Source organism: Lampetra planeri, chromosome 19 (assembly GCF_965212315.1).
Source record: "Lampetra planeri chromosome 19, kcLamPlan1.2.h2, whole genome shotgun sequence".
Taxonomy (NCBI): domain Eukaryota; kingdom Metazoa; phylum Chordata; class Hyperoartia; order Petromyzontiformes; family Petromyzontidae; genus Lampetra; species Lampetra planeri.
In genome coordinates, this window is record NC_136125.1 from 9,302,968 (window position 1) to 9,435,994 (window position 133,027).

General features: G+C 43.7%; 4 protein-coding genes across 12 annotated transcripts; 1 reads left to right on the forward strand and 3 right to left on the reverse strand.

Annotated features, from left to right (window-relative positions):
• Positions 1-3,607: 3,607 nt before the first annotated feature.
• On the reverse strand, positions 3,608-36,374 carry SUPT20H (SPT20 homolog, SAGA complex component). Of its 4 annotated transcripts, none has more exons than XM_078602936.1 (25): positions 36,287-36,374; positions 35,127-35,188; positions 34,296-34,340; positions 34,103-34,170; positions 33,253-33,319; positions 31,474-31,600; positions 31,142-31,245; positions 30,555-30,671; positions 30,302-30,355; positions 29,792-29,931; positions 28,248-28,410; positions 27,387-27,443; positions 26,946-27,020; positions 24,542-24,717; positions 23,943-23,975; positions 22,612-22,729; positions 21,493-21,598; positions 20,579-20,734; positions 19,032-19,449; positions 17,676-17,773; positions 17,165-17,256; positions 12,305-12,409; positions 9,921-10,053; positions 7,539-7,645; positions 3,608-4,933 (listed from the first exon to the last, which is right to left on the reverse strand). In XM_078602936.1, exons 2-25 carry the CDS (start codon positions 35,127-35,129, stop codon positions 4,694-4,696), a joined length of 2,802 nt encoding a protein of 933 aa, XP_078459062.1. In that variant the 5' UTR covers positions 35,130-35,188; positions 36,287-36,374; the 3' UTR covers positions 3,608-4,693. The 4 variants fall into 4 exon arrangements, with proteins under 4 accessions (XP_078459062.1, XP_078459060.1, XP_078459061.1 ...); XM_078602934.1 differs by having other exon boundaries at positions 17,165-17,262; XM_078602935.1 differs by lacking the exon at positions 36,287-36,374 and adding an exon at positions 35,746-36,246 and having other exon boundaries at positions 17,165-17,262.
• Positions 36,375-40,496: 4,122 nt separating this feature from the next.
• LOC144724076 (uncharacterized) lies at positions 40,497-58,354 on the forward strand. Of its 5 annotated transcripts, none has more exons than XM_078602939.1 (21): positions 40,497-40,619; positions 42,333-42,416; positions 42,517-42,567; positions 43,299-43,345; positions 43,528-43,600; positions 44,625-44,706; positions 44,872-45,022; positions 45,155-45,212; positions 45,336-45,432; positions 45,804-45,859; positions 46,413-46,513; positions 47,003-47,127; positions 47,601-47,751; positions 52,664-52,808; positions 53,699-53,765; positions 53,868-53,923; positions 54,600-54,720; positions 54,878-54,988; positions 55,406-55,446; positions 56,027-56,192; positions 56,580-58,354. In XM_078602939.1, exons 1-21 carry the CDS (start codon positions 40,503-40,505, stop codon positions 56,741-56,743), a joined length of 2,064 nt encoding a protein of 687 aa, XP_078459065.1. In that variant the 5' UTR covers positions 40,497-40,502; the 3' UTR covers positions 56,744-58,354. The 5 variants fall into 5 exon arrangements, with proteins under 5 accessions (XP_078459065.1, XP_078459067.1, XP_078459068.1 ...); XM_078602938.1 differs by lacking the exon at positions 40,497-40,619 and adding an exon at positions 40,630-40,801; XM_078602941.1 differs by lacking the exon at positions 43,528-43,600 and having other exon boundaries at positions 40,517-40,611.
• Positions 57,854-69,261, reverse strand: ABCE1 (ATP binding cassette subfamily E member 1). Of its 2 annotated transcripts, none has more exons than XM_078602943.1 (18): positions 69,139-69,261; positions 67,543-67,647; positions 67,313-67,398; positions 66,481-66,578; positions 66,262-66,379; positions 65,532-65,669; positions 65,334-65,403; positions 64,880-64,976; positions 64,429-64,518; positions 63,822-63,943; positions 62,155-62,376; positions 61,857-61,916; positions 61,694-61,752; positions 61,383-61,493; positions 60,709-60,851; positions 59,451-59,573; positions 58,878-58,989; positions 57,854-58,403 (listed from the first exon to the last, which is right to left on the reverse strand). In XM_078602943.1, the coding sequence occupies exons 1-18, from the start codon at positions 69,188-69,190 to the stop codon at positions 58,356-58,358; spliced, it is 1,854 nt and encodes a 617-aa protein (XP_078459069.1). In that variant the 5' UTR covers positions 69,191-69,261; the 3' UTR covers positions 57,854-58,355. The 2 variants fall into 2 exon arrangements, with proteins under 2 accessions (XP_078459069.1, XP_078459070.1); XM_078602944.1 differs by having other exon boundaries at positions 69,109-69,246.
• A 12,025-nt stretch (positions 69,262-81,286) lies between these two features.
• On the reverse strand, positions 81,287-118,865 carry LOC144724080 (transforming growth factor-beta-induced protein ig-h3-like). Its single transcript, XM_078602946.1, has 15 exons — positions 118,586-118,865; positions 117,848-117,943; positions 115,030-115,094; positions 114,411-114,568; positions 111,001-111,159; positions 107,319-107,465; positions 104,887-105,028; positions 100,727-100,939; positions 98,521-98,658; positions 96,907-97,055; positions 94,142-94,278; positions 91,882-92,012; positions 89,591-89,721; positions 86,207-86,309; positions 81,287-85,654 (listed from the first exon to the last, which is right to left on the reverse strand). The coding sequence occupies exons 1-15, from the start codon at positions 118,705-118,707 to the stop codon at positions 85,458-85,460; spliced, it is 2,088 nt and encodes a 695-aa protein (XP_078459072.1). The 5' UTR covers positions 118,708-118,865; the 3' UTR covers positions 81,287-85,457.
• Positions 118,866-133,027: the final 14,162 nt, after the last annotated feature.

Below are 133,027 nucleotides of genomic sequence, written 5' to 3' on the forward strand. Positions count from 1 at the left end.
TGGTGTATTCCGCAAATAAGTCGGCGTGAGTAGGTTAAACGTTGAGTTGTATACGGGCACCACGGGGTGACCAGCCCATCCCCACCCAGCCCCACCCCTCCCACCCCCCACCTAGCCCCTCCCCACCCTCCCCACCCAGCCCCTCCCCACCCAGCCCCTCCCCACCCTCCCCTCCCCACCCAGCCCCTGCCAAACACGGAACGACCTCCAATTTCACCACGTGGAGGCATTCACAACCAGTACGGTATGAGTCACAATTGATTTATTTTTAGTTAGATCGTGTAGGTATAATGTTGACGTCTTTAATGTTACTGCCGTATGACCAATTAATTTGGTTCATCAGGAAAACCGGAATTTTGTCAGATTTGCAATTGTCAGATTGGCGCACAACGAGATTTCATCGGCTCAGTTGGGTGGTGAATGGTGATAGTTCAAAATTAGCATTACGTAGCTCCACGAACCCCCCGCCCCCTCCACACCACCACAGAAATTCAATTAATTATGAATCACGAAACAACCTTGTGCGTATGTTGGGGCTTCTTTCACACCGTGCGTAGTCAACCTTGCTCATCGGATGAGGTGCGGGACAGACCTCGCTGGAGCAGACGCGACCAAGGCGAACTGTGGCGAGAGAGTGTCGAGCGAGTCGGGTGCAGTGCCGGATTAAGCGAAGTGCGGGGCCTGTAGCATGATGTTATTAAGGGGCCCTAAATAAAAAAAACACTTAAATATTAAAACACACGCATTTTTTACTTTCATTGCAAAGTAATTGTATTTTTTCATTTTCTATACAGCCGGATAACCTTAAACACCCAGTCGTTCAAAAAAGTTGAAGGCGGTATAGTACTATAGCAATAAAGCAAGTGCAGAATCACTGAACCCGGAATTGATAGCTTGAAAGCATTTAGCGCGGGGCCCTTGGAAGTGCGGGGCTCGCAGTAGCTACTACATGTGTAGTAGCTACTGCATATGTAGCTACTATATATGTAGCTACTTTTCCTACGAGGATAATCCGGCACTGGTCGGGTGTAGAGGACGGGACAAGGGACGGGGAGAATTTTGATGACCGGCGTTAGAACGCGTGATTCATTCTTTTCGTATATTCCCCACCCAGCCCAGCTCTCTCCCCCTCCTCCTCTCTCTCTCTCCAAGAAGGAGGCAGTGAAGGAGCCACGAGGAGAGATGACGTCGCGCGCCTGTTGATTTATGTGGCGTGGACACATTTCTCACATTCTCATTCTCGGTATCAAAATATAAAAATATCACAGAGCCTCCGAGGCGCTGTCAATGAGAACAACCTGGCCCTCCCATCGTTCTTCCGCAAAGGCATTACAAACAAAAAAGTAATCACCATTCATCACGCATCAAAGCACGCGGCCCCAGTAATCCTTAATCATCGTTACAAATAGCACCGTCCTGACTGTCATCGCACGCATTGCCATTATCCCAGCTACCTCGCGTCACCGTTAATCACGTGTCCTCCGGCCAGACAATGGCCATAAGACTGTCTCGTACATAAGTAATATACCCCACGCCATGCGTAGAGCGCCATGCACAATCAATTCTTTAGTGGGGGTTTTGTTTTTGTATTATTATCTGTGTAAGGAACTGGCTCGTTGGTGTGCTGCATCGTGGGATGCAATTTCGTGAAGGACGCCTCTGGAAAATAAAATTCATTCGTGACATCCGAACGCTGTTGGCTGTGATTTTTATTTATGCTATTTTTAAAAAATATATATTTTTTTAAACACGTCCCTGCAAGTGTTGGAGATGCTGCCGTACGTAAGGGAGTTCATGGGGGGGAGGTTAAATGAATGGTGAGCTGGTGAGCGCGGCAGCTGAAAGAAAGGTGGCAAGTTTCTTAAATGACCATGTGTTGAACTTCTTTCGCACCGTACGTATCCAACCGTGATAAATCGGAGGTGCGGGTGACACCACAATTAGTCGATCAGCAGGTCGCGTGTGGTGGGGGTGTAAGGTGTGGGTACTCCAACTCCCTGTAAGAGCTTTGGCCATCGTGGAAGAGTAGGCCAAAATAGCCTCCATAAAAAAAAAACTCTGAAAGAGCTCTCTCTTGGAGGCTGTCAGTCGCAAGAAATGTACGTTTTACATCGCATTCCTATTGTTCACGTGGGACATTGAAGCAAAAAAGACGGACAATGTGTTGTGTGTGGAGACGAGATTGTGCAGACGGGGTGCAATTTAAATCCATCAATTAGCTGATGTATTGATTCATCGCTTCCTTGAGCAGTGTTTAGCAATTAGCTGTTGACTTTTGACAGGCCACTTGGCAAGGAAAATCGACTGGATCGCCTTAGCATTCTGACCGTTCCAAATATTGTCCACAACCAGCGCGCGCCTACAAATAATCGCCTGTGCTTCCTCGCGTGTAACCTCAAGGTAAGAGGCTTGAGCATTGGCGACGATTGTGAATGCACGTGGCCAAAACGTAGTCGATGAAGAAAACACCCCCCCAATCCCACCATTCAACCTTGACTCTAGTGTTCGGCGATTCACAAATTAAATTCCTCGTGGCGGCATGGAACGTCGCGCGAAATCATCGATCAAAATGCAGTTGTTTCGCTCGCGGTTGAAGCGCGCATGAGCATGTTTTAATATTCATGGGGAACACAATATGTAAATGCCACGATGTCGCATTTCAGCAACGGAATCGAACCTTACGGGACGGAGACAGATGCGACAAGAGAGCGAAAAATAGGGTGGAGGTAAAGCCCCGCAATTTCTTTGTCATGTAACTGCCGGCAGAAGGGGCCCCCAGAGTGTACTTGGCCTACTCTTCCATGCTGCCCAGATATCTTGGAAGAGACAGGCAGTACCCACATTTTTCACCCCACCCATCATCCGGGACGATACTGAAAAAAACACGTGGCAATTTGTGGGGAAGAGTCAATAATTGTTGACCCCTAAGGATAGACCCCCCCCACCCCCTCCATAGGAATTGGGAATGTCCACCACTGGCTCCGGCAGGATTGTGACCAGGACACGAACACCGTATCGACGCTCATTTGAACAGCAAATCCATGACTCGATATGGCGAGTGACTGCCGGGTTGCTGTGAGCGAGAGTTTGCAACGAGGTCTTGTCTTCCTCGAGACATCGATTGTTCTCTTCGCCCAGGCACCCAAGGATGTTAGTTATTGCACTGCAACCGGTGTTTGAAAGGATTTGAAAACTTCATATTTTGTATGCTGTAATTTACCAGGCTTACGGAGCGCCTAGTCGGTATACCATTCACACGTCCTGCGCAAGCCTACGGGGTATAATCTGGAAACAGCGTGCTGCTAATCATCTGGGGAACATGCTTATAATGAACACAGATCACAGTGATTGTATACACGCGCATGCAGGTCACTCTATCAAAAGACTTGGAAGTCATTTGAGACTCAGAATAGACGATAATCTTGTTAATTCTCACTGCCCCCCCACCACCGCCATCTGTACGACTTGTCACGTGTCCTCCTTTGTTAAAGTCACTATCGCGATATTGTCATACATAAAGTCTATGCGACGCATCATTGGAAGGCGGGGGGTGGGCAACTATGACCTTGCATTTTATTATATAGAATTGTTTTTTTACACAAGCCAGCATGTTTTCTTTGTTTTATTTATACTATCGTTTTAGTAGAACAAAAAATATCCCACACAATCACACCAATATAATGTAAGGTTAAAATAGTATATCCAGAAACACGTGCTCACCCCTACTCTGAACAAAACACAACATATTAACCATAACTCATCTGCTTGCGACGTACATACAGGATGTATATGTAGTAAAAATGAAAATTGTATGTAATTTGACAGTAAGTCCAAAGCATAAAACATTTTTTTTAATGCGCCTTTTTTAATACCATATACAGCGTACTGTACATTGTAAAACGTTGATTAAAACGTTGCACTCTTTGACAGCATACTGCACCTGTACAATCAGCACTTATATTTCCCTTTATTTCTATGCTTCCCACCTCAAACTTTAGACACTATACACCTTCAATAAACATTCTGTTGAAGCTAATGGGCACACACGCGCGCGCACACACATTTCAATTGTAAAAGTACAAAACACAGCATCTAATTACGATATATCCATCAAGTGGACAGACCACGTGCGGACCTACAACGTAGGTAACAAAGTTGCAAAGGCAGCTTTAAGGGCAAAAGTGAAAAGCATTTTGATCGACTTTGGAGAGCCTCCAAAGATGTTCGAGACGCAATTTATTCCAGACGGTTATTACTGCAAAGCTTTGCTCAAACTGCTGTCACTGAATAAATATCCCGTCCCTTTTGAAGACACCACTTTGCAAGTCAACCTGCAGAGAGCGAGAGAAAGCTATTTTGGAAGCACGTGGACCTGCTTTCCAAGACTCCTTTTTGCAGGCACGGCAGCCCGGTTACATTTTCTCAAAAGCATCGTCACAAGATTCCACCTAAGGGCCAATTCAATATACAAGCTCGTATTATGTACAGTGGGAATACTTAAATAACGAAGTACAAACAAAAAATACTTAACAATACAATGGGGCATGTGTTTGTTTCAGATAATTTAAAAGATGAAGAGCTCACTGATAATACTGTACATTCCCGCCTATCCAGAACTCTTCACAATTTCAAGACTCTACAATGGAACTCATGCGGGTCAGAGCGAAGATGGTGGTGCATTGTGCACCGTCAGTCACGTGCGGGGAGGTGTGGTTATTCCTCTTTTCTTTTTGCTTTTGGGCTGCCCCCCTGTCCCGGTGGTAGCTTGCTGCTGCTGCTGACGCAGCTGCTGCATCTGCTGCTGTTGCTGCTGTTGTTGCTGTTGCTGCTGTTGTTGCTGGTGCTGCTGTTGCTGCTGCTGCAGACGATGAAGCTGTGCAGCTGCGATGGCCCTCTGCTGAAAGAACTGCTTCTGAAAGGCTGCTGCGTATTGCTACAGCGACCATGGTTTTGGTTAGGTTGCATGGCAAGTGGTCGTGGTGGGAACAGGTCAGGGGGAGAGGGAGATGAGGATAATGGTAGATGGTGGGTGGCAGGGGTGAGTGGGAGGGGTGGACGGATGGAGGAGTGAGTGGGAGGGTGAAATGGCGGGCGGATTAAGGGGTGGGTAAGGGTGGGTGGAAGGGTGAAGGAAGAAGGGACATGACAAAACATGTTAGTGTTGGGACGGCAGCTTCTTAGTCAGTAAAATTTGAAATTTAAATGAGTATTAAAAATTCGAGACGAGGACGAAAAACGTAAACCAGTGTGGAGTAAACTTAGCTGTTAATCACAATGAGGCTTAACCTTCCAATGGATCATTCACTTTTACTTGAAAGTGACGCCATGAAGATGAAATAAAGAAAACACAACCATAAAATGAAAACGTTTGTTATTTTAGATTGCGTTGTTAAATTTTACAGGTTTCCTCTGCTGAAGATTTATCGTTGTCAGTCGATACACTTTGGTGCCAGGGGAAACGCCAGAAAACCTTTATGCCCAGTTTCAATTCACGAGAATACACTCCAACAAGACGATAATTCAGAATTCAAAGATTGACTCCATCATAAAATGTATGGCAGCATCCACTTGATTTTGGGTCAAGGAAATTACCAAAAAACAAGGTGACAACAACCTCTTCGCCCCAGAAATGAAACCCTTTCAGAATTCAAGCTCCACACTGTGGTTTACGTTCTTAAAAAGAGAATAATACAAAAATCACATTCTGACAAAAATATAAATTAATCATGTGACAGGCTGTAGTGATTGGCTAAGTATTCTTCACACGTTACCTCCCTAGAGGAAACACAAGACAACACTTGATTAGTGACGGACAAGATACATCCAACGGGGTTAAAGTCACAGGCAAGTGGGTACAGCTGTATGATGCTCAACCAAGCAGCAGATCTCTATTGCGCGAGGAATATTTTGACAGATGTTTGGCGCTCAAACGTGTGGTGAGTCACCCGTGAATGTGGTTTGAAAAAAAAAAATCCATTGTCATGCACCACAACTAAAGTCACATTGACATCACACTTTTAAAATCCAAATATTTAATATTTATATATTTTTCTTATATATATCCAAGCTTCAAAGGTGTAGTACGCATTGGCAAAAGGACAGATGCACATGGAATAACAAATCTGAAGCAAAGGTGGAATGGCACAGGCAGGCACATAAACACATGCATATCCCTTTGATAATCTGGCACGATGAACAATGTATGTATAATAATACATAGATTACAGAAGCAGTTAAACATTGTAAAATTCTCATGGAATAAAAAGGAAACATTGTGACCATTCCCACAACATTCGGTTCTTGGAAACAAGTGATGGATTCAAAGTTGTATCAATAAATATAAAACACCCCTTCGGAAAGCGTGGGTACACACAGCAGTGACGGCATGGTCTGGCAATTGTCAATCTTGGGTATGCACCATTTACCATGGAGGCGATTCTGCCTTAAAGATCTTCCTCTACATCCACCCTAAGGGTGCATGAAAACTACTGTCAATATTTCCCTGCTGTGAGCAGCATACAGCTTGTGCATACAATGTTGATTATTCCACTGCTGGCAGGCAGAAAGGTAAAGATGCAGCCCTGCAAATGCTTACACACACCCCTGCCAGCAGAAGGCATTTGCTTCACTCTGTTACACTGGCCAGACATGACCTGCTTGCTTACCAACAAAACTGTGGTTGTACCCATTTATATTTGTTAAGAAATGTACCCCATTGTTTCAACCGGTGGTGGCTGGCCGGGAGACTGGATAAAACCGGTGACCTCTCAATTGCAAGTCCAGTGGGATAACCAATATACCTCAACGGCAGCATCCCCTTCCTTTCAATGCATTAAACTTTTAGGCAACCAATCGGCATGCTGTGCCGTGACATGCAATGGAAGAATCAACAAAGCAGTGTGCAGGGATTTAACAATTATCCTAACTCCGCCACGCGCTCGTGAAGGAATCTCTCATTGCATGCGAGCTCCGAAAATGTTCTTTAAAAAAAAAACACAAAAGTTTAATCTGCAACACGACAGATAAAATGTAAAGCAAGAATAATCGATCGGCGTTAAAAATTCATGACAACCAAAAATGTACATTCGCTTAACATTTTTTTGCAATTAGTGTCAAGTTAATGAGCGCAACACGCATACATACACGCACAGTTTAGATGTTAGTGCACGAGGGTTAATAAAAAAAACAGTAATAATTATCGTAATACTAAAACAAAATTTTGCACCCACAAAAGGGCCCGGCTTACTCCAGTTAACTGACCGCCGGATCACACAAAACAGCACCCTTTCCCCCCAACAAGCAGACGGGCGAGGGTGAGTGAGGCAAACGCAGCAGCAGCAGCCCGATTTGTGCAGCCCAAAAAAGCCCAGGAAGATGGATAAGACGCGGCCGGGCACGGCTGGTGTACTCTCTGCAGCACCTCGGTGGCGGGACGTCTCTCTCTCTCTCCGGCGCTCGCTCCCCCCGCCAGGCGCCCTCTACTTTTGGAGGTGGGTATTTTTGGGAGGTGTGAATTGGAAGCCAAGCTGCGGGATTACTTGTATCTGCTGCTGCTGCTGGTGTTGTTGTTGCTGCTGCTGGAGGATGGGGCTGAGCTGCACTCGCTGGCCCGGCCTGGCCGAGGCGGAGCTCAGCTGTGTCAGGACTGCAAAGGAGAGAAACGCAAGTTAGCGATGCGGTGCGAAGCAGACTTGCGCCACACACCTCCTGACTAGCACGGTTGTCTGCATACGGTGTGCGAAAGAAGTTCAATATAAACAAAAGTAAACCAGGTGAGGCCCACTGAGCTATGTAGCTCTTTTTCAGAAGCAACCTGGCCACAAATGATAGCTCAACGAAGTGGTTTATTGCGTGGAAATTTATAGCAGCCAAATACTCTAAACGCACGTTTATAAATGTGGAGGGAAAAACCGGAGGACCCGGAGAAAATCCACGCGACAACGGCGAGAACAAACAAACTCCAAATATACAGGCGTCAGGGTCGGCATCGAACCCCCAACCTCCTGTATACCAGGTGAGGTAGTTAACGTCTTGACAACGTACATAACCCCGCCCCCCACATCCTCTCCATGCTTAAAATGATAGTTCTGGCATCTCTGAGCAGCGCAAGGTCGGCTCGTCTGTGTTTAACTATGATTGTCACTGCTGACTGTGTATACACGAAGAACTAGCAAACTGAGTGATGTGCGACTCTGATGTGCTTTTAGGTTGTACCACGTGTTGATTGGAATGATGTCCCAAACGTCGGACAAAGCTGACCAACCCATAAACACATCCGAGCAGTATTAACAATGTAATTGTCGCATAGCTGTGCACAGCAAATCGGTTGTGTTAACAAGACAAGAGGTGCTATGTGGTGGGGCAGGAGACGGTGGTGCAGCACAAGCCATTTCTGTACTGTACTTCTATGCACCCCGCCTTGACCAATCCACAGTGACAAGTGTGGTTGTATAACTGTCAAATGGAGAAGTACTTCCAATTAACTGAATTGTGACAATTTAATTAAATGGTAGGGCAGTGAATCATTACACCTACAAGTGTATAATGTCATTTAAATGTAAAAAAGCATTGACTTATTAAGATCTCCTGCACAAAGAAAGGTAAAAATTTAGCTGCAAGTCTAAATGTGTAAATAATGAAATGCGATTGAGAGGCAATTAATTAACCACAATTGGAAATGTCAACTTCACACGTGAAAAGGATTCTGAGAATTTTCAAAATGCTTGCTTTGATGAGAATGGCTGGAAATTCAGTTGATGTACATGGCTAGACAAAGACAAACCATGAAAGGCTTATGAGTAATTTACAATGCAAGTGACTTCTAATACCGCGCTGAAATATTGAGATACAATTTACATTTATAAAGCGTTGAAATACAACCGCATCTCAATAACTCTGTAACGTTATCAAGCCTTAGAAGACAACATAGGTATCATCCGTTTAGAAAAATTATACATCATAAAGGTTTTTGGGTTAGATCGCGTAAGTATAAATGTGTCGAAACCTTCCACCACCCGACACAGCCAGTAAGGTTTGTCACGTAAACAACGTGCCAGTTAGTTACACAGCATTGTAAATGTTGTGGATTACTCTCCAACACACCGGTGGGCTGAAGGAGTAACTAATTGGCGCGTTGTTTACGTGACAAACATTACTGGCTGTGTCGGGTGGTGGAAGGTGACGACACATTTATCCTTACGCGATCTAACCCAAAAACATTTATTATGAATACTGGTAGCGAAAGCCTACATGTTAAGAATAATTATAATTAACACGGTACTTTGAAATGTGTGGTTGAAATTGCTAGCAGCATATTCCTTAAGTGCTTGAGTAATCTTCAAGCGAACACAACAGAATTCACAATAATCACAGCTGAGATGCTCTACATGAAAGGGGCCTCTCAAATGTCAATGTGAAGTGCATAACCAATATACCGTGACAGACACGTGGAGGTTTGGATGGATGAAACTCATACAACATCGTCATACTACGACCGAGTGTGTGTGTGCGTGTGTGTGTAGCTTTTTCAAACGACCTCAAACTGCTGTACAATTAATAGCCTCGTACAATCGAATGAGACCTTTAGAAACACCTGGTGTTATCAACATTTACAAACATCTCATAATTGATTTCCAAAACGTAAATCTCTGCCCAAGGAGTGGATATGGAAAGACCGATAAAGATTATGACCAAGTTAAAAATAGAAAGCCATTACACGGCTGGGGGGGGCAACACAGAGGGGGGGGGGGGGGTCGGCTTATTGGAATATAACGCGACGGGTCTAATTGGATGTGCAGCACATTGCAGGAGGAAGACGAAGGTGCAGCAGCTACGCCGCTGGACAGCGAACGACAGGCGGGAAGGGGGAGGGGGGGGCAGCGAGGTGTGGAGGGCAGCGAACGGGCAGAGGGAGGTGGCACCTGTGGCTTGCTGGGGAGATGTCATGAAGCTCCCGACCCCTGCCAGGCTAATGACGGCTGTCTGCTGTGCCGCCGCCGCAGCTGCCGCCGCCAGCGCTTGCTGATCTTGGCTCGAAGCGCATGCCTCCAGACCCTGCCAGAGATGAGCCCGGGGGATTAGGAAGCCTGCCTTCCCAGGGGCAAACTCGAAAGCACTCCCAACCATCCACCGCGAACGCGGCCAAGACGACACAGTAGTGGCTCCCAAGTTCAATTCTTCGCAGACACCAACGCCACCACCACCACATGCCCAACCGCCTATTTTTAAACGTGCCAGGTTTTTGCAGCAAACATTTGAAGGTCGAATTCCTTTTGGAGCGTAACATTGAACAGCTTTTTCTTTGGGTCTTTCGGTAAAGTCACGTAGATAGGTTCAAATTAATAAGCTGCAGCTTTGCCCCTCTTTTTTCCTCCTGATGACGGTCGCTTGTGTTGTGATCGAAACGTCGTCGTTTTTTGTTTATTTTATTATTATTAACTTGAACCTATCTACGTGACTTTACTGAAAGACCCAAAGAATATGAATTCCTGCAGTCACGAAAGCTTTAAGTCAAGAGTGAACAGCTTGTGTCTGGTATTAACCCCTTTCCCGTTTCGTTTTTCTTCCGATTCCGTTCTGATGACGTAAGTGACCAATGTGGTGGGTTTGGAGCTCCACTGAAGAGGTAAAATACTTAAAAATCACGGTTTTGTGCTCTGTCGTAGCGTAAGTATACGACATCGGAACGGAACCAGAAGAAAAACTAAAATAAAATACCGAGGCTCCTACAAAGCAATGCGGGAGGGCATGTGGCACAGTTTGGCGCTCAGCTATCGTAGAGGGCAGTCGTGTCGCTACGGTTCTCTGCAATGAGAATAATGCCTTAAAAAACAATGGCGCAATGGCTCTCTAAATAAAATTAATGTTGAACTGCTTGCACATTCAAAAATTTTGCGGTGATCGAGACCCCACCATAAATTTGCAGTCGTCTCAGAATGGGAAAGGGTTAAGTTGGCACCCAGAGTTAATTCTCTTGCTGATAATTTCATTAGAGGGAGGTGGGAATGTGTGGTTATATTCACATCCAGATTCCTAATCCTGTCCCGCTGTTAATTTTGTTGCGAGCAGGTGGAGGCGGCAGTGAAGGGAATTTATAGTTTACGAGAACGTGAAACGGCTTAAATGCTGAATTAAAGATGCGTGACGACCAACTGCAGTGTTTATAAATTAATGGTCAGAAGACGGTATTAGAATACAAAACAAACAAGCCGAAGTATTTTTTTTTACTGCTGAAACCTATCGACGGAAGATTTTCATTAACCGTACCGACTGAAGGTGACTTTGTGCGGCCAAGCAATTTTCGTCCTCAAGGAAAACTTAACAAAAAAACAGATAAATAATGGCCACGGAGGTCAGGAGAAGGTGCGCGGGTGAGAAGGGAAAAGGGGTGAGAGGGGCGGAGTTGAGAACAGCATGGGGAGTGAGTGCAGAGCACAGGAGATGCACAGAGATCAGAACAGAATATGTATTTATACTGGAGGAATCCGATGAGCCATAAAGCTCTTTCTCACAGATGTCCAGTCGGGGCATGGGGTAAGAACGTTTCAACAACAAACACAAAAAAATATGATAGAAGTGCAAAGCACAAGAAAGCTTTACAAATCACCCAAACACATACAAATACGACCAAACCATCCTACCAGGCAAAGCCCACTGAGATGATTTCCCAATTTGCGAGTTTGGCCCACATCTGGGGTGGAGCAAAGGCACAGTGAAACCGTTCACTGTGCTATGAACCTAACAACCTGAGTTTGATTCCGAGCCATGGCTACCATCAGTGGAGATTGATATCTGAACCGTTCCGAGCCTCCCTCCCCCTTCACCAAGCTGCACTGACAACCGTAAAAAAGAATGGTAAAAAAAACACCCATGGCCGTCATGGAGTGGGTGGCTTTTATCCAGCGGTGGACTGACCAAGGACTGGTATTTTACATTATTACACACTGGACTGATTGCAGCAGTTAATGGACAGTACACTTTAACTATAATTTGAAGCCTCCACAAGGCTGAACTATATTTTTTTCTTCATGTTTTTTCCCCCCCATAAATATTTTTTGTCTTCTCAGCCTCTGGATAGTGAGAAAGAGAGGTGCAGGGAGGTGGGTGTAAGCAGATTATCATCTTCATAAGGAGCAGCTGACTATTGCCGAGGTTTCTTATTCTACGTTTTTATATTTCTATCGGCCCCAAATGACAAACATCCACTGGATCCGACATGGTGTAATAGAGTCCCGGACCCTGACGCCTCGAACGACTAATTCATCCCTGGGGTAAACGTGCACTGCCTAATGTACTGCGGCATCACCTGGTCAGTCGGCTGGGCAGCAGAGAGGGAGTGCCCCGGGGAGGGCTGCCCGGCTTGCTGCTGGGCGTGGAACTGCTGCAGCTGAGAGTTGAAGATGAACGGCGCCTGAGGAGGAAGACGCGACAAGCCACGGTGTGAGCGACGCGGCAACGAGCGCTGGTCACGCACGAAAGACGTAAACCCAACGACTTTGGTTTACAGGAAGACGCAACCCAGAGCTGTCTAACACAGGTTTGAAGTTTTAATACTGGGGTAAAGACTTTGATGTTCTGGTCAAGCGCGGGCCATTATGGTTGTTTCTTTACCACAGTCGTTGCACTTGTTAGTTTACATTTGAAGAGGTTGCCTATTGAGAGACAAGTAGGTCACGAAGTTGTCTTTTTGTGAAATTCGTTACAATCGAGCCATTACCGTACTCGAGTGATGTCAACGTGACGTCACTCGCATACGCTTCAACATGTCGATACTTTGACATCGACGGAGCGCTACGACGGAGAGCAAAGCTGTGATTTAAAAGTATTTTATCTCTTCAGCGGACCTCCAAAACCACCACATTGGTCAGACCAGTACACACGCAGGCCTGGGTGAGTGTCGACAAAATAAGAGGCGAGTGATTGTTGTGTTGCGTCTTTTCCTTTGCCAAGAGCCGAGGCATGCAGCAAGCCGGTGAGTGCTTTGACATTTCACGAAGCCCACCACGTGAGCTGTGACCGGTGGGTATGAAGCACAGTAAAACTCTTAATTATTAAATTAAAGGCACGCAGCAGGATCAAGCAGGAGCCACATCAATATTAAATGAGGCCGGGGTGTATATTAATCTCCATGCGTTATGACCCGACCACGAAAACAGAAGTCAAATACTGTTGAAATCGTAATGATATTTAACATGTAAATGACCCATTCCATCTACTCTTTATTATGGTCGGTGGCATGCTTTTTATTTTCTGGCTCTGTTGTGAGCGACACAACAATGCACGTTTGTCAAGGGTACTTTTACCTAACAATAACTACACAATGATAAAAGCACGTTGATAAAAATCATGCACACATACAAACCAAAAATGCAATAAATGTTGTGGTATTGGACATCTCGTTGATATTCATGCCAAAACAAAACGTGATGGTGGATTGCGACTGACTTGCCGTGTTAAAGTAATGTTTCATAAAATCCAGCCTTGCTCATTATAATGCAAATCTATAAGAGGGCTGATCGTCCATATCAGCTGTGAAGACCCATCCACTATACCGCAGCAGTTTGCCAATAATTCTTGGAATGAGTTCAGTCAAATACAAAACTAACACAGGCGATCACATCATGCATTGTAGAACACAGCTAAATGTGAACACAACTTTTGGATTTTACAATACCATTGAGATGTCATTTACTTAAAAAGAAAAAGTTTTTTTCCCTCAAAGTACTGCACTATATATATTTTTAGAACAACTAATACAGTGCTCTTCGTGGCAATGAAAGCAAACTGAGAAAAAACACTGGTAAACGAAAGAAAGTAACCGTGGTGTCCGTTGTTTCCGTAATATAGTGGAAGTTTTGAACAGATGACATCCGATAAAGGTCAGGAAATCAATGGGATAATGATGGCACTGGGGAAGGCAGGATAAGACAAAATGTCTCCAAGAGTTCTCCAAGGACACAACTAAATAAAACCAGGCTCCCTAACAGTAATTCTCAACGGAGAGAAATGCGTTTCCATCCTTTGCTAAAATAATATAGCGAATCCAGCTTGTTCCAGTCATTTAAATTTGTATCTGAAAGAGCGTACACATGTATTGGACCTGCGTAGCTAACTTCCGCGAGAAATGTAAGCTGCGAATAATATTAAACGCGTGGCATGTTGCCAATTCAGGGCTGTCCCTTGTATCACTCTTTCAGATCGTATTTGAAAGCTGCCCAAGAACAGACGCCACCAAATACACAAAGCTACAATACGTGCGATCGAAAAGGAAAAAGGAACGTGCGGTATTGCTACACGGCACGCCGCTTGGTTCCAAGGTTAATTGCGCCAACAGATTAGCAAGCAGGGCGTCGCTGACACAGCAAGCCGTGTGATTGCAATGATGGACAGAGTTGAGATTTCATTCCGGGATCAATCGCCAAGCTAGAAACAAGCCTCCGCTTGCTTTGCCCATTATGGCAATTTGCTGCCAATCGTGCCCGTGCCCTCAATGCCGAGCTGTCCTGCCCTGCGGGATGAACGTGGCGTTGCCATCCACGTGGGGTGTGGTGTCTCGCGCCATGCAAGAAAAAAACGAATGCAACTGAGGAGGGAAAAACAGCTTTGTATTTTTTTTTGGTTACCGAATAAAAAGAAACCATTCGGATGCTTCCGAATGGACTTGATAAAAGCATTCATTTTTGTTTTTTAATAAGAGTAATTTGAAGTAATTGAATTAATCTTATTTTCTTTCTCTATTTCCATGAAGGGAATGTTTTGCAGCAAGCAAAAAAATATGCCCTCGTGGTCCCTGACAAAAGCATCCCATTATGTTTGATCATCCAGCCGTAAAACGTTGGTTGTCACGGATATTGGAATATGTAATTTGTCATGCCCTGCAAGGGAACAGAGGTTGCAGCAGGCAAGAAAAGTGGATGAGCATGCAAAGACAAAGGTACCCCCGTATAGCCTTAACAGACGGTTGGAGCAAGTGCTGTTAGCGAGCACTTATGAAGGCTGGCACAGCACACGAGGGGGTGGGTAGCCAGCACCACACCCGGCCGTCTTTGTCTCCCGAGTGACGATGTGTACACATCACACCAGGTACTTATTTTGAGGCTGGGTCGACCTAGAGGAGGCCCAAGAACGGTTCAGATAATCGTCACTGGTGTAGGTCATGAGCGGGAATCGAACTCGGGTCGCCGCTAACTGCTGCACTACCGCACGGCACGGATGAGTGTGCACGCATGCACGAACATACGCGTGAGTGAGCGAGTGTGAAAATATCAGTCATGTATTACTAACAACGAGAACACGTCACCATGAAACGACTATGAGAAGGCAGGAACCAATCCCGTCCCTGAGTCCATGAGAAACGGAGGCACAAACCAACTTAATAACCCTGCTGTTGGGGAGGCACCTGAATGTACAAGACCTCACCACCTACTGCCAAAGTCATTTCCTGGTCAAATGAGCATGGAGGTCCTCAGCCAGAGGTGGAAATTCCGCATTCCTATAGCAGGGGCGATTCTCTCCAAAGGGACAACCACCGCTGACTTTGCCACAAAGTGGTACTCATTTTTGATCCCCGGAGGGATTATGGGTTGAGCCAATACCAAACCAGGATTTGAACTCGCAACCTTCCGATTTGCGAGTCGCTCGTTCTGACCGCTGAGCCACCAGGCTCTTTGCACATTTAATAATATACTGTCACATACTTATCTAGCAATGCCCGAGTCTCAAGGCTCAATTTAAGGAGCACCCTGCATTGGCATACTTGGCACATTTCTCTTTTAAAGTGTTTAACATGTGGAAGGAAACCAGAGTTACCTGGTGAAAACCCACACACACCAGAAAATAAAACTCAGATAACACATATGGGTTAACAACCCACTTGCTAAATGGTAAAGGTGCAGCCCTGCAATTACCTGCTCACGCCATTGCTGGCGGAAGGGTCATCAGACGGAGGGAGCTCAAGAGAGCCGCTAAAAAGAGAATTTGGCCTACTCTTTCACACTAGCTAGACGTCTTAGAAGAGGTACACTATCTCACACACGGTCTCATGACAAGCAAGCTGCTGATCGACTAACTGTGGCTGTACCCATTTATATTGCTGCTGGGTGAACTGAGGTGGTGGGGGGGAATTTAAGACACTTGCCCATTGTTTCAACTGCCATGCCAGGAGATCAATTCAATCGGCAACCCCTAAATTGCAAGCCCAGTGTGCTACCCATTACACCACGGCAACATCCCACATGCTGTGCTGCCATCACGTTCACATCTTAGCCCAGTGGGGGTTTGTGAACTTCACAAATCTACGCGATTCACCAACTCTCGCCTCTGCGGCTCATTTGCGCACAAACCACACGTTCTGTGGTAAGTGCACCGATTTTCCTAGAAGCGCTCGTGTTACTGTTTCATGCATTTTGTGCGGGCGGGCGACGACACACCACCGTGCGCCTGCAAGAGTACGTGCGTGTGTGCCTGAGTGTGTGCGTGCCTGAGTGTGTGCGTGCCTGAGTTCGTGCGTGCCCGAGTGCCAGAGTGAGTGCCTGAGTGCGTGCGTGCCTGAGTGCGTGTGTGAGTTCGTGCGTGCCTGAGTGCGTGTGTGAGTTCGTGCGTGCCTGAGTGCGTGCGGCCACCATAGTCTACTTGCGTGTACCTGGTGGAGCAGGCTGCCGGGCTTGTGCCCATATGGGGTAGGAGGTGCCAGCGGGGAGCCATGCATCCTCATGCCCGGGCAGCCCGGCACATGCTACCCGCGCAGGGGCCCACAGAGCGGCACCGCGCACGCAACGCACGCAAGCAGGGCGGGTGGGGGGCGGGAGACATAGCCAGAGGGCGACGTGCCAAAGGAGGAGACGGGGACCCCCCCCAGCAGGTTTTGCAGACCCGGTTGGAGGAAAAGTGGAGAAATAGGAAGCACAAAGCAGAGGCAATAGCAAAGACAGCAGTTCTAAAGAAGGAGCAAAAGGTCAAGATACGCAAGAGTATTGTCTGTAGCGGTGAAATCAGGTCCATTTGTAAAACACATTTATTCACGCTGCTGAACATTTTCGAACATCTACATTTCACACTGTTCCTTTATTTAATCATGTTGTATTTTTTTCGTTACGGGCAGGTACAGGCTGCTGTGTCATGTGTGTGGAATCCGAAGGCTTGTGGGTAGCGTTCGTCATTGCGTTACCTGCAGCATCGGCAGCTGGCCTGGCATTCCCGCTCGCATGCCCTGGGGGCTTTTGGCTCCAGCCACCAGTGACCCAAACGCCATTGGGGACGCTGCACCTAGGAGACAATGATAGCTTTCATTGTCGCGGAACAACTGATTCTCTCTCTCATCAGTAGTTTCCCAATGTCTGGCATATATGTCTCCCCAAAGTATATAATTTTTTGGCTGTTGGCGCGAATGTGAATGTGCTTTGTGTTACAGCCATAACGTGCATGTCAGTGTTCCTTCAATGCAAGGCTGGCAGGCGACCCGTGGCCCCTGGTGGCCTTTCGTGCAGCCCCTGACGTGCCGCCCCCGACAATACACCAATGTGAAACCGTCCAACCCAATGGTTTCAAATGTGTGGCGACCTGCACACTGATGCCTTATCGGCAAAGCGGACCCCCTCTGAAAATTAGTGAAGAACACTGGTGCGCGTGCTGTGCAGTTAACGTGTCGTGCCCAACGCAAGCGCGCGCGCGTTTCGTACCGGTGTGCGCGGCATGGATCAGAGCGCCGGGCGAGCCGATGAGGCCGGTGAGTGTGCTGGCCGAGCTGCCCGGGGTCAGGAGGGGCTGAGCTCCACTGCTTCATGGAGCCCAGGTGGGAAAGGCAGCACCGGCGAAGCAGGTACGCCCGGGGGAAAGTGTTGAAACGGGGCACGCGAACAACAACCTCAGTGTCAGCGATTACACGTGAAGACGGTGCACCGATTTGCAATGACACACTTCAATACACAGAAAGCACAATCACGGAAATTAAATTGTCAACGTTAACAAATGTGACAAGCATGATTTGTTCTTGTGCTCGTTAGCCTTTTTTTAGTGTACATTCTGTTTTCCTGTGTGACTTGAAAAAAATTAACAATGGAAAATTAACGAGGCTTATTTGCTGCGATTATCTGAAAGAAACATGATGTTCCGTGTGACTTTACATGAACATTATTACGCAACTGTTTAGAAGAACTGCCGATGATGAAAGAGGCCGGGCAGAACAGAGGTCAGAGTGCCGAGTCAACAACGTTGAGACGCTAGATTCAAATAGAGGCAGCTGAATGTTTATAAAACCGGGTGTGATTGATGGTCAGTCCACTAATCTATGAATGGTACAAAAAATGCCATCCAATTTAATGTAGTCTTGCATTTAACTTGGCTATATTTTAACTCTGAGAATAAAAAAATCTGAGTTTATTCATTTTTCCAGAACCTTTGATGAAATTCAAACGTCAAAGAAATGTTTGTTATTCCGTTTGTTGCTCAAACTTAATGCAATAACTGAATGTACAGTAGGTAAATTTTCGATCATTCGGCAGCACGTTTGAAGTAATTAACAAATTAGAGTTATCTTACTGGAGTTGCAATTGGACTTTCTATAAAATTCAGACATGATAGAAAGCCGTAAGATAATATCGATTCAGGAAGGCTATTAACTGATGTATGATGTATGGCCCCTGATTGCTGGAGTATGAGGAACTCCAATGAACAAAAATAAAAGTTACTGCAGAAATGAGCTGGCCAAGTGTCTAGACTACAGATAAAAATGCAATAAGCAATAAGAGAACAATTGAGACAAGAGATGACACTGACAGAGCAGATCCAACCCCAGTTGTTTGCACAGAATACCAAACATGGCTTTACACACAAAAGTATATAGGGAGGCACAGGACTGATTCAGATAATCATCACTGCTGTTGGCCCGTGAGCGGCAATCGAACTCGGGACCACGGGTTCGCAGCGTAGCAGCGCTAAGCGCTACCACCGCCGCTCCCCACCCCAACCATGGGCTGCCACAGCGGCTCCCACAGCGGCTCCCCACGAGCACCCACAGCCAGCCGCGTCGTGCCTACCAGACGAGGTAGTTGCTGAGGTTGAGGGCGGCGCCGGGCATGACCTGCGTGGGCGAGGACCCGCACGGCGGGGGCACCGTCCCCGGCACAGGGCCCGGCACGGAGGCGGCCGCGGCTGCGGCCGCCGCGGCCGCCGCCATGCTGTGTATGGGGATGGTCATCATGACGCCCCCCGCCGAGCCCCCGCCCTGCGCGAATCCGGCCACCGACTGCCCCAGCGGCCCCACCAGCGCCGACAGCTGCTGCTGGTGTTGCAGGGCGAGCGCGGCGGACGTGCCCATGCCGCCGCCGCTATCGGGGGGCGTCGGGGTCATGGTGGGCGTGGCGGTGGGCGTGGGCGTGCGGGTGTCCGGCGGGTGTGGAGTGGACGACGGGGTGTTGGTCGGTGTCGGCGTGGACGGTTTGGGAGTTCCCGAGCCTTGGGACACAAACGCAGGATGTGGTGGGGGCAGGTTATTTATATGTAAATAATCTTCCCCCTCCTACGAGATGTTAACTCCCTCGCCTGGTACGCAGGAGGTCGTAGGTTCGATCCTGACAATGATGCACACTAGCACAGCCTCTTTGGCTCTGTGATCTGCCATTAACATGCTAATCTCTCTTTAACATGATAATTTTCACCTGGCAGCCCTTTGATTGGTGGAAAACCAACCACCGTCGGGTTGGGCTGCCCACCACTTACATTATGATTTGCTGCTGACATTTGGGCTACGCTCATTTCAAACCCCTGATAAACAGTTTGCATTGGAAGCTAACGCCCTTTTCCTGAAGACGACCGCTTGTGTTGCGATCGAAACGTCTTAGTTTTTTGTTATTTTCTTTGAACATATCTACGTGACTTTACCGAAAGACCCAAGAATATTAATTCCTGCAGTCACGAAAGCTTTAAGTCAAGATGTATATTTGGAGTTTGCATGTTCTCCCCGTGGTCGCGTGGACTTTTCTCCGGGTCCTCCAGTTTTTCCCTCCACATTCATAATCAACATGTGTTTAGAGTATCTGACTGCTGTAAATTTCCAAATAAGCCACTTCGTTCAGCTTTCATTTGTGGCCAGGTGGCTTCTGAAAAAAAGCTATATTGCTAAAGAAAAAGTTCAAATAGTAGTTAATTTATTTTTAACACATTTCAAAATTAAAACTTTTTTTTGTTTTATTTTATCCTGACAAGATGAAGAAGCCATTCGGATCTCTCGCAGGGCATTAAAACCCCCTTCGTGTAAGAGGATGGCCCACGGAAGTGGATATCAACGAGCTAACCCTGAGATGCAGTAGAGGGCAGCACTTTCCCACCCACTCTGCATGACAGCCAAACTGATCATTTTGAATTCTCACAGCTGGAATTTAGCCAAATTGAGTGGAAACCCAAAATCTTTCTTCGCTCTTTGGTGACTCATTTAACTTTAGAAACTGGCTGTTTAATTATAGGCAGCTGCCTAGATTTAATCACAGCAGTGTCAGCTCAGCACCCTGACCTCCGAGCCACCCTGCCACCTGCAGCTGAATCATTGTTGGTAATGCGTGAATCGGCGGTGGCGGGCGAGGCTTACGCTGGGAGGTGGCGGGCGACATGACAGGCGGGGAAAGAAGGCCTTGCTGCACCAGGTCGACGGAGTGTTTCCGGTTCCCGGCAGATTTTCCGGCCGGTGGTGGGGTTGATGTTGATGACTTCAAAGAGCTCCCGCTTGGACTGAACACGGAGTAACCTGGAGGTGAGAGTCAAACCAGTGGGCGGCGCGTTTAACAATGAAATCAGGGAAACAAGATGTAGTGCAACATAACCGTGTGGTCTGTGCGATCGGCAACAATGTTGTTGCAGCCATCAGTGAGTACAGGTGTGCGGCGAAAGGGATCGAACCGAGTGTTAACCGAGTAAACTAACGATAAGGGGCAGGATTTGCATTATTCTGTCACTTAAATACCACTGCATCACAAAGCAAAGGATGGGGGCATAGCAAACCAAGCAAAAGCTTATGCCCAAGCATTTAAAAAGGGGCCTTAGATTCATGGGACAAAAACGGTATCCATTAAACTTCATCTCAAATTCAGATCCTAATAAACATGAGTTAATGAACATCAACAAGCTCATTAATCTCTCACCTCTACCTTGTCTGCAATTATTTTCTCTCATCGAATTTAATGTCTATTTGTGTCTACATTTTTGTTCCCTCACTCCATCTCTAATTCGAATCTATGTCAGAAGCGCTTCTGCAGACATCTGGAACCCTCTTCCTTCTGATATTAGGAAGCCGTTGGAGCTATGCACTTTTAAAATCTAGACTGAAAACAAATTTCTATAGAACTGCTTTTTGTGGTTAGTCTGTTGTCCTTCCCCCCACCTCCGATTAGCACGGCTGGCTAATCATACATTCGTTACGTGCTTGCAGGCGAAGACGGTTCAGATGAAACGACTCTGCGGGCGCTGCCCGTGAACTCGTAAGGAGACCATGGGATCTGCCGTTACCTGCGGAGCCACTGCTACTCCCACCGGGTCCTGGCAGCTTGATAGGGGGAGGGCGATGCCGCAAACCCTTGCCGAGCACGGAGGAAGAAACCATGGGCTCCAACATCTGAGCATTGAGAACAACAACAACAGATTCTTAATTGGTGCTAAGGAGGCTTAATAAAACTAACAACTGCCCATGTATCAAGTCCAAGGTTTAAAACGTGATCCTCCCAATGGACAGAAAAAACACATTCCTGCGGAGGGAGCTGGTAGGAATGTTGGGTTGCTCGGTCAATGGCCAGGGTCAACGGCGGCGTGGTGTATTCCGCAAATATGCCCGACTGTGAGGGCGGGCACAAGCCGGCGTGAGTAGGTTAAACGTTGAGTTTTATAAGGGCACCACGGGGTGACCAGCCCCTCCCCATCCAGCTCCACCCCTCCCACCCCTTACCCAGCCATACCCTCGCCCACCCCACCCTCCCCACCCAGCCTCTCCCCACCCTCCCCAACCAGCCCCTCCCCTTCCCACCCAGCCCCTCCCCACCGTCCCCACCCAGCCCCTCCCTGCACGACGGACGGACACAATAATCCCCTGTGGGCTGGTGGAACCAGGTGGTTCCTACCAGTATAAACCAGCCCTGGATTTGCAGCTGTGACCCAACTGACTTTTGCTGGAAAATAAATATATTATAGTTATGTTAAGTTTTCCTTGGATAAAGTGTTCATCCAAGCATTCATGTTTGTTTGTTCCGATACATTATCTGTAGCCACCATACGTGCTCCAAGGTTCAAGTCTGATGATTACTTTTTTAAACTTCTCATATTATAAAGTCTCCTTTTGTTGTTGACTAAATTAAATCTCACCATGAAACGACATTTACTCTTGAAATTATCCTGCGTGGGGTTCCTTTTTTATCACTCAACATTCCTATTTTTATAAATCCAAGCCTTCCCATTTATAAATGACATTACATCTCAAAGGGCACACACCAGGAAACTAGACTAATGGAATACGTTCATGGCAACCGCCATCACCCTAGGTTACGGCAAAGGCTTAAAACGGGTGAAGCGAGGACACTCAGTGAGGGGCAGGGGAGGGGCGGGAAGGGGGGGTGGAGAGGGGGCGTGGGGGCTCACCTGGTTCTCGTGATCGTTGATGAACGTGAGCTTTTGGCAGTGGCCGTTGGAAATGTGCTTCACATTCACGGGCTGCCTCACATCCGCGTGGATCACATCCTTGAGTTGCGAAACGAACCTGCGTCGGGCGCCAGGTCGATCGATCGATTAATCAATTAATCAATACATCCGACTGTCATTTTGAGCCCGAGTAGACGCAAACTCGGGAAGACATCTGTGACCATCTGACTAAGTTCCAGTGAACCGTTTTAAGAGTGTGGTGGTTAAAGCGTGGCACTCAATATGCACTTGGTAAAGTGAAGTTTCAGTTTTATTTGATCACACCCTCTCCTCATTTTGTTTTAAAAGTCAACGGCTGAAAATATCACTCTCATCAGTTGACATTTACAGGTCGCTTAGGAACCCATCGTCTCCATCTCTGCGTCTATGCCTCTACACCATGACTCCGTGTGTGTTGACTGTAATGCATTTTTCAACTCTATTGAGCAACGAGTGAACAGAGAGATTCTTTCTCAACTCGCAGTGCTTCAATTTAGCAGTCAAATGAATGTAACCAGATGGTGTGATCTTAAAAGTAACAAACTTGAATTTTGAGTGGCACTGCAGTGGTGGTATATGAAATAAACAGGAACATATAAATGTAATTAATTGTGTGCTGACATCTAGAGCCCTTTGTCAATCTAGATTAAGGCTTGCCCCATTGCCATCTGGGTTGTGGAGGTTATTTTAGGTTACTTCACTGAAGGTGGGACACAAATATGGGGACATATAAAGTACATTACAACTATAGATATTGCCAAACTGCCCTCTGCTACCCACAACGTAGCCCAGTTAAAATAACAGCCGCGAAATGTCCGACCGTCATTTATCATTTCAGGGTCCAAGTTTAATTTTAGGAGGAAACGAGAGGCCTGAAGAGTGGTAGCCCCGTGTGTGCATGAAGAGCACCCAAACAAACAGGGGGATAAACACTCAAAGCTCCAAACGGAAGTATTTACACACATTTGCTGGACTGCCACCTCCCAGGCAATTTGCAGCCCGGCGGGGGGTTTGGTCGTCCACGGTGATCCACCAACAACCCCCCCTGCCTCTAAAGCCCTGAACCGACAATCGTGTGCCACTACGCCCGGCCGAAAATCATGCTGTGCTGACCTTGATACGCCAAACACAAAAGCGTTCCTAGCAACACAGCGGTCACAAGCGGAAGCTTTAAATCCTGCACTTGAAATAACAACAGCAGTGCGATTATAGCGTGAAATGTAAGTTTGCACAAATATTCTATGTACCGAGCATGCTGATAATGTTTTGCAAGAATGATAAACAAACTTTACCGATTTGCTTCTTCTTTTGATGCCAAAATAAATCTGTGAAGACAATGGCGAAGCGTCAGCGTAATGGGACGACATACGAGTTGTTAAATAACACAGCAATGGCATGGAACATTTCTTAAAAACCCTTCGATCAAAACATTAATTCTCGACTTTTGAGTAGGCATGTAATATTACATCGATAAATCAACTGCAGTTCTTATGCTACCGAGACAGTGATATACTGGTACAGAATCACGGGTGTGAGAATCGACATTCCATTCGTCTGCTGTAAGGTCATGTGACCCCTGCGGCCCCGATAGGCACTGCATTCATCACAATGTTAAAAATAATTGAGCCACGCTCACAAACTGAGGCAAGTCATTAAATTTCGAGGGGGACATTTATATCATGCCTACTGCCTAAAACAGGGTATTACAAAATTTTCTGGTGCGCCACAGAATAAAATTAGTGTGTTGATGGGCCACGTAGGTTGGGACTTGAAACGGGACATGACATCATAACCTCTCCTATTTGGAGTTTGCATGTTCTCCGGGTCCTCCGGTAACTTTAACATAGTTAATAGTTCGTTAACAATTTTTTTTCCCTCTAGTTACACTCACTTGGCTCCGCTGGGCATTTCGCCATCTTCGTCATCGTCTCGCCCGGGGAACGTCCCCGCGTAGATCTCGCCGCGGCAGGCGTCCCCGCCACCGGGGCTGCGGCAGATGACGAGGCGCGAGATGCAGTCGCCGCCGCCGCCTCCCTCGTACTCGAACTGGTACTCGTCCTCCAGGGCCTGCGCGCGCCGCACCGCGTCGCCGTCAGTAGGGCAACACAGCGGCGACAATGCATACAGGCGTACGCGCTTGATCACATGCGCGCACCAATTGCGCTCCCACGCTTTGTCAAGAGGTAACGGAGTTTGAGAGCGAGCGAGCAATCGGAAAAAGCGATTTGTAACCACGAGCGAGTTGAACGTCATAATGTGCGACCGACAACAGCAGCTTCCCACCGCATTCTGATCTATCCTTGTCGTGTTCATAGGAGAAAACCATTTGTTAGATAACAGCCCATGGAAGTGGATTTCAAAGTACTTGAGATATTTTCAAGTGACTTCTGGTCCACAGAGTAAAGGGTTAGCACTTTCCCACCCGTCCTGTTACTGAGAGCCAAGTTTGTCTCATGATAGTCAACATTTATGTATTACTCTCATTGCTGGAATTTAATGTAATGAAAAAACTTAATGTAATGTGTTGGTTTATTTTGTGTGCAGTAAAGGGTGACCAGGCTTAAGACCATGAACTCACTGCACTCGAGACCCTGGTTTTATTCACAGGCACTGGCCTGGATTCTAATCCAGCTTAGAGGTCTGCTCTCTAAGAGCTACATGGCCACCACCACATTTCATTTATTTAAACATGGTTCACATACTTACTGTTCCCATCGTGATGGAGAGCTTTTACCTGAGCTTTACAATACAAAGTGTTCTGTGAGCCCGGTTTCATTACAGATTCATAATTTATTTCCACAAGAAACAGAATATTCTTGGTTCTTTCGGGAAAGTCACGTAGAAGGGAAATAATAAAAATATTAAACAATAAAAATTATCACGACGTTTCGACTGCAACACAAGCAATCATCATCAGGTGTGAAATCCACAGCAATATTTTTTTTTTCAAATGTTCTTGCTGTGGATTTCACACCTGATGATGATTTCTTGTGTTGCAGTCGAAACGTCGTGAGAATTTTTATTGTTTTATATTTTTATTATTTCCCTTCTACGTGACTTTACCGAAAGAATCAAGAATATGAATCCCTGCCGTCACAAAAGCTTTAAATCAAAAAGAAACAGAATGGTAACATAATACATTTCAGAGTTGAAAAACCGCTATTTCTTTTTACCATGCCGAACCGCCCAGGGTAGAAACCGGTGAATGTTTAAAACTACTATGCTATCCGTTCCCCTGAGTGCTCATTATCCTTCTACATTTCTTGACATTTTGTCAAATGTTCATCACCTAATGCACTTACATATTTTACAACACCACGATATCTCTCAATGTTCCTAAAGCCAAGTGTTGCTATTATTAACATATGCAATATTTATATCAAGTAAATAACAATGCATGCAATTGAAAGTCTTTATTGGCAGTAAAATGCGTGTAAATTAAAAAACAACAGTATTCACATTAAGTGGGGATTGTATTTTAATTGCACTGTGCACACATAATTATCTATATAACAAATTTAAAAAAATAAACATTTTAAAAAGTTAGAATTGGGCCATGCGACCAAAAAATGTAACGTGGAAGATGACCGCAATGCGGAATGTTTCCCTGAATATTGTAGCATGCAGCTACTTAATCTGTATTTGGACATGGGAGAGATGGGCTGTGGTGGGTCATGAGGACTGGAGTTGGGATACCCTGTGCTAATGTGTCATATGCTTAACAAGTACCCTATCATCCCATCAGCGATCCCACCTCTGAAGTTGCGGGAATCCCCATCCCAGATTATCGGAGGCCTACGGTAAGGCGCATCTGAGCATCGCGTGTGTGACGTGGTTGCTCGCCGTGTATGTGGAGGCCCAAAGATACATTTCTCAAAAATCCTCTTTGCGTTCCCTCCACTCCAGCAACCAACATCTTGTCTCAAAACCGGCAACGAGGATCAGTGGTGTGGAGACATGACGGGCAAAGATAATTCTGTTTGGGATTTTAACTCAATAACTTCTCGGAACTCACTGCTCTGCTCATTCAACTATCTCCCCGGCATGGGTTGTATGTATCCATGAAGTTCCATTTTAGTCTGCAGGCCTCAATTTAAATGAATGTGTGCAAGAAAATCAGAGCTGCATCGATTTTCACTTTGTGGAAGCCACAAAGGGCCACTTTGATAGCATGCACAACCCGCTGGAATTGGACATGTGAATGCTCGTGGCTAGTGTGACAACAAGTGCGGAAGTTGGTTAAAACTCGCTAAGGGTGTTCGCCTGCCCACATATTCCCTCTTCGCGATCCTTACTGGCGTCGTTTCCTGCGGCAATGCTGTGGGATCCTCCGTCTTAATCCGTGGCTCCACTTTAAAATACTTTTCAATCTGCACAGACATGGGCGAGAAAATTAAATGGATTAATGCACAGGAATGTTCTACGGATATTACTGCAAAACAACAATCGTAATAATTTACAGGCCTTCTGTCAATTCACTGCTCGGCAAAGGCATCCCCATGCCATGTCAGGGTCATGGGGAGATGTTTCACCATACTTCACCATGCTGACCAGTGTGGGTAGGTGAAGTGGAGCGGCTATGACTGGTTGAGATGTCACTTGTTACACTAACTCAAGTCGCGGGTTCAAAGCACAGTCTGCCAACCACTGTGCCATCGTTCCACCAAAAGTAAGGAAAAGCTTTTAAAAGTATGAACCTTGGTAACATCAAGTAAAATACACAAATATAAACTTACGTCAAGCTCACTTGGAATGGACAGCTGCTGAGGCCTTTGCTTCCAAGTGTCTACGCTCTGCAAGTAAAACCAAACAAAACAAGTTTCATGACACCGAAAGGAAATGCCCGTTTGAGATAACCATCATCTAGAAATAGCTATGAAAGTCATAGCTTTCCATACATTTTAAAGCAATGTGTTTGAATGGAGTATGACCAGGAATGAGGAAACAGAACAGGACTGCATTGATATAATGTAAAGCAGAGGTGCTTTAAGGTACTTGATACTTTGATGTATTATCATGGGCGTAAATTGAAAGTTATCAATTCTTACAATTGTGGTTTAATACAAGCATGATGCATGGAATTGATCATCTTAAAAAAAGATTGTTTAATTATTCAACATGTAAGTAATCATGAATACTAAAGATGTATACCAATTTAAATTCTACGTATGCCACAATAAGTGTTGAACTGTGATTTAAATCATGACCCTGAATCCTAACTCGTAATAGAATCGTGTAAGAGTGATTTGTGCATGTGCATAAAGGAGTAAGGAAGAATGGAAAGTGAACACAGATTACAAATCAGTGGAAGTGGCTAACATCTAAAGTGGGATCAGTGGGGGTTCAAGTAGAGAGACAGAAAGCAGGGATGGTGAGTGTAGAACTGTATCCCGAACACACATTACAAATCAGTGGAAGTGGCTAATAGTGAAAGTGGGATCAGTGGGGGTATGAGTGAAGAGAAAGACAAGGCAGGGATGGCGAGTGGTTACGATGCAGTGGCTACAACAGTGGAAACGGTAATCAGTGAGAATGAGATCAGTGGGGTGTGGTGTGGAGAGAGAGAGAGAGAAGGCAATAAACGGGGAGCAGAGGACCGTGCTGGATCGTGAGAGCTTCAGCTCGACGGGCGGGGGTGCTGGTGGGCGCCGCTCTCTCCTGCGGCTCAGGTAGGTGTGCAGCCGCAGCTCCGGAGGTGGCGCTAGCGAGGCAGCCTCCTGCTGCCGCATCATGGCCGGCCACGCGTGCCGCTTCACGCACCTGCGCTCGCGGACGGGACAGAGGTGGGTAAGCAGCGCATTCGGCTCCTGTTAAACTTCCCCCACACCCCCGATTAGCATGGTTGGCTTCGTACGGTGCGGAAGAAGTTAAACATACACACGTATGTACAACCGCACACAGATGCGGATCGTACGAGACTGGTGCATTAATGTGTGTGAGCACCAAGTGACGCCCTGGACACTTGCACAAATGTACATCTGGTGAGAAAAAATACCCTGTCCCGTATTTTACGGGGTATCCTGGGAGGCCCTAAGATTTTAAAATCAAATTTTGGATTTTTTATTTTTTTATTTAACACAAGCCATAAAATGGAAATGTGCACAGCAACGCCGATTTGCTTTAAGCTGCATCTCCATGCTGCCCAGAAACGGTCCAGGGAGTCCCATTTTAGTACTGTACAGCAACTGCTATAGCCCTGAATTGAATATTACATATTCGCAACGTGATTTTCGGTGGTTTCAGTAGTCGCTTTTTTAATCCCTCTTCACATTTTCATAATGTAAAAAAACATTACAAGCTGCCAATGGGCTGAAAGGAAATAACGAGGTTTTGTGAACAACATATACCAGGGTACCTCACCCCTCAATTAGCCAGGTGCTTCAAGGATGTACTCTATGCACACTCTAGCAGTATTCCATTTGGCAAACAGACAAGAACTGTACAACACTGCAGGCTAGGTTGGTTAATTGGTACAATTTGTGTTTGTGAGGCATACAGATAATTACATGTAATTTGTGCATGGGAGCCAGACACTGGCATTGCCAAAGATGCAAAAAAAAGCTTGCATAGTGTAATCACCAATATATTCTCTTTCAAACTAATTATAATACATGAACCACATGTGATACATGCAATTCTGTAGTTGCTCCATTTTTATGGTGTCAAATCCTGTTTTTACCAAGTGTCTATGTGTTAGTGTAAATACTCCCTCTACATATGACTTACAACTAAAGTTGGGACAATCAAGTCAATTGGCTGAAAATTGTAATAAGTTACTCCGGCCATTTAAAAAATTGCGACTGCCCCACTTGCTGCCTCCCAAAGGCAGGAAACCCTCAACCTGCCTCCAGCAAACCACGCTCTGTGTGACACTCCTGATGCCAATGACACCTTGCGTCAAGTGACACACATGGGAGGAGGACTATTCCCCCCACCCCCCCAACAATGTCCGTGTTATCCAATTGTGTAATTGAACTGATAATCAGCAGAGTAAACAAATTTCTTAAATAATATAATCGGATAGCCGAGCTCGACTCACAACGACCAGTATAATCAGGGTTTTCAAAGACCTCTCGATGTACAGCCAACACAGGGGTAAACAGTCAGGGGGGGCTGCTGCTGCTGTGGGATGTCACAGTACCGTCGGATGGGCGGTGTGCTGAGCTGTTGCCGGTGGTGTAACAATCGGTTGGCGACGCACGTCACCGTCACAGACGGGTCAAGGCACAGCGGCTCCGTGACGGCCAGCAGCACGTGACTTTCCAGCGACAGCTTGTCGTCCTGCAGTGTCGAACATATAGATACAAAGATCCCCCATGTACCCATACAGACTGTTGGGGCAGGTGCGGTTATGAAGGTTGGCATGGCGCATGATGTGACAAGCACCACGCCCAGCCGCCTTTGTTTGCTGATGTCACCAATTTTGGCCGTGAGCAGGACTCGAACTTAAGTCACCAGATTCACAGCGCTAATCACTGCATTATTGCTCCATGTCATAAGCAAACACACAATTAAACACGCACAAACATAACATGCCGCATACTTTCTGGGGGTGCTCTGCCATCCCAAAGGTTGGCATTCATCACAATTCAAACACAATAGCTCCCAATGTGAATGTGGTCTCAACTGCAGTCTGGGATGATTCACAAACCTGAGTCCACTTGTGACTGTCGCTTGTTATGGCATTGATGTCACAGATCAGGGTCTGAAAATAACATTGAGTCTATTAGTGATGAAATCAAACTTTGTTAGTGGGCACAAAAATGTTTAGTTGAAGTGTATCACCGAGATTTCTGAAGGTACTAAAAAAAATGTCCCTCCACATGTAAAATACGAATTGTCATGGGATTCCATGAAGCCTACCTTGATGAATAAATAACATTCTAATACTCATCCACTTTTACCTGTGTGGTAGGCTTGAGCAGAACATGCTTTGTGTCAGGCATATGCCCCTTCATGTTGTTGCATTGCCTGTAGTCCCTGATTTCGGCAATCACGCACCCACTGTGGAATATGTTCACCTGCGAAAGGCAACAGTCATCATCACTCATTTTCTACTCACTGCTTCGTGAAGGCTCTCCATATAATGCACTGTCGTTTCTAATCTGCGTTCACCAATGCAATACAATTTAAATCTATAGAGCATTTAAACGTAACCACATTAAAGGTACGAGTAGAGCCCTGCAAATGCCTGCTCACGCCGATGGTGGCAGAAGGGCTTCTACTAGACGGAGTTCTAAAGGGCTCCCCCCCTCAAGAGGGTATTTGTTTTCTACTCTTCCATACTGGCCAGACATTGTAGAAGATGTGGAAGTACCCACGCTTCACCTCACCACATGTGCCCTCCCAATCGATTTAGAAGCTAAATACATCTAAATTGTATCGTATCATTGCACTGTTTACTGGTCCTACAAGAGTGCTAGAGATGTAGTAAGCCACCTCTGACAGGCCTGATGCTGTATACATGACAATATTTTAGAGGCTGCCAAACCTGCGCCTTCTCCAGAAGGTCCACCAGCACGGGGGGCAGCTCCCCCGCGTCCAAGTACTCCAGAAGCTCGCCCTCCTCGTACGGAAGCCGTATCGTCTCAGAGTCTACACGAGCACACACAAAACACAAAGATGCCTCCTGTTAGCTTCGCCGACTCGAAGCATATGCTCTCTAAATATCTCTTTTCTACCGACACATCCGAGTCATGCCAGCATTGGTCCCTAACAGAATGGTAGGTTTAACACTGACCGTTTTCCTAGCCGAGTCAGGACAAAACCGCAACAAGATGGCCTCATGATTTGGTTTCGGGAAAAAAGTGAGATGTTGGGTACCAGCTCCATTCTTGCCACGGAGCAGCAGCGAGTAGCCTTCGTTGCCCGGGTATAGGTTCACCACCAGGCACGACGGCCGCTCCTGATTCACAACTTTCTCCAATAGCTTCACATTCCGCCGCAGCCTCTGTACACACAAACACCGCACAGGGCGGCACAAGTCAGTGAGCGGCTCGGGACCCAACATGTCCTGATCAGGAAATGTGACTGTTTGAAAAGCAGCCAGGTTACAGAAATACAAGACAAGCACTAATTCTATATTTGCACACGTACATTCCTTTTGTCAATTAACTGCTTGATGACAGACACCTACACCATACAGGTTATTTGATGTTTTACCATGCTTCTCAGTGCAGGTTGGCAAGAATTGACATTGATTAGGGCCCACCATTCGGAGGACAAAGGGTGAGGGGCGGGTGCGATGCCAGTATGGCAGGGAGAGAGATGGTCTCACACAGACTACTGGACCTTGGCGATGGACACGAGCTATTGGGACATGGAATGTCACGTCACTAGGGGGGAAGGAGCCAGAGCTGGTGGAGGAGGTGGAAAGGTAGCAACTAAATATAATCGGTCTCACCTCCACACACAGCATTGGCACGGGAACCAAACTTCTCGATCGGGGGTGGTCTCTCTCCTATTCCAGAGTAACCCCTAGTGAGAGGCCCCGGGTGGGTGTGGGGATACTCACAAACCCCCGGCTGGGTGCTGGATACCTGGAGAGACGTGATTGGGGGGAATGCCTCCCCCTGATCTGAACCCGAACGATGAGATGTTATTGAAATTCTGCACTAGTTCCAGAATGTGAATAACAAACACCATGTCCGAACACAAGGATGCTCATAAGTATACTTGGTACCAGAGCACCTTGGGCTGAAGGTCAATGATTGACTTTATAGTTGTATTATCGGACCTAAGGCTGTATTTGAGAATAGGTTTTCCCCTTTTTTCTGGCAACAAAACAAGACGCCAAAAGGCTGTTTGGCGACTTCTGGTCTAACACCGTTTGAGACTAGGCTCGAAAGAAAGCTGTCTCTGGTGTGAACCAATCAGTTTAAAAGACAATGCATATATTATCAGAGTATGTTTTTTATTTGCATTCTGACCACAAGTATTGTGGTTAATGCAGTCATGATTCCTTGTAAAAGGTTACAGTTTTGTGTTTTAACATCTTACCACCTGTTTTGTTGCCAGAAAAAGGGGAAAACCTATTCGCATACTTTGGTACTGGCTAAGGAGGTCCCATGATCTAAGGCCGTATTGTTCTGGACACTCGGGTGAAGGAACTAGACCAGACACGTCCCACTGGGGGAAGACCCCAGGGCCAGCCCAGGACACGCTGGCGGGACTATTTTGCTCGGCTGGCCTGGGAACACCTGGGAATTCCCCAGGAAGAGCTAGAGTCTATCACCAGGCAAAGGGAGATCTGGACCACCGTACTGAACATGCTGCCGCCGCGACCCTCACCAGGACAAGTGGACTGAGAAATGAACGAACGAACCATAATGGATTTTTGCTGCTGCCTACCACATAGCCCCAAAGCCTTTAACAACCGATTCTCTACCGAGTGGTAACTTATCCAAGAACTATCCAGTATCCAGGATTCATCCTGTTCATCTTTTTTGGCTCATACCAGGTGATTTGGTCATAGCAGATTCAACTGGTTTATTTCATCTCCTGGTTAAATAAATGGTGCAAACAAGACTACTGGCATTGCTAAATAGGTGTTTTACAAAGCTACACATGTGTTGGGTGTTGATTTTTTAAAAATTACTTTACCTTTAGCTCAGGTTCTCTTTCACTTTCCTCAATGTATGTGTCATACATCTTCTGATGGAGAGATTTCCTATTCAACAAAACACCATGTGTTACAAATTTCAATCTGAAGTTTAGGTAGCTGGTAGTATAAATACATATTCAACAGCACATCTGTGAACATTTAGAGGAAACAGCAGCTTCTTCTAAATAGATAAAAATGTATCTCACAACAATAACCACATCACATTTTCTGCAGGGTGAAAATCACCAACTACACTTACTAATCCCAATAAATCTGGCTAAAATGGCAGTACTGAACTCAAACCTGCTTCACTTGGAAGCCAGTTACGTGCAAGTGATGGGAACGACATTTTAGTACCAAATCCAGTTTGCCCTCAAGAAAACATTGGGTGGATATTCCACGTATCTCGAAAAAAGATGGGCGGATATTCCACGTGTCTCAAGAAAACATGGGCGGATATTCCACGTGTCTCAAGTGGCAAGGGTTAGGGGGCATTTGGAGGTACCCCTATCAATTTAAAACCAGCCAGAACATTGAAATATTTCTCCTCTTGAAGCTGTTAATATTGTGCAAAGCGATGACAACTTGTTGTTAGCCACATCTCCACACTGCACAGAAGCGTCATGTGCCAGGCAATCTCCGTCTCAAATGTGTAGTAATAACTGAAGCATTGGATTGTTCATGCCAGATCTGGCTTGTGATTTTTTTTTTATCATTCTTTGTTATTTTAAACGTTTTATTTTTTTTAAGTGCAAGAAAATGGATATTTTGGGGGCACCCCAACCCTGAATGAATCTGGTATATTGAGGACACACAGTAACACAACTTATAAAATGCAAGAGAGCTCACCATTTTGCTGCCGAAGCTGCAGTGGTTTTTCTCCTGGGTGGTCGCTGGCGAGAACATTCTATTATGTACTGAAAAAAAATATAAACAAGAATAAATTCACATATGTATATTTACAAAATGCTGAATGTTTATAATGGCTTAAAGAGTGCCAGAAGGGTGTTGCTTTTTTGTATTATCTTTACAATATACACACCTCTGCACGGTCCAGTGCGTATTCAAGTGCTTTGGCCTGATTAACCTGCATCAGAAAATCATGAAAGATGTAGGTATCATTAGGCCCTGATAGAGCATCAGCATTGCAAATTAAAACACAATGACCATATCGTTTCATATAGAGGCGAAAGTTAACTTTGGTTATGCTCAATAATGCAAATATCTGATTATAAAGCCAACTTTGACCTTTTATAAATGGTTTTGGTAAGAAAGACCATTATAGGAAAAAAAGGGTGGGTTCGATCAGTTAGACCAGAAGGCTCTTGAGAAACTTGGCTGTTGAGATCATTTTACACAAATCATTGGTAGAGTTGGGGCCTGATACAAATATGATGCATCCACAAAATGTCCAGAATGCTAGAGGACTCATGAACAGTTACTTGCAAACGTCCCTGTTTTAGTTCACTTTCTGCACACTGGCAAATTAAAACTGGAAAAGCAACTATGGCTATAGCAGAGATGCCTGGAGGTAGTAGCATTTGTTGTGCACATGTCGTTCAAGTGACAAAAGACGTTAACTTATTTTAAAAAATGCTGACAAACCAATTTATTCAGAGAGCTCTTTTTTGTTTAGATTTTCCCAAGTCAGCCATGCGCAAAACCTACACAGATCTGTACATTGGTATGCCGTGTGGTAATTTTCATAATGATTTTCGGGGTTATGAAGATTTTGTGTCGTCATTGGGATGGGTGGACATATCATTTCTATTGTCACGGCAAAAAGTAGCCTATCGGTTTGCCTAACTAGAAATGTAACAGCAATATAACATTGCATATATCCAAAAACGGATTCCTGCGGAATAATACGCACCATCTTAAACGGTGAGGTCCTCTCACCCCTCACCCCAACAAGGGGTCAGGGTGCATCGATTCCTGGATAGAACACAGCCATACACGACATTAACATGGTCCAATATATTATTCAGCGAATCTTACACTGAAACTGTGCAATAGACTTCGTGACATTATAAGCGAACTATAGCTGTAATTGATATATTCCTAATATTACATAACTACACAAACGCATACACCACATGAAATACTTAGAGATGCATGCATACCACAGAATACACCTCAACAATATAGATGAAAATGTGTAGATGCACACAAGATACAAAACCTGATTAAAATACTAAAGAGCTTTCTTCAATAAAAATACACAAGTAAAATACAACGTAACATATAACGCACTATCCAATGCAAAACGCTATTCAAAATGCCATTGACAAAAACAGGATCGTTTTTGAAAAAAATTGTATTTAGACCCAGGAAGGCTTTACCTGGATACATGACAATACAGTACAGTTCTGTAATGCGATAATTCCATAACCCTTCTTCGAGGCATACAGATTACTGCCTCAACTCCGAGCTCGCATGCTATTGTTTACGGCTCAATCATAAAGATGTCAACGACGCCTCGGCATTTTCACCTCGTTCTTTTTACGTCGTCTGCCAGAGATTAAAACTCGGCGCAACGAGCAAAAGCATCGCTTGCCGTTTTAAGATTCAAGTTGCTTCCCGCGCAAGTTTGAGCGCGAGTCGGGTGCCCATCTCCTGTAAACGCAAAAGATCCCTAAGCAAACACGGCACTTCCACGTTACCGCGACGAGAGCGGGTACATCCACGAAACGCATCATTTCATACATCAGTGTTTATGAACTACACGACGGCGCGTGCACATCATTCGCGCTTACCAACACACACTCACGCACGCACACATGCGTATATTATCGATTACGTTGATTTATTTAACAAACAAACACAAAATGTTGGGTCATCGGTATCACACAATCAAAGCCCGCGGCGTCCCTCTCGAGCAAGAGGCCACGGGCTCAAGCGGACCACCACCACCGCCTGCACCACAGCGATCATCGTCGAACACACGTCTCGCTAGCAACCATCGTGCAAGGCTGATATAATCGTGATGATGAGAATGATGATGATGAGGAAGATGATGAGGCCGCTACTAACCTCTTGCTGGCGCCAACGTCGTCCCCACCGCCGCCATCGCTCCTCCCCCTGCCGCCACCGAGGGGGCGGGGCCAACGTGGGTCCGAGCGGCACTTTGCTCCGGGGGCGAAACCAACAGCTCGCGCCGCGCATGCGCGGGAGTGAGCGAGAGAGAAAAAAAGGTTCCGGCCCACGTGGGATTTATGTTGTTGTAGTTTTTGTTCCAATTGGTGTTAACCCACGCGGTTTATACCCTGTACGCTTGTACAGGGAAATTGAGTTTTAATACGTGCATAAAAAACGTGTTTGTCTATTTGTTTGTGTTTCTCCCTGGTGTTGGGGCTTTGTAGGATGAACGTTGAGATTTATAAGGGTCACGGGGTGACCGATACGGTCTGAATTGGTCTGTAATAAGGTAGGGCACTGATAAGGGGTTGACTGGTATGTTCCTAACAAGTTGCAATTATTCTCCAAACTCTTGTGATGCAATCCACTCTATCTCTCCGGTGTCTCTATGTATGGGCGATGATTGAGTGACATTGCCGATTCTATATATATGCTTGTTTTGTCTTTTAGGGTAGTTATGTTATCGACGAATGAGTCGAGTTTTCGTTTATTTTCTTGTTTCTTTCGGTAAAGTCACGTAGAAGGGAAGTAATAAAATAATACAAATAAAACATGATAAAATAATTCTCACGACGTTTCGGCCACAACGCAAGCAGCCGTCCTCAGGTGAATAATTCTTCATACACAACAACGCAAGCAGCCGTCCTCAATCTTTAAATCGAAATTTTCGTTTATTGTGGGTGTGAACCGCTGCCAGCGCAGCAGCTGCATCACAAAAAACAATCTGCTGTCATTGTGTTTGATTTACGTTGCATGATTTGTATAATCATCAATCATGATTGAGCCACTGTTGGATGCAGATCCTGTTGTAATTTGAATATTAAGGGGTAATATGTTGGTAAACCAACATCGGTGTGTTTTGTTTGAAACCCGATTGAAGAGCTTATTGGCTCAGGGTAATTCAAAATAAACCGAACTGAACTTATATTCTTGTGAAATCCACACCTGATGATGATTGCTTGTGTTGCAGTCGAAACGTCGTGAGATTTTTTTTTGTTTTATTATTTCCCTTCTACGTGACTTTACCGAAATAACCAAGAATATGAATCCCTGCAGTCACGAAAGCTTTAAATCAAAATTTGAACTGATATTGTAATTAATTATTGTATGCTAGATGAAATTTGTTTTAAAGGGGACTATTTTACTTTGTGATTGTGAGCAACCCTGCCATTCTCTATTTTTGCAATCATCGATGCTCACCGTCACCAATAACCAAATGCACGCTTGGATAAAAGCCTCCCCCAAGGTGGCGCTCTATCCACCTGGCACCTGTACACGAGATTATTTCCTCGTTCCATCTCCACGGTGGACTTCCCCTTTGGGAATATTCCATCCCTTGGCTGCCACTACGTAATCATGTGTGACACCAGCTACCGCTCCATCTAGCAAGGTGTCCTGGCTGCATATGCCCACTTTTGCTTGATAGTTATTTGACAGAGAATCAGAATGTGGTTTTATACTGGAGGAATCCGATGAGCTATGAAGCTCTTTGTTCACAGATGTCCAGAATTTTCACAGGCGTAGATGTGCAATTGACTATAATCACTCCTCAGGTGAAACCAGCGGAATGTGAAGTTCTAGCTCGCAAAACCCCCATGCAAAACATAACAACACATGAGCCCGGGGAGATGAGAAAGTAAAGGTTTCTAATTCTGAAATGGAACCTTGCCGATACGGCATCGAGATCATTTAGATTATTTTGGTGCTATGAATGTCCAAATGATGGCCCACTTTGTTGAGCTATCATTTGTTCTCAGGTCGCTTCTGAACACATTCCTGCGGAGGGAGCTGCTGGTAGGAACGTTGGGTTGCTCGGCCAATGGCCAGGGTCAACGGCGGCGTGGTGTATTCCGCAAATATGCCCGACTGTGAGGGCGGGCACAAGCCGGCGTGAGTACGTTAAACGTTGAGTTTTATAAGGGCACCACGGGGTGACCAGCCCCTCCCCACCCAGCCCCACCCCTCCCACCCCCCACCCAGCCCCACCCCACCCAGCCCCTCCCCACCCTCCCCTCCCCACCCAGCCCCTCCCACCCTTCCCACCCAGCCCCTCCTCACCCTCCCCTCTCCACCCAGCCCCACCCCTCTCATTTTTGGATGCACGACGGACGGACGGACACAATAATCCCCTGTGGGCTGGTGGAACCAGTGGGTTCCTACCAGTAATACATATTCTGATTCTGGGTGGGAGGGTGGGAGAGGTGGGGAGCGGAAGGGGAGGAGGCTAAGGTGGGGTAAAGGAGGGGGGTAAAGGGGGGAGGGAGGTAAAGTAAAGGGGTGAGGGGGGCAAAGGGGGAGCAAATGTGGGAGGAGGGTAAAAAGGGATGGGGGGTAAAGGGGGGGAGGGGGGTAAAGAGGGAGGGGGGCAAAGGTGGGAAGGGGTAAAGAGGGGTGGGGGTTGGGTAAAGAGGGGGTGGGGGGGTAAATGGGGGAGGAGGGGTAAAGTGGGGGGGGGTAAAGTAAAGAGGGATGGGGGTAAAGGTGGGAGGGGGGTAAAGAGGGGTGGGGGGGTGTAAAGAGGGGTGGGGGGGGTAAAGGGGGGAGAAGGGGTAAAGGGGGGGTAAAGTAAAGGTGGGTGGGGGGGTAAAGAGGGTAGGGGGTTAAAGGGGGAGGGGGGCAATGTGGGAGAGCGGTAAAGAGGGGGGGGGGGGGGAAAGGGGGGAGGAGGGGTAAAGGGGGGGTAAAGAGGGGGGGGGGGGTTAACGGTTGGCAAGAGCCCCGTGTCACGTGACAGGCGCCAGTTGGAGTCAGGCGCTGGCAGCAAGCGGTAAGTCTCCGCGTTAAAGTTTAAGGTTCTGTATCTAAAATCGTGTTATTTATTAATTTGGCTATTCCGATTTATGTTGCTTTAACATTGTGTTATCTACGTGTTAGGATAGTTCAGCCCATCCGGGTCTTTCTTCAAGTTGTGTCTGGAATCTACTCAATCTGTCGTCAAACGCGTGTAGGGATGGGACACTGAATGAAAAACATTGAGAGATCGAACACTACACGTGTTTAATGATACCATTAATGAACACGAAACGATAGGAATGAAGCCATTGCTGCTTTCGATGTTTTATTTTACTTTTCAGGATACATCGTAGCAAAATAACTCGTCATAATCTTGTAGAAAAAAACAAGCGTATGGAGGTGTTGTAGGGTGAACATTCACCCACTAACGAACATTATCTACTTCACATTCACTATAACCACAATTGCAGCTGTATATACACGATATATACCGATTATTGTAATTAAAGAGCTGAAGCAAGAGGCCACGTGGCTGATGGACAGCGGGGGAGTATTTCCTATATTTTATGACGATTTTTCGTTAGGAAAAAGCAACATTGATAGCGCAATATCGATGAAGTCACGCAGAAATAAAATAAATAAAATAATATAATTCCACGTTTCGATTGCAACACAAGCAACCGTTATCAGGTAGAACTAAATTTTCAAAATATCGATGTTTTTAAGTGTTACCAGGGATTCCACATCGATGTTTTTATATCGATGTTTATAGAGCCAGAACATTGATGTGACAGAACCAGAACATTTATTCCGTTCACAGAACTGTATCGGGTGAAGATTAAAACTAGATTAGATTAAAATTAATTGCCAAGTTAACTGTGCCCTGTACCCTTACATTTCATGGTTAAACAACCCATATTGGCTACGCACGGCGTGAAATAAGTTCAACATAGTACACATGCATACACGATTGACAAAGACAATTTAAATTGATGGATCAATGTCTAAAGTATTTAACGCAAACTGACAGATTTCACGACTGCGTCGCCATTAAACATTTTCCCGCCAATACTGAGGGCGTGACGTAACGCGTAAACGCGCCAATCACACGTCAGGTGGGGGGGAGGGTCTGGTGAGGAAGCAGGAGGTCTGGTGAGGGGTGGGAGGAGGTCTGGTGGGGGGGGGGGTCTGGTAGGGGGGTGAGATGAAGTCTGGTGGGGGGGAGTGGGAGGAAGTCTGGGGGGGTAGGAGGTCTGGTGAGGGGGAAGGAGGTCTGGTCGGGGGGGGTCTGGTCGGGGGAAGGAGGTCTGGTGGGAAGGTGGGAGGAGGTCTGGTGGGGTGAATGAGGTCTGGGGAAGGAGGTGGCGTGGCTCACGTGATGAGGGAGAAGGGCGAGGCTCGTGGGTGGTCACGTGATACCTCGTGGAGCTGGCCACGTGTTCGCGAGTGGTCGACGGTCGCGCTCCGAAACAAGCAAAATCAGCAAAGTAATCATGTAAATGCCATTGTAAAAACTAATTGGTGATTATGTTTAATAGGAAGATGAACGAGGCGCAGGGCTCCCGTTACCGCAGCCGGGAGTGCGAGCAGATGGACGCGGGGCTCGCGGCGCTGGGCCTACACCGCGTGGCAGTGGCGAGGGACGCGTCCAGCGTGTACAGGGTTGTGGCGCAAGAGGTGACGCGTGCCTTAGCGATGAGTAATCATACAAGATTATTAACTAGACTTGTTATTTTACTCATTTTCAGAGCGGGGTAAATCCGACGAAAATTAAAGGGCTTTCGAAAAAGAGTTTTGACCATCATGGGACTTTTGCCAGTACCAGACTATGGGAATAGGTTTTCCCCTTTTTTCTGGCAACAAAACAGGTGTTAAGATGTTAAAACACCAAACTGAAACCTTTTACAAGGAATCATGTCTGCATTAACCACAATACTTGTGGTCAGAATGCAAACAAAAAACGTACTCTGATAATAGATGTCTTTGAAACTGATTGGTCCACACCAGAGACAGCTTTCTTTGGAGCCTCGTCTCAAAAGGTGTTTGACCAGAGGCGTCCTCTGGTCTAACACCAATCAGTTTCAAAGACAATGCATATATTATATATTTGTAGTAGGTTCCAGGAGACTTTGACGACGTAGTTGGAGGCACACTTATTTATTAAGCACAAAGTACATAACAGGCCGAGATGTACAACACTTGAAGGGGTATCGGCCCCTTCACCCGTATAACTGGGAGATCAACACTCTATCACACAGCTAGCCTACTCCTAGGTCCTCCACTACTGGGCTAGGGGAGGCTAGCTAACCCAGCCCTGGTTAAGCTGGGATTACGGCACCCTGAGTCCCCAGACCGGCTCTTACAAGAGCATTGGCTCTGGGCTCTCGGGGCCATGCCACTGGCTCGGCCTGGTCGGTCCTGAGAAGGACAGCGAGCCAGGGGAGTACCAGGGCCTATCTAGCAGGTCTTCTTGCTTCACTGGTTAAGGCTGAACACTGAACCCCGAGCCCTCCGGCTCACCGCCTTATATAGCAGCTCCCCCACTGAGGGGTGGGGCCGTGGGGGATCCCAGCTCCGTGTCAGCCCCCCAGGCTGAGCGGTGCGGACGTCGATGTAAGCGCCTCTCGGCGTACGGGCATAACCACGCCCAGTGTGTTTGTTAAGCCCTCTGTAACACCTCTACATATTATCAGAGTAAAGTCACGTAGGTAGAAAAGTAAAATAAAAAAAATATTCACGACATTTCGATTGCAACACAAGCGGTCGTCCTCAGGCAGAAAAAATAATCCAGCAGTGGAACTGCTGAACCAGACAATTTTTTTAAATCTCAATTTCCCTGTACAAGAATACGGGTAAACCGTATGGGTTGACAGGTATGTGTACGCCATAATCAAGCAGTGGATTGATCATGGCTGATAATGATTGTACACATTCTTAAAGTGCCTCAACTTGCTGCAAGGGCTACATGTATAAACATACCTCAACTAGATGAAGTCATTTTTATTTTATTAAACATTAAAAACATTGTACTGATGCGTTTACAACATCAAGTGTTCTGATAAATACCAGTGGCAATTTCATCAAATGTTTCAGGATTATACTTTTTTTCAGTATTTAAAGATTATTTTGTGAAGGAATATTTGCGGATGTTGCTGTTGCGAAAGTGCAACTGCTGTATACGCAGGCTGTGTGTTTGATTTTGTTTCAGATATTCTACACGCAGTCTAAACATCGAGAAGTACGGAGAGAGTGTGCACAGTTTATCCAAGGCAACAGTGATTCACTCAAGAAGGTGCTCGTGTGATGATAACCTATGAGCACGTGTTACTTTATGGTAGATGCTACTTAAATAGTATATCAAATCTTTAACTACATTTTATGTTTACCTACAGATTTCAAAAAGCCCCCTGAAATGTATCGTCAACAGTGTCCTAGATCCAAGAGTAAGTAAAATCACAAGGCAATTGCAGTTGTGTGTTCCAAGTCATGAAAGGATGGTAAAGCTATGGGGTAGAATAAGGAGTTTTATTTATTTATTGTTGTTACATTTATTTTAACAAAACGCGTGCCCGTCGTCACAGCTCGGTCACGTAGCTCACAAATCCGGGAATCAAAAATCGCGGAGGACCGACCCCGATGCAACCGAGCCGTAAAAAGATAAGGGGGGGGGGGGGTTGGGGGTGGGTAAAAGGTGGGGAGAGGGACCCACTGTCCCAACTAAGTAAGGTCAACCATGTCGGCGAGAATAAGGAGCTTTGATTTGTTAACCCTGCAAGATAGAGAGTGCTGGCAAGCCAGGACTAAATGCGTTTTATGTTAAATAACAGTAAGGCATTATTTTCCGAACATAAGTAGATTGTAAAAAATGTAGTCGGCATTTTAAACTACTCTACTTTTGTATGAGCTCAGTATGTAAACCGGTAATGTAAATTTTCTGATTTTTTAAATTATATATGCGGTTAATAAAAGGACCTTGATCACGTTTGAGCTTTCGTGTAGGTTGTTTAATGCAGAGTGGCTCATTATTAGTACGTTATATTGTGGTTATTGACCACCCAATGGGTGATTGATTTGGTATGGTGAGGTTTATATTCAAATATGGTTAATTACCAGCATAACCTCGGACACATGAAGTCTTGCACAACGGTGTGTCATTTTGATTGTTTTCTATCAGATGCCAGCTGGCAATGTGGAGATGGGTGCCCTAGCCTTGTTGTACAGGTGAGAGAAAAGCGAACATACAATTCTGAGCAATTCCACCAACTTGCTGGAAAGGACACATTGTTACTTAATCATTTTAAATGCGTTAATATCCTTAGAGGTTTAACAAACTACCAAGGTCTTTTCCATGTCTCATTCAAACTGGATCTATGCATATGATTAACATAATGTGTTCCTTTCAGATGTGATTTTTTAATCTACAGAGAGCCAAACAAACCACCGTTCAAGGCTACTAGCAATGGATTTTCCAAGAAGGTGTTAATACATGTCAAATATGTTTTGTATTATTAGCTACACTAGTTCATAAAGCATGTCTTCGTCTGGCAAAAGTTTCAATAAATATAATAATGAACCTGATATGATTTTTTACAATTTGTATCTACAATCAGACACTTACAACTACTCAAAAAAATTGTATTTTTCCGCAAAAAAATAAAATTGTTAACGACTTGATTCAAGTTATATTTCAAGACGTACCCATCGGAAACCACTCAATTCAAAGGTTTAGTTATTTTCTTATTAGAAAGAACACGAATAAATAAACTTAATACTGAATGAGGGGAAGCTCATAACTTTTACCGTTTTCGAATTATTCAGATGTGAACATCATAAAATGCGTATCTTCCAAAACCGCTTTAATACGAAATATCTCATGAACAATAAAAGATAGAACAATGGTTCTCGCTTTAATTGTATTTGCTGTTTAACGCTCTATCAAACGAAAAGAAACGCAATCTTATATTTTGAACGGTTTCTGAATGACATACAAACATGTCTGGGGCACTAAAAAAAAAATCGAGATTTGGGGGCCTTAAAATGAAAAATTTCGGATTTTCTTATTTTCCTGTTTGTGTGCTTAAAGCTACTTATGTACCAAATTCCAGCTTTTTATCTTGTCGGGAAATATACTCGAGGTTTTTTAGACATGCATACAGATTAAGGTCTTTATAGTATAAGATTGTTTTCATTCGCACATAACAATAGAGTTTTGTCTGAAGTTTAGTGCGTAGACAATAAGTTATTGTGGAAAAATGTTGACAGAATGAAATAACATTTGAAATATAATGCACGTGCAGTGTGGAGATGAAAGTATTCCTTTATGCAAGGCTAAATAACCATAAAAAAATGTCGATAGGACAGCATGTTAAACAGTCACTGTAAATGTAACAAATTATTAGGTCTGGAGAATGTTATTAATGAAAAGTAATTAATGTGTATTTGGAGAAAGCAGATTAAGACTGCAGTAAAGATTCTGCTGATAATTTTATTTTGCATTCAGGTGATGCTGTGCCAACGCTATGAAGCGAAATATGATGCTGTCTGTTCCAAACACACGTACACAGCTGCAGCTATTTGCCAGTGTAAGGAACTTTTCAACATGCACCATTCATTTTGACATTAATCACATTAAACGGAATGTCCGGCACAAAACTTGTGAACTATGGTAATGGTTGTTTTCACAAGTATTGTAATTACACTGCAAAATGATATTACCTTTAAGTGGCATTTTTCTGCGTGTGGGACAGCGATTGTGTACAATCTTTTGTACACGTGCGTGTTTGGGGTGAGTCCGGATGTGGTGGCTCGTGAGGTGGAGTGGTTTCGCTTGCAGGAAGAGACTCAAGGTCGCCAAAAGGAGAGTCGGCATCCCACTACCTTGGCCCGTGATGGCAAGCCGTGAGTCCCCTAAGCATACAAAGTGACAGGCAGTTAATGCTACCATCATCAGTGTGTCCAATTCAAGTAAACCATTATCTTCACAGATATGCTTGCAATAATAATGCATGTTCCAATGTATTTTTGTTTCAGATTGGTAGGATATTCATATGCTGAAAAGACTTCAAGAAAAATAATTAAAGCTGGCCAGGTATTATCTGTAATTTGTGAGCGAATTGAATATTGTGCCTGCATTGGGTTCTTTTGAGATCATGTTTATGCTGTAAAGCGTTAAAGCCAAATTATCTTGATCTGCCTTTATCCTCAATTCTAGGCTCACTTTCCAGAGTTTCCTTTCCGAGTGCTGAAATCGCTGGACTCAGAAATATATCGCAATGTGGAGTTTGATGTCTGGATTGATTCTGCAAGAGGTGTGTAAAGTTGGAATTTTATGTTTTTAATGGCAATAGTTAAATGTAGAGATCATGTTATAGCAAAATGTATGTGCTATGTTAAACTTTTATTTTTTCTATTTATAGATTGTATTAAGCATTGAACGTTTTATATATAGATATATAACAATTTAAAACGGATTCCTACATAACACATTTATATACTGGAGTAAACTTTGTATGAACAACAATATTACTCACTTCGTTTTAAAGGTATGTGGTATAAAATAAGACACAAGAGGGTGCTGTCTCATAATATGCACTACCGTCTAATGTTTTAATGTTGCATCCTTTACTTGATCAAAATACAGTTTTCCAAGTGCATGTTTTGTTTACATACCTTTTTGTAGGCTACACAATGACAAGATTTCCAGTTTTGGAGTTTTCAGGGGGTGAAAAGTGCGAGGTATAATTTAATTGTAGAGCTCATTGTTTCAATGTTTCAGTCTGTTATCCAAATATTGGTCAGCGCCTTAGAAGTTGTAATACGGTTTCGACAATATTGCACTTCACGCACTCATATCACATTTAAAAACTTTCACTCGTTTTTCAATTGGCACATTTCCTCGCAAAACAACACTGCAAATTACGTCTTTATTTTTCAACAGTGACCAGGGTAGATGTGTTTCCAGGCTTGAGTATACGTAATTGAAATCCTTAAAATTTCCATGTATATCTGGGGGTGAACACAATGCATTTTATGTTGACAATTTAATATCAACCAACTGACCACAGTACTGAGCACATATTATTGCTCGTAAATCAATGAAGTGGCCACGATGGCATATACACTATATTTTTTAAAACCTATGCTTTATTATAACGCATAGTACTCTGGCATTGTTGTTCAATGGAAATATTTGTGATGTGATTTAGAGATGGCAACATTGTGGGTGATTTCATCTGGTTGATGGATTGTGTTGTTGCGTACTGTGACCTCTGGATTTCCTTTGGTGTAGGTGCAGTTGAAGCCTGGAGGGAGGTATTTCAGTGCCTCCATCCAGAAAATCAACCCAAATTACCAAACTGTCACTGTGTTCATTAAAGCCCTTGCACAAAGGTATTTATCGCTGTAAATGGACAATTCTTTATCATCAATAGCAAATAAAGCACGTTTTTACTGCATAGCAGCTGTCATGCATCACGTGATTTTACGTTAACTTTTAAAAGGAAGTTTACAATTACAAACATTCTTCTTAGGGTCTCTCGAGGCCAGAGCCATTTGGTGACATTAAAATGGAAACTTTGTCAATCCACCAAGTGGAGCAACAGATGTTTCATGAGTGGAAAGTGTTTGGGGAATTTTGCAAAACATTTATAATTTAAACATATGGTAGTCAAACATAAGGATTTTGTTCTGTATTTGATGTTCCATATAAAGTATACATACCGTGTTTAATTTACAATTTAAACGTGCAGGATTTGTGTTGTAATAATTCAGGAATGTTCAATGGACATGTGCAAGTGGTTAGGTTTGCTCTTTAGGGACAAATGTGTGGAGTGCTGTGGCGACGAGTGGGCTCAACATGAGCCCCCCGTGCAATTGCAGGCATCACGTTATGCTGGAGAGCGTTCGTGCCATGGGTTACCAATCGGCTTCTGAAAGGATGATGGGCATCCACGGTGCGCCATCCAGACAGCTTTTAGAGATGCCTATTCAGCACCGGAAGCATGGTGTGTAATATCGCACACTTCATACGAGGATCTGAAATTGAGGATGTGTCGTTTACTACGTGTATATTGTAATTATTTTGGCTGACCAAGGTTGTATTCTTGATTCCTCTGCCTAAGTAGGCATATTCTTCCCCATATCCTGTCTAATGTTGGACTTTCCTCTATATTTGGTGAAATGGCTTCTGTTTAGAACCTTTCTTTTCGCCCTCTTGGCCTTCTCAAACTTTCTTATAGAGCTTCAGCAAACTATCACCTCTGGCATGCCTAATGCAGATCTAATCAATGAAAGTCACATAGCTTAAAATATCCATTAACATTTATCCAACTTTGTGCTCATGGACTTGTAATAATATTTAGTTTCATACTCATACCTCCTCATAACAGAATGCAATATATGTGCCATGACTTAACACATTAGTTTGAGAATCTGAACATGCCATCATTGTTTTTTCACCCTTGTGATGTGTTCTCAGAACGTTATTACGGACACTTAAGTCATTCTTATCGACAAGACTACCCTTCATATTCTGGTCGTCTCACTGGATCGGGCTCCTTGTACAAAGGACATTGGAATGGCCAACATTGCAAGCCCCCAAGAAAGATGGAAAGGCCTCCTGCTCACGGGTAATGTTTGTGCAAGAAACATTTCATTAGTCGTCTACGGTTCTCTTAATGATTGGTCCAGTAAGCTAGGTTATCGGTTAGTAGAGGTAATTAAATGTGACAATTTAAATTACCATATGCATTTATTACATTGCCAAAGATGTGTGGCAAGAGAGCACACAAGAACTGATGCAAACAAAATGATTTATTTTTAACCTTAATGCAATTAATGTTCAATAAGGAAAACTTTTGATTCTGCATGTTAATTGATAATTAAAGTTATTTTAAAATGAGGTTTAATTACAACACTTGCGTTTTCATAATTTCAGAACGAAAGTGTTAATTATATATGGACAACATTCCATGCATTATTCACTGGCAAATATTTAAGCTGGAATGAATGTAAAAAGATTAAAGATATCAGTATAATTGCCTTTTTAACGATAATTGGTTCTTTACCCTTCTATCTGGCAACAAAACTGACACCTTTTTTACAAGGAGTCATGTTTGCATAGACCGCAATACCTGCAGTCATAATACAAACAAAATAATATAACTCTGATAATGTGCACTGTCCTTAAAGTTGATTGATCCACACCCGAGACAGCTTTCCTTAGAGCCTAGTCTCATATGGGTTGGACCAGATGACGCCAAAAGGCGTCATCTGGTCCAACCCATATGAGACTAGGCTCTAAGGAAAGCTGTCTCGGGTGTGGATCAATCAACTTTAAGGACAGTGCACATTATCAGAGTTATGTTCTTTTGTTTGTATTATGACTGCAGGTATTGCGGTCTATGCAAACATGACTCTTTGTAAAAAGGTGTCAGTTTTGTTGCCAGATAGAAGGGTAAAGAACCAATTATCATATTTTTACTGGCAAATGAGGTTCCCATAGTGTAGATGCTTGCCCCGAGCTCTCATACTCTGATGGTGCATTGTCTTTGAGTTGTGCGCCTTTTGGCGTCATCTGGTCCAACCCATATGAGACTAGGCTCTAAGGAAAGCTGTCTCGGGTGTGGATCAATCAACTTTAAGGACAGTGCACATTATCAGAGTTATATTATTTTGTTTGTATTATGACTGCAGGTATTGCGGTCTATGCAAACATGACTCCTTGTAAAAAAGGTGTCAGTTTTGTTGCCAGATAGAAGGGTAAAGAACCAATTATCATATTTTTACTGGCAAATGAGGTTCCCATAGTGCCTTTTTAACATTTAACATATTTGGGTAATTGCAAATTTTTATCTGTGGAAATAATGTCCTAAGTGCTGTGATGGCAAAAACAAGCAGAAGAATGACTTTGAATAGTACTCGTACTTCTTGTCATTGTGTAGTGAGTCCAACTGAGTCGCAGGCGTTCCTTTTGGAGGCAACACATTTGTTGCAACACCGTAACACAAAGGGGTAACGGCCCCTTTACCCGATACAGCCTAGGGTGGTGACCACCCAGCTAACTACGCTATACATAGGGGTTACTGCTACGAAGGGTCGGACCCTCACTCGGGTTTCCGACGATGTGGTTGCTTCGTAAGACGAAGAGCTTCCAGCTTGAGATGTAGAGCTTCCTGCTTGTAGGTGTTGAGCTTCCATCTTGTAGAATGCAGCAACCTCGGTCCCTCTCAGGGACCCGCCTTATATCCCCCTACGGTCGGGGCCGCTCCGCCCTTGGCCCCGCCCGCCTTCTCGAGCATTCTCGTTCCCTCTCGATCCTTCTCAAGAGCTCTCCCTGGACACGTGATCACCCACTAGCCCCCCCACCTGGGGCCTCCTGTGTGGACACTCTGGATCACGTGTCTACGGGGTCAACCAGAGTGCCATGGCCCGGGACAACCTTGCCCCTGGGCTGACACCCACCACACGTTGTGCGTGGTGCCCACACTATCCCAGTGCTCACCAAGCCCCAGCTTGGGCTGGTATTACACACAGCCACTCACACGGTGCTGTCCACGATGTTGGATCATAGAATGGCACGGCCCTTCTGGGCTGGCACCATACAGTGACATCCGCGATGTCACTACAATTGTGGTAGATGTGTGGGCTATTTGGACCTTCGTGAAATGTCTACAGGCATGTGTAATTAATGTCAATTTAGCAAACAACCTTTGGTGCACCATCACTCACTAAATGTTTTTTGTACACTCAGCTGGAAATGCAGCCAGTTTTGGAATGTTTACTAGGAGTCATCATAAGTGTTGGTAACTTGGTATGGAGTAAAGGAAGGATTTATAAAACAACTAAAATGTTTAGATCGTGACGTAGAGGTTAAGGGAGAAAAAAACATCTCCCTATTTCTGGCATGGTTTAATTTCAGTAAATGAAAGATTGCAATCAAATTGTGTCACTTTGTAAAAGTAAAGTGGACACATGCAATCAATATATACCTACGAAATTCATCAGTTTGGTGTTGCATAGCCACGTAAGTTCTGTAACTGTTTAAGATGACATTCATCTGTTCAATCTCGCAAACACTTCCCAAACAATTGTTGCTCCATCCATGACATCGGGGCTTTCTCTTGAGCTTGTTAGCTTTGGCAACACGACTACTAGACCTCTTGTGTGACCCCACAATGATATTTAACATTGCTTAGCCTTTCAAGTGTGGCCATTGCTCAATATTATTTTACATTCCCAGTCAATGTAAAGTAGCTGTATAATTGACAATATTGGAGTGGATTTATTGAGATAACTAATGTTCTGTGCCACTGAAAAAATGTCTGGTTAATGTAAAGGTCATATTTTGCTGGATATTTTAAATGGGCAGCAAAATACAGCAGTTTCTTAATAAATGCTTGCATGTAGTCTGTAGATTTTATTGTTTATTATTATTATGTAAAAATAGAAATACGCAATGCATTGAGAAATAACGTACTCGCACATGGTGTGTAAAAATTTCGCAACTTTTTTCTTTCACGTAGTCCCCCACATATTTTGTTTCATAAACGATGATCTGTCTCAGTTCTCAGGTGCAATAAATTGCACAAAAATGTCATCTGCAGTGCTGTGTATTCAAAACATCCTGACGGTTCCTAAATAGTGAATGCATACTTAAATGCATGTTGTACATTCAAGTGCAATAACTGCGGCAGACGTGTGCTATACATTGAAATTTGCTTAGTAGTTGAGTGTATATTTTGTTGTCATGTGAAGTTATACTAAATTTCGATTTAAAGCTTTCGTGACTGCAGGGATTCATCTCCTTGGTTCTTTCGGTAAAGTCACGTAGAAGGGAAGTAATAAAATAATGTTTTATTTTTATTATTTTATTACTTCCCTTCTACGTGACTTTACCGAAAGAACCAAGAAGAAGTTATACTAAATTGCTTTTCACTGCCGTATGGAGCATGTATTATTGAAGATGATTGGATAAACAATAAGGCTAGAACCATGTTAGTCCTCATGTGCAAGTGGCCTTACAAGGGACATTGTAAATTATGTGGTTTGAGTTGTAGCATGCATATCTCCTGAGAGTTCTTTGAGAGTTCTAGCTAGCATTCCATACAAATTATTCACACATTGTTAAAGGTCAATGTAAAATGCAACCTTTTTTTTTGCGGAATTCAATGTGAAGTGAAAATCGTCTGAATTGTATGAATACAAATTCAAGTTTGACCTTTTTTGCTTTGAAACACAAATGTATAACACATGGTTAACAAAGGTATGTGGGGGAAAAATATCAAAATATTTGGTACTGCAGCTTTCAAGCTAATTTAAAGTCTTATTGAACGTTTTTTCCATATTAAGTGTGGTAATTTAAATGAAGTGTCTTGCCTTTGGAATCATGAATTTATAGTAACTTTGAAAAAAATGCAATTTATCTCCAAGATTTGCACTAGTGGAACATTGTAAGTGTTTCCAGAAATTCTTACTCGCAGAGGTATTAGGAAATAAACCAAGATTGGAATTTTAATGTTCTCATTATCAGCTTCAAGGGAACAGTTAACCCAGCAGAAGACCACCCCTAAAATCAACGTTTACTATGCAGATTATGTCAGCTTTACAACACTTTTCAGTTTTACAACTGCTATTGTTGAATTATAATTTTGGAATATCGATTATTGTGAAAAAATTGGGCCATATTTTTTACACTTATACCTTCCATGCCTCACTGGGTATCCACATTTGTTATACATTTATATTTAATAAAATAGTTAATACCAGTAACAAAAAATTTGTAAATCATGTTAAATCACTCTTCAACACATACCGGTGGGCTAAAGTAGTGGACTATTTGTCTTTGTAAACGTGACACATTTTTTACTGTTTGGTCGTGTCGGGTGGTGGAGGGTTATGACACATTTATAAATAACGCGATCTAACCCAAAAACGTTTATTGTGAATACTGAGCCCTGTTGTTTTTCATGGTTGATTTTACTGCTTATAAAATATGCTGTGCATTACCTCACCATATGGCCCCTTAATAATACCAAAAGTAAAATACTGTGTAACGCTTACTTGAAATCGGCAGTTGGTCCAGCAGATGGCGCATCACGACTTTGATAGCCTTTTCCTGGCGTTTATTCAAACAATGCAGCACAATATTTAGTTATGAATAATACGTCTTTGTAGAGAGGCTTTAAAGGGTAATCTAATCGGAGGATTACAATACAGGTCCAAGTTGTATCTCAGCTTGTGTTTTGAACGAAGTTGTGCTGTAGGAATGCTGGTAGAACCAGACATTTTTTACTCGTGATAATTTGCATAATTATGTCATTGAACTTATTGAGATGGTGGCCTTCATTATTTAAAGTTACTTGTTCTCATTTTGTCCCAGTAGGAATTTAGCTTAATGAAGGGGTGAAAAAAAACCTTATCTGAAAAGGACTCCAGTGTTTCTGCCTGTACGTTAGTTCCTTAGATGTGCGTGAGTGATAGTGCTTTCAGCTGCTTAAGTGTGTTTAAAATTACTTTGTGGTCTTTTTTTTTCATGTGCAGATCAGAGGAGCGGCTCAGTGGCGTGAAAAGCAGCCGTACTGCCGTTCAAGCGGAGCTCTCTTCTTCAACCAGTGATGTGCAGGAACCCAATTCTGGATTGACCGACTTTACTGGAGAATATGACAGCCCTGGCGCAGACCATTGTGTGAGAATAACACATTACTCTCTTTGTTTAGCAGCACTTTCTGCCCACTGCCCTGAATGTAATAAAACCACTGGAGTGAGGGGGGGGGGATATTTTTGATTTTTGGCAGAGCAGATATATGGTGGGGTGAAGTGGAGGTAGGGGATTTTTAGAGAATTGCACGGTGAACTCAATAACACGAATGCGATTCCGAGTAATGGCTAACATCAATGGCGAGTGATATCTGAATGGGTCCGGGGCAACCCCGTTTACTAACCCATAATGCCCAGTGTTGGTCAAGTATGGTTAAACAACCCTCAAGACCTACGTGGTGTGGGGAGGCCTTTGTCTTTCAGTGCACTGGTAATGTGCCGTGAAGTAGAAAGATATGGTATGTGGAAAAGGCACATACAGCCTCCCCATTTATTTAACTAAAAACACCCATTTGGCATACTTCCAGATCATTAATTCTCTTCTTGTCATGGATGGAAAAAGGAGCACGCTTGAAATGAAAGTGCTTGAGGGTACTAACGTAGACACTCATGCACTGAATGTGCACTTTGCAAAAGCACCCGTTTCCGAATGTGAAAACAGTACAAGAACACGACATTGTTCATACTTGTCTGTACAGAAACACCATTCTGATCAAAAACTGTATTTTTAACCATTTGTGGTGATATAACAATTTTTCTTAAGCCACAGGTTTGTATAATGTCATTTTTAATAATGAATTACAATACACACCAAACCAAGTTTAATTCGTCAAACTTAGGCAACAATATACACAATCAGAACCACATGTTGCTGCTGTTAAGAATTATATACCCAAAGGAAAAAAGGCACACCAGGAAAAAAGATAAAGCAGATTGACACATTAACACAGTTATACTTGTATGTATTTTAACATGCAGGAGCAGACAGAAAATGGGTCCAATGTATTAATATTGGATACAAATTGCGTGGACAAAAGTGAAGAAGGTAAGTTATGCCTAAATGTCACGAAGGTTCACTGCAAGAAATAATTATTCTTTATCACATATTAAACGCTGTACTTATGCATGCCCCCCCCCCCCCCCTTAGGCACAGAAGACCCAAATGTGACTCCACTAAATATTCCAGTAGTGGATGGTGAAAATGTAAGGCTGTTTTTTTTGTTTGGGAGTAATGGTGTGTGTCGAGACAATCATCATGTCATCAACGGTCATACCACTAATAATCATTACATCAAAATGAACTTACTTTTTGTGCATTGATGTTAATAAAAATATGTGGAGTAATTTACACATGTACATTGTACTTATAGGAGTGGAAAATGTAAATCAAGTGGATAAACCTTTGGTCGTAACCAATTCAAGTTACACCTGGCTTTCATTTTGAGTCTCCCGAGTGGCTGTTACTTGGTTATTGATGAGGAGAGGCATGTGGGAGCTGAAATCTCATACAAGTAGATTGTATTCGCCTGATATACGACTTGTAATGAATCTCGACAGTGACTACAGCCAGACACAACAGGAAGGGTAGAGTTTATTCTTGACTTTCTCTTCAGAATTATTTTGTAATGTGTAGTCAATACAAATGTTGAGGGGAATATATCCCATGTGATTAGTTTACTGTTATGTGAAAATAATTAACTCGTGGAATATATAATTTTTTATATATGTATCCCCTTTTTATTTTGGGATTGTATAAACAATCTGATAACTTATTATTAATAAAAACACTAAAATTAAAACCACAAAGCCATTCAACTTTTTTCTGTGCATTTGTATACAATTGCAGTGCTTGATATATGCATTTGTTCCCTGTATGAAGGCTTGTGGAGAGACATCTGGGCAGTCAATTCCAGCCAGTGCCTCAACGTTGCCGTCTTCTGTCCAACAACCCATAGCACCCATATATTCTCAGCTTGCGTACCCGAAGGCAGTTCCATCATGTAAGCGACCACAACTTATACATTTTAATTGCAATACGTTCCATTGCGAATACGTGCTTTCATAAAACTTGCCTCGCAAATCTGAATTATTGTTCGAAAATTATTTAATATTAGACTGGATAATCTTGCAACTGGTTTTTACACTGTGAAATTTCAGGTGTTTATTTATTGCCGCCATGGAAGGCTGAATGCGTTAACGAGTTGGGGGAAGTTGTGTCCAGTTCTCCGCCATTTTCATTTGATCCCAGCGCGAGTGATCTCCCACAAGGTATACCAAACTCTATCATTGCCAAAAAGCACTTGGAAGAGGAATGAGCCAAATTGGCATACTTAAACAAAAATTAGGACTCACGTTGAAAAAGATATGTGCCGTTTAGAACAGCTGTTGTCATTAAGGCTTGCACGTTCTTCTGATTGACAGTGGAAGGAAATGGCTTGATCCTAAATTTTTCAAGACTTAAATATAACATTTCTAAAAGAAATGTGATAGATCTTGAATATGCATACAATTCACAGAAAAAAACAGAGGCTCAACTCCAAGACAATTAAATCTTATCCATTACGGATTTAAAACGTATTTAAATAAAAATGTGATTTTTGTAAAATGATCTATAGAATACATGTATTTAGTAATGTGGTCACTACGTGCAAGCTTTTTCTAATCTTTTCTTTTTGTTGAATATAGATAGGAAAATACTGCAGTATTTTTTCAATCGCGGTCTACAGGTAAGTAAATATGCATTTAGAAAGTAAATCTCATTATTACAAAGTATTCACAAAATTATTTAAAATGCACATTAGTACTTGAAAAGAAGTGAATATGCCCTACTTAAATTACACAACAGTGGTCATTAGTAGTGACTGTTTATAGGCAGCGGAGTCCCCTTATGCAAATTATCATTGTGGTAAACCACTTAAGGTTTTTTTTTACAACCAGACTTCCCTTGACGGTTTCGGCGACTAGTTTCCAAGTGAAACTATTCGGAGTACGCATTGTAAGTATTCTTGTAATGCAGTTACGGGAGAAGCCACATTAAAAGAAACCTGAAATTGCTTGCATATTCATGAAGAGAAAGCGTAATTTCTTTGTAGATGTGTTAATGTACTTTATAAATCGTGGCTTAGAAAACTGTTCCTAAACCTGAATGCACTGCATAAATAATAAAAACAAACAACTTGTTTTGAAGCTATACGAAATTACATATTTAGTTTAAATTTAATATTTGTACAGATTGAAGCAGTGTACATTTTGATCAAATAAGCTACTTTAAAATGTGTTTTTATGGGTTTGTGACTGCCATTGTAGAGTTGGTGGCACGAGAGGGCATATGCCCAAAACTACTTGGAGTCGGGGTCTGGCCATGAAGCATCCCTGTACCAAGAGGCCCTCAAACCTCACTTGGACACAGCCACAAGTCCAAATCCACCCACCTTGCAACTCCAGGCCCAGCCTCTGGGGGCTCAAACAGCAGGTACACAATATCCTCAGCAACTTGCTTTGGAACATTTTATTGGTTTGAATGTAAACAAACACGAGTGGTGAATGTGCACATATCCGTATTGATGTTAACAACTTTATACGTTTTTTTTGTTTTAAGAGGCATTCATCCAGCAGTGGGATTAACGATGGCTGATGATGCACTACAAAATATGCAATGAGACCCAGATAGTCCATCATAGAATTATTCCTAACACACGAGAGAATTACTAAGCACTGAAATGGAAATGTTCAAGTATATTTTCTAAATGAATGGCTAGATGAAAATTACATTTTCAAGTTTGACATTGTTACCTACCTTGTACAGGCGTGTCTATGCAGTAAGAAACCTTGACTTTTTAACTTTTCATTTTTTCCACAGCACCTTACCATCATGCTTACACCTCGATCAACCCAGGTGGCCCACAGCCAATGTTTGTCCAACCCATGCCACAACATCAGCTGCCATACTCCCATGCGCCCACCATGGCCCTCCATACACCATGGCAAAGCGGGCTGTTGCAATGGAAACCCAGAATGCTTTGACGGTGTGAGTTATCTGATACATCCGATCATCTGCCACCCAGAAATTGGGGATCTCAAGGGTTGCTAATCACAAATACATTTAGGCCATTCTTAGTCATGAAGGGGTTTAGGCTTTGTTTTGGTTCAATTGAACTGGGTCAAAACCATTTACCTTGAGCCAGCTCTGAGCATGGTCCTAGCTATGCTTAGGCTTTCTATAAGCTGAGCTTGAGCAAAGTAATTCCAATCAGAAATGTGACATTTGACTAACTTGCTTTGACTGTAAACATTACTGAAGCTATATTACAAATGTTGTGAAACTTAATGCTTCATGTAAACGTGTGGTTATGCAGTAGTGTGGAAAGTTCGTTAACTAATTAGCTAAATGACTTGACTGAAATACAGTGAATCCCATACACACTTAGGCTAAGTCACGGCTCCACTAAAATTAACCGCTTAAAAGCCATATTTGCACGCTGGCTCAGAACACAATTCCAGCCATGCTCAGGATTCATAATAAGTTTTGGTTAGATCGTGTAAATGTCATTAAACCCACCACCACCCAACACAGCCAATTAGTAAGGTTTGTCACAAACATTCCATTTCGTTACTAGTACAGCACACCGGTGTGTTGTGTTTACTCTCCACATCAGTGCTGTACTAGTAACGAATTGGCATGTTTTATTTACGTGACAAACGTTACGAATTGGCTGTCGGGTGGTGGCGGGGTTAACGACATTTATTTGTGATCTAACCCAAAAAACCTCAGATATTGGTTGCAAAAGCCTGTGTTAAATGCTCAGGATTTTTGGAAGATTAGCAAAGCCATGCCTGAGCCACTTGCATGTCTGTGGAACAGTGGCCCAAGCCGGATTTTTTGAAAATAAGAATTGTTGATAAATGATTGTAGCACTAAAGGAAGCAATATTTAAAAATGTTAATGACACTGAATTTTTCTTGATGTCAACATTCCTTTTATACAGGAGTTTAAAATTATCAGTTAAACACTTAATGTAAACATTTAATGTTGTGCTTTATTTCATTGACATTAACCTATGTGGTTTTCTTTGTGCAAGCTAAGCTATAACCTGTTACCAGAACGATTTAAAAAAAGTGCACAATAAATGCAAGTTCCTTTCATGATGCCCCTTGGCTCCTTTATTTGCCATCCAAGCATACAGGAAAACACCTACCAAAATCTGTTGAATGATCTTGTTGCAATACCTGTCTTTACATTGCAGCAACATAAAAAAACTGCAAATAGCAACCTTTGAGTTACTGTTGGCTGTAATGTTTTAACATAGTTCTGAACATAAATCTAAATAGGCATCTTGGTAAATTTAGGCAATGGGCAGCAAAGAAATACAACGATGAACTTGTGAACATTGTGAAATAGCTGTGAATTAAAGCATCATTACACGAACCCAATAAGTGACTTTTCAAATTAATTTTCATTCCAAATATTTCTGCAGTAGATGACTTAATATTTAAGTTTTTTAAAATAAAAAATCTGATAAAAATGCAAAAGAAGCAACTTTAGTTTCCAAAATAGATGCACAAGTCCAATCCATAGTTTCTCTTGAATAAAATGAGTTGCTCAAAGGCTGTCCCATTGCAAGAACTGCACAACAGTTCAGTCTTCTAGGAAAAAGTAGTTGCCACTCTTTTTCTGTTCAGTGTCCTGTAAAAAAAGAGAAAAGCAGAGGATCCAGTTACAACATTCAAGACGCTATGATGATAATAATCCCATTCAACTGTATTTCCCTGTGTATTTCGCGAGGGATACCTTCCGGAGATGCTCGTGAAAGAGAAACTTTTGCGGATAATGATATTGACCAAATTAATTACCTTAAATAACGACGTACATAAGCTATTACACGTGAAAATTACCATAGGACAAACATGCATTGGTTATAATAAACAAAGTAAATACAAATAAATATGAAAGTTTTAAATCGTTTCTAAATTAACTTATCTTAAATTATGATGCTGCACAGTAGCATTACTGTATCTCACATCACATTCTCTCACCACTTTCGATTCAGTAGTGTAGAGTTCAAGATGCGATTCACTCGTAGCAAGTTCGTGAATAACGACGGAATACTGTACAGTAAAACTCAAAAATTTACAGCAATGGTATGTATGAGCTTTCTACCTTGATGGAATTCAGCTTGTTGATCCTTGGACGGAAGTTGTTGGGATCTCTTCTGAACGTGATCTCCAATGATGCCAGAAATTTGTTCATTCCAGCGAGCAGATTTTGGGGGCTGAAAGACAATACCCACACCACACATCTATACATATAGTAATTACAGTAAAATTTATTGAATCCTAAGCAATTTTAAAAATCAACCATGATCAATCCACTGCCAGATGAAGGCCGAGGCAAGCTGTCACCAGCCATTGCGGTCTTCTAATGCAATAATATATTTAAAATGGCTTCATTCCATTGTGTTAGATGGATTGAATACATTTTTAGGTCGCTAATCAGACTTCTTCAGTATACCTTATCACAAAATTTCACATTTTTAAAAGTCCCAATTTGTAATTCATTACCATCTGGAGCAGGAGATCAACGTTCTTTAGTTCTTCAGTTATAAAAAAAAAAGCAACCTTCAAATGGCAACATTTACATATCAGAGCATTTAAATGGCAATATATTATTTAAATGACTGACCTTTGCCAATGCAATGTGCAGGGGTGCAGGGGTGGAGTTGTTTAGACTTACGTGTTTGCGATGGTGTTCACCGAGGGTACCCCTTCAAACACGATGACCCGGTCAGCCAGGTAGGTGGCCATGATGAAGTCATGCTCCACCACAAAGGCAGTCTTCTTGGCATGCAGGATGAATCTGTGTGACACGTGGCATTGCAGATTGTTTTTATGGATTGGCTCAATGGTCATGACTTCACTCTGGCAGAACATAACCCAAGCTGTGGAGTGAAAATAACAACTCTGGCTACGTGGCAGTATTTCAAATTGATACACGATTCAAGAAAGTCAGTGAATTATTTTAAAGTATACCCTTTTCTGTTTTTGTATTGACAAACATTTAACTTTAAAAAAGAATATCAGATATACACTGCTTTATTGATCTATTGTATATTCCAACAAAATAGTAAAAATTTTGCCAAATTGTGGTGGCTATTAAAAGGAATGTCGAAAAACTAAAAATCAATGTAGTGCAGAGAATTAGCCAGAATCTAGCTTATTAGCCATACATTGTCAAAACACATTTCAAAGTAGCCTATACTTTCCTAACCTTTGGACTTGTTTTCTTTGGAAAAGGCCTTATTTATTATATATTTCATACTTCACACAGGAAATTACAGTAATGCAGTGTAAACCACTGCAACACAGTGAAAGCATGCCCTAGAATGAATGATTGAATTATACTTCACACTATATTAATGAAAAAAAAATTTGCTGGCTAGATTCCTTCTTGGATTCCTGCCTGCCTCGTGCGTGAAAAAGTGTGGATGTGCGGTGATGTCACCATGCAGATCTGCGTTATGACGTCACATGGATCCCACAGCGTTGAGCCAGGCTCGTAGTGCTGTCATCACGCCTCCCCCACCCACGATCCCGGCCGTGTATGCCGTACAAATGTGATATGAGGGGGGGAGGGAAAGAGGGAGATAGAGGAGGAAGGAAGAGAGGTGGGGTGGGAGGCAATGGATGTGAAACGGAAAGGAAAGCAAAACAGTGGGAGGATTAGGGAGAGGCAAGCGAGATTGAGATGGAAAAAGGAGATGGTGAGTGGTGAGAGAAACAGGAAGAGAGCGGGGAGGGAAGTGGGTGACATACAGTGGAGGGAGGAGATGAAGTGGGAGAGGAGGCAGATGGGAAAGACAAACGAGAGACCAAGGTGAGATGAATTGGGATACATGGTAGAGAAGGCGATGGAAAGGAAGAGGAGACGGCTCTATCATACTAGATTATAAAAACAAGTTGGGTTGGCTGGATGGATGTTGTACACTGCTCACCGCTTGATAACCTTGGCTGCCACAAGACGCTGCTCCGAGTCAAGGTAGGCAGAGGGCTCGTCTATGAGGTAGACGTCAGCGGGCTTGCCCAGGCACAGCGCCAGCGCAACACGCTGCAGCTCACCACCAGACAGGTTCTGCACCTGTAGGTCCAAGCATATGTGCAGCACCACCACCACATCCCGTTTACAATATCCTGCTGCTGCACAACTGCACTCGACTCCTTCAACCGGAGAGAGGACTATCTACACACCCATCACTGTTACACCAAGGAATGTAATAGGTATAAGTGTATCCCTGCAAGATGTCAAATGTTACTGACAATGCAATTCAATATTAAGTTAACAAAAAAACTGTCCCCATCACCTCTGAAGCTATTTAACCTATGCGATTATTTTAAATGGGGGTAAAGTATCTGGATATCTCATGGAGGTATTCATATTTAAGACATGATTTTACCTTTCGTCCCTTTATAAAAATCATGGACAACGATCCTGATTTGTCTTTGTTGCCAAGTAAATGTAAACTAAGATTCCTAGTTGCTTTTATTACATTTTGCCCAATGTGGAGTCTAGAATTGTTTATTTGAAAAAAAAATTTTGGAAAGTAATGCATAATACGTTGTGACTGGATTGTTAGTAAGCACTTTTGTTCATTCAGTGCGAGGCTCCCACCTCCTGGTCAATGATGCTCTCGATCTGCAGAGGCTTCATGACGTCGGTGCAGAACTGCGGGTGCATGTACGAATTGCGGATCTTTTCATGCAACAGTTGTCGCACGGTTCCCTGTGGAGAAAACACGCTTAAATATAACCACATCCTACGACCGGCCAAGTACATTTATCAAACATTTTGGCATTCGCTCAAGCTTTAAGTCATTCTGCTCTTAGCTTAAGTACTCCCTATTCAAATAATCTTGTGTAAATGTTAATTTTGATTCTACAAATTAACATGTAATTATTTTCAACATGCAAACGTTAACTTACCGTTGCTTTGGGACTGATTTTCTGAGGTTTGTAGCTGACATTCAGAAATGGGACTTCACCTGAAAGAATACCAACATATATTTGGTTGCAAAATATTTTTCAGCAAAATAACAAAGCAGTCATATTCTCCCTAGAGGCATAATAAATGGCTTGGCAATCGCACCTCCATCATCTGGCTTTAGTCTCCCAGCCAGCATCCTGATGAATGTCGTTTTTCCAGTACCTAGAAGAAAAAAACATTCCAGAGCTCAATGGGAATGCAAAGCATGTTATTTATAAGCATGTCAGGATATTTCTATGATCAAAATGTTCCCCCCCTTTTGCCCCGACATTCCTTGGACCTGCCTTTTAAAAGATAACCAAGCTGCATTATTAGAGCATTTTAATGTGCATCTGTGCAGAACTTTGATAATCGACTCTCGGGGGTTGATTGTGAGGTCACGCGTCTGTGAATGTTTTACCGTTCTCCCCGAGCATGACCATGATTTCTGAGTCGGTGAACTCCCCGGCTTGGATCTCCATGACGAAGTCTCCGAGGCATTTCTTCATGCTAGGGTACTGGTAGCAGCACATCCTCTTGATGTCATCCTCTGCCGCCGTCTCCGCCACCTTGAACACCAGCGCCATGTCGCGGAATCGCAGGTTCTCCGTCGGCACGTACCCGTCCAGGAAGATGTTGATGCCTGCGACATCGTAAGGATCACAAGCACGCATTGGCCGCAGCCTCCCACAAGCTGTGAATGGTGACATCTCTGCTGTTTGTGTCAATCCACTATGGCATGAACTCACTTCTTTAGAACTGCTTTTCGTGTTTAGTTTTTTGTCCTTTCCATGCACCTCCGATTAGCATGGGTGGCTACGTACGGTGTAAAAGAAGTTCAACGTACATACATGAAGACTTCCCCACAATACTGATCATTGGGATCGCTTGACCATACTTTATTGAGCTGGTCAGTGCGGGTTGATGAAATGGAGGACCCAGGACCAGTTTAGATATTGCTGGTACGCTGTTATAAGTTATCTTTTCAAGATTATATTATGAATGCTATTCATAATAAGCAATTAAAGTTCTGTACCATATGTATTTCCCAATATATAGTAAAATTCCAGCTCAGCTTCTTTTAAAGGCATAATGATGAAATGCAAAGCCTTTGACTTCACAGAAAATGCACGTATTCAGAAGAATGTAGTAAGTGGTAGTGCTAGTTTATTGTACTGATAAATAAACGCACAGTCAAACCTCTTTATTTCGGTATTTCATTATTCGTAATTGGTGATAATTCGGTACGGCTGCACTTGTGGCATATATAGTTTTAGTAATTCGCCAGGAGCCGAATTGTCGTGCCGAAAGGTCAAATTTCGGCATACGCGTGGAGCGATGCCGCACGCCATGACCTAAACAGTGGCGGTGTGCGTGGTGACCAGTGCAGACCTGTTGCTTTGGACTTCACCTTGTTTATGCACTCTGTGCAAGCCAACCCTCTCAGAAATATCATCTACACCTACATCAAGAAGTAATAGAAAGGGACTGAAGTACAAGTCCCTTATATTCTTTGGGTGTTTCGGTAAAGTCACGTACATAGTTTTTTTTTTCCTCCTGATGACGATGGCTTGTGTTGTGATCGAAACGTTGTAGTTTTTTGTTATTTTCTTTCTTACGTGACTTTACCGAAAGACCCAAAGAATATGAATTCTTGCAGTCACGAATGCTTTAAGTAAAGATTTAGAAGTCCCTTAGTCTGACAGACAAATCCAAAGTTTTGCATAGAATCGATGCAGGTGGGAGGTTCAATTCATCACTAAAATGCATTATTTTGACACATGTATCAAATTGTTCATCAGAACTATCCACAGTTTATATTTGTATGAAAACAAATATATGCCAGTGTTGTATTTAGGATAATGGAGCAGAAATAAATTGTACAAGAGAAATGAAGCAATACAAATGAGTTGGCCAGTGGGATAATTCGATTTTTGACTCAATCTAAAATGCTGGGAGGTTGAATCATTACATGATCGATAAATGCGTATTGCTGATGACCACTAAACCACATTTTGGTCTAAAGCAGGTATCCCCAACAGAGTTGTTGTGTACGTCAATTTGACCACGTGATCATTGCTGTCGTACCTTCTCTTACGCTGAAGGGCATAGTGACGACACCATATGCTCCGGGCACACCGTAGAGGCAGCAGATGTAGTCCGACAAGTAGTCGCATACACTCAGGTCGTGCTCCACAACGATGATGAACCTGCAATAGTAAGGTCCCTTTACGATATATATATGAATCGCTCCCCAAGTTTATCCCTATTGTGATATCGGAAACATGTTACAAGGTGAAGTATGCTTTCAGATTGATCTCTGGCCCACATAACAGAGGGTGGCACTTTCCCACCCATTGCCAGAGTCAAGTTTTTTGCATGACAGAAGAACCAATATTTTTTTATTGTCAGAGCTGGCATGTACCCAAATAACAGAACCAAATTTAATGCTGTTAAAATGTTGCGTGTTTTTTTGTGCAGTTATTGGTGACAGGGCTATGACCCCCAACTCACTAACCTTGAGAGTCTGGTTTAATCACAGGCGGCGACCTGGATTCGAACTCAAGAATCTCAACGGTGCCAGCTCAGCGTTCTGACCTCTGAGCCACCTCGCGCGTTGGTTTTCAAGGTTTCTCTGCAGCAGTTATGAGGCAGAATCTTTCAGAAAAGATGCAACATTGAAGCTACTTCTCACCTGTCAGGACCAAGCAGCGAGCGGATGGTGATGGCACATTTTAGCCTTTGCTTGACATCCAAGTAGCTGGAAGGCTCATCAAACATGTACCTAGAAATAATAAATCCACAATTAAAATAAGATGTACTGTGCCAACATTTGTACCACTGACATAAATGCTGACTTACATGATGTGCTGCCTTGCTGACTAATTTATTGCAACAATGGTGTAAAAAAGGTTATCGTTTCAACATTTTACAGCTCAGACAATTAGTGTATCCGAGCTGTACAATGGTCACATTCTTAAGTGCCATCAATACATCATAATTAATACCTTGGTAGAAAATTATTTAAGCGTCTCGAAGTCCTATTGCATTACTGGAGATCAAAAACATTGAGCAACTCTTTAGAGGAAAAATGTGATAATTTTACTGTAACATGGCAACAACTGGTGTGATACATTAATTCTTACACGTCGGCCTTTTGTATACAGACGACAGCACAGGCAAATCTCTGCAGCTCGCCACCAGAAAGGTCTTCGACGTTTCGCTCTTTTAAGTGACTCAAGTCTGTAAAATGCAAGCAAATGCACCGTTAAATTCCATACTTGCCATTAAGGAAAATGTTAAACACAAGCAATGTATTTTATTGTACAACATATAATTGCGCTCCACGTGGTTGAAAGCAGTGTAGAAAAATCCATAGCTGTAACGTACTTATTCTATGCTCCAAAAGTCTATGTCCTTCAACCTGCACAGACCAGCATGTACTCTGTCAAAATAACCCCCCCCAGCCTGCAGAGGGTGGGAAGGACCTCGTCCAGCAGTGTATTGACAACGTGTAGTACATGTACATACACAAATAGATTGCCCATGTTTAACGTTCATTTCTTAAACCCGAACAATAAATGTTTTATGAGATCTTACCCAAACGGTTACAGATGTCTTCCTGAGTTCGTGTTTCATCTTTCCTGTCGAGGATTACACCAACTGTTCCCTGAGAGTAAAAAAGAAAGAAAAAATCTCATTACAAAACAGTTTCCTCCATAAACCTTGAGACACTTAACAGGATGGAGAAAAACGAGCCGAATGAATGTCATATTTTTCAGACAACACTCTGCTCACCTTGACGGCCTTGGGGATCTGATCCACATACTGGGGCTTGATAATGGCCTTCAGATCATCTTCAAGAATCTTTGTGAAGTAGTTCTGTAGCTCTGAACCACGGAAGTAAGTCAAGATCTCCTGCCAGTCAGGAGGGTCCTGGAGAAGAAACAATTCAATAGGCTCAGGTCAGGTCACTTTCCCCCAATATCTGTTAAGGCAAATTTTACATTTGGCGTTTCTAGATTGAAGGCATTGCCCATCCAAACAATGTACAGTCCTCTGTCACACCACTGTTGGATGAAGGCCTCCCCATGTGGTGGGGGTTTGTTTGATCATGCCTCAAAAAGTTGGTAAGTGTGAGTTGGTGTACAGAGGACCAGTGGAGAAGTCACTTGCCTCTGATGGTATTGATGGCCATGAATCGAATTCGGGTTGTTTGAATAGCGCAGTGTGCTAACCGATGCACTACCACTGCACAAAATAATACCTCGACTTTCCTTTACTTTACCCAAAATTGCCTGTATGCATCCAGAATAAAACATCGTGCACTGCTAGCAACTAGACTGAGCAATTTCTAGCAGTGAAGTAAAGTTTGGGTGATCTCAAATTTTTCAATGAATAATATGTTGCTAGGCTTCCATAGTGCAATGTGATAACCATTCCACCATTGCTTCCTCTTACAACTCTTTTGTTGCAATATTAACGGCAGCTTAACAACTGTGCTTTGGTACTGTCAGAGAACCCTTACATTGAAACGACCCAGGTTTGGTTTCTGTTTCCCGGCCAGTATTTTCAATGCAGTTGACTTCCCAATTCCGTTGGTGCCTACTAAACCCAGAACTTCTCCAGGTCGAGGGATCGGCAGTCTGCAAGGGAATAAAAGGGCAGTGTGGTTATTCAAATGTAATGGAATAATAAGAACAATGAAAGTTATAGATGCTTGAAGAGCTAAGATAAGTATATTCACCTGTGCAACTTGAATGAATTTGCACTGTATCTGTGTGTGGTGTCCTTTTCAAGATTGCTGGGAAGGTTGATGATGGAGATTGCATCGAATGGGCATTTCTGGTTCAGGAAACAAAAGTTTGAATTAACAAAAATAGGGTAAACATTGAGGGGTAGAAAATGGCAACAAAGCATCAGTATAATCACATGAAATTAAAGGGTACATTACAATGTAAACGTTTCTCATTACAATTTAGATTTTTTTAAGTATGCAAATGCTTCTGCAACTCAAGAAACTGTAAAAAAGGGGGACAGTCCATTGAACGGACTCGGACGAGGGATTTTTGTCAAAGATAAGGTAGAGGTTCGTGGCAACTTGTATTCGAGTAGCAATACAAGATACGCCCTTGTAAATGAGATGTTTTATTGTAAAACATTTCCCAGGTTAAATTATTAATTTAAAAACATATTTAAAGAAACAAAGCAATCAATGCAACATGTTTAAATACAAAAAAAACTGGTGAGAATTGGGCTTAAAAACAAATAACTTCTCAAATATGTAAAAGAACATTTAGTAAGTAATTTACAGCACTTTCGTCAATTTCTGGGTGAAGCCTCCCTCTATGCTATTCCAGTTCTGGGGGCTGTTTGACAATACTTCACCATACTGGTCAGTGTGAGTGGATGAAGGGGCCAGTTCAGATATAACTCACCAATTATATTAGCCATGGCAAACATTCAAACGTTTAATGTACAGAGCTCTAACCACTGTACAGCCCCTGTCCCAAAAAAATACACGTGTTATTGCACAAACCGGGCAATTTTGAACTAAGTACTTTTAAAACGTAATGTACCTTAACACAGATGCCACAACCGATGCAAAGCTCTTCAGAAATCCACGCAATCTTAGACTGGGCAACCACCTCGATGCAGAGTTTGCCTGGATCGCAAAACGCACATCATGGAGTTCACATCCAAAGCTTGCAGACAAAAAAAGTTGAAGACATGCATATTTCACCTCGTAATTATCCAGCAATGTAATTACCGATTAACCATAATTATACAATGCATTCTAACAACTTACCCATTCTTACAACGGGACATGTTTTCTTGCACTCTTGTCTGCATTTCTTGGGCTTGCATTTATCACTGCTGACAATGGCAATTCTGGTGAGCTTGTCAGCCATGACTGAAACATAAAAACGCACAAAGTATCGTGTTAAATGAATATCATGTACCATGTATGTTTTTATTGACTTGCCACAAATTATTTGTGGAAGCCATACTCTAACTTTCTGAATTGCCCCGATTGGACATCTGTGAAAAATGACTTCACAGCTAATCAGATTCAAGTCTAAAAAAAAATATTCTGAAAATTGTGCCTTAAAACTTGGCAGTTAAAGCCTAAATGAGTTTCAACTCATTTTTATGAGCCCTCATTAAAGGTGCTCGGCCAGTGTTTTTTTTTCTGTTGAGCCTTGCTGTAATTATGCTACCCAATTTAAGGAACACGGTGAAATTATGTAGCTGACAATTATGGCCCCCATGTCCTCGCATAATACAACCGCAGATTAAGTTTAACACGTAGGCTTTCGCGACCAATATTATCTATAAGAGGTTTACGCGATCTAACCCAAAAAAACCCTCTTACAGATTAAGAGCACTATATGATGGTCAGTCATGATAAAGTACTATTGAAAGCACAACAGAATCACATTGTTTTATGTTGACATCTAAAACACAAAGGCCAGACTAATAACACCGTAGTACGTGTAGCTTACATATGGACTACAGCACAACGCATTGTCCCGCAATTAGTGAAATAGCACCCTCACGGCGTGGGGAGGCCTCATCCAGCAGTGGATTGAACAATGGTCTGTATGAGCACTCCACAAAATGTCCACATATAGGATGAGTACATTTCAGATGCACCTTCATTATGAGAGTTCAATTGATAACTACGGCACTATTTGATTAAAATCGCGCTTACAAAAAACATTTCAACCGATTCTTGTTCAGCGTTAAGTTGTATAGCTTTCATTGAATTGGCAATTCATGCCAACTCAGCTTGTCCCCAAACATATTGCAACACAACGAACTGCTTTGTATTTCATAGTGGCCGATTATACAACACCGCATTCATGTTCCATTTCAACAATCTCTTTTCCACATAGCGGCCAACGCGCCCTAATAACTAAATCAAACATTCAGTCAATTATTAATCCATCGTTTATCTACTGCTGGATGAAGAGCGTCTTCCCAATCTCGCCATCTCTCGAGATGATAATGATACACCACCAACAGCACCCTCACACGAGCTAACTTCATAGCTCCATCTGTAGTTAGTCAACCCTTAAATTGTCACGATTTCGTAATTAAACGTAATCGTAGCAACAGCGCGGGTGATGCGAGGTTGACTCGACAACCCTAGTCCTTTGCCTAGCTGTCTCCGCCGCCACCCACGCAGCCAAACCCGGCATCCAACTATACGAGTCCGTAGGCTTCCAGTGGTAGGCCCGAGCCGGCGTGGACAGCGACGCTAGGCCGCGGCGACTCCAAGCAGCGTGAACGCCAAGGTGGGGTCTCGCGTGGCCCCGACAAAACCTCCTGCCGGGTTCTGCGTTAAATCGCAGAACGAGGGCAACCTCACCTCGCCTCCCCTCTTTTTCACTTTAATTGCCTGAAATGTGAGGACGGTGCCGAGACAGGCCAGGCGGGGCGGACGCCGCCATATGGTGGCGCCACGGAAAAGAAGGGCCGACTCGCACGAGCCGGATGTGACGTCAGGGCGCGGTGGTGGTGGTGGTGGGGGGGCCATTGACTCGCCTCGGGATCTACCACGCCCACATTTGCAACGCCGGAGAAGCTACATGGGTTTGTCATGGACAAGGTTTGATATCACTGGACAACACACTTTTTCTGGCATAAGGTATTCCAACGGTTTTAAGGTAATTTTGGGGTGCCGATTCCAAATCTGGCATCAGTTTTTGTTTTTTGATATCAGTTTTTTGAGATATCAAATATTGCATTTTCAATAAAAACTGCAGAAAAAAAAAATTAAATAAATATGGATATCTACATAAAATTTTATTATAAACACACTATCCTAAAAATACAGCACCATATTTTAACACTAAAGCAGTCACTGACTCGCAACAACTTGCAATCATATGTGACAGAGTTAATTTCGGGTAAAATCAATGAAAATGGGGTATGCCGATAGCATAAACATGAGATGTGATAGAGCAAATCTGAGATCAGATTTTTAATCAGCACCCTGAAATTAGTCTAAAACAGCTGCAAAAGTCCAGGCCAGACAAAAATGTTTTTTTTTGTTGACCAGTGTAATTGGTTTTTTACCCTTTTATCTGGCAACAAAACTGACACCTTTTTTTACAAGGAGTCATGTTTGCATTGACCACAATACCTGCAGTCGGAATGCAAACAAAAACACAACTCTGATAATGTATGCACTGTCCTTGAAATTGATTGGTCCAAACCCGAGACAGCTTTCTTTAGAGCCTAGTCTCACATGGTGTTTGACCAGGTAAAAGGGTAAAAAAACAATTATCATATTTTGCTACTGGCAAATGAGGTTCCAATGGTCTAAAGGTACAAGGTTGATTGTGATGGTGGTGGTGGCTATATAAGCTCCATGGGTTTGTTAGGGACAGGGCTGATTGTGGTGGTGGTGGCTATTCTATGAATTGGTATATATACCAACAGTTTTAACATGTCACATATGTAACAATTATATGTATCTTAAAGAAATATATAAAATGACTAGAAATTACTACACTCCATTTGTCTTGAGTTTACACTGTACATTTTACGTTATTTTCACACAACATAAGCTTTATAATTAGACAATTAAAATATAATATTTTCAGCGATTAAAATATATTATGTATGTTCAAATACACGAACATACATTTAATTGCACGTGTGAGAATTGATTACTGTATTTAAATTCTTCAAGATTAAACATGAAATGATAAAAAGTGCAGCTTGATGGAGATATGGTATGAATTTGCCAACAAATTCCTCTCATCCATGAAAACAAAGTGAATATAAGTGCTGTAATGCTGTATTATTTTGCATTTGATTTGGTATAAACAATAGCAAGTATAATTGTGAAACAATGTAAACGAGACGGTAAACAGATCAAAAAAAGACTGTAATTTATTGAAATGGATTCCAAACCTAAATCATGACAAGCACGAAATCAAGTTATTAAGGGTTTTCCGTGTATTAAAGAAATGTTTGATTTATAATTGTGACTCAACACAGAGATTACATCTGGAAGCAGCAGATGGCGCAGTGTGCAATACTATTTAGCGGTGAGTCCACAGGGCAGGAAAAAGTTAGGGACATGCCGTATAGCCACAGATGTTCCCACCGAAAATAAACTTAAGACAGATGCATAGGTGTATTGAGTTAAGGTATACGGTTCTGTATTGCATAAGATGGAATTCTAGATAATTTCGGATAACACGTGTGAGTAAATGCTGGTTCATTCGTGTGCATTATTTAAACATGAGGAGTAACCATTTAAAAAAGGTTAAAATATGAATTTTTCATATTTTGTAGGATCAAGCATGTGTGAAATGATTGCATCACACTATTTTGGTCTTTAAACGGTGTGCACAGTTAGGCAAATTCTGTTGTGCATAATGCTGAACAAATTAGTCGTGTGCTAATATTAAAAACGTTTAATATGAAAATGCATTTGTAAATTGACAAATGAGAGAGAAACGGGAGAAATATTGTATCATAACTCATAGATATATAATTTTAAAATTAATAGAGTAAAGTTATGCAGATCCCGAGAACAAAAGCATGCATATAACCCAGCGATCAGACCATCTCCCAGTTGGATAATATTTATATATAATCAAGGAAGCTATTGTCACGCTAAAATAACATTCTTTTGGCTCTGCATAGCATCTGCATCCAAAAAATGACTGATACCATGTATGCAGGTGTGCAATTAAATGATCAGCTTGCGATAAAGAAGCCATCATTTCTGTAGGGTTTTAAGTTCTCCATTGCATAATAATACATGCAACACGGACATGTTTGATGGTTGGAGCTCACACGTGTCCGGAATTTAAAACGATCCAACGCTAGAATGCATCATGCGTGCACGTCACTGCCACCGTTGGCTTAAGCAAATCTGTTTCTAATAAGGCCATGGCCACAGAACTTGGCCTTTAAAGATTGCTTGTGATCTCCCCAGAGGCTCGCTTTCTGCCTTACATATGTCAACAGCTTTAAAAGGTGACTAAAGCCAGGAGTTCCGCTGTAATGTTTGTTGATAATTTTCTTTTTTTCATTTTGTTAAAGGGAGTATACACTGCATTACGTTATCTGCAAAAACAATTTGGTACACATATGCAACAATGTACAATACGTGTTGTATTTATTTACCATCTACAAACAATGCATCTCTGGACGATGTGTCAACAAAAATTGGAGACGTGCATCACAGGGACAAAGGGGAGGTGTTTATATTTGTAAATTAGATTTTGATTTCAAACGCTCAATCGATTATATTGTTATAGATTGGTGACAGTCATTGACAGGACAGAAGAGGAAGTTTTTGAACACGAGCATGCATTTTAATGTCTGCAGAGAAACATGTTAGAATCACATTCATCACTAATATTAAGTATGAATATGCATGTACTGTAATTGCGTTGTACGCATTTTTTCAATTCAGTCATGATCGCCTTCAACCGAATCACCCTGAATGTGCCCAATCTCGGAAGCTAAGCAACTTTGAGCCTGGATAGTACTTGGATGGGTGAGTACTGTGTGTGAAAAAAAGACAGGGTTGCTCTCAGCTGTTGCGAGGTTGTGCTACATTGTGGACAGCAGTCCAACACATCCCTGCGGAGGGAGCTGGTAGGAACGTTGGGTTGCTCGGTCAATGGCCAGGGTCAACGGCGGCGTGGTGTATTCCGCAAATATGCCCGACTGTGAGGGCGGGCACAAGCCGGCGTGAGTAGGTTAAACGTTGAGTTTTATAAGGGCACCACGGGGTGACTAGCCCCTCCCCACCCAGCCCCAACCCTCCCACCACCCACCCAGCCCCTCCCCACCCTCCCCACCCAGCCCCTCCCCACCCTCCCCACCCAGCCCCTCCCTGCACGACGGACACAATAATCTCCTGTGGGCTGGTGTAACCAGGAGGTTCCTACCAGTATTATTGTGATATACTCTACTCCCAAGTCGATGTTCCCAAACATTCGACAATCCGTACTCACCAGCGTGATGAGGTTTGGCAAAAAACCCCCACAACTCGCAAGACATACGGAGGCCCTCACCCAGCAGTACATTGATAAAGGGCTGCTGCACTTTCACACAAACTTTATTACATTATAAATAGCAAGAAATGTTCAACCAACATGTTCCCTCATAAAGTAAGACGCCAGCAAGTACATTGCGAAAATTAAGCAGATGCCCTTGAACATTGCAAGTGACACCTTTCCCTGACAATGCCGTTGTTCCAGTGAAGTAGACTGTGATTATCTCTATTGTACAGAGACCGCAGACGCAAGATTAATCACGCGGTGGTCCAATAGTGTCAAGTGAGCTGTTAGTCATTAATGCATTGTTTAATTCTCAGTTGACAGGTTGGTAGGTTTGATTAATTGGGAACCAAGTGGCTCGCGGTCTCAGGAGGTTTGTGTTTGGGCACCTACTTGGAAACAGATTCCTTAGCACCATGGCGTTGAAAACAAACAGCATGTGGTGGCATTCCGTTGTTTCAAGAAAAAAAACCCCGTGCATTTTAGCACGAGATTGATAGCCGTTTTAGTACTAAGATTTATAGCCACAATATACAACTACCTTGATATAAGGTTTTCATAAAATAAATAACCTTGGTGTATCGTAATACAGTAGTTGCCTGCTATAGAAAGTAACACGAAAGTATATATTTCATTACATGTATAAACGTATTTAGAGTTGGGATGATGGGTTTATTAAGTTGATTAATTAACTACATATTGTAACATACTATTTTTTTTGGTCGCTCCCACATCCTCCCCCCCTGAATGCGGAAAACCCCCGACAACCCATGAACGAGCGGTGTGACACGGTTGATGATGCCACTGATGCCACCAAGCCCCACCCCGCACCTCCAGTTCAGTGGCACACAGTATTTGAGTCATATCCGATTAGTTGAATAATTGACCAAATAAACTGTAGAATAATTTATTGCAGTTATAAACAAAATATTGTATCCAATGGAATATCAAGAGGTAATGGAATTGTACATTAATTTAATCGTGTATGGGATAAGTCATGCAAATATCTGAATAATTCCCATATTTTGATTTAAAGCTTTCGTGACTGCAGGGATTCATATTCTTGGTTTCTTCGGTAAAGTCACGTAGAAAGGAAATAATAAAATAACAAAAATATAAAACAATACAAATTCTCACGACGTGCTGACTGAAACACAAGCAATCGTCATCAGGTGTGAAATCCACAGCAAGAAAATTTGAAAAATTTGAAAAATCCACAGCAAGAAAATTTGAAAAATTTGAAAAAAATTCTTGCTGTGGATTTCACACCTGATGATGATTGCTTGTGTTGCAGTCGAAACGTCGCGAGAATTTTTATTGTATTATATTTTTGTTATTTTATTATTTCCCTTCTACGTGACTTTACCGAAAGAACCAAGAATATAATTTCCATATGTTAGCATAGGATTACAAATTCAAAACGGTAGATGAAAAGAGTGGTGCGGAGCAGCAGTGGTTAACGAACTGCGATTCATGGCCAAGGCGAACATCAGTGGCGAGTGAGGAGGTGTTGTGAGCCCCTGATTCACAAATCCATGGTGAAGTATGATTAAAATAAAATAAAATAAATGAAAACAACTAAATTAAATCACGACGTTTCAGAGGCAACACAAGCTTCCGTCTTCAGGTGGAACCCTTACAGCCAAAGTTACCGAAAAAAACAAAGAGTATGAATCCTTGCAGTCACGAAAGCTTCAAATCTATAAGTATGATTAAACAACACCCATAACCAACGCGGCATGTGGAGGCCTTCATCGAAGTGCGAAATGATAAAGGGCTGTACATTATTATTGACTATTACATAATTGACAATGTTATACGATGGTCAACTCTTAGTGACTATGATGAAATGCCTCTCACAAGGGGAAAGCTGCCCATGTGTTTAGCACAAGCGTTGTGTTAAGTGTCGACCTTTGCCACGTTACCACTAAATACCGATTAAGTGTGCATGGTTCACGACCCACAAGCATAGTCCTTATCATAATTTTTTCCTACGTATGAAAATCAAAATGGCATATAAAATGTCACCTAGGCTGAAGAAAAAAAACTGCTTTGGACCCATCAAGAACATACCCGAGGAATATGCGAATAGAGCTCTCCTTAATCCACCATCTGGTTTCCCTTCAAAGAGCCCCGCAGGTATTCACTGTATTTCTCGCAGGGTGCCAATTACATTCAAAGCCCACGTGGCTGGATACATATTTTAGTTTTAATTTGAATGTAAATGTGTTTTGCCTTATAGATTTTTACATTGTATATTATTTTCACTGTAAGTTGCCATTGTTGTTGTCAGTCTGTGACTTCCCATTCGTTCCATTTCCCGAGTTGTTTTTGTCCAGCAGTGGCCTCCAATCTCTTTGATTGCATCTCTCCATCTCTTCCGCTGGCTTGCTCTCCGTCTCATGCCTTCTCTCGGTATCCGCTCTGAAGTTTATCTTTTTTCCATCTCTCAGAAGTTTTGATTTACAATTCTGTTGCCATTGATATTTGAGGTGAACCTGGTAATGATAAGTACAAACCCACGTTTCATATTTTTTGTGTGCAGTCGCTGGTGACTGGGATCAGACCACCAACTTGCTACACATATGAATCCAGTTGCTTGGATTTGAACTTAGGTCCCTCAGCATTGCAGCTCAGTTCTCCAGCACCTTTTTTTTTATAAAAAAAAAAATTCAACTCCATAAAAGTGCAAGACCCAAGTAAAAAACATCAAAGGCTATGGGTACTGCAGATGCTATTAAATTATTTCTTAACTGGAATGTTGTTTTAGACAGAAAGACATTCACTGTCTGATTGGTGATATCATTTATTTTAAATATTTTAAATATTATTACGGTGGGGAATTCGTAAATGAGATTCGAACCAAAATGGCCAATTACTTCAGATGTCACATCGCTCCACGCTTAAGTCATACCATAGCTCGATTATTGATTGAAGTGCGAATGTCAGTTCTAAGTTACACCTCTGTGGCCAGCAGATGGCAGCTTTTCACACTGGCGTTCACTGTTTCACACCAGCAATTCAGAACACGTTTATAAAAAATAGCATGTCGCGTGTTTTTGAGTTAACCCCCATATAGTGACTTAAAAATAAACAGTTTAGTGTCCGCAAGTATACACTTAAATAGTAATAATAACGTACATACCTTTTGATTTAAAGCTTTCGTGACTGCAGGGATTCATATTCTTGGTTCTTTCGGTAAAGTCACGTAGAAGGGAAATAATAAAGTAATAAAAATATAAAACAATAAAATACTCACTTGAGAATTCTCACTTGAAAATTGTATTGTACATACCGTGATCAATCCATTGCCTCCCTATACCAGGTCAAGGGATTGTTTGGATCACGCTTCAACGGTGCATGCTGATAGAGGGAACCAGGATCGGAAGAGCTATCACTTGCCACTGATGTTAGCCGTGGCAAGGGATCAAACTCGGTTCGTTGGAGTAATACTCGTGAGTTTAGTACGTTAACTGCTGAGCTACCACTCTACACCGCTTGTAAATACCTGTGGGATGGTTTCCAAATGATCAGCCACTTTTGTTGAGCTATCATTTGTAGCAGCCAGGTCGCTTCTGCAAAAAAACACATTCCTGCGGAGGGAGCTGGTAGGAACGTTGGGTTGCTCGGTCAATGGCCAGGGTCAACGGCGGCGTGGTGTATTCCGCAAATATGCCCGACTGTGAGGGCGGGCACAAGCCGGCGTGAGTAGGTTAAACGTTGAGTTTTATAAGGGCACCACGGGGTGACCAGCCCCTCCCCACCCTCCCCACCCAGCCCCTCCCTGCACGACGGACCGACACAATAATCCCCTGTGGGCTGGTGGAACCAGTGGGTTCCTACCAGTATAAGCTAATACTTCAGTGGGCTTTGCCTGGTAGGATGGGGATAGTTTAGTTTCATGTGTATGTGTTTGGGTGATTTGTTTACCTTTCTTGTACTATGCACTACTATCATGTTGTTGTGTTGTTTGTTGTTGTAACGTTCTTACCCCGTGCCCCGACTGGACATCTGTGAAAAAGAGCTTTATAGCTAATCGGATTCCTCCAGTAGCCAAACATTTTTGGATTCTGATTCATATTTATAATTCCACGATTTTACGGAAATACAGTGATACACAAAAGCAGCAAGCGAAACACCGCTTATAAAAAAAATACACATGAAACAATGGTCCCAGTATAACTGGATATTCTGTCCTTTGTTTGCAACACAAATAATCTCGGCGAACTCCGTTGTGGTGCTTACGACAACACGAGGTTATGTAGCAAGGTTGTGAATGTGCTATGTCACAGTCGTTTGTTCAGTAAAGGAATTGTTTGGCATTCTGTTCACGATAAATTATTACTTTAAAGTATATTTTTTAAATAAAATAAAATTTGACTGAAAAATTTTCATGAGTCACAGATGTATAATGTTAACTGATCTTTTTGACTTCATTTTTCCCAACTTGTGGGTAGCGATTCTCATACAACGTGTCTCCTGCGTTTTTGTTTTTACAATGGCAATAAAAACAACGTGGGTGGTGTAAAAAGTCTCGTTTCGAATGTCTGTATCCGTAGAATGGGGGTCTTGTATGCTAGTGACAGGATGCAGACCCTCTTGTAACAATAGTGCAGTCTGGTTTCACGGCACTATCTCTGCAGCTCGAATAATAAAACCATGAAAGATGGCTAAAATAACAGACAATTCAAGAATTTACTTTTTTTTCCCGATTCTTAGATGCAAATTTTCCCACTGTTTGGCGAATTACAGCAAAAGTTGAGGGTGCATCTTATAATCTGGTAGGTGTGCGTTTTTTTGGGACCAAATTTGTATGAATGTATTGACTCCACCTTATAGCCCCGGGAATCCAGTTACAGTATTTACCCCCATTACCACAGGCGGGGAACAGTGGAAAAGTGGTTAAATTTCGATTTAAAGCTTTCGTGACTGCAGCGATTCATATTCTTGGTTCTTTCGGTAAAGTCACGTAAGAATTTTATAGTTTAATTTTTATTGTTTTATTATTTTCCTTCTACGTGACTTTACCGAAAGAACCAAGAATATAGTGGCAAAGTGGTTAGCGCATTGTGCAATAAACCTGGAGACCTGAGTTTGATTTCCATTAATGGATAACATTAGTTGTGATATCTTATTGGTTCTGGGCTCCGTCCACCTTGCAATTACTTACACAATTGGGAGGCCTTCATCCAGCATTCGATTGACAAAGAGCTATTTATTCTCTTTTCAACACAAGTACAATGAGTATTCCACAATACTGCTGCGGCTAATTGGTGTTAATTACACGACAACAAAGGTAAAAGGCAAATTTATACTTCGACTGTGAGCTTGGTCAATGGGGAATGTTTCGTGAAGTTGTGTAGAGCATGTGCTGCAGCCACAATCACCTTGGGCAGCATTGTGGTTCTGCACCAGATCATTAATTACCGGTCGTGATATTTCTTTTCGAGGGCCTCGGTTTTAAATGGCTATCGTTCACAGCTTTGTGTTCCCTTTGCTACCCTGAAGAGAAACTTTAAGCCGAGTCGATGTGGAGTACTAAAGAAGGTTGCAGTAACATTGATTTGAACGCAATATCAGGCACCTCGATAATTAAATGCCTCTGCTTCTTTCCATAAGGATCGCCCTCGCTATTGTTGCTTTTGCTATTATTGTTTTTGCTATTGTTGCTTTTGCTATTGTTGTTTTTCTAGTGTTTGTAATAATTTGCGCGGGTACCATAACGATCGCAAGACACACCTGGTACTACAGTTAGAATTTCTGCTTCAGCGTTAGGCAAATATGATCCGCATAACAATATATCGTGTTCTGTTTAGTAGGTAGATTCCTGCGTGTTTGTTTTGCCCATGCATGTGAATGGTGCTACGCACGTTTGCAAGCGCTGGATTTTTTTTTTAAATTAATTTGAGAAAATATAACGTTATGCCTTTCCACCCCGAAGCCCGGTTTGGGCGACAATTCCCAGAAGACATTTAAACTCTTATAAGGGAGGCAGAGAAGAGGAGTCGGACTAAATTTCGATTTAAAGCTTTCGTAACTGCATGGATTCATAGTCTTGGTTCTTTCGGTAAAGTCACGTAGAAGGAAAAAAAAACATATTAAGATACAATTCTCATGACGTTTCGGCCACAACGCAAGCAGCCGTCCTCAGGTGAAGAACAGGGCTGTCGGAAAGACAGCGTCCTAATGAACACTGCTAACCTTGGCAGTGTATTTTTTGACCCAGCTTAAAAATACGCTGCCAAGCTTAGCAGTGTTCATTAGGACGTTGTCTTTCCGACAGCCCCGTTCTTCACCTGAGGACGGCTGCTTGCGTTGTGGCCTAAACGTCGTGAGAATTTTATCTTATTTTTATTATTATTATTTTATAATTTCCATTCTACGTGACTTTACCGAAAGAACCAAGAATAGGAGTTGGACTGTCAGATGTTTAAGTGAGCAACGATGTGTTCTACCGGACCACCCACCCCCAGCCCAGGTCAGTGCCATGGAAATGTGAAGAACATTTTTGTCCTTGGACTTAAAATTGTTTTTATCTCATCATCATCATCATGACGATCAGCATCCTGTATGGAAACAATGCAGCTGTGCCGGATCACTGACACAATACATGGGAGGAGAAGGCAGAGACAATGAAAGGCCTGTTGTCCATTGAGGGAAGGGAAATACCACCGTGGCCACGCATTTCTTTGGATGGTGATGATGTACACTGAGGATAGTTGAGCCCAGCTTGTTTCAAAGTACATTTTGATCATTCATATTAGCTTGTGGTTTGTCATGGTAATAGTGTTCAGTGGGCTTCATCGCAATATTAAAACATTGCTCTCTAATGTGCGTTTGGGTTGTAGCGATTGTTGTTCGGTATGACGTCTGACGATTCTCTCCACGTGCTGAGAGCTTCTTCGTCCACAGTCCTGGAGGAGCTCCCTGCAATGTGTAGCGGAACGTCGGACATCATGACGGAGTACACGTGGCACAACAACAAAAATACCCCGGAAAAAAGCACAGCACAGCTTTCTAGATTTGAAGCTTTCGTGACTGCAGGGATCCATACACTTTGGTTCTTTCGGTAAAGTCACGTAGGTATAAAACATAAAATTTAAATTAAATCACGACGTTTCGATCGCAACACAAACGACCGTCATCAGGTGGAACCGATACAGCAGGACAACTGCTAATTTTGTCTTTCCTTAGGGAACAGCAGTTGTACCTACGTGACTTTATCGAAAGAACCAAAGAGTACAGCACAACTGTGACAATCTACGCAAGAGTTACATTGCAATCTGTTTTTTTATGTCTGCAATATAAACACTGGAAAGGAAAAGCATGGAACCTTACTGTCATAAATAAGCTTGATTTGTTTTCATCTGACAAGGCCTTTCCTTCGGGAACAGTCACAGAACAGCAGCATCCTTTGTGAGAATTTCATATATAAATGTCTGAGCTGACAGTGTGTTTGGGAAGTGTACGCTTACGTTCATATGTTTTTGCAGCTGATGTTCCGAAAAAATAATAATTCATAGACAAACTGCAGATTTGTGGAATAAAGGCCCATTGTTGATACTTAAACGAAATCACGTAAATACGTCCATCACATTTGTTCTGCACAAATACAGTACTGTAGTTTAACACGTAGGCTTTCGCGACCAATAGTATCCATAAGATAGGTTTTTCGGTTAGATCGCTTAAATATAAATGCGTCGTTAAACCCGCCACCACCCGACACCACAAATTGGTAAGGTTTATCACGTAAACAAAACGTGCCAATTCGTTACTAGTTCAGCACACTGGTGTGTTGGAGAGTAAACCCACAACATTTACAATTCGAGTACGATGTTTCGCTGGTAATCACAACCAGCATCATCAGGCGGCAGCCAGAGTTGTGGATAAATCCTCCTGTTTCAGTCTTGAATAGAGGGATGCATGTGATATCGTCACAGTACTGTACTTAGTATGCTGTGCAGAATCAGTTTGATATAAAATTTTAACCGATCAGAACAATTGCACGGATCGAAACTTGACTTGATAAAAACTGTCAGCACATGTACTAATAGTTCAGATTATATTTGTACATCTTGAATTAATATATCTCCATCAAGCCACTGGTGAATGAAAGCCACCTCACACCATGTTAGTCATGGGGGTTTGTTTGACTATACTTCACCACGCTGGTCAGTGTGGGCTGGTGAAGTGGGTCAACCAGGATTGGTTCACATATCACTCGCCACTGATGATATCTGTGGCTTGCAATCACATTTTTGTTCTGGTCTATTCAAATTCGAGTGTGCGATCCACTGACCTATTGCGCAAAGTCGATATGCCACGAAGTTCATCAGGCAGACAATTCCAGACAACAGGAGCAGAAGCCGAGAAGGAGCGACCTCCTATGGAATTATGTTTTTTTTGCGTGTGTTTAGTTTGTTGTCCTTCCCCCTGTACCTCCGATTAGCACAGTTGACGACGTACGGTACGAAACAAGTTCAACTTTACATATAGACAAGTTTGACTGCAGGCTTTTTAAGAAGGAGGCCTTTATTGCTGGAGCAGAGACAGTGTGGTGGATCATAGTGAGATGAGAGATTATATTTGTGCACGGTGTCAATTGAACTGTACGTGAATACACTTTATGTAATGGGTTCATACATCGTTTTAAAATGGAATTGCAAAACATATGTGCTGTGTATATATGCTCACTAGAAAGTTTAACAACACATGAATTGTGGCCACAATGTAAAAAGTAAACCCGTAAAAACAAAGTTTTTCACTATAAATCCTTTATATGCGTGGCGGCTAGAGTCTTCTCGTCCTCTGGCTTGAGATGGCTGCCACCTATGGGTCAGATGATTGTCTGCCAGTATTAAGCAATTGGTAATTACATATTTAATTTGTTTTCCCTAAACAGTGTAAAATTTTGGAATTTTTTTTCACGAACATTAATTGTCTCGCACAACGAGTCTGTGTGCAAAATTTCAGCTCGATTGGATCACGGGAAGTGGGTTAAAAAACGACCGAAAGATTTGCACGGTCGTAAGCAAGCAAGCACGCAAGCACGCAAGCAAGCAAGAAAGCGAACTTAATATAAAGGATTTAAAAAGGAAAAAGATTGACGTGTTTGGCAGGGAATGTGACACATACCAACATGCTGTGAAAAACAAAACATTGGTATTAACTGCAGTATATCTGTACTGTGGAATAGCTGCGTAAAACAATGTTCTTTACGAGTTAGTACATTACATGCCATTATTATGCTGTACAGTTTAACTCTTATCTGCGACCCTATTACCCACAACTCCTATTATAAATTGGCACTGTAGGATCTACCAAAACTCATATTATCTTCGGCCCTATCGTTCCTATGATCTGTAGTTATTCCCGTCCTGCTTTGCGGAATGACCACATTTTCACGGCTAAGAGAAGCTCCACGGAAAATGCATCTGATTATCCGCAATTGTGCGCTTTGTTTTCGTACGGATAAACCGGAGTAAATTTGTGAATAACCCACAATAGGATAAGAGGAGTTCTACTTATTTTACTCGATGGAAGTGCATAGCCGTTCAAGAGATCGATAATACCAACACGATGGAACTCATTTTTCACTAGAACCTCACTATGATCATTTAAATCGGTCCCAGTTGATACCACCTTGATGTGACACTGTTAGAATGTTCATGTTGCTTTCACGTATTGGTGGAATTCAGATTGTCTCATTATTAGCTGAACAGGTAATGCTACTGCACATGAAGAAATATGTGGAATTATCTTTGCCTTAATAGTCAATCACTCTACAATTGTATGAGCATACCGCCTATTACATCCAATGTCTAAACAGCTATGATTATAAACCATATCAATTTTAATGTCTTACTTCGCGATGGTTACGAACCTTATTTTACTGCATATGTATGTGCATATATAATTTCTATCATATCTGCTCAACACAATTCTTAAAGACACACAAGAGGCTTCTAAGATGTTTTCTACCAAAAAAACACACGAAACTACGGCAAAGAATATGTAAAGAAGCAATTTCAACACACGAAAACGATGCCAATGATACATGTCTAAGAGGAGGCATATATAGTGAAACTATTAACACGTTCAGGTTTAGTTGTTGCATACACAAGAGTTAAATACACTTGGTCTACCAAAGACTGTTACTGTTCATAATAAAGTCTTTTTTTGGGTTAGCTCGTGTAAAAGTATAAATGTGTCGTTAAACCCGCCACCACCCGACACAGCCAATTAGTAAGGATTGTCGAGTATACAGAACGTGCCAATTCGTCACGAGTACAGCACGCCGGTGTGTTGGAGAGCAAAGCCACAACATTTACACTCCGAGTACGAAGTTACGCCGGTAATTACAACTAGCTTCATCAGGCGACAGTCAGACTGTTACTTTTGACCGTTGGAATGAATTACACCGCGATTTTATGTTGGATATTAAGAGATTATGCGGCGTTAGTCATGGCTCTGTCTGGCTTACCAACTTCCCACTATATTTTCCATTCATGCATAATAGTTATCTTACAATATTACCAAAGTCCTGAGACATTGACTGCCGTCATAACAACCGCTTCCCATTTACACCTTGCAATACCAAGACAGGTACTGTTATTTTATTTGCGCATTTTCTTTTCCTTGTTTAACTCATACTTTCAGATCTGAAAATATTAGCTAACGGTACTCGTTGAATTTACGTACGGCAGTGAATTCACTGTGAATACAGATAACTAATCAAAACCAGCTGTAATCACACCACCAATTTATCATTTTCTATGCGTATACGGTTTAATCATTACAGTTTCTAAAGACCAAGAGCAACGCATTAAATCTCGTTAAAAGTGACCAGACCGGGAAATTGACAAAGGCGTATTTCCACGAATGGAACACTCGTCACATTTAAAGCAGAAACTGCCGAAAAGCACCACCTAGCGTGTTGTTGTCATCTCTCGCGGGTCCTCCTGCGAGCATTGCTTTGGGTGGGTGACGGCCACGTAGCAACAGGTCGGCATTGCGCTGCGAGGATATCCGTGTTTGGCAGCAGCGGGCAGTGCGGACAAAATCAAATGGTCTTCTCTGCCTGATATGCACCGACGTCTACACCGCCTGCCTTCACCAATGCACACTGACTCGCGTAGTGAGGAACGGTTAAATCACGCCGATGACCCACACAGCTTGAGGCCCTCATCCGACAGGGGATCGATGACCCATCCCAGGTTCTTTGGGAGAAGCTGCCGGTCTGAGACAGAATGGCGACAATGTATGTACGTACGTACGTTTGAATTTCGTTCGCACCGTACGTACGTTTGAATTTCGTTCGCACCGTACGTACGTTTGAATTTTGTTCGCACCGTACGTACGTTTGAATTTCGTTCGCACCGTACGTAGCTAAACGTGCTAATGCACGGGTTGCGTGAAATGGTGTGGGCATCAAGTGGATAGGTCGAGGTCGGTTTGAAAATCTGATAGCGTAAGCCAAGAACCTAACACACACACTAACGTGCATATTCTTTTGCCTGGAAAACAAGTGACATAAGCGGCTACCGTGTTTGTGTACGGCTAATCAGGATTTAAAGTTGCAATAAAGTGTCATGCTTTGGAGACCCCGAGGCAACGAAATGGCCAGATAGCTCAGCGCTAGATGCAGGGGGGTTGAGTCAGCTGACCATCCCTCCAGGGTTCACAACACTACGTGTGTACCATGCTGTGGCTTTAGTCAACAGTGGTTGTCCTACGGACATACTTGTCCCCGGCACACGAATGTGGAATTTACACCGGGGCTGTAAACTGGAGATGAGCACCGCATCAAATGCTCATCTGAGCCGGAAATCGCCGATTCAGATTCTTTCGACGACTGTCGGAGTGCCACTGGTGGTCAGTCTGCATTCCCACATGCCGCCTTCGACGTTAAGCTTTGTGCTGCAGGGTATGGGCGGTGGGCCATTGCGTCTGCGGTGGCATCGTTAGTTCACTCTTCTTGGCAATCCAGAGCACCGAAGCTTGTTTATTTATTTCAAGACAAAGTGACGTGGTCCTGCGGTCCCGCTCGCCTTTACAGCTGCTGCCTCCGATGCTGGTCATCTATCCACGTAGGGCACTGAAAAGTCCATCCCTCAGAACCGCGAGTCATTTACGAGTTGAAAAACAAAAAAGAGATTTAAAAGTGTGTTGCCGTATGCTTTTTGTTACAATTAATCTTCCTCTAAGTCAATAATTGTTTTGGTATTTTCTATAAACACTTACCATGGGACTGACAGCCCTGTGCTTAGATTTAAGAGTGAACGTTTGATCATGTTTATGTACGAGTTAAGTAGAGCGTGGGAACGTAGGCCAAATATCCTCGAGAGGGGATCTCTACATCTCTCTCTAGCGGAGGGTCCTTCAAACCAGCAGTTGCACGAGTAAGAATTTGCAGGGCTGCGTCTTTACCCTCCTACCTTTCGCACATCAGATTCATCAGAGGCCGGTCCCTTTGAGTAAAACTGGCACGAGATGATGACGACGACGACAACGTGAACGCAAGCTGAACCCAGGCCAAACGGTTTCCGTTCCAACAAATTACCATATCTTGCGCACGCACACAAACATGCTCGCGTACCCACACAATAACCGCCCCCCCCCCCGCCCAGAAAGAGACATTTTTTGTTACTTGACAAGACCGGCCAAATTCGGCGGAGTGCGTTCTCTATTGCTTGCTGTTTGACTTGGCGCGGGGGCTCTTCTCCGCTGGCTTCTTTTTGAGAGCCTTGGCCAGCCGAAGAGCCGAGCGCTTCGAGTTGCTCTTGCCCTTGCTCGTCGTGACGGTGTAACTCTGGAAGGTCCTGGTGATTTTAGTCACCTTCACCATGCCGTGCACGTAGTTGAAGGACACGCCACTGACCTCTGCGAACGATAAACGGAAGCGCCGAGCGGAAAGATCGCGGTTTTAGTTTTCACCCGGTGAAGGTTTTCGCCGAACCCGCTGTCGGGCACGTCGAGTGTGCTCGTTGTGCGAAACTGCGCCGAGCTTTAAAAAACAATCAACAGAAGGTGAACGCACAGCACTGTAATCCTAGATTTTAAGCTTTCGTGACTGCAAGGATTCATATTCTTAGGTTTTTTCGGTAAAGTCACGTAGGTAAAAAATTTAAATTAATAAAAGTAAAATAAAAATAAAATAAAAATCACGACGTTTCGGAGGCAACACAAGCTTCCGTCTTCAGGTGGAACCGTCCCAGCACGATTGCTGTATCAAGCACTGTACTCGCTCAGTGGGAGCAGCTCCGCACGAGGGGACGATAGACAGACCTTTGAGAACGCATTTGGTCACCTCTGCCATGCTGGCTAGATATCTCACGGCTGAAACTTGACCATCCGTCGCTTTCTAGAGCCATTAAACAGCATGGGCCTGGCACTCGGAAGCACTTTGGGTGTAAGAAGGGTTAACGACGTCACCTTTGGGCCTGAAGAAGGTGTTGATGGAGTGGATCACTCCGTTTGTCGCCATCTGATCCGTGTCATCCAGCTCTTTCCCGTTGATCATGCAGTGCCCGTTTTTCTGTGGAATGTGCAAAACCAAAGTCAACATAAATTCGCATTTGATGCATGGCCAACGATCAGAGGAACCCGGTCCACTCCAGGCGTGTACACAAACAAATGGTTCTAAACAAGCAGTCGTGAAACAAAATCATGGTAATCACGATTCAACGTGAAACACCCACAACAGTTTCTTTTTTGCCATTGTTGTCGGTGGCATTAACTGAATTTAAAACAGTGGTGACGACCCCGAACTAACCTGGGTGTTTTATAAGTATGTAATGAATGTAATTGTCTCGATCTATATACGAGAACATTTTTATCAACATGGTCCACCTGATCTGTAATGGTGGAACGATACATCAATCAATACATTCATATTGATCATGAAGCTCATGATATATTTATCAAATCGTGTGTAATAATTGACATTTTACGATCCCTATAGGCTGAATGTGATTGGCTCGTGCCACCCAAGTGTCCACTGGAGGTGCTTCCGGTCACTACCCCAGTATCAGGTAAAATAGCGAATGCTTTCATTTGAATTATGACCCTGGATCGTGATATGATTTCCACAGCGGAGTGGAAGGGGGGGGGGAAATTTGTTTAACATCACCATCGGCCACGGTCAATACACTGATGTCCCCACCTCTCGTAATCCTGCAATGTAATAATCCACCTCGTACCTGCTCAGCGAGCGATTTAATTAAACCAAGGCCGTAATTATAATATATATTGGGGGGGGTGGACACATCCCCGCTCCCCCTCCCAATGTTCAAATATGCTCAAATCCTTTCCCACCTGATGACGGACGCTTGTGTCGCGCCCTAAACGTCGTGATTTATTTTATTTTTCTACCTACGTGACTTTACCCAAAGAACCAAAGAGTACGATTGGAACTGGCGTCTCTCCTTCACCAACTCGGCACTCACTGACCAGCGTGGGTGAGGATGGCCAATACATCTCCGTGACTGACTTTAAACATGGGGAAGCCTTCAGCCAGCAGTGCAATGTCAAAGGGCTGTAACTTTACGTCCCCTCTGACTCACCAGTGCCACTCCTTGCGCCTACTCATTTAATGGCCCCGTAGATTTTTTTATTTGCTTGCCTTGGAAGTTTTTAAATGTCGTCATAAATTCCAGAAGAGTACTTCACCCAGGTCTATAATACAAATTCGCCGGGGCTAATACCTGTAGAATGTTAAAGGTATGCCATAACAGCCGTGAAAATAAACACATTTGTGGAATGAAATGGTCAACGAAATATTTACACGCATCTGAACGAACGATAATTAAACTCGGAATAAAACGGGGAAAATAAATATTAAATATAACAACAATAACAAAATCATCATATGTTGGCGATTTCATGGCACGGGCGCTTGCGTGAGCCCTTTTCGTTGCCGTTGTTCACAGGACGATTAAGCCACAGCTGAAAAATACCCCCCCAGAGACCCCCGGCAGCGTCAGCTTGAGTTTGGAGTTCACGTAGGGCACTTGTGCTGTTTCCAAGGTAAACAGGCTCCGGATACTCCGCTGGACATTTCGAAACAGCTGCAGCGGGAAGCCGCTCGTGCAGTACAGGATTGTTACGGCGGCTAATTTATGCACTTTACGTCGCACGCCCTGAGATATACGGCAAGGCGGAATGGTTTTGTGTGAATTGGTCAGGCGGGCGAATAGCGCCGATGTAAACGCATGCCCGATGACACAAAAACGGCCACAATGTTTACATCTAGATTTGAAGCTTTCGTGACTGCAAGGATTCATATTCTTAGGTTTTTCGGTAAAGTCACGTAGGTAAAACATCAAAATTAATAAAAATAAAATAAAATAAAAATCACGACGTTTCGGAGGCAACACAAGTCTCCGTCATCAGGTGGGACCGTCACAGCCAGATTAGCTGCATCAAGGTCCCACCTGATGACGGAGACTTGTGTTGCCTCCGAAACGTCGTGATTTTTATTTTATTTTATTTTTATTAATTTTGATGTTTTACCTACGTGACTTTACCGAAAAACCTAAGAATATGAATGTTTACATCGCACAAGATAAGGCAATCACGGATTCAAAAGAACATCGTAAATTCCAACATCAAGGCATAAATTATTATTATTATCATCGGAGGTGGCTTATGACCAGATCACCCCGTTGCACCGGATCTCGTCAAATCTCCAGAGAAGCTAAGCTGGTTTGAGCCTGCATAGCACTTGGACTCACCATGCATGAGGCAGGTGTTGTAGGCTGCTGCCGGGCTACGTTACCTACACAGAACACTGCGGCAACATCCTTTGTCCTACTCTTAGTTCTTTCGGTAAAGTCACGTAGGTAAAAAATGACATTAAAATTAATAAAAATAAAACAATAAAAGTCACGACGTTTCGGAGGCAACACAAGCTTCCGTCTTCAGGTGACGACCTCATTTTTTACCTACGTGACTTTACCGAAAGAACTAAGAGTATGAATCCTTGCAGTCACGAAAGCTTCAAATCTAGAATTCTTTGTCCTACTGTGATATGCTCCGAGAAGGGTGCCGCAGTGGTGAAATGTTAACTACCTCGCCTGGTATAAAGGAGGCCATGGGTTCGATCCCAATCCTGATGTCTGTATTTATCAAGTTTGCATGTTCTTCCCGCGCTTTTAAAGTGCATAGCTCCAACGGCTTCCTACCATCGGAAGGAAGAGCGTTCCAGACGGCCGCAGAAAGGGGCATCTGAGAGCGAGCGATGCGGTGACCGTCTTTGTTCGATAGTTATCAAAAATAATAAAATAATAAAAATAAACCATAATACATTTATTTTATTATGGTTTATTTGTATTATTTTATTATTTCCATCCTACGTGACTTTACCGAAAGAACCAAGAAGATGAATCCCTGCAGTCACGAAAGCTTTCAATCGAAAGTTATTAAAAAGTCGCTGCTTGCGAGGATGACCGCAGTCTGCATGATTGTGTGGTGGTGGCGGTGGCGGTGGAGGTGGCGGTGACAGTGGAGGTGGCGGTGGAGGTGGTGGTGGCGGTGCGGTGGAGGTGGAGGTGGAGGTGGCGGTGGAGGTGGCGGTGGAGGTGGTGGTGGCGGTGCGGTGGAGGTGGCGGTGACAGTGGAGGTGGAGGTGGCGGTGGAGGTGGTGGTGGCGGTGCGGTGGAGGTGGAGGTGGCGGTGGAGGTGGCGGTGGAGGTGGTGGTGGCGGTGCGGTGGAGGTGGCGGTGACAGTGGAGGTGGAGGTGGCGGTGGAGGTGGTGGTGGCGGTGCGGTGGAGGTGGAGGTGGCGGTGGAGGTGGAGGTGGAGGTGCACATTCTGACCGTCGTGGCCTCTAAGGAACCTCCGAGACGTGTCGTCAGGAAGTTGGTCACCCTGTTGGCGATGCCGCCACTCACGACGACCTCATTGAGCATGTGGAACTTGAGGATGTTCTCCAGAAGGTCTGGGTCAGCTGCGATCGGGGAGGAAAGTGGACAATGAGGCGTTTTTAAAATCCTTTATATTAAGTTCACTTGCTTGCTTGCTTGCGCGCTTACGACCGTGCAAATATTTCGGTCGTTTTTAACCCACTTCCCATGATCCAATCGAGCTGACATTTTGCACACAGACTCGTTGTGCGTGACAATTTATTTTCGTGAAATTTTTTTTCCAAAATCTTCCAACTTTTTAGGGAAATATTTTTTTCATATTTAATTTAAAATACCAATGTGATAAAAATGAAACTCTTACTCAAGAAAAACAGAAATGAATAATAAAATAAAACCGATGCCACGCATATAAGGGATTTATAGTGAAAAACTTTGTTTTTACGGGCTAATTATTTATTTATTTGGTGCAATTGTGAACAATAGCCATATCACACATTAGTACATCTAATCGGCAGAATCATTGGTTCAAGGCGTGCGGTGAAGTTAGGAGATGTCCATGTGTGTACTCGACATTTGAAGGCCTTGAAGACTAGAATCGGTGATCTCGCCGACAATGTGTTCAGGGGAGGCAGTTTGATATCCAGAGAGCACAGTGAAGTGACGGACGGTTGGAGCATCTGTCACTTCTGCCGGTGGTGATGTGAGCCATAAGGCTGGTCATTTAGCACACTCCCTGGGGAGCAAGTTCAAGTTTGTGCTTGTATCAAAGTGTGCTTCTATCAGAAGTTGCTCTTTTTCTTCCCTCTACCAGAGCAATGGCAAGGGTGCGTTGCTTGTGTTGGAACGGTGCTCCAGTGATGTTTGTGTAGATCCAGCTTTGCAATGGATTTGGGTTTTTTTTTGGTGATGCCCAGCTGCAAGCTCTGCAACTGGGAGAAACTGTGGCCAATTCTTCTTCTTCCTCGTCTCTCAGGACAATTTAACAAGCGGCAGGGGAACTTGCTGATGCATTGAGTCGTGCGCCATACGCAGAGAACACACGGAGCCATGTGGTTGTATATTGAGACAATTTGTGGAGAGCACCCTTGCTAAGCAGTAATATGTTTTATGTTATTTTCGAGCTACGACTTTAACAATGGCAGTTTTCATGAAGCTTCGTTTCAAGAAACGAAACAAATATATTATTTTGAACGATTGCAACTTGTTCACCCCAACTGAGACACGCACCAACATTTCATAAAACCGATCAGCCTGTGGAAACAATTGCATTGGATGTTTCCGAGCATGAATGAAGCTTGCTCTGTCCTCTTGGCCACCTTTAGAAAAGCCAGTACCGAGGCCACACATCAAACTTGTGGTCTCCCTTCAGAATGCACATTGGGAAATAATCGCCTCCATAATCAGACCTAACACAAAACAGAGAATGTAGTCATAGATGTGGCAATTGGGGGTTCCGTAGTCTTGATTATTTAGGTTTAAAAGCAAAATTGCTCTGGTCTTTTTATAGCAATGTGAGGTTTTTTTGGTCGACAGCCCAGAATTATCATCAGCCGTAGCAGCTTGTGGTGTTGGTTTTCATTCTGAAATATTAACCACAATGTGTATGCCTTTGCAAGCCAGAACACTTATTTACGAATCCCTCTTGCCAAGAGACAGCTGTTGGGGGGGGGGGGGGAACAAGGCAATTGATTTTAACCCTTATAAGCCTCTCAATGGTCTTGGGAAGAAAAAAAACTCCAAACACGTAGCCAACTCCTATCCCTTTTTTCCTGGACATCTCTGTAACTGAGAATTATCAAAGAAAGAGTTTGCAAATGCCATAGCTTTACATTACATCAAAAACTTCCTATGACCTATGCAGAGGTGTGTGCACCTGGTTTATGAAGGCTGATTACCAACTAGCAGAGCCCGATTTAGTTGACGGGGGCTGTGTTTTAAGGAGCCCATCTATACATTCAATCCCCTCCCTTACTCATTCACCATCACCATGCTGGATACCAAACGCACCACTGTGATTTTCCTTGGTTCTTTCAGTTCTATATTTACGAAAAGTAAAACTAAATAAAATGTATGTATTTCTGCCCATAACTGGTAGTATTACACAAAGTGATGCTGTGGCTTTCATTTTCAAAATACACCATGCGCCACCATATAATTCATTTCAACCACCCTGGGCTGTGGCCCCGAAAGCCGCTGCGTTAATCTGGCCCTGCGCACAGGTGAGGTGCGAGGGGCTGCCTTACCCTTCAGCGCTTCGATCTCCAGCTCGGTCATCGATGCGAACGCTTCGTTCGTCGGGGCGAAGATCGTAAAAGTCCCCGATCGGGAAAGCTGCTGCTTCAGGCCGGCCGCCTTTATGAGCTCCACCAGAATGCTGCACCCAACAAAAACATCGTTGTTGTACTCATTTTAATTATTCTACACATTACTCTTTGGCTCTTTCGGTAAAGTCACGTAGGTAGAAATAAAATAAAACAAATCACGACGTTTCGATTGCAACACAAGCAATCTTCATCAGGTGGAACAACCACAGCAAGAAAAAATTGCTGAAGTGGGCGAGAGAGCTGCCGTGGCAAGAGGTTATATTTATTTTATTTCTACCTACGTGATGACTTTACCGAAAGAACCAAAGAGTATGGATTCCTGCAGTCACGAAAGCTTCAAATAAAGATTATTGTACGCATTCTACAGTTTCTCCGTGCAAGGGCAGGTCCGTGGCTCGAGCTCTCTCCGTCCAACCCCAATCGAGCTCCCTGCTGCTCAACTTGCAGTACTCAGAACGAGGATTCCTTGTGCCGTAACTAGGGAAGAATAGTTGCAGTGATTTCCCCTTGAGATAGCTGGGTAGCTCAGACGTCTAATATCATTGAAACCTTTCACGTTCCGACGACGTGCGTGTACGTCATCAAGAAAAACTAAAAGGAAAACTAAAATAACTTTATCGATAAATCTTCGGGTCGAAGAACAACTCTGACTCACGACAATGTGTAATAACCGACTCTGGACCACGATGTCTGGCTCAGTGTCCTTTATTATTCGGTTCGTGCTGTACACCCACACGGCTGTCTTGACTCGGTAGCTTCTCCACGGTGCTGACTCCAATGTCGGCCCGATCCACAACAGCAGCTCTGCTGCTGTTTCTCTCACACAGCCCCCCAACGGCTGTACTCGCTGCTGCTCTTCTCCCTCCGCAGCTCTCGCAGCTTCTTGCTCTCTCTCTCTCTCTCCGCAGCTCCTCCTGGCAGCCACACCGCTGCCTCTAACACGCAGCCCTCCTGGCTGTCTCCTCCCCAGCTGCACACCACTCCGCAGCTTCCTCTTATCTTCGGGGTTGGCTCCCGATGGCCGTCGGCGCCCCCCCTCTCCACACTCGCCCCCGTGGCCTCTCCACACTCGCCCCCGTGGCCTCTCCACACTCGCCCCCGTGGCCTCTCCACACTCGCCCCCGTGGCCTCTCCACACTCGCCCCCGTGGCCTCTCCACACTCGCCCCCGTGGCCTCTCCACACTCGCCCCCGTGGCCTCACTCTTTTCCGCTCACACCCCGACTGCCTTCCTCTTCCGGTTTACCCGCTTAAAGCCCCGAACCTTTCACCCACGTCACCTGGCTCCGCCTCCTTGTGACGTCACATCCGGAAGGTCGCTTTCGCCCGCATTACAAATGTATTGAATAACGAGGGATGGGGGGGGATTGTTATGGGAGTGCTATGATGGAGTGATGAACCATGATTTCAAAGACTTTCAGTTGCAAACTTTGAAACTCATGTCGGAAAGTCCTGAGACATAGCCCAAGTAGTTTTCTACACGATATTAGACATTTGTTTCACTGGGTTTCACATTCATTTATCGTCCCGGTGGGGAACCTTTTCCTTAATGGGGGCTGAAAAGGACTTTCAAATACCTTTGGCGGGCTATGCATTAACATTAACACACACTTTAGCGTTATGCAATAACAATGCACAAAGTAGCATGTGTGTCGACTGAGCAGTGAAGCAAGCGACTGAATGCGTTCAAATTAGAAACAGGATTTCTAGGTTGAAAATATTCACATCCAGTACCCAATCAGTGCCGCTAAGATCTTTGCAGTGACAAATACAAATCGTTTGCGGATAGGGTCACCTCCTGTCCTGATTTTCCCAGCATCGTCCTCGTGTTGAGGTAGCCGTCCTGGGAAATCTACAAATGGTTTCATCGTTTGCGTAACGTTACACCACTTGAGACAATGGCGTTATTTGTAGTTCGTCCCATTTACTTTATTGCGAGGTATTCTTGTTCCCATCAAACGTCCCCGGGTCTCGTGAACCTCACAGGAGCACGAAACTCGATGTGCGGTCCATTTGAATTGGTAGCCCCCATGTGGGAGCGGGCCATATGAAATGGAATGATGGGCCGTAGGAAGTGACGTGTAGACTCGAGGGCCAGCTACAGCCTCCCGACAGACCGACCGTCGGCTCCCCTCCCCCAATCCCTGATTTCGCTCCGTGGCTTGTTTGCGCTCTGCGACCTGAAGTGCTGGCTGCTCTCGAGGCTGTCCATGATGCTCTTGCTTGGCGTGCGCAGGACATTTCTGATGACGAACACGGCCCCACGCCGCCCGGTGCGCTCCTGGGACTCCAGGCACGCGTTCTCAATGCAGATCGCCTGGGGGGAGATAGCGAGGGGGGGGGGGTCAAAGTCAAAGCCGGGGCCCACACCCGAGCGAGCGATCGGTCGTTCGCGCAATTTGGTCGCGTGCAACTGAATCGCTTGCACGCGTGGACGTCTCTGCTGCTGGTTGGTGACAGCGGAGACAGACTCTGCTTTCAACCGTCGATCCGCTCGGCAGTTCGCGTGTTACCGCGTGGCGTGCACATTTTTGCGACCGATGACCTGTCGTTAGAATCCTGAATACGTCGTTGTGGAACTGCTCGATCAGATGTAGGAGACAGGGCAGTTGCAGGCGACGATTAAGCCGCGTGATTTTGAGCAACGTTCGACTGCGCGGCTGATCCCTCCGGCGTGCAGCCGGCTTGGCTGTGGGCCCTTCACGAGCCGCAGGATGAGGCCCCGGATTTCGAGGGCTCCATCCTTCGCCAAAATGGATGTGCGAATAAACTACTTTTTTTATAAAACTCAAAACAAGGGCTCAATTTCTGCTGGAGCTGTCTTGGACTGAGCTGTTGGGAGAGGGGGAAGGGAGAGGGAGGGGTTGGGGTGTTCCCGAAAAATGTTCCTGCACAACGTAAGCGCTGGTCAAAACGCAGCGCCGTGGCACTGCGATAAATCCTAAAGGTAATTTGGTCATTGAAGCCATAGCATCGCTAAGTGTATTACTACCAGTTAAGTGCCGAATACTAAAAAAGCACGTCTTGTTTGTTTAACATTTTAATAAATGTTACAATTAAAATATCCCATTTAAAATAACAGAGGTGAATAACAGTGCAGTGTTTGGCATTGGGTGACGGTGGCGGTTGAAAGAGTGAAGGGAAGGCATCGAATACACGAAGAGAACCCTCAACAAATAGAATAGACCCGGACCCCCATCAAACTTCATCCAGCCCTGCGTGGGGGTTGTGAGTTCGCTGCATGCGGAGGCTGGAGCTACAGTCCCAGCATCTGTTCGGCACAAAACAATGTCTGGAAAAGTTCCAGTTTGGTGGAGGAAGTCAGACAACTCGAATGTTGGTTTAATGATTTTTTTCTGTAAAACAGCGTAGTTTTCTGAGACAGGCTCTATTTTTCAGATGATTTATTCGAGGATTTTTTTTTCTCCTTTATTAATTGACCCACTGAGGCACATACATCTCATTTGCAAATGCCTACAGCCCTTGTGAGGGAAGATTATTTTACATTTATGAGGATTGCCCGTCGACGGGAAGTGAATCTCCTGTTGGGATTAAAGCCAAGACGTGAAGAGTTAACGCACTGGCTCTTTACGCGAGAACGCCCGTGTGCTGTTTAATGTTCCCGGAGTGTGGACAGAACCTCAACACAATGGACGCCACTCCAACAGCACAGCGCCGATTAAACAATTCAACACAATGTGGGTCTATAAAGCGTCTAAATGCATCCGTATGTCAAGGTGATGTACAAAACAGTGGGCGTGTTACAGACAGGAAGAGACAATGAGTCACAGGGGACACAAACGGAATGTCTTGAGTCTCCGACTTGCACAGGCACAGGAAAGTAGACAGCAGAGATGGCCGAGGAAAGGGAATTCCAGACCATGGGAAGCAAATCGAGCAATCTGCTACTTAAGCTTACAGTGCCTCTTAAAGAGGCACCACCACAGAACTAATAACGTATTGTCCGCATTGATTTTTTTCTCATGGAATTATATATTTTATAATTGAGTAGAACAGACACTGAACAAAAACACAAACACTTAATGTTAATAGAAACTGAATAAAACTTTTTACCATCAGATTAACGTGTATTTACGACTCGCTGACACACACTGATCAGCTGGGTTAGAAAACGTAACTGACTAGAGACAACCGGTCAGGACACTTAAGTAATTTTTATGTTATTGAAACTCTGGATGCATAACAGCAATGCTGGTAGATTAAGGTACATTTAGAGTGGTCATCATGGCCAATGCTCTTGGTGCCGCTGTCATTTATTCCCTCTGCCAGAATCCACATGTGCTACGCAGTGGGCACCCGACCTCCCGCAAGCGATGCTCTCAAAGTGTCCCACGATCTGGCGATGGTCCACCCCCTCGGCTACTGACCTCTGGGTAATACTTCAGTGCCTGGTCTCAGTAATCTACTTTCCTCTGCTCTGCCCATGTGCCCCGCCCATCGGACCCACCCATCGCAACCTCCCCTTTCAGTCGACACCGTCATTCAGAGCTGGGATAATTAGCCGAATGCGTCGATTGATCAACTCCAAATTTTACTCGACAACCATTTTTTTTTGCATTAAATTACTCGAACCCGCCCCTACACCCTGCCTTCTGAAGGCAGGAAACCCCCTATAAGCCACGCCCAGTGTGACACGCCTGATAATTTTCCCAGTTATTATTTTAGTTCTCGGCTTAGTCCAGCAATCAAACTTATAATCGATTGAGTACAGTAACCGATCACTTAAATAATCGAAATAGCCCATCTCTAATTTCCATTGCTGTGTTGCTCCATTCTAAGTCCAACCTTGCAAGTTCCAAACACGAATCCAGTATAGAAGATTTGCCCATCCGTTTTAATGTCCTGCACGTTGAACCCTAAGACATGCAGCTCGTAAAGTACGGGTTAAAGTGTTGGCCTCCATACCACGTGCTCGTTCACTTACGGTCGGGTAGACGAACACGCGCAGTTTCCGCCCACCCAGGGTGTCCAGCGTCTGCCCACCGTACAGCTGATAGAGCGATTGCTGGTTCTTGATGACGTGGTTGAGCAGAATGTCACGGGTGTTCGTGGACATCTCCTCCATGGTGTTGTCTGTGGAGCGAAACCATTTTAAAAGGGGGGAAGGTCGTCGTGTCGCGAACATTAATGGCTGCAAACGTCTACCACTGTGTGGCCGCTCTCATGGCCCTAATAAGTCTAGACGGTAAAGGTGCGGCCCTGCGAATTAGAGGTAACCCCCTACTGCAGTGTTCTTCATTGCAAGGCCTGCGGGCCACTGACGCGCTCTGGTGGCCTTTAGTGCGGCCCCTGACTTGCAACCCCCGACAATGCACAAATGTGAAAACATCCCCCATCATCGTGCTGTTGAACCACAGTGGTTTCAAATGTGTGGGGGCCCTCACACTGATGATGTCTTGTGGGTGACAGTGCTAAATACCCTCTAGAGAAGAACACTTCTCTAGAGGGTATTTAGCATACCCTACCATGCTGGCCAGAAGTTTTAGAACAGGTCATTACCCCCGCCACATGCCACAGACTAGCCGTGGTGCACTCATTTATACTGCTGGGTAGACAGAGGTAGGGGGGTGAATTTAAGATTATTGTACCGTTGTTTCCAGTACCGCACTGGGAGATTGAACCTGCGACATCTGGATTGAAAGACCAGTGCGCTAACTGTTACACCATGACAGCATCGCCCATAACCTTAAAAATTATGATAAATATACCAGCAAATAAACTGAGAGAGATAATAGCAACAGGCCACTCCTTATGTCATTATCATGTGTCCCTTACAACAGGGGTGTGTGTTCTGTTTTAAGGACTGATCAGCTGATTATTATAAAGAAAATTATTTAATTATTGTTCATAAATGAGCTCATTTTACATTCACTCAGTTTATTTTGCCAAAACATTTCAGGTGAAGCAGTCTCGTTAAAGCTGCTTGTTTGATTTTGTGTAATAGGGACTAATCAGTCATTCAATGGGGTTACGGAACGCAGTGAGCGAGGCCATCTGGAACTCTCTCCCACTGCACAAACACAGCCTCGAAGCAGTAGCCAACTGTAAGTAGCAGCTCAAGCCTCAATTATTCAGGCTGCCATCTGTCCAGGCCTTCACCTGTCCAGGCTCTCACCTGTTCAGGCCCTCACCTGTTCAGAATCTCACCTGTCTAGGCCCTTACCCGTTCAGGCTCACACCTGGTTCACGCCCTCACCCTTCCAGGCCCTCACCTGTCCAGGCCCTCACTTGTTCAGTCTCTCACCTGGTTCAGGCTTTCAGCTTTTCCGAATCTCGCCTGTCTAGGCCCTTACCCGTTCAGGCTCACACCTGGTTCAGGCCCTCACCCTTCCAGGCCCTCACCTGTCCAGGCCCTTACTCATACAGGCTCTCACTGGCTCAGACTCTAACCTATTCAGCTGGCTTACGAGGGACTTTGAGCTCTGGCTCCATACTCAATCGAACATTGCGTCCAATTCTGGAAATATTCGCATGTAAAACATTGCATTTATGATTATTGTTCTTAGTAGGGGAGGATGCAGGTGAAAGCCCTGTTTACCGGTGAAGGCCTCGTTGTTTGGCGCGAGGAGCGTGTAGGCCACGTTGGGCCTCAGAGAAGCCTGGAGGCCCTCTTCAGAAAACATGTTGGAGAACTTGGATAAATCCTCGGTCTGTGTGAGCTCTATGGCGGTCTTGGCTGAAAGAGTAATCACACAAACTTGATTGTAAACACATTTTACTCGTACGTCGTACTGCGTGTGCATTACCGTCATCCTCGGGAGACAAAAAAAAAGCACGTTGAAAAATAAAGTCCCGCATGCTTTGCAAAAACAGTCTGTGCAGGCGTTTATCCCCCCGGTATTATTTCAGTCTGTGCTACGTATTATCAAGCGCGGTTTTAGAAAGATTTGGAAAAGTGCAGAAAACTTCTGGAATTGATTTGGAAGTTGAAAGATAAACAATTTAGCAAGAGGCGGAAAAAAACGTTAAGAAATTAGATTTGAAACTGTTTAGTCTTAAGTCACTATTTATACACTAATTATAGGGTGCGTATATAGGAGACTGATTTGGCAGCGTTTTACTCCGAGGCAATTTTGTGTGGGAATTGACAGTTCACTCTCTTAACCCGCCCGGGGTAATTTCTCCAAGAAATTACCAAAAGTTCACCAATTTTTGGAAATTGAAAGTTAAATATCCGTCGCTCTCCTGTCCAAATGAATAACAAATCATATCTCCTGTGTGCGACCTGGGGCTACAAACTCCAAACCATGTACTGTATAACTTTGCGCTGCCCAAAATAGATATTTGAAGGTGGCATTTTATCCGCAGTTCACCAACTGTCAAGACAAAATTATGGCTTTATGACTGACACAACGCCATTCGACTCAAGAAGCTTATAAGCCAAAACTTTTCCAAAAGTGTCCCTATGGAAAGCACAGGTTGCACATTTCTCACAACCAAAAGGATAAAAACCGAGGCTTACGCGAGGGAAATGCCGAACACAAACATCGGAGTGCTCCACAGCACAATGGCGAAAACCTACGCGGTAGAAATACACCCACCGAGAAGCAATTGATCACTCTCGTCTGTCACTCACGGAGGCTTTCGCTTTGACAGTTTTTCATTCGCTCGTTGCGAAGAAAGTAAGAGAGGGGGGTCACTATAACCAGTGAGGCATCTATACATGGGTGACCCTGTGTATGTGTGTGTATATATACCGTATGTGGTGGTTACTTATGACCACGGCCTTTGCTTTGAGAAATGGGCGCAGCTGAAAGTGCAGTTCAAGTGGAGCTCATGGGGATGTGGCTCGGGCTGCTTTGTCCCCTCGTATTAAAAATATATTATACCTCAAATTTGCGACCCGACTGTATATACATGGCCTTTCGACCACAACCTTTGCTTTTAGTAGCTGCAGTGCTTAATTTTGGCTGTAACAGTCCGGAACACTTTCATAAATAATAATTTTGGCGCACAATATTCATTTCACCTGATTTTGTCCTCATTCGTTTTACAAACCTCTTCGTAGGCTCATAGGGATATTGGGTGCAGTAATAATTGTTATGGATAGGCGTAACTTGTACTCTGGTGGTAATACCTTACGCTAATAATCTCTGAATCTCCAAGGCAACCTATCAGCTTTCCGGAATATACGGAGGGAGAAACTAGCCCCTGAGTAATGGGTGCCGCTTTGAAGTAAAGTTGAATCAGAATATTTATTTAGACTCGAAAAATCCGATGGGGTGGGTCAGAACGTTTCATTTCTTCCTGCCTCAGCAGTCCGCCTGCCGTATTTTTTCACCTGAAGACGATTGCTTGTGTTGCGATCGAAACGTCGTGATTTTTTATTATTGTATTATTTTTCTATCTACGTGACTTTACCGAAAGACCCAAAGAGTAATACAAAAACACGAAAGGAATGCAACGTATAAGAAAGGTAAACAAATCACTTAAAAAAATAAACAAATAAAGCGAACCTTTGTTTTTATCTTCCCAGGTAAAGCCACTGAGGTATTAACTTTTGTCAGAAGCGACGTGGCCACAAAATGGATATCTCACCAAAGTGGAAATTTAGAGCAACCAAACACTCTAAAACGCACGTTGATTCTAAGTGTGGAGGGACAAAACCCGGAGGACCCAGAGAAAATCCACGCGACCACGGGGAAAAAGAGAGAGAGAGACACTTAAACTAAATATATAGCGGCGAAACAAATCTGAATGATCTCAGTCGAAGCGAAGTTCGCGGGATGCGGAGTCCGTCTCACCCGAGTCGGGGATGAAGACCTCGCTGACTTTGTGCACCACACCGTTGGTGGCCACAATGTCCCTCTGCTCGATCACCGCCTCCGCGTTGATGGTCAAGCGGTCCCCGTCGCAGCCGATGACCAGTGAGGAGCCCTCGACCGTGTCCACGCTGGAGCCGCTCAGGATGGCCTCGGAGCAGTGCACCGCGCGGATGAGGTGGTGCGTGACGAGCGCTGTCGGGAGGGAGAGGTCAGAGGGCGGGCGGGCGGGTGGTGATGGCAGGGTGAGTAGTGAACGTGAGGCCACGTTAGTTGTGGGTTTGTTTCGCTCTTGTGTTTCGTAAATATGTATTCGGGCCTCCCAATCGACAGGAAGGCGATGTATCGATTAAATATCACTTGGTTATAATTGAAAGTCATTGATTGAGTTTTTAAAAAAATCGACATTCATTAATGCTCAAATTGTCTTAGGTGGAACACAAGTTATAAATTAAAATGTTTGCGACATCAAATTAGTTACGTCTTCCCATCTCAACCCCAATTCCCTTTCGAAGCCCCCTCCCGATCATCCTCTGCTCAGTGAGTTCATTCACTCTCCTCGGTTGTATCTCCCACAGCCTGGGGACTCTCTTCCCTCAGCCACCCATGCTATCGATTCCCTACCCCCTCTTAAAATTCCAGATCAAGATCTTCTTTTGATTTAAAGCTGACGTGACTTCAGGGAGTCATATTCTTGGTTCTTTCGGTAAAGTCACGTAGAAGGGAAATAATAAAATAATAAAAATATAAAACAAACAAAAAATATTATACTTTTATTATTTTATTATTTCCCTTCAACCGAAAGAACCAAGAATAAGATTCTTCTTATTTTCCTCAGTCCCCGATCGGCCGTCTCCTTCTACAAAATCACTTAGTGTGCACATTTTCTCAAAATCCTTTTGACATGGGATCATATTTAGATAGGATATTAATAAAAATGCGATCGTATTACATTTACAAGCACGCACTAGGTGTTTTATTTGTGTGGACTGATTTGACCGTTTCTGCATTTACCCTGGAAATCGCTGTAAAATTCGTAAAATTCATTCCAGGAGAGTTCTACTTGAGATGTTTGGCCAGTAACTTTATTTTTGAATATTATTACAAGTGGGAGGAAATCAGAGTTTGTCTATCGCGTCTAGGAAAACTTCCCACAAAGTGGTACTCATGTTTTTATCAGTCCCAGAGTCATGGGATTTGAATTTGATTATCGCCATTCTGGCTGTAGACGCTGTTTTTGAAAGTGCATTTTAAAAAAGATTAAGCATCTTAGCTCTATTATAGCTGTTATCTCATCCTTGGAACTATGGCTTGAAAATGGTTATTGGTACGGCCTAAGGTGACAAATTCCAACAATTATATTATTTAGGAATCCTATCACGAGATCATCCATTTGTATGATGGCAAATTCAGTCGTAGCCGATATGAAAACGCGTCCGAAATTGGGCACTGGAATTTGAAGCTTTCGTGACTGCAGGAATTACTCTTTGGTTGTTTCGGTCAAGTCACGTAGAAAGAAAATAAATGTAAACATTTTAATTTAAAATTAAAATAAATGTAAGAATTTTAAATTAAAATTATTTAATTTATTTTCTTTCTACGTGACTTTACCGAAACAACCAAAGAGTGGGCACTGGTATCATGTTTAATAAGAGAATATAATTTTAAAAAGTGGTGTAAATCATCACCCATGGCGAGATGCTGCCCATGGTGGTTACATGTTCCATTTTGCACCCCACGTGGTACCGATAAACCTTCTTTGGTCATCGCCTATTCATTGGGAATAATCAAGAGTCCTTCATTATCTTGAAAACTATCTCAACAACACAGAGAAAGCAGTTTGCCGCGTAAGATACGCTGCATGGCTATTTATATATAAAACTGGAGTTAATGTGAGCTGCAATAAATTACGTAACACAATAATAATGCAGATTGTGTTCCGATTTTGAATTTATTTGGCGGCATGAAATGTGGTATTCAGATCCCTGTGTAGCTAAAACATGTGAACCGATCAAATATTTCAACCTCTGGTAGGAGAAAATGTTTTAAGCAGTCATGCAGAAAACCACAAACTTCCAGCTATTATAACAAGATTTGGCACGACTTAACGACTGTGGCATTTGCCTGCAAACAATGTGGGATATCAGGAAAGTAACCGCGGTGAATTGCGTCTGTTCTTGTTTGCATGGCGGTTTATTATCTGTGTCTCGTGGGTTCTCCGTTGTCTGCTAATGGCCTGCGAATAAGCCCAGACCACGTGTTAAGCTACCCAAAATGCATCGCGAAGTTTTCCCTCGGGAGTGTTTAGGCAGCTCCTTACTGCAGGCAAGCGGCACAGATGTTGATGGAAGAATGAACCGCTTTTAAATTCTACCGAAGTTTACTCTACACAAAACACACAAACAGTGCAGTGCAAAGTAAAAAAACTGGCCTTGAAATATTTTACAAGATGCTTAAGTTTTAGTAGCAATAATACATTTCAAATGCCATGACAATACAAGCTGGGCCAAAACGTTCAATTTTTCAAATGTCATCTGCACATGAACTGTAATTTTACATTGTGATCTGTAGCCAAGTATGGGTATCCTGTAAATAAAACCATATTAAACAACGGCAGTCACCACAATTGTTTTGTATAAATATTAACTCGAAACGGGCATTATGCTCATTAGATGTGGTTAAGTGTAGTTTAAAACAAAACCTTTAACATGGTTTTCCTGGTTCATAAAGACACTTAAAACGTATTTGCTTTCATTATCAGAGCGTAATTGTGCAGCTTTCTCAATTGCATGACCTATCTAGTCAGCTTGCTACATCTTGCACATTTTAAAGTGCAGTTTACCACCCTTACTTAGCTATGTTTGAATTTGTATAAGTTTATACTGGTAGGAACCTCTGGTTACACCAGCCCACAGGGGATTGATTATTGTGTCAGCCCGTCCGTTGTGAAGGGAGGGGCTGGGTGGGGAGGGAGGGGCTGGGTGGGGAGGGGAGGGTGGGGAGGGTGGGGCTGGGTAGGGAGGGGAGGGTGGGGAGGGGCTGGGTGGGGGGTGGGAGGGGTGGGGCTGGGTGGGGTGGGGCTGGTCAGCCCGACGATTGCCTGTGTTGGGATCGAAACGTCGGAGTTTTTTGTTAGTTTTTTTGTTCTACGTGACTTTACCAAAAGACCTAAAAAATAGAATTAATATGTACATTACAAATTTCAGAAGGGTCTCTCAAACACCCAATTTTAACTGTTTAAATGACCTGTGTGATTCGAAACCATCGTCCCAGGATATACGACTTTGAGGTGCAACAGTTGTTATGCGTGATCTTTGTCCGTATGTGATTTAATTTCGAGGTTTTCTTCTTCTTTTTCAGCTCGTGGCTGGATGAACAACAACTCACGAGTTTACGTCCAATGATGGAAACCGTCGTGGCTTCTTGGAACGCACTGCGTGGGAGGGCGCAGTACGAACAATAATACGTACGCATGTTGAACTTCTTTCGCGCCGTACGTAGCCAACCGTGCTACATGATGATAACAGAGGGAAGGGTGGTTTGTGGTCGGGTACAGAGACTGGAGTTGTACGCACGTATGTTGGAGCTTCCTTCGCAGCCTACGTTAGCGGTCCCCAACCTTTTTGGCACCAGGGACCGGTTTCGTGGAAGACAATTTTTCACGGACCGGAGGGGAGGGGGGGGGTCATCATTGGGTCTTTCCCCCTTTTCAAAGAAGCTCTCCAGCAACGTTTGTTCTTTACTCATGTTGGCTATTAGGGGTTAGCAGCTTGTGGGCTTAGCAAAACTGTGGCTGAGGCGCGGACGGAAGTGGTCAATAAAATAATTGGTGGGCCACGCGTGGACTCATCGCTCATCTCCTGCTGTGCCGCCCGGTTCCTGACAGGCCACGGACCGGTACCGGTCCGCGACCTGGGAGGTTGGGGACCCCTGGCGTACGTAACGAACTGCTATTCGGAAGGACAATGGGTGGAGGCTAAAAGATGCCGACGTGAAGGGGAAACTCCGGTGCAACCTGTTGCACCTTGTCCAGCTTCTTGGCCACTGCAGTTTGGCGGCACATTTTTTTTGGGGGGGTGGGGGTTGTGTTGTATGAGTTTCGGAGACTATAGTGGAATTACAATCTCCTAGTACGGCCTTACCTTTGAGGGAGGTAGGATCCTTCAGGATGCGCTCCATAACGTCCACAGGCACCTTCTCAAATGCGGCGTTGGTTGGAGCTAGTAGAGTGATGGGGCCTTCCTTGGTCACCATGTCCATCAGCCCAGCCTTCTGGATCGCCAACTGCACTCGTTCCAAACAACAAATGGCCTCTTTAATCAAGCCATTTAAATGTTGATATTATTTAAATTCTATTCTTGTATTTTTGTTTTAAACGGTTGTAATAATCCACTGTGTAGTAATGTGTTTTGATGTTGTAATAATCTGTATTCTATTTAATTTCCATGAACCATTTAATTTCAGTTGTTTTTAGCTGTTTGCAGTCTCAAACTTGTTTGCAGAATCATCTATTTATTCTTTACCCAACTTCTGGCCTCATTTGGCGATTACAAATAACAATAAATTACAACCCTACATAAATCCACTGCTGGATGAAGGCCTCCCCACACCGTGTCGATCATGTGAATTGTTTAACCATACTTCACCGCACTGGCCAGCGTGAGTTGGTGAAAGCGTGGTGGTCCAAAGACCGGTTCAGACGACACTGGCCCACTGATGCTGACCAGGATGAGTCATCAAACTCAGGTTACCAGATTTACAGCACAGCGCGCTATTTTTGCCACTGATTCACTCCCATTAAAAACAAAACAAGAGGCTCTCTTAAATCGATAACTGATTTCAAGTTTCAATTATATTATCGTAATTTTAAACAGTAAAAAAAAACAGTAACACAATGGTATTTTGTCTTTTGTTTGGCTCTGCATTTAGTTTGGTCTGAACTTAGCGTTTATGCGCTTACACTTTTTCCGTGTGCTCAATGATATTTTAGTGAGCCCTGCATCATTTGTTGAATCTCTGTGTTTATAATGTTTGCACTTTGGAAGCAGTTTTTTTGCCGTTTGCTGTGACCTAGGCCTCTTGAAAAACACACTGTCTGCTCGCAATGGGCTCTTTACCTGGCTATAAATCCTGGCAATCTACGTCAACCTCAAGGCAGAATCTCACGTGGAAATAAAAGAGAGAAGCATCCAAAAAGTATAAATTATTTCCTTCTGTGTTCCATTACGTTTCCATTCCATTCAATAGTTAAATGCATTCCTTTCGCTTCACGGCAAGGAAAACACGTGGGAAAGTTTTCCACAACACAACAGTGACATTCTGACAACAACCAATTCATGTTCCAGGAGTGTATGTTATTCATCTTTCATCCACGGGAAATAGTTACTGAATGTTGAAGTCACATTGAGTCCCGAGCAGCAGTCCACACTGCACGCAATTGCTCCATGAGCTGCTGTTGTTGATAATCAGCTCCTTGGACTGACTTGGACCATGTCCCGGTGAAATCTCAAACGTTGCCATTCACATGGGCATTACAGGCACGTGTTTTGGTTCGTGTACCGAAAGGAAAACGTATTCAAATCTTCTGACTATGGTTACGACTTTCAGTTTGACTTTCGCTATGCTGACATCACGTTTTGCATTAATACCCCCCCACCCCCCCGACTCGAATTGGATTGGCACCTGAAGAGTCCCAGTGCTCTCTGGTGTTTGCTGGGTTGGCATGGTTCTGACGAAACACACGTGCCTAAAGTGGCCTCTGCTCACACGCTTCCCCAATGCAAAGCACGAGAGATGGTATCTTTTTACCACTTTGCCCGCCAGCTTTCCATTATCGCTGGCATTTCAACAAAAAAAATTGATTCTTTTTTTTATATATTGCAGTGGCTGTCGGGGTGACGAACCAAATACATGCTAGATACATATATGAATAAAAAAAATGTAACCCATCGATTTTTATACAAAGAACTGATATTAAGCTACGCATCGATGCATCATCCCACCCCTATAAAGAACCCAACAATCTTGTCTAATTTAATTCAGAATTAAAGCTGCAATGCAGTGGACGTGTGGTTGGGTTTATTATATTCAAAATAACGATGAACTTTACGCACGAAGGCCTCACCGAACCTGAACACTTTTTTCAGTCGCGACCAACATTGGGATGTTTGGCCAATTCTCATGAATTATTGTTTTTCTGCACGTGGGCAGGCAAAAGAACACTCAGGGGCAAAACAAAAAACATGCATAAGAGGGGCTAAGCTCCACATATGTAGATTTAAGCATCCATTGCTGTACTACCATCTCTTGTGCACCTCTCAGCCCAAGCCTACGACATCTGACATTCCCAGGCAAGTTCACATTCGCCAGGAACCAGGCCCGGTCTGCTTTAGCTTCCGAGATCCGACAAGGTCGGGCGCGCTCGGGGCGACTTGTGTCCATTCTTACAGTTGGGCACACGTGCACGTTGGTGAGAGGGCGTTGGTGAGGATGGCATTGGTGAGGAAGGTGTTGGTGAGAGGAAGGTGTTGGTGAGAGGGCGTTGGTGAGAGGGCGCGTGTCACGAGCGCGTGACCTTCAGCGTTGACAGCTCGCTGTCCTCTTCCAGGATCTTGCGGATGTTGTTGGAGACCCTTGGGATGATTCCGTCGACCATGTGCAGGACCCCGTTGGTGGCCAGGATATTCGGCTTGATCACTCGAACGCAGTTCACCGTCAGGATCTGCGCTCTCGGGCAAAAAAGCAGTTTGCTTGCCTGGGTGCGTGTGTTGCGGTTCTCAGCAGCCACTCGCCATTTGACAAATTGCGCTAGGATATGGCCACGTGCTGCGTGACTTTGCATAAGAACGGGTCACGGAACAACTGGCTCACGTAAGTAAAAAAAAAAGCAAATGGAGTTACCGTGTAATTGCACGGTATGGCGTGTAATTACAGACACAGTCCGCAGTTGGGGAGAGAAAAAAGAATTGTGTAGTTATTACAGATGATTGCCCTGAGTTTGTCGTGCTGCAAGGCGAATGTGAACTGCAACGTAACCCCATTATCTTGAAATGAAACATCGCGTTGCAGGTTAACCGGGTAGCGCAAGTCGTGAGCGAACTGACGGTCGCGGGCGTCGCGTCCGTCATGGTGTGCGTGTGACGGCGGCCTTCTGCGTGCACATTTTTGCGTCGACTCAATGCAGGTCGACATTGCTTGTATTTATGTTGAACTTCTTTCGCACCGTACGTAGCCAAGCGTGCTAATCGGAGGTGTGGGGGAAGGACAACAAACTAAACACAAAACGCAGTTCTAAAATAAATAGTTTTCAATCTAGATTTAAAAGTGCACAGCTCCAGTGGCTTCCAAATATTGGACGGAAGAGCGTTCCAGACGGCCGCAGAAGCGCATCTGAAAGCGCATTCCAGATGGCCGCAGAAGCGCGTCTGATTCCACGCAGGTCGACATTGCTGAGGCAACACACAGCTCAACAAGACATGACAAAGTTGTCAAAAGTGCATTGCCTCGGTGCGTATGGCGAAATAACCCATCGGCGTTTCCTGAAGAAGTTGCATTGTAGAGGTCACCGTCAAAATCTATTTGAGCAAATGTAACCGACATTTTACATTATTGTCTCTTTTATTTTGATGGGGATTGAAGATGGGGATTGAAGAGGACCACAATGCACTTTTTCAGGAAATGTTGATTTTTTTTGCACAATGCACAAACGGCTCTGTGCTTTTTACGCATATTTGTGCCTCGTTTGAAACTTCTGGTTTCCCAGCCTGCACCATTATCCCGTTATGACGGGGTTTTCTCGCCTTTTACAGATTTGACCAAAAAAAAAGTCAACAAACTCAACTCTGTTGCGTTTCACATGCAGAGAAGCGAAGCTGCGTCCAGCTTTGTTAGCATGATTGGCTACGTATGGTGCGAAAGAAATTCAACACACATATATATACATACATACGTACATTTGGCTGCCGCCCCCCCCCCTCCATTGGCCGGGGCCATCCCGTGCCGACAATAACATTGTCGTAACATCGACACAACTCCCCGAAGGCGCGTTTCGCACATGCGGGGGTTATGGCCGGTAAATCTCGTGTTGGTGTTTGTCCATAGCGTCGCCATGGTATCCGTAGCCGACAGCTGTATACGGAGTGCTTAGGCGCCGTCAATCCTATCAGATTTGGCGCGGGTTGGCAATTCCTTTTTTTTTGCACCAACGTTCGTTCGGGACTTTGAAGCTAGGGCCGAACGGCTAATCGATTTTAAATCGAAATCGCAATTTTAAACAATGCGATTAGCAAATCGCAAAGGCTGCGATTTTTTGCGATTTGAAAAGTCCGATTAGTTTCTTATTGGAAATGTTTTAATATCTTATTTTTATAAGTTTATTTATTTAACTTAACAATTGTTCTATGTTTGATTGTTCTATTTCAATTAAAACATTTTAATAAATACATGTTGGAAGAAATTCATATCTTTTAAGTTCTCATCCTTGCATTAGAACATATAGAGCAGTTCACATTTTGATGGCATCACGTGGTAATGCTCCATCACATGTTTTAAATCTATTACACACTGAATATTGAATTGAAGCTTGACTTGAATTTTTTACCGCAAATCAAATCGCAATCGCAATATCTGTCAGAAATCCCCCCCAACCCCCCAACTCGCCTGCGGCGCAGGAAAACAACTAATGTTGATTCATATTCTTGGTTCTTTCGGTGAAGTCACGTAGAAGGGAAATAATAAAATAATAAAAATATAGCAAGAAAATATTCTTGCTGTGGATTTCACACCTGATGATGATTGCTTGCGTTGCAGTCGAAACGTCGTGATAATTTTATTGTTTAATATTTTTATTATTTTATTATTTCCCTTCCACGTGACTTTACCGAAAGAACCAAGAATACGAATCCCTGCAGTCACGAAAGCTTTAAATCAAAATTTGTATGTCGATTCGTTTACGTTGAAGGAGCCTCAACCCCACATCGACGTGAAACCCACGTGTGTGTACAGCCCCACTGTGGCCTTGCCTACCTGCTACCTGCAACAACCACCACCACCACCACCACCCACTCCCCTCATCCAAACACGTTGACTCAAGGTTGCACCCTCCTCAGACGTGGAGCGGGAGAGTGTCACAATGACAATGACCAGGCGTGCAGGAAGGCACCAGTGTACATGTGTTGTACATCATTTGCAGGCCGCCGATTGATTGTCATCTTCCACAAACAAACGCCAGCACTATATTGCTACATGTATAAGAAAGGCTCATCTTTTTGTGGCATTTGTTTGATGCCAGTTACTGTATTCCCTGGATTATAAAGTTTCTCCGAAAATTTCGACGCACTCCAAACTTATGCCTGATATTCAAAACTGTCCAGTGCTTTAGAGTTACACGATTCTTATCGCATACACACCTATCGGAGTATAAGACGCACCCTGTTAACTTTTGTTGCTTAAAATTACAGAGGAGAAGAAAAAAGTGCGGCTCATGATGCAGAGAATATGTACGGCGCACAGAAACGCTTGCAACGCTCTGCATGCCTTGGGATTATGCTTTTGAATCGAGGACTTTTCAGAAGATTGGCCACAGCAAGTGTTTGGCGAAGAACAATCCGACACTTTTACCTTAATCGTGGCTGATTTTACAACCTGGCCATGAAACTGGAACATTGCGGTGGGGGGATGTTGCCCCACTTGTGGACAATCTTCGTGGATTTAAAAGCGCACAATGTCAACGCGACCGAGCAGGCGGATTGCTTGTTTGAGGTTCCCTTGAGGGATAATCAGCGGGATCTTGTTGGATTTCCGACCGGTGCAAGTGCGGAACCCGGTATGGCGGGGAAGAGAATCGCTTACGAGCAGCGCACTGTTCGCCACCATCGCAGCATTGTGCAAGATTATAAAATGAAACGCGGCCTTTTTTCTCGCGACGAATGTATGAGGCAACACATTTTTTTCTCGAACGTAACGAACGTAACGCGATGAAGCGAACAGAACTGCGTCACGCGAGTAGGAGCAAGTGGTCGTACGGCTGCATCGGCGTTGCATCACACATGGCGGGATGCTGCTGGATGCCTCGGTCTTTGTTCAGCCTGCGTTACCGTATTCTCACGTGCGTTATCGCGGACTGTGCTTCACCCCACATTGATGCTCATTCTAATGCGATTTTTCCACAACGCGGTGTTCTCGCGGGAACGCAACTAACTACCGCGTTGTAGTAGAACACAGACTTTGCTCGAGAGAGACACGGCGGGCCCACTCACGCCGTTGGGCGACTGCTGCACGTGGATGGAGCGGCCGGACTGCATGGAGGCGAGCGCAGAGCCGGACTTGAGGTGTCGGGAGAGCAGCCGCTTGTTGACGGCGTGCGACAGCAGCAGCGACTTGAGCACCGCCGGGTCCTCCAGCTCCGCTGCCTGCGCCTGCCCCGTGACCCCCCGCGCACACGGCAACAACGTAGCAGTGACAGCAGCCAGCGGCGTAACGAGCGTGGGGGCAGGGGGTGCCTTGCCCCCCCCCCCCCCCCCGTGGCCAAAGCTACGAGTTGGGTCCCCCTTGACAACCACCACAGCGGTAAATGTTCGAGACCGTGAGCGTCACGATTGTGATTAGGCAAAGAGGAGCCACGATATCGAATAGCCTAGGTGCGACCGTGCGAGATAGATCAAATATTGGGGCCCCACCTGACTGATTGCCCGCAACCCCTGAGATGATCATTTAGTTTCGTCACTGAACCCATGTGATGGGTGGACCGACTTTCCGATGTGTTTATGGTTTGTGCCGCGTGCTGTTTGGCTCGATGTCTGACATTACTCCGCTTAGGAGGTTTCTTCTGGCACTGAACTGAGGCTCCCAGTAGATGCAGCGATATGTTGGAGAGCGCGCCGTGCCAGAACCTGAGAAATGTTTACTGCACGACCGCGAAAACAGCGCCAGTCTTAATGGGTGGGCTCTTTAGCCTTGTCAGAGCCAATTAAGATCAAATGCAATGACATTTAGAGCTGTAAAGAGTCCAAATGTGACCGTATCTCAAGACTATATAAAATATAGGAATGGTCCATCCAGAGTGTTTAATATTTTTTTTACAGCAGGGAATGATGGGTAGGATTCTATAGACCAAGGAGGTCATTGCGATGGCATTTATGAAGACACTCCACAGAGTCGTAATTTGAAGACGAGACGAGGAGAGCCTCTAGCCTGGACTTTTCCACGTCGAGCGTGCAAGAGAAGTATAGCCATCGCTATTGCGTGAGAGAGAACTGGCATATTTTGTATACTCAGGTGCAAATATACAAGGTGGACAATTTTTTTGTTTTTGCCAATTTCAGTGATGACATTAAACATTGCGAAAATAGTTAAAAACTCGAAGTTGGTGTCTCGTTCAAAAGACGTGTGGGGGAGTTATCACGTCCTGGTTGTTCGAAGTCATTGAGTGTAGAGGAAACTCTACGTTCCTATGGCGGGGAAAGTTTATCTATTGGACAACCAATTATTACAAAATTCGGAATTGCTGCGAAGACTAAACAACATGCTACGCGCGACTCAAGCATAAACAATCAGAACTATAAATGTTATTTCATATTATTGGCAAGGAGCACGTTTTTCAGGGTTTTATAGATGTGTAACGTAAATGTTTTTCGCGTAACTTTATGAAATATATATGCGAGCTGGTTTTTTTAAAGAAGCACACGCAATTCCGGCGAATTTGTTCCACGAATTCGGCTGTTTTCACTGGGCCCACATCTAAACATGTATTTTTTCCAGATTAGTAACAGTTTCCATCCAAGCAAATAAAGTACAAAAAAAAACAAGTAAAGCGAGTAAAAACTTTTGCTTTTTAAGTATTTCCTAAAGTATTTATATCGGTAATAATGCTTAATAACACAATTTCCATTTCAATGTTTGTTTTTATATAAGGCGCACTAGAGGGAGCGCTAGAGAGGCCCCATGGAGGGTACTTTGGCCTACTCTTCCACGCTGGAAAGACGTCTTGATACTTTGCGTATTGACGCATAACCCCACCTGCCGATGACTAAGCCGGGGTGTCGTCGTTTATATTGCTGGGTGGACAGGGGCGTGGCGGGAGGGATTTAATACACTTGTCCATTCTTTTTCTGTATTACATTGCAAAGGATTAAGGTGTACATTTGAATTTCATTCAAGAGCACGACACACTTAAAACAAATAATTTATCACTTAAATAATATCATGCTGCAGTAACAATATTTTGCCCTGTGCAATGGAGATAACTTAAAATATCGTAGCGTGTGTCATCTATAATTGATTTACCCGCACTACCACACGTTTGTCCATTACAGAAAGGACGGATAACCTCAACCGAGAAGTGCCACACGTTGTCTCGGGAACCCTTGTATAACTTTAGGGCCTTAAAACTTAAAAAAAAGTTTTGAAGAATTATTGAGATTGAGCGGGGCACATTTTGAGACCACATCGTGCTAATCATTGGAGATGTTTAAACGAGGACTTGAACTACGCCTGCGATTTACAGCGTGACTGTGTTTTGTTGTTGCATCCACTGTAGTTAATATAACCATGAGTGGTATTGATCAAAGAGAAAAAATAAATATATTCTACTCATTATTTTTTTGTGTTATTTGGGAATAATTTACGAGTTATTTTGTCAATTCTGGTAGTAATAATAATACTGCTTCCTCGGGGAAATAAACACTTGTTCTCTCAATCTCTTTTGGCTCCGAGACCACTTGTGGCCCAATTTTGGGCAAAAGAGTAGCACCGTGCTTTCACGGTGCTACTGGACACTGGCTGCGATCGGAGGCTGGGGGTCTGTGAGTTGTGACTGTGGCATTTTTGGCCAAAAATGTATCCTACAAAGGACGGGCCTTCTGGCTATCCGTATAAACTTTCACATTTGATATTGCAGCTCAATCAACAGGCGTAACGTGTCCACGGTCCTGACCCTACTGTTGCGAGGAGAGCCGGGACGAGTCGTCGATTAGGTCAACTGATCGACTAAAATCGAGTTTAAAACCAATTTCTTTAGAACTTATTTTTGTGTTCAGTTTGTTGTCCCCCCACACCTCGGATCAGCACAGTTGGATAAGTACGGCGCGAAAGAAGTTCAACATACATACTTAAACTTCTTGGTTCTTTCGGTAAAGTCACGTAGAAGAGAAATCATATTATTAAATAATATTATTTCCCTTCTACGTGAAATAATATTATTAAATAATATTATTATTATTAAATAAATAATATTATTTCCCTTCTACGTGACTTTACCGAAAGAACCAAGAAGATCAACCAAGAAGATGAATCCCTGTAGTGACGAAAGCTTTAAATAGAAATACATACTTAAATAAAACAAAAAATAATCGACGCTTTTTTGCAGTCGATTACTCCGGGCCTCTATAAAACTGGTGGCCGGCCCCGTATCCTGCCTCCAGAAAGTGGGAAACCCCCTAAGAACTTCGCTCAGCGTGATGCAGACGACGCCTCCAATGAAGCCAACAAGCCCCCACATATCACATCGAGTCCAGTGTCGCACATGGGAACTTCCCCCCCCACCCACCCCTACCAACTATGTCCGTGTTGTCCGTTTAGTCGGTCGAGTCGTAGGCGCGATCAGCCGGTCGAGTGGTGGCTCTGGCCGTGAGTCGCTGCGCTCATGAACGGTGCGGTGGGTCGTACGCACTGCGGAGATTCTCTCCCACGCCTCATTGGTGGGCAGAAAGAAGGTGTAAGCGCCGGGCCCATCCAGGTCGCTTCCCAGGTCTGCCTTGTCCACCCGCGCTTTGGTGACCTTGATCCCGAGGCCGTCGACTGTCTTGTAAATGCTGTTCAGTGGGACAACTGCAATGGGGATGGAGAGAGAAATAAATGACGCCCAGACAGTTAAGTTGGTGGCTCACTGGTTGTTCCACTGTAATATTTACCCGTTGAGACACGAGTTTGATTTCCGACCACGGCTAATATCAGTGGTGAATACTATATGAACCGATTCTGGATCTCCCCTGCACCAATCCGTTGCTGACTTGCATGCTGAAGTATGGTCAAACAACCCCCACGACCAACACGATTGTGGGGAGGTTTTCATCCAGCGGAGGATTGACAAAGCTCCGTATATTAAAATCTTTAATCGCTATTATTCGGCTTGACGTATTCAAAGTCAATCTTGCAACTGCTCAAATGACCGTGGCCTGGTGCATTTCTCCATTCCGTGGCCCAAAAACGGTGGTGAAAATATCAGATTCCAGGTGGCAGGTGACAATATCCACGGTTTGACAAATGAGAACGGAGTGACCCCCACTTACTTGCTGGGCAGCCTGTTTGTCCGGACAAAGATACGTAACCAGGACAGCATTCATACGAGACAGTCCTGCAAAAAAAAAAAATATGCACACGTGCAAACCACATGAAGGATAAATGTGAATAAAAAAAACTTTGTAACTGTTTTATTTTGACAGGTAAGGCCCACTGAACTATGTAGCTCTTTTTCAGAAGCGACCTGGCCACAAATGATAGCTCAACAAAGTGGCTTATCGCGTGAAATTTTATAGCATCCAAATACTCTAAATGCACGTTTTTAAATGTGTACGGAAAAACCGGAGGACCCGGAGAAAATCCACGCGACCACGGGGAGAACAACGAAAAAAAGGTTTACAAATTAATGAAAAATATGCGAATTCAGAGTCAACTTATGCCTCCAAACGATTCACTGGTGACAGACTGCAGCACCATGAGGCGACACGGTAAAGGCGCGGCTCTGCAAATACTTGCTCATGCTACTGCAAAAATGCCACCACTATTGGGAGCTCTAGAGGGCCCACATTGAGGGCATGTTGACCTACTCTTCCACGTTGACCAGATGTCTCAAAAGACGAGAGAGTAATCCACACTTTTTCCCACCAGATGCCAGCTGACAGTCGATTGTGATGCATCCATTCACATTTTTGGGTGGACAGAGTCGTGGAGATTTAAGAGACTTGCCCCATTATTTTAAATAGAATCTTGGTCAGAATATGTATTCATCCTGGAGAAATCTATTGAGTTTTGAAGCTTTTTTTCACATACGTCAACTTGCTGGTGTACTAACCATTGCACCACAGCAGCATCAGCATAGTTAGGTCAGCTTCATGACGTATTTCAGAATGCCTCCATATAATGAGGAATGTCTGCATAAACATTGAAAGATTTTTAGAATATTCACGTTTTTGTATTTTTCAACCATATGCCGACTTCATGCCAATTTTCGACACCGACACATTTGTTTTACTGCCAAAATGTTAGTGTGGGTTTGTCAACATGCGGTGTTCTCTTGCTAGCGATTGCCCCTCCATCCCTGGAATTGTCTACCATGATTTTATGTTGACATTAATCCTGTGCTGTGAATTAGACCAAAAAAAACATCTATTGTGCCACGAACCATTGTAAACGTCTACATGAATTGAGACTTCATAGCCCTTAAGTATTCGTGACAATCGTGGTCATGCCTTCTGATCTTACTCGTTGGCTTACACATTCGGCCACGGGGATTTTTTTAATGATCAAGTTTCAGGGAAAAGATCCCATGTGTCCAGGTCATACTGGGTGAGGTTTGGTGGATTTTCACAGAGCAATCAGATAAAATAAAATGTTCCCAAGACCAGTTCCAAACATAATAAACACAGCAGGGCAGGTCTTGCAAATGTTTGTGTAGCAGTAGATTTTAAGCAAGGTAAGGAAAACTGGACTCTAGTGGCGAATTAAGAGGGGAAAGATAGAAAGACAAAAAAAAGTGCATGTAACTGTACTCCTCGCTCGGCATGGTTTTTTTCTCCCCCCATCGCTATCGGGTAGCTATTGTGCGAGAGCTAAAGAAGATGACACGTCCCGTAAGAGGTTGCGTGTTCCATGAATGGAGCGCCCCTATATTTGAGTCCCCCACATTCCAAGCTAACCGCTCTAAGGAGCGGCTGCCATTGTGTCCCAAAGTCAGATGTAGGGACAATGCTCAAATGTGTTTATATTTTTTTTCTATCACGCATTTTTTTTGATCGTTTACAATTCATCTACGGGACATTGAGATTTTCTTTTTTTTTACACACAGATATAGTTAAATGCATTTTTTTAATTTTCACAAATAGTCAAAGCATGTGCTTAATAATTAACAGTAAAAGGTGAAGCTAAAGATGCAGCCCTGCAATAGCTTGCTCACGCACCCTGCTGGCAGAAGGACCCTGCTCCAGACGAAGCTATAGCGATCCCCTCTAGAGGGTATTTGGCCTACTTTTCCATGCTGGCTACACGTCTTGTAACAGGTGTGAAATACCCCACATTTTGCCCGGCCACAAAATACCCACGGATCGATTGCTTTGGCTCACGGCAAAAATTAACATTAAAATTCCGTCATTTGACCCTCCGATTATATCATATTGTTTCAACTTCACCTTCACAAAAAAGTGCACTCACAAAATAATAAGCCAGTGAAAACCGTGAATTAGTTTTATGTCTTCTGGAAGCTTGTTTTAGCGACAAGCCAAATATTTCCCACCTCAAACGCCTCCATTCAGAGTTGAGTCTATAGGCTCAATGAGCTCGCAAGAATTCTACACAAAGGTGTTGTTTCTTTCATCAATGGTAAATGCATTCCTGTGGCGTTTCCCTGACTGTGTCTAAACATTGCGGGGAATGGAAACGCACACTCGGCATATTTACCCCCCTTGTCCCTTACTCATTGCCTATCTTAACTGTAATTGAGCAATCAATGTATAATTCCTCATTTTGTTGTTGTTGCTAAAATCCATCGAGATACGCGCTCTGCCTTTTTTTTGTATTCACGTAAGCCTTTATCACATCCGTCCTTGACATCAATGCGATCTTCAAAGCTCTCATTAAGTACACGATTAAACGGCGTTCACAATTAACACAATAAATGGGCAATGGCATTTGGAAACAAAGCGCGGTGAGATGACGCACACAGTTTGTTAAATCAATGCAACTGAAGTTGCATGCAAAAAACATCTTACTTAAAACATGTAACTTTATCCGTTGCCACTGAAGTTAATGTCACAAATTGCCCGCGGACGGCAGCAATGAAGGGCCTCGCAGAACGGATGGATGCGGTGTGAGGGGGGAGTTTTCGGTTCTTACGCTGGGCGATTGCAAATCTTCTTTCTGTACCACAGTTGACAAGACGAGAAATACTTCTTGCCGTTCTCGATTTGCTGCACAGCGCACATGTTGGGTCTTCGCAATGTACGCGCACACACGGTGAAACCAGAAATGAACGTTTACATTTCATGTGAGTTCATGCACAACCACTTAGCAAATATATATATTTTTGCAATACAAATGGTGATCAATGTGTATAGGTGACCCACTAAAATTTTTTGGAAAAATGTATTTATGGAGATTTAATTTTCATTTTTTTACTCAAACCTATCTCAAAGCACCTCTTAAATATTTGAACACTGTCACAAAATAGCGTGTATCAATATAGCCATCGCTTTCACAATATTTCTGAGATTGTAATAGGGTCATTAAATATAAGTATCTATACATGCACCGCCCTGTAAATTGAATGCATTATATTTTAGATATGTTTGTGCAATCAACCGGGCTCATTACGTACATTGCAGTTTCTTATCTTAATTGCCAGAAGTTTGAAATGAATTTTGACAAGTTGCGTGAATTTAAAAGCCCATTACTAATGTCCTCATAAGTATCAGCGAAAAGCCTTGCAGTGATAATTCAACAAGTGTACACAATGCAACATTATCTCATTTCATAAAAAAAATGTCCCGACATTAAAACAATGTTTTCACTCAGAAATCACGAAACAACATTTCTCGCGAAATAATCAAATTTGGTGAAAGTTGTACACCTTACCCTTCCTTTATGGCACGGATCCGGCTGTGAGTGAGTAGTCGGTCTATGGCCGACGATGAGGCATTGTGGGCTAAGCACAACACCAGAAAAGCCGCAAAACCACCGCTCCACTTGCACTCCATTCGGAAGAGTTCTGAGTGAAGACCGGGGATTTGCTTCTCGGGGAAAGTGTTCGAGTCGCAGCAAAGGGCCTTATATCAAGCTGCTTAGCAATGGCCACCCGCCAGATAAGGGCTCGTGTTTACATTGCGATTAGCAGTCAACAGCTGCGGGAAATAAAGGGCTGAAGTCACTAAAGACCTCCCTCCATCCCTCCCTTTCTCTGCCGCCCACTTTTTTTTGTAATGTTTGGACCACTGCCAAGGCAATTCGTGGGAATGGCATTTTTAAAAATGTAAGTCGTTACCTCACTGCTAATATTTGGGGGGGGGGAGGGTATTGATTATTCAACAGAAATATGATTTCGATTTAAAGCTTTCGTAACTGCAGGGATTCATCTTCTTGGTTCTTTCGGTAAAGTCACGTAGAAGGGAAATAATAAAATAATAAAAATAAAACATAATAAAATAAAATAATATAATAATTTTATTATGCTTTATTATTATCATTTTATTACTTCCCTTCTATGTGACTTTACCGAAAGAACCAGGAAGACAAAAATATGATCTGAAGCCTCGTTACTGTCCAGGTCAGATTGAATGCCGTCAAGTTTTGTCATGATTACGGTACAAGAATCATGACGGTGTTTGATATTTGGCCACGGATAACATCGATTGATATCTAAACCGGTTCTGGACCCCCACTCCCCCCCCCCTCCATTTCGCCAAACCACACCGAGCGGCGTGGTGAAGTATGGTAAAACACATCACCATGACCGACACTGCATGAGGGGGGGGGGGGCCTTTGCCCAGCGGTTGTTTGACAAAGGGGCTCAAAATTATCGTCGTCATTTGTGGCGATAATAAAAAAAAAACTGCTCAGCTGTAGTTGTGAAACAATATGAGTGGCGTTCACGGTGAAGCAACGCCCGGCAGGATGGGAGCACCACTGGCCACGGAACAAAACGACCAAACAGTCGTCGTAAAATAGCAAACGTGTCCTGCCCTGGGAAAATAATGTTGTTCAGAAATCAGAGGGTCAATCTGCAGCAGCTGTGCCGTAATGCACAACATCTCTCCGTAAAATAAAGCACAGAACGAAACGGTAATGCCAAAAGAAGTGGCCTGCGATTATTATTGAATTAAATGTTGCAGCACGTTGTCAGTCTACTTGTGGATGAAGGTTTCCGTCCCCGTGTTGTGTAAGCAACGGGAGTTGTTTTTCTCTACTTCACCACACTGGCTCGTGGAGCTGAGTGGGAGGGAAGCAGGCCTCCGACCAATTCAGATATCACTTGTCACTGATGCAAGACGAAGCTGGAAATCGAATTCAAGGTGGCTAGGTTCACAGTCGCATTGCACAGCGGTAAAATAATCGAGTAGGTCTTTGAATTTGTATTTTTGGAGTTCTGTTTTTTTTTCGCACCCTTTAAAGGCAGGATGTGTAACCCAGCGATGGCTAGGGCGTGTAACTGTCCACACGATTGTTCTAAAAAACCCTCTTTGATGAACAAAGCTGGTATTCTGATGGGAGTAACTGTGGAATGGGGTGTGGCTGATACATATCCTATTCCAGCCAAGTCAAAAATGACAAATGTGCGATTTTACTTGAATGCACGACCATTGGCAAACGGGCCGCTCTCATACACTCGCACTTTGTGATCCTAAGCTGCGGTTCAAAATCGCCGCCCGTAGCTTATGTGTGAGACGCAGCGCTCTGTGCAACCCGCGGCTTAGCGTGTGAGCACTTAAAATAAATGGCCGCTTTGTCTGAAAGTTACCTGCTGTAGCTGACAGAGATTGCCTTGATCCAGTCAACTGAAGCAGGCAAAGTGATGAAACACTGGAATAAGGATACCGTGTTAAAGCAAAGGTCAAGTGCGACGGGTTCGCTGAGCAAGGGAAATAATTGTTGGAGTGACGATACTGGAAAACGCAACAGGAGTATGTAAAGTAAAGCTGAAGGGGCAGCCCCTGCAATTGCTTGCTTGCTGCAAGGAGCATCATCCTGACAGCGGCTTTTGGCTTGCCATCGAACTAAGATGGCCGACTGCATCAGATGCGCTTCTCCTGGCCGTCTGGAACGTTCTTCCTTCCAATATTGGGAAGCCATTGGAGCTATGCACTTTTAAATCATCCAAATTAAAACTAATTTCTTTCGAACAGTTTTTTGTGTTTAGTTTTCTGTCCTTCCCCGCAACTTCGATTAGCCCAGTTTGCTACGTATGCTGCGAAAGAAGTTCAATATACATACATACAGACAATAACATTCTTAATGGCAGAAATCCACATGCAAATAGTCAGCACTTTAACACCGCTGTCGAACCCAAGGAATTTAATTTGAACTTCAAATGTCGAGCAAGAATTGGACTTGGTACCGATGCTTTCGCCGTTGCGGCATCCACATTGTAAAGTACCCTTGTGTCCTCCTCTCTCCTTCATGGTGAAGTGCTTCTCAAAAATCTCGCTCGATATCAACCGCAGCAGCACGTGCCACCGTTACTTGCAAATGTCTTTTGACAACTGTGACATTACAACTGCGATTCATCCACTCATTGCATATACCTTTTTTAAAACTATCGCCGTTATTTATTTTACATACAATTATCTTTTCTTCGGGTTCGAGTTCACATTCGTTTTATTTTACTTCACATTCTGTTGTTTAATTGATCTACCTACCTACGTAACCTTCTCTGCAAATTCATCATCTGTGAAAAATTACTTTATAGCTCATCAGGTCAAATACCGTGTCTTTGTCTGTATGTCTGTGGAAAAACCTGGACTCGACGGAGCTCTGGAGAGCCTCGAAATAATGTATAGGGGCAGCCCCTGCAATTGCTTGCAATTGGGGGCGCCGCAGTTGCGAGATGTTAACTACCTCGATTGGTATGCACGAGGTCGTGGGTTCGATCCCGACCCTGACGCCTGTTGTATTTTTGGAATTTGCATGCCTCTCTCCCCGTGGTCGCGTGGATTTTTCCCCGGGTCCCCCTGATTTCCACTCCACATTAAGTATCAACACGCGTTCAGAGTATTTGGCTGCTATAAATTTCCACACGATAAGCCACTTCGTTGAGCTACCATTTGTGGCCAGGTCGCTTCTGAAAAAGAGCTATATAGCTCAGTGGGCCTTACCTGGTAAAAAAATTGTAAATTAAAATAGTGAAATAGAATTTTGGCCTACTCTTTCCACAATGAGCAGACATCATTGGAATATGTGGATGTACCCAGACTTTACCCCACCACACGCAACCTGTCGATCGACCAATTATCCCGTTGAGTGGACAAACGTGGGGCGATTTGAATAAACTTGGCCATTGCTCCAGCTGGCATGCCAGGAGATCGAACCGGTGACGGCTGAATTTTAAGTTTAATGTGCCGAGCATTTCACCATGGCTGCATAAAAAAAAAGTCTACGTGCCAAATTGATTTTGTGAAAGGCGGACGAGCATTACAATTATGAAATAAAGAGTTCAGCGGAACCACGGTTGGAGTTCTTTGGAAAAATAAACTGACTCTATGAGAAGCAACGTACCCACATGGACAAAGAGGCACGTTTTCAATCATTGCATATTGCTCACTACGACTTGTGGATTGTAAACAGGAGTGCGGCCCCTCTGGGCTTAATTCAAACAAACAAATGTGGATGATGATTATTATCCCTGCACCTGGCCCTGCTTGCCAGTTTAAAGTGTCTCGTTAGCACGGTTGGCTACGTACGGTGCAAAAAACGTTCAACATACACACATTGTGAGGCCGGAGTTTTACGGGTTTGGTTCTGGCTCAGCTCGGCAAATATCCGGTGGAAATCCACCCCACGCTGTATGGGGCCCGGTGTTGGCGCAACTCGTGATGTCCCGGTGGAAAATGTGGAACAGAGTCCAGTGGCAGCCAGACTTGGAGCTTCAACGCAACATGGCCCATGAAGCTCATCAACCTTCCCCCACCCAAGTGGAGTGTTCATCCTCCGAGCGTGACCACTCACAAATGTGAGTGTTGGCCCAAGGGTATTACTCATGCAGGGTGATCCGTTACCGAGTTCATTAAATGTGAGTTTGTAAAGTAACATGTTTTTTTGGGTGTGTGTGACTTGTATATATAATTTCTGTAGGCACTGTCATTTTCTCATGCTGCCTTTGTATACACGACTGCAAATGACCGTCTTCCTTTATGAATTGTCTTCATGGGTCTCAAGTCCCTTTCTGACTCGTAGCACTCAACCTCCTTCCCTGCCAAAATAGAAACACAAAACTTACATTGCCCCTCCCGTTTTGACTCCGGGGGTGAGCATGTGTTTACTCCGAGTGTAGACCATCTGGAGATGCGCTTCAGATGATTTTTAAATCCAAATTGTGTTGTGTTCATTACGCAGGGGAATTATATGTATTTTTTTACTTTTTAAATATGATTTTTTTTATAATCTACAAATGTATTGTTTCCACTTTTTTGTACTTAATCTACATTTTCATCCTACGATACACGTTGAAGTTATTCTGGTTTGTTAATTAATTCTCATTGATGTGATTTTTAAATACATAATCTGTTGGGCTAATTACTCATTAGTACCATCATAATGCAATGATTGCATTTCCTAATCACTATAACTGCGCTTGTCATACTGATTCAGAATCCATAGAGGTTTTCAGAGTTTTTTTTTACGAGTGGGTAATTTGTAACGTAGCCTGCCTGCAGGCCAAAGCGTGTTCCGGGTGTTGGTCTCTGAGTGCGCCACCAATTTTGGGGGCATGTGAAAAGGCCCCTTCAGCTTATCGCAAGCTATTGGCTCAGCGTCAATAACACGAACCACATGCCTCTTAGTGCCACATCATACTGCCTGCCCACGAACACCAGTGTTACCCACAGCGTATGAAGATGAATAACATCATTCCCGTCGACTTACTTGACGATTGGAAAAGCTTTTTATATTTTCAAAACAAAGACCAAAAAATGTAGATTTTTTTTCTCTCCAAATGTAGTAATATAAATGCGTAAAAAATGTAAATTATATACCCAGGAAAGCCTCACTAAGTCTCAGTACACGTTTCTCTGGAAAGTCCTGCAACTGACATGTTTGGTGCTAATTCCATTCATGAACGTATGACTTCCTAGCAGATAACCTGGAGAAAAAAATCCACCGCACATGTTAGTTGACCACATTCAACACTGTCATCTCCTCGCCAGTGACAAGCCCCCAGTGGCCACCCATCCAAAAACTAACCGGTCTCAATCCCACGTAGCTTCCACGAGATATGCTGTGTGACCGAACACTGCTCCTTGACCAAATCGTTGGTGAATGCGCCTGATCTCGTAAGAGCTCATAAGCTAAGCCGGATTGAGCCTGGACAGCGCTTTATTGGGTAGCCACCACACACAAACAAGTTGCCAAAGCGCCATGGGGCTGACATGGCAGGCACGACGAGGAGGCAACAGCACACCCTATTTCACTATCCCTCCATGCTGCCCACCTTCAATAATAATTCGCACTGACCAGCGTGGCGAAGGACGTCAAATAACCACCCCGTCCCCAATCCGCATGGTGCCGAGAGGGCCTCGTGCAGCAGCCGATTGACAAACACGCCGGCACCGCAGGCCTTCGTTTTGGCCGGAGCTGTCCGAGGCTGAACATCACTGGAAATCATCTTCTTGGTTCTTTCGGTAAAGTCACGTAGAAGGGAAGCAATTAAATAATACAAAATAAAACATAATAAAATAATTCTCACGACGTTTCGGCCACAACGCAAGCAGCCGTCCTCAGGTGAGACGCTGTCTCCCCGACAGACCTGGTCTTCACCTGCAGTCACGAAAGCTTAAAATCGAAATCACTGGAAATATTTCCACACAGCCGAGTAACGCATCCAGAATACCTTTCGTTGTGGCTGTGGCTTGCTGATCGCACAGCCACATCCCGGCATGCTCGGGCCCTGGACAATTTTCCAGTGAGAAATTAAGCTGTGGGCCTGTGCGTGTAGCGCGGGTGTGGTGAACACTGGAAACCTGACAGCCGGGTGCTCACTCACAGCTGAGCTGATCTACACGGGGGGGGGGGGGGGGGGTCATAATGAAAATGTTGGCTTCAGCTTCGACATTTTAACTCGGATCAGTGGTAAGGGAAACGCGGTGCACCATGTAATTTCAGCGAAATTATAACACCATTAAGGCTGCACTAAACATCCTCCCGATTCCGTCTCCACGGTGCACTCCCAGGGGTCCCTTGCGGATAAAGCCAAAGTGTCCGCACTAACAGCTGTTTGTGCCTTTGCGAGACAATTATCCCACTTATCTGCCCTCCCCTGGGGAAAGTCGGTTTATCTTCCAAGTCTGAGATGTCTCGCTTTGCATTTCTTTGCCGATGACCAAACTTTCCCCGAGTGTTCTCCTATCTTGTCAGACCAGGCACATGATACAGGGTTGGGCCTGATTAGTTCTGGGATGGAAGACTGTCTGGGAATACCAGGTGTTACAGGCTTGATATGTGTTGTAGGCACCAACAGATCCTTGAATCATAACTGTGCAGACTGAGTATTATGCCCTGGTATACGTGAAATTTTTTTATGGGTAATGCAATTTCTTCCCACATTGCAAACATTAAATAATGAATTTGACCAAGCATCTAAATGCAGGATCCTCCTGAAAACAATGTCATGAGACTCAATGAGGCTCTGCTGTTTTAAATAGATGGCATTACTATTACTACTACATTATATCAGTATTATCGAAAGAAGTGCTATTTAATTTATTTGATTCATAACCTCTCAAATCTGCCTCAATATCTCATAGAGCCCCATGGTGGTGAGCAGTGTATCATTAATACTGGTACATCTTAGACCGTTGTAGATACAAAATGATGGTTGTGATCCACTGTGGGTCCATAAATCCCCATTTGAAATCCCCAATCTGCCTGGGTGACAGTGGTCACAGATTTTAATTTGAAGGTTGCGAAATTAAGTTGATTGGGGGAGGGGGGGGCAGACGGACTTAACCCATCATCCTGCCAAAGTCGATAAAATATACCAACTTTGAGAAGTCTACAGGAGTTGACCAGTGGACACACTTGCCCCTGCCAGGGCAATGTGGAATTTCTACCACTGGCTCAGTGCTGTAAACTGGAGATCAACAATAACCTTTGCTCGCTTTTGCAGCATAACTTAAAACTATGAAAGGTTTTAATTGTTTCGGTGATGATTGAAAGACTGCGTGCAAGCATGCACACCATGTAAATAACAACACGCTACAGTATATTCAATCATTGATGTCCCCAAAATCTACTTCTGCCAACGTTTCAGGAATCGACAGCGGAATGGGTTAACATCTTCCGTATGCAACCGAGCAGCCTCTCACGATGATAATTGCCCCCTTTGGATAATCTAAATTCTCTCTCCCCTTTCTTCCCGTCTTGCAAATTGCAAGAAAAATTTTCGAGTCTCAAATTGGTTTATGTAATTGCTGCAGTCTCGGGCAAGCGAGCGGAACAATAAATGTCTGAGCAGGCTCTTTGTGAAGCTTCGCATTCCTTTGTCGCTGTTTTTTCCCCTTTGAGAAATTACGGTTGGAATATGTTGAAAGTATTTCACACGGCCAGTTAAAAATTCTCCGAGGTCCATCTTATAAAAGGGACCCTTTTGTCCCAGTGTACTCGCACCTAGCTTTAACTGAAAGTTACGTCAGTAAATATTGCACAATAGTAGGTGCGGTATTTTGCACGGGTTTACAATTAATGTTTTTACTAATACTCGATGCCTTGTTATGGGTTTCTATCGAGTCGATCGGCAGGTCGCGGCTGGTGGAGTAAAGTGTGGAATACTCCGAACGTTACCAAGACGTCTGGTCAGCATGGCAGAGTCATGAAAATACACTGGGGGGGGGGGGAGGGGGTATCTCTAGCAGTGCACGGGCAGGAAATTGCAGGGCTGCACTTTTAGCTTTACCTATGGTTGTATCAATTCGCAGATTAATGTCGATTCTTGAACACAACGATGCATGCACGGACTCGTGAGTGTAAGAAGCTATGCTTTTTTTACTGATATATGTCGAAGGTAAATGGGATAACGTGACTCGAACGGCCAATAAGTGGCCTGCTCCATTCACCACCGTGAACAGACACAAGTCCACGCAACCCTGAATTGCTCTAAGTAATCATGCCCTTATCTCTGTAGGCAGTCTATGCACGCGCTATCTCTGTAGGCAGTCTATCCACGCAATTTGTGGTACTTTTTGGACAAGTGTAAACGTGCTTTCCACAAATACACTTTGCTACACTATGAGACCTTTTGGCGTCATCTGGTCCAACACAAATGGAGACTAGGCTCTAAGAAAAGCTGTCTCGGGTGTGGACCGATCAACTTCAAGGACAGTGCATATCATTATCATCATCAGAGTTGTTTCTTTTTGTTTGCATTTTGACTGTTTGTGTTGTGGTTATTGCAAACATGATGCCTTATATGAAGGTGTCAGTTTTTGTACCAGTTGAAAGGGTAAAAACCTATTACTACACTTTGCTAGTCTGAAAGATTACTACCTTGCCTCTCTTCCTTGGGAAATTCACCGAAGCGAACAGAGATGATGCACAATAGAGGTTTTTTCTTTGGGTTAGATCGCATGAACACAAATATGTCGTTCAACCCGCCACCACCCGACACGGTCAATTACTAAGGTTTGTCACGTAAACAGAACATGGATGAAATTGGTCGCGAAAGCCTACCTGTTAATCAGAGACGATGCGTTATTTAGCAGCGGCACATTTGCTTCTCGGCATTGATGTCGAATTAATACACGAGGAAACATTCAACGCTGAACTACGGAGAATGCTAAGCGCCGATGTCTCAGATGATACAGTGGGCACAGCTGCTGCATCGAATGTCTGGGCAGGATCACAGAAGGCACCAGCTTGAATGGATCCATTCGGAGTGTCTCACAATTACAGCGAGAAAGTAGCTGCTGTAGGGCATCGGGGCTGACTGCTCATTGCAGCTGATTAAAGACCGAGCAAGGACAAAGACTTAAAACAGATGACCAGTTGACAGTTGCGTAATTAAAACACATGGAGCGGCAATTATTTTTCTGTTCAAACAGCTAAGGGTCAGCCTGCCAAGTCAACTTTGTTACTCGAACTCATGTACACCGAAACGTGTTTTAAAATGTGCCGGAGGGAAGAAAAAAAAAACTTAGCTCACTTTATCAGCGTAATTGTTTGTTCATTTTCTACAACATCTATGCGGAGAGGTGGGGAGGAGGGGGGGGTGTTCATTTGGCAAGTCTGCTCCAAACACGACGAGAGCCTCGATACATTCACGAACTGGATTTTTGTTTATGGGGCGACACGCGGCCTCGCCGTAAAATCCCCCGCAATCAATGCGCGGGCATTTGTTGTTGTTATTCTTAGGTTTTTTTTCGGTAAAGTCACGTAGGTAAAAAATTACAATTAATAAAAGTAAAATAAAAATAAAATAAAAATCACGACGTTTCGGAGGCAACACAAGCTTCCGTCTTCAGGTGGAACCGTCACAGCACGATAGCTGTATCAAGTGAGAGCTATCGTGCTGTGACGGTTCCACCTGAAGACGGAGGCTTGTGTTGCCTCCGAAACGTTGTGATTTTTATTTTATTTTTATTTTAATTTTATTAATTTTAATGTTTTACCTACGTGACTTTACCGAAAAACCTAAGAATATGAATCCTTGCAGTCACGAAAGCTTCAAATCTAGAATTTGTTGTTGTTGTTTTTGTTGTTCCGAGCTGCGCTGCTTAAAACGATGGCCAAGTTTTTAAAAATTCTACCCTCTCCGTGACCAAGGGTTGCGGTGCAAAGCGTGACGACGCGAAAACTAAATCAGCGTTCGCGGCCGCCCGGTAACGAGCGCCAAGGCGCTTGACGATGACGGTGGCGGCGTGCGTAGTGATTTTATTTTTGTTGTTGTTGTTGTTCGTTAGTCTTCTGCCATCGACCGCTTTAACGTCGTAACCCACCGGGGTTACATTACGCACGCGATTCCGTGTCAACCGCTCGCATGTGCTCTGCGGCATTTCACACACACACACAAAAACACAACAGTGACCGAACTCCAAAAAATAATAATCCGTGCTGGAGTTTCTCAAAAACGCGAGAGTGGACATCGGGGGCGTTTGTGCGTTGTTTCTCGAGGACGCGCGTGATGTACGATTCATCTACGAAATTTGTGTCCTTGTTAAGCTTGTTGTTGCACCGCCTTTGTTACATTTGCTCTCAATGTGCCTTTTTAAAGTTAAGTAATGGAGAATTTTGAAATGAGCTCAAATGACATTTTTGTGAGTTTTTGGTTGCAAGAAACATTTTGTCTTGTAGTGTGTTTTTTGCGCAAATGATTTACGACGGGGGTTGTTCTGGCAAATGTGCCCAAATGAGCACGCGAAACTAAAATCCTCATTCCTAAATGACATTTCAAATGCAGTGGGTAATATCTAGATAGATGAGAGTGCATCAATGCGTCGATTCGAATAGATCCCGAAGCTCACGAAACACACACACACACTGATTCCTTGTTCTATTGAGTCGCGACAATTTATCAAATCGCCCAGAGGTTTATTTTTTTTCCTCCCGCCACAAGTAAATGGATCCGCTTCCTCCCGAGCATCAAACTGTGCTTTCCCTCTTTCGCGATGACGGAGGGAAACCATATTGCGGCGTCTCTGTTTCGCCGGTTCTAAACCGCACCATGAAGTTGTCTCTTTGGATATTGCACACAGCGTTGGTGTACGGTGTTTTTTTCTGCAATATTTTGCTGTCTTTTCTTGGATTTTCTGTTTGCACTTAGTCACATATTCTAGATTTGAAGCTTTCGTGACTGCAAGGATTCATATTCTTATGTTTTTTCGGTAAAGTCACGTAAGTAAAACATCAAAATTATTTTATTTTATTTTGTTTTTATTAATTTTGATGTTTTACCTACGTGACTTTACCGAAAAAACCTAAGAATAGTCACATATTCACTTTAAGATGTTTTTTGTTCATGTTTTTGTTTTTTGTTTGTTGCGGTTGCACCCGATTCAAGAGCCGAATGGCTCACAGGGCTATACTTAATATATTAACTTGAACTTGATATTTGTGACCGTATTCTCTGGTTCATGACTTACGCTGTCTCCCCCCTGTATTTTGAAGCAAAAGTTGGCGGGTGCGTCTTAGACACCGGTGCATGTGTGTGTCTGTGTGTCTGTGTGTGTGTGGTGTCTGTGTGTGTGGTGTCTGTGTGTGTGTCTGTGTGTGTGTGGTGTTTGTGTGTGTGGTGTCTGTGTCTGTGTGTGTGTGTCTGTGTGTGGGGAGCGGCGGTGTAGCGGTTAGCGCGCTGCGCTACGAACCCGGCCATCCGAGTTCTATTCCCGCTCACGGCCAACACCGGTGACGATTATCTGAACCGGACCTGGGCCTCTCCTAGGTCTACTCAGACTCAAATGGGTACCTGGTGCGGTGTGTAAACATCGCCACTGGGGAGACAAAGGAGGCCGGGCGTGGCACTCCCCCGTGTGCCGTGCCGTGCCGGCCTTCATAGGTGCTCGCTAACAGCACTTGCCCCAACACTCTGTTACAGGCTATATGGGGGATCTTTGTGCATGTGCGACCAGATTTGTATAATTACATTGACACCGGGCACAAGTTTGGGGTGCGTCTTACTTTCCAGGGGCATCTTATTATCCAGAGAATACGGCACGCGAATTAAAATCGTTTCGTTGTGAAAACATTCTTAGCCTTGCCTGAGGGCGGTTGGGCTGGAAAAAAAAAGCAAAAGTTGGTCAATAAATATGCACGTTTTTTTAAAGTAAAAGTTTCTCAAACGTGTCCCTCTGCCCTTAGTGATGGGGCCAGTCTGGGATAATTGCCGTGTGTGGAGTGGTTGGGCCATTGGATACCCAGCTCAGCTGTAGCAAAGCCCAAAGCCTGGAGCAATGCCAAGCATTTCCAGATGTTCCGACGAGACCCACAGGGTCGCTGTGAAAGGCACCGTATCTTGTTTGAAAACCAAAACTAAACAGAAACCACAACAACTGCAAGGAGAGAGGAGGATGTACAGTGAGGGAAAAAAGTATTTGATCCCCTGCTGATTTTGTACGTTTGCCCACTGACAAAGCAATGATCAGTCTATAATTTTAATGGTAGGTTTTTTTGAACAGTGAGAGACAGAATAACAACAAAAATCCAGAAAAATGCATATCAAAAATGTTATAAAATGATTTGCGTTTTAATTAGGGAAATAAGTATTTGACCCCTCTGCAAAACATGACTTAGTACTTGGTGGCAAACCCCTTGTTGGCCACTAGGTTTGCACACATCTCAGGAGGGATTTTGTCCCACTCCCCTTTGCAGATCTTCTCCAAGTCATTAAGGTTTCGAGGCTGACGTTTGGCTACTCGAACTTTCAGCTCCCTCCACAGATTTTCTATGGGATTATGGTCTGGAGACTGGCTAGGCCACTGCAGGACCTTAATGTGCTTCTTCTTGAGCCACTCCTTTGTTTTGAAATTCATATCAGCAGCCAAATCCTCGAGATGCACGTTTCTCAACAACAAAAAAACCCGCAACAAAACACCGCGTCGAAGAGGTAAATAAATACCAAGCGAAATGGTAACGTGAAGAAAGTTCGTGCTTTTATTCTTTATTTTTTTAAACAAACAGATACATAGTCGGTAAATGCATTGCCTAGCTACGGAGACAGACAAATCACGGGGGGGGGGGGGTGCTGCTTGCTACGCGCTGACCTGTGGCTACCACTCTTTTTCTAACGATCACCCAACAAATGTTTATCCCCGGATGTCCCGATGTTCGTATTCCGCGCAATACTCACAGCGGTTGGGGCACTTATGGCTCGTAATTGACAAATAATGTTCGCGAGTTCAATTCCCGGGTCGGGGGTCGACAAGACACTTTGGTTAATATTCACCACCGACTGTGGACGTGTGAACTCGCTGTTTGGTCCAGGGACGAGACTCTCACCCACCGTAGGAATGTGACTCTTCCACCGGGGCTGCAAACAGGGAGATGAGCACCATATGAAAACCACCTAAAAAAAAAGAAATTTCCTTTCGGTGGTGTAAATATTTTTTCTCCAAATTGAGTATTTTGCTCGTATTTTTTGAGATTAGAATGCATGCACTTTGGCGACTGGTAAAAAAAATAATCAAGCCCCCGTTCTCCTAATTCATACAACGTGGGCGACTCCGCTAAAAACACGCCCACTCGTTTTGTCGAGAGTGACTTGAGTTGCTGTCGCATTTAGACGCTACAATCCGAATTATATAGCATCGTGAAATTTCATCTTACCATATTCTTAGGTTTTTTCGGTAAAGTCACGTAGGTAAAACATTAAAATTAATAAAAGTAAAATAAAAAAATTAAATATTTAATTTTATTTTACTTTTATTAATTTTAATGTTTTACCTACGTGACTTTACCGAATCCTTGCAGTCACGAAAGCTTCAAATCTAGAATTCATCTTACCATTTTATCGCTCACCGTGCTATACCCACGTGCATCTCGCAACCTTTTTTAATGGGGGGGGGGGGGGGGCAATGGGTTGCAAGCGCTGTCGCGATCGACGGCACGGCAACGCGTTTCTTCAGCCGAGCATTGTGCGCGCTTTGTCGCGGGCATCGCCGGCGTGGAATTGGAGGCAGATGTGAGCGACGTTTGCGTGGGGGAGGGGGGGGGTGTTTTGAATCGTCAAGTGGCACACGTGTCAATACGCAGGCAGCGAGGGGCAAGCACATTTCTAAGACTAACAAGGATGGTGAGGAGGAGGAACACTCGTCCGACAGCACGGCACGCCGCCCCACGTCTGCATTGGCTCGTGTTCAGGATCTGTTTCCCACTCTGTAATGGAAACTTTCACTACAAAAGGAGTATTCTGATGTTCAGCCCATCAGATATATATCTCCTTTGTTTAAACGTCTCCATATGTGCAACATCCTTTGTTACCCTTCCCTAGCACCTCCGATGAGCACGGTTCGCTACGTACGGTGCGAAAGACGTTCAATGTACGTACAAATTCAATGTTTCAGTTTGGTGTTGAATGCTTTCTCCATTCCATGGCAAACAAAAAAACACTTGATTTCAATACACGCCGTTAGAATCTTACACATGTAACTCTAAAATGGAAACAATTACAACGGTTTTGAGTGAAGCATTCACATTCTAAGATGTTAAGACATCATGCGTAATACACGATAACAGCGGCTTGTTCAAGGAAGCTTTTGCAATTTGAATATCGCTCTGCAAGTACAGATATCCTTTGGTAGTAGCTCACACACCGATGAATATGTGTACGGATGTTTCCCAAGCACAATGTTTCACTTTGTAAAATGTGTGTTCGAGACTCATCGC

What these genes read in the sequence shown, in the direction of transcription:
- LOC144724076 (XM_078602938.1), top strand. Translation starts at nt 40,652, where the DNA reads ATGTTTAATAGGAAGATGAACGAGGCGCAGGGCTCCCGTTACCGCAGC. An exon ending in TTGGCCCGTGATGGCAAGCC is followed by an intron (nt 45,023 to 45,154) that starts GTGAGTCCCCTA and finishes TTTTTGTTTCAG; the next exon opens with ATTGGTAGGATATTCATATG. An exon ending in TTTTCAATCGCGGTCTACAG is followed by an intron (nt 55,447 to 56,026) that starts GTAAGTAAATAT and finishes CTGCCATTGTAG; the next exon opens with AGTTGGTGGCACGAGAGGGC.
- ABCE1 (XM_078602943.1), bottom strand. Translation starts at nt 69,190, where the DNA reads ATGGCGGCGTCCGCCCCGCCTGGCCTGTCTCGGCACCGTCCTCACATT. An exon ending in GGTCATGCTCGGGGAGAACG is followed by an intron (nt 61,917 to 62,154) that starts GTAAAACATTCA and finishes TTTTTCTTCTAG; the next exon opens with GTACTGGAAAAACGACATTC. An exon ending in AGAGCATCATTGACCAGGAG is followed by an intron (nt 60,852 to 61,382) that starts GTGGGAGCCTCG and finishes TTGGACCTACAG; the next exon opens with GTGCAGAACCTGTCTGGTGG.
- SUPT20H (XM_078602934.1), bottom strand. An exon ending in CTCAGCAACTACCTCGTCTG is followed by an intron (nt 17,774 to 19,031) that starts GTAGGCACGACG and finishes GGCTCCATGAAG; the next exon opens with CAGTGGAGCTCAGCCCCTCC. An exon ending in AGCAGCAGCAGCAGATACAA is followed by an intron (nt 4,934 to 7,538) that starts GTAATCCCGCAG and finishes TGGTCGCTGTAG; the next exon opens with CAATACGCAGCAGCCTTTCA.
- LOC144724080 (XM_078602946.1), bottom strand. Translation starts at nt 118,707, where the DNA reads ATGGAGTGCAAGTGGAGCGGTGGTTTTGCGGCTTTTCTGGTGTTGTGC. An exon ending in ACAAACAGGCTGCCCAGCAA is followed by an intron (nt 114,569 to 115,029) that starts GTAAGTGGGGGT and finishes TCCCCATTGCAG; the next exon opens with TTGTCCCACTGAACAGCATT. An exon ending in AAACAACGAGGCCTTCACCG is followed by an intron (nt 97,056 to 98,520) that starts GTAAACAGGGCT and finishes TTCGCTCCACAG; the next exon opens with ACAACACCATGGAGGAGATG.